Source organism: Diadema antillarum, unplaced genomic scaffold (assembly GCF_040938485.1).
Source record: "Diadema antillarum isolate AM-2024a unplaced genomic scaffold, OU_Dant_1.0 seq00000604_RagTag, whole genome shotgun sequence".
In the NCBI taxonomy this organism is placed as follows: Eukaryota; Metazoa; Echinodermata; class Echinoidea; order Diadematoida; family Diadematidae; genus Diadema; species Diadema antillarum.
The window spans coordinates 1,181,262-1,286,270 of NW_027271532.1; the positions used below are offsets into that span (position 1 = coordinate 1,181,262).

At 37.8% G+C, this 105,009-nt stretch overlaps 1 protein-coding gene across 1 annotated transcript; it reads left to right on the forward strand.

The window, feature by feature from the left end:
• The first annotated feature begins 931 nt into the window (after positions 1–931).
• LOC139735877 (5'-3' exoribonuclease 1-like) lies at positions 932–86,148 on the forward strand. Its single transcript, XM_071646628.1, has 38 exons — positions 932–1,104; positions 2,626–2,757; positions 4,443–4,543; positions 11,681–11,888; positions 13,382–13,492; positions 17,946–18,113; positions 22,131–22,296; positions 24,516–24,583; positions 26,098–26,226; positions 26,659–26,743; positions 27,602–27,680; positions 32,292–32,381; positions 34,608–34,764; positions 35,931–36,050; positions 39,099–39,268; positions 39,956–40,082; positions 40,541–40,633; positions 42,678–42,781; positions 43,063–43,170; positions 44,133–44,207; positions 44,753–44,840; positions 46,764–46,877; positions 47,654–47,740; positions 49,315–49,430; positions 51,697–51,858; positions 55,730–55,937; positions 59,758–59,820; positions 60,249–60,381; positions 64,285–64,475; positions 66,681–66,827; positions 67,770–68,132; positions 68,190–68,603; positions 72,826–72,967; positions 75,208–75,929; positions 79,143–79,256; positions 79,739–79,865; positions 82,169–82,293; positions 83,310–86,148. Exons 1-38 carry the CDS (start codon positions 1,030–1,032, stop codon positions 83,748–83,750), a joined length of 6,123 nt encoding a protein of 2,040 aa, XP_071502729.1. The 5' UTR covers positions 932–1,029; the 3' UTR covers positions 83,751–86,148.
• The last annotated feature ends 18,861 nt before the right edge of the window (positions 86,149–105,009 follow it).

Below are 105,009 nucleotides of genomic sequence, written 5' to 3' on the forward strand. Positions count from 1 at the left end.
TTCTGCATTCCAATCCCCCAAAATCATTCTACCATGAACCAGTTAGATCACCGTTTATTCCTCTATCCTGAATTGTTAAAATCAACACAATTTTGCATTCTGTCATCAGACTACTGTATATTTAATTTTACTTATATGAATGTACTGATTGTGCACCTTATTGTTCTTCAAAAAAAAAGAATAAAAAGAATACTCTTTTTCATTTGAAGTACGTTCAATACAGACAAGAGAATAAAGTCCGAGTCTGAATTGGACTAAACCGAACTGATATGTTAACTTATAATTGCTTTCTCATTGGTTGTGCGAGATCGTAACAGCTACAGAAAAATATATGATGCACCACGTACGCATTGTCGAGTCATTACGTACGCATGGTTCCGTTATTTATGACGTACGCGTGGCTCTGTCATTACGTACGCATCGTTCATGCATTACATACACTTGGTTCTGTCTGAGAGTGTGACATTTTTTCCGAATCCATGCGTATGTAATGGCAAGACCACGCATACGTTATGACAGAAGCATGCGTACGTTAGGAATTTCGTTGAAAAATAATAGCAAATGTCCCATGCGTATGTTATGACAGAACCATGCGTACGTTATGAAATAGGCATGCGTACGTTCTGACATGTATGCGTATGGTTTGGCACACGTTTTGGCGGCGATGGCCTTCCATATGCGTACATTCTGACATGCACGCGCTTGGTGTTGGTACGCGTTTTGGCGGCAATAGCCAACCATAGTGGCAGTGTTGGCGGCAATAGCCAACCATAGTGGCAGTGTTAGCCTGCCATACATTGGTCTGCGTGTACGGATGGCGTACGGATGTACGTTGACATGCCATACTTATGTTCAATGCATTATCGTACACTCGAGATCTACTACACATATACCTACCATCATGCATCAATTAAACCAAACCAGCGGGGACCGAAGGTAGAAGTTTCAGCTGGGTTATGTTCAACACCAGCTAGATGTCTAGTTCTTGAGATTGATTCAGGACCAGTTACAGGAAGCAACGCCACCAAAATGGGGGTTCCCAAATTCTACAGATGGCAGAGTGAGCGATATCCATGCTTGAGTGAAGTTGTTAAAGAAAATCAGGTATGTTTTTCGTTTACAGATGGTATTTGTCCTTGTTACACTTAAGACTAGGTGAAGTTGTGCAGTGGGCGCTGTATCAGTGTGTGTACACATTGTAGTTTGTATGTACTATGGTAAGGTATGCATTAATTGTGGAGAAAGACTGTGTATGTTTTGCTAGTATGCTTTCGACAGAGATGCCAAGTTCTAAACTAGGTCTATGGGAGTGAGTAATTACTAACCTGTTAGAGTAGATTCTACCGCGTACCATCTCATAATATTAACGATCAAGAGAATGAAGCGAGATGGCATTAATTGTGTGTGTGTGTGTGTGGGGGGGGGGGGGTGGTAGGGAGCTTTTTCATACTATGGGGACTAGGTCTAGAAATTTCTATATTAACCACACCACCAGCGACCCCAACACATACTGTTACTAGAGTCTAGCTACAGCACCCCACGCTGATGTGGTTAGGGGACTATAAATTTAAACGTTAGAAGTTGTGCAACTTGCTGCATATGTAGAATGCGTTCTACATCAGGGGCCTGTTTCATGAAATTTGTCATCAGTGACAAGTTGTCATTGATGTGACAAGCTACTGAAATCCTTGCATCTGATTGGCTGAGAACAAATTTGTCATAGAAATGTGACAGTTGTCACTGATAACAAGTTTTATGAAACAGGCCCCTGGAGGAGAGAGAGAGCTAACGTAATACGTGAGTGGATCATATCACTGGACACTTTTTTTTCGTGGCTCTGAATTCCATACTCAAGAGGATAAGATTTCGGCCGAAAATAGCACCAGTTTAATTCACAAAGTCCTGAAAATTATGAATTTAGCAAAATTGTGAAAATTATTTACTCTGATTTTTGGAAAATAGACTTATATAGAGTTCTAAAATGTATCCCTCCAGATCTAGACCACGGTCTACAAAAAGTTGTCTTATTTTTGTGTGGTATAAAATCGAATTATAAGTCTGGACACGATTTTCGTAATGGAATAATTAGCAAGTGTGCACTTGTGCATACGTCATCACATGTATGGTGTTTCCATGTTGTGTGTACAGTGTATGCTACTATTAGTACTATGTACAATGTATGTATCAATACAACTGTCGTCTTTACGAAGCAGACAAGAAAACTTTAATTTGACATTAGTTTCAACTTTGATCATAAATCAAAGCCACCAGAATGCCTTTCTCTGAGGTGAAGATCGAGACCAAGATGAAAGCGACTTTGATTTCACACATAGGCAGAAGACTAAACAAAGACAGCTAGATGAAATTGAGAAGGCTGGATCACTCATACTTTTGTAGCAAAAATTGTGTGTTGCTGAAAGTGAAAAAGAGGCAAGCTCTGGTACCATAATGCTGCACAAGTGCAAATCATATAATTTGCCATCAAGTTCATGGTATGTGTAGTTCATGTTTTTTCTCCATACTTGATAAAGTGATATTAATCAAATGAGTTGTTAATATATTTCATGAATATGACCTGCATGTATATACTTAACCTTCATTTTTCTGTCCTTTTTTCACCTCCAGATTCCAGAATTTGACAATTTGTATCTTGACATGAATGGCATCATTCACACCTGCACTCATCCAAATGATGATGATGTTCACTTTCGAATGACTGAAGAGCAGATGTTCAAAGCCATCTTTCATTACATAGAGGTACCTTGTTTGCACAAATCATGTAACAATTTGGCTTTTGTGTTTTGCATAAAAATTGTACGTGTATATATGATATGTTTATCTAGTTATACGCATTACATCACCTTTTTAAGAAAAAAATCCTTTATTATTTCTGTACAAAATTTAGACATTCCCTCTGAAAGACAATGACTGATCAGCATCAAAATTTTAGTGTTGTTATGTTACGAGAAGATCTAGTTTGTATTTTCAGAGTAATCATCTTGCAGTCACATTGTAGACACGCCTATCAATATCTTCATAAGTCAGCATCTCACATTGATCATCCAAATTACCCAGTATCTGTGCTTCAGGTCATGGATCATCATACTGCTGTATCATTGACTGTGCTTGCATCAAAATGTCTATGTCAATAGAATCACCCTGTTATGAATGGTACATTTCAAGCCATTGCAGCATATAGAAAAACCCTTGCATTATTATATTTTGAGTGTGCAGGGTATGCTACATGTACATCTATTCTATATTTGGGAGGTTTATTTTTGCATGGGTAGGCTTCTTAGGATTGTTTTTAATAGATTCACCAAATTTTAGATTTGACTTCAAAAGACCAGCACATGTGTGCATTGAAAAATAAAATCTGCACATGCGTCAAATAGGGAATATGGCAAAGATGGCCAAAAATTATGTGTCTGCTATTAACATTGTGATATTTAAACTCAACTTAAGTTAGTCTAGCAACCCCCAACTTTGTTGGTATAATGTTTGGTATACATATGTTTTGCATAAAGAGTATAAAATAGATGTGATACCAGTATGTTACTTTTTGTATTGCCATTCTACATGTAAGTACCAGTGTCCTAGGTAATCATCTTCTTATTCATGGTGCCATCAAACTTCTCCAGTAAGACACTACTACATGTACTGTACATGTATGCAGCAAAGCAGCCTTATAAAATGATGCTGCTACCAGAAGTTTACAGAAGTTTAATAGCACTGTGAATGAAAAGATGATTACTTGGAAATGGTACATGATTTACATCACTGGCCTAGGTACAATCTGGTTTTCTGATACAAGTTTAAAGGGAAGGTAAACCCAAAGAGCAATGTGAATTGAGTGAAAGCAGCAACATTAGTAGAACACATCAGTGAAAGTTTGAGGAAAATCGGACAATCGATGCAAAAGTTATGAATTTTTAAAGTTTTGGTGTTGGAACAGCTGGATGAGGAGACTACTAGAGGATATGACGTATGAGTGGACAACACCACAAAGAAAATATAAAGGAAATTCAACAAAAATTCACTTTTCTAGAATTATGAAAGAGCAATGGACCAACCGCTTTCAGAAAGCAGGGGGAATAATTGCTACCCTTAACATATGTCAATATCAAGTTGATGGAATTTGTAATTTTCATGAAAAATGGATTTTTGTAGTATTTTCTCTATATTTTCTTGGTATTGTTGTCCACTCATACGTCATAACCTCTAGTAGTCTCCTCATCCAGCGGTTCCAACACCAAAACTTTAAAAATTCATAACTTTTGCATCGATTGTCCAATTTTCTTCAAATTTTCACTGATGTGTTCTACTAATGTTGCTGCTTTCACTCAATCCACATTGCTCTTGGGGTTTATCTTCCCTTTAATGAGAACTGAGTAACATTCTGCAAATCCTCACACGTTTCTGTATTGATTCTCTCTCTGTAGGTACTGTTCCGCATCATCAAGCCACGCAAAGTTTTTTTCATGGCTGTTGATGGAGTAGCACCTAGAGCCAAGATGAATCAACAACGAGGAAGAAGATTTAGGTATGATGATGTATAAGAATGAGAGCTACTCTTACTGATAGAACTAGAGTGATCCAAGTGCCCTTATTCAAGATTGTAGTTGTGGCCTTCATTCTGTGTATACAGTATATCCATGCAGGGATGCACTCAGTTAACTTAATTTAATAATAATACAACTGTAGGGCAGTGGCGTATCAAGGGGTAAGCGTACCGGGCGCGCGCCCTCTTTATTTTTTGTTAAAACAAAGGAAATATAAAGAAAAAATGGGTCTATAATAAAGCAATTTCATACAGGGAATTTTTAAGTGGCTGCTATAAGCAGGTGGTCGCTATTAGTCCAGCGGATATAGAAAAAATCATGCACTCAATGGTAAAAGCACCATATTTGGTACACATGTACATGATGCCAATACAAGTCATTTCTGATATGGAAGCCACTCTGATTCTCCCTTTGGCGGCCATGGCGGCCATTTTTCAAAATGGCCGCCATGTGATATAGCAATGCTGTGTATTTTGGAAACTTTGAATCCGATTGTCGTGATTCTTGTACCAAAGTATAGGTTTTGAGGGTCAAGGATTCAAATAAAATATTTTTTGAGAGGATAAAACCATGGCAACCTACTTATTAACGGCCATTTTGAAAAAAAAAATATGGCCACCATGCTAGATATAACATATCCTTAAAACGTATGGACAAAGGGTCATGACTCTGGTACCAACTTATATGTTTTTGGGTCAAGGATTCTGATAAATTCAACTGTAAGTGAATATGGATTGTTTCATCCTATGTTTTGGCGGCCATTTTAATAAATATGGCTGCCATACAACAGATGATGAATATTGTATATCTTCGAACTCAAAAGATATAATCACGATTCAAGTGTAAAAGTATAATTTTTGGGTGAAGGTTTTCAATATAATGATGTTTTAGCAAAGTGAATAGGTTCATCACATCCTTTGTTTTGGCGGCCATTTAATAAATAGCATACGAGTGTTATAAAAGCGGGACGCCCATTGTGGATTGATTCTGGTGTAAATGTTTGTTTTAGGGGTCAACAATTACTTGTTCACTCATTTTTGTCCCCGCCGAACGAGTTCGAGCAGGGGACTATGAAACGGGCTCCGTACGTGTGTGTGTCCGTCCGTCCGTCCGTCCGTCCGTCCGTGTGTGCGTCCGTGTGTGATCAAAATGTTCAAAATGCTACTCCTTCGCCATTTCTAACCCGATTTTGATTCTGTTTGCTTTATATGATAGCACTACATGGGAGCTTTGAAACTTGTATACAGAATTTCAATTGTGACCTTTGACCTTGACCTTTGACCTATATTGTACATTTTGCTTCAAAATGCTACTCCTTCGCCATTTCTAACCCGATTTTGATTCCGTTTGCTTTATATGATGGCACTAGGTGAGGGCTTCAAAACTTCTACACAGAATTTGACCTTTGACTTCTTTGACCTTTGACCTTGATTTTTGACCTATATTGTACATTTTGCTACAAAATGCTACTCCTTCGCCATTTGTAACCCGATTTCAATTCCGTTTGCTTTAAGTGATGGCACTAGGTGAGGGCTTCAAAACTTCTACACAGAATTTTGACCTTTGACTTCTTTGACCTTTGACCTTGATTTTTGACCTATATTGTACATTGCCTACAAAATGCTACTCCTTCGCCATTTCTAACCCGATTTTGATTCCGTTTGCTTTATGTGATGGCACTAGGTGAGGGCTTCAAAACTTCTACACAGAATTTTGACCTTTGACTTCTTTGACCTTTGACCTTGATTTTTGACCTATATTGTACATTTTGCTACAAAATGCTACTCCTTTGCCATTTGTAACCCGATTTCAATTCCGTTTGCTTTAAGTGATGGCACTAGGTGAGGGCTTCAAAACTTCTACACAGAATTTTGACCTTTGACTTGTTTGACCTTTGACCTTGATTTTTTTACCTGTATTGTACATTGGCTACAAAATGCTACTCCTTCGCCATTTCTAACCCGATTTCGATTCCGTTTGCTTTATGTGATGGCACTAGGTGAGGGCTTCAAAACTTCTACATAGAATTTTGACCTTTGACTTCTTTGACCTTTGACCTTCATCTTTTTACCTATATTGTACATTTTGCTACTAAATGCTACTTCCGGCGGGGACATATATTACGCGGTGCGTAATTTCTACTTTTCCTTGTTAGTATTCTAATGTGGGACATCTGGCCATAGTTAACTTTGTAAGCATTTTGGAAAGTATGCTCAACTTCCTTTATAGGATTTCTGAGTGTACAGTGTACGTGAAAAACATGATCTTCACAATTTCATGTCTGAAGTACATATTAATCAATATTATATATTTTCTAGAAATATAGACTCTCAATTTCTCTGGTCCCTGGACTATGGAATGAAAATCATAATTTCCAACCGATTAGTACATCTATTTTCTTTGGAAAAATGACACTAAGTGTGAGAAAACTTCTAAAACTTCTTGGGTCACTTACATCAAATATAAACACACTATATGTTTGTCTATAAAATCCATGATTGACCAGGCTGTTCTGATACTTATAACTACACTGAATCTTATACATCAAACAATAAAGTCAATAGTGGCAGTGGGCAGGTCCTTCTGGTCCTGTACGGGTAGAAAGACGTCCCCGCCCTCCACGAGTCTCAGGCTTCCTTGCGGGCAGTTTTTTTGGTTAATCAAAGGCTAGGGAGTAAACCTTATCCAAATCCGGAGCGGAACCCCTAAGGCGGTAAGGTGTTGTAGTTCATCATCTCTCTGGCAGATATAATACATGTAGGTATTATACAATACATCTTTATAGGTTTACATCTAATTGTCATTTGCAGCTCTACATGAGTCTACTCGCAAAATATAAACTACAAGAAAAATTATGCTAATTTATGAATTTAAGGAAAACCTCAAAGAAATACACATTTTTAGGTTCATAATTATTGGAAGATAAAACTGCAGAATAAGATATTCAGTAAATCGATCTTACTTACCGGCACCAGTAGAAATACTGAAGACGTTCTCTAAAGCGCACCTGCATCTATATATCTGCCCCCGTCACCTTCATCACCGCTTAGCAATGGATGATCAGGAACAATAATTGTTTCGGATTGTCAGAGCTAATTCGATTCCTTCATATGATTCCTTATAATTTTGTGTAACAGTTTTGACAAGGTCATACTATGAAATAATGAACAAGAACTGAAAACAAACTTTAGAAATCAGTAGGTCTTATAAGACTGCAATACTAATCATGTCTTTGTGGCTGGAAACTATGACAGTACACTAATTGCACTCTCCTGTCTATGCATCCAAAATTGGGGGGAAAGTCTTCTATTCCATTCTCACCATTTTATTCTACCTTTGATATTCAACACAATTATCTTTAGTGTCAATACCTACTCGAATAGTGAATGTGATAGAGGTATGGTCAATCAACAACAATCAATGAATAGTAAAGAACTAAACGCCGCAACGACAACGATTCTTGTCAATGGGACAATGATGGCAAGTGAGGGTGTATATATAATACATACAGGGTGGCCCCTCAGAAAATGGAAACGAATATATTTCCAAAACCAAAACGAAATTGTCCAATTTGGTTGAGTACTTTTCTTTCTAGACATGTTTTTGTTAATCATTAATTTCTTACTTTATTTTATCAAAGCTCAGCAACGGAGACTACCCAACAATTGAAGGTCAATTTTCGACAATTATCCTATTCAAGCATTTCACATTGTGATGTGCGGCCTCAATTCTTTGTTAGTCTCCCAAGTGGCTTTTGTTCGATGCTGAAATTTGTTGAATTGAGCTAAGAAATTTACGCTCGACCCATCTTTAAAAAAACATCTGTAGAATGAAAACTACTCAACCAAATGGGATGATTTTGGTGTCATTCTTCTTCTAGATAAATTCTCTACAACTCTATGTCATTCATTTTGGCATCAAAGTAATGCAAATGTGCAGATATTTGTGAAAACTCGCGTTTCCGTTAATTCTAGGCCACACTGTATGTAATGTGTGTGTGTGTGTGTGTGTGTGTGTGTGTGCATACTCTATGTAGTGCGGCAGTCATATTTATCAAAATGGACATGAAAACGAAATGTGTTAGTTCTATTCATCAACAAATGCTTGTTTAAAATCATTGACCCCAATTAGTTTCAAAGACGTACAGTATAGTATAGATACTGCTGCGGCCATATTTTAAAATGGCAGCCAAAACATAGGATGTGATGGTTGTATACACGAAAAGATGTATCCATTTAAATAATTGAACCTCAAAAACATATTTTTGTACCAGAATCACGAAGATGCATCCATTGGTTTTAAAGATATATGAATAGAATGCAGAGCGGCAGCCATGTTTAACTGGAGTGAGGCCATATTTATTAAATGGCCGCCAAAACAAAGGGTGTGATGAACCTATTCACTTTGCTAAAACATCATTATATTGAAAACCTTCACCCCAAATCTATACTTTTACACTTGAATCTCGATTATATATTCATTGAGTTCGAAGATATACAATATTCATTATCCATTGTATGGCAGCCATATTTATTAAAATGGCCGCCAAAACGTAGGATGAAACGATTCATATTCACCTGCAGTTGAATTTATCAGAGTCCTTGACGCCAAATACATATAAGTTGGTATCAGAGTCATGACCCTTTGTCCATACGTTTTAAGGATATGTTATATCTAGCATGGTGGCCATATTTTTTTCAAAATGGCCACCAATAAGTAGGGTTGCCATGGTTTTATCCTCTCAAAAATCATTTTATTTGAATCCTTGACCCTCAAAACCTATACTTTGGTACAAGAATCACGACAATCAGACTTATAGTTTCCAAAATACACAGCATTGCTATATCACATGGCGGCCATTTTGAAAAATGGCCGCCATGGCCGCCAAAGGGAGAATCAGAGTGGCTTCCATATCAGAAATGACTTGTATTGGCATCATATACATGTGTACCAAATATGGTGCTTTTACCATTTCATGTGCATGATTCACCCTATATGTGCCCTATATCCGCTAGACTATAGACTGGTGGCTGCTAAGACAGGCGGTATATATACACAGTAATCAGCATGTGGTCGGTTGGGCGGTCCATCCCAAATTTTGCATTGCAAATTAAACTCCTACAATTTTGAAGCAGTTTGCTGTAAAACGAGGAATTTCGTGTGCATTTTAATTTTGTGAATTTCATGAGCGGCAGTATTCGCAAAATTAAAATGCATGCAAAAGTTGTAGCCTACACAATATGCATTGGATGCCAGTGGCGAGTCACAAAAATTTCATACTGCGAGAAAGGCGGTCGGCTCCAATTTGCGAAATTTTTATGCTGCGAATATACAGTATTCATCGCATAATCAGGCATCTGATAATCGGGAACCTCGCTTAAATGACACAATGCATGTTATTTTCATTCTATAATCGGGCGGGGACCCCTGATAAAGGGAAAATTTGTCTTCAAGCGATCTTTGATTTTGTTGGTATTTTACACAAAAAATCTACCAAAATACCGCAACAATACAGTGTATTTCAAAGATTTCCTTTCAGTTGTCGTTTACATCGAACTTTAATACAAAGCAAGCTTCGGACTGACCAGTGTGTTTTGACCTCCGTCCATCCAGTACAGATACATGCATAGCCACGAAAGTGCTGTGTACAGTATAAGTATCCATGCCATTGCGAAACACATGCTTTCGCAAACATTCTTCTCCCCTACATAAGCAAAGCCATGTGCTCGCGTGCAATTCCTACTCACATCCAATAAAAAACATGCCTCGCTCTTACAGCTCAGGCTATGTTTGTTGTTTAATTTCAGTCATACACGTACACTTTGAGGGCAAAGTCCAAATTCCTCGTCACTCTGAGTGTTTCAACTTTCAATACACTGTGATCTGTGTGTACGTCACAATCTTCCTCAGTTGTGAATGAGCTAGAGGGTCGCGCCGAGGGGTAGCGTGGTTGTGTATTCATGTACATGTACAGTACGTCAGTATGCATGTGTGTGTGTGTGTGTGTGTGTGTGTGTGTGTGTGTGCACTACATGTACATGTCGTATGCCGTTAGTGTATGGTGAGTGCTCATCGCGAAATCGGGCACCCGCTTAAAGGGGCCGTGTTTGCTACTCCCAACCTGTCCCGATTATGCGATGAATACTGTATCATGTTTTACAATACTGTAGATGAAAATTTGGATACATGTACATGATGACGTTGAGGTGTAGATGTGCAAGACATGTTTTTTTGTGTGTTTGTTGGAGAAAGTGTTGCCATGGTAACCACAATTTTACCCAAACCTTTTGGAATGAACTACTTCTGCAGTATTTAAGGAATTTATTACAAATTTGGTGTGTATAATGATCCATATGTGTAGTTATGCAAGACATTCTGGTTTGAACCCGACAAGGCATTGCCATGGTAACTGCATATTTTTCTTGAAAATCTCGTGGAGTGAATTCCTTCCACAATTGTAAAGCAATTGAAATCAAATTTGGTGGACATAATGGCATTAATGTATAAATGTGGAGACCTGATTCTTGTATTTGCCAGAGTAAGTGTTGCTGTGGTAACCACAATTTTACCCAAACCTTGTGAATTGTATTAATTCCACAGCATTTTGGCAATTAAGATGAAATTTAGTATGTTTAATGTATACAGTGTAGGTGTAAATATGCAAGACACCAAGTGTAGTATTAGAAAAAAAAGTAATGCCATGGTAACCACACTTTTTTTTTAAAATCAAACTGAAGCATTGTTTAGTCATGACTTAATTCAAGTTCAATGCAGTATTAGAATAACATGTATACAAAAAAAAAAAGTTATTATGAATTTGGTGTGTATGAAGATCTGTAGGTATATTTGTGCACAATGCCCTTTCCTTTGTGTGTTTGTATTCGCCAAACCCTTGGTTCAATTCTTTTTCATAATAGTCTGAGCTGCTGGAGCAGGGGTATTACTAATCACCTTCAGTGATAGTTCTAGTTAATTTGAATTTCACCTTGTAATCACAGGAATACATTACCGTTGGTCAGCATGGTAAGGGAATTTTTTGAGTCAAGGGTGTTCCTTTTGATATTATAAGCTGATTCTCATAATGTGATTCCCCTGTTTTACTTGTCAACATGTTATAGGTCTGCACATGAAGCAGAGCAGAGAGAGAAAGAGGCTCTCAGCAAGGGGGAAACATTACCAGATGAGAAGAGGTTTGACTCAAACTGCATCACACCTGGTACGCATTTCATGGTCAGGTTGCAGGAGCAGCTGAAGTACTTTGTCAACATGAAGATCACACATGACAGCAGGTGGCAAGGAATCAGAGTTTATCTGTCAGGACATGAGGTTTGCAACTGTGTGATACATATTATGTGTATTAATAGTTGTGACCATTGCCTATTGAGATCTTAGAATTTTGTGTACAAATGAAGAGAGTTCATTTGAAAAGGAGAGTGACAAGTTAATTTCTTGATGCAATATTTCTGACATTCATTTGTGCATATCTCAGTCATTTCTGCAAAATATTCTCGCGAAGTCGGAAACATGTATGTTGTACTTGGAACAATTGTCTTTTGAGTCAATGTCATTGTTTTTCAATTTGATGACATCATCTTCTTGAAGATTGTGATGCCATAATGCAAAGTATCACAATGAGTCGAGCTTACGTGTCACGTCTGTTGCAGGTGATTTTTTTGTTCTTTTTTTTTTGAATTATGCATTGACTTGATAATGTTCTGGAAGCTGTATTTCAGTTGATTTTGCTCCATTTCCTCTGAAATTTTAGGATGTTGCAGCAGAGGCAATAAGGTGTAGTAATATTGCGAGTCCCGAGAATATGTGGGCAGGTGTCTATGGGAAATGCGTATTATAGCAAAATCAGTCCATCCTCAATGGTTTAAGGGTGACAATTTGTAGCTTAAAAGGGAAAATGCAAATGGAATCCAGACAAAATGATTCTGGATTAATGTTTCTCATATTAGCTTATGTTCAACAGGGAGACGTATAGGTGCATGGCTAAGAACTTGGTCTGTGGCACCATAGATGTAGGTTTGGACATATGCAGGTTCGAACCCTGACAGGATCCAGGAAATAATCCTTTTTCTTTTACTTTTTTTTTTTTTGCAATTAAGCTAACTCCACTTTCATCCATGTTGAAATCATATTGTCAAGTAAATGCCCCCGCACGCATTTTCCCTTTGTTTTGTTATTGGAGGTTGCATTGCCTTGACCTTTGCAAAATTTTGTAGGCTTGTAGAGCTTGCCCAACTGATCATAATGATAGCAAGATTAGACATAGCCATCATGAATTTGAATAGCCATCATGGTTATGCAAATAAGGGTCAAAATTCATATTTGAAGTGGCCAATGTTAAAGTACAGATGACCCTGAAAACATTTTGTTGTCATGTTTTATTTTGTTCATATTGAAGATCTCTTGGTAAATAAAGCTGGTAAAATTCACTTACGCCACATGCACACACACATACACGATTTCCCTTCGTTTTGCATTACAGAAACAATTTGCTGAAAAGTATCTAAATTTTATAGGTAGAATAGAACTCGACTACATGATCGTATCTCATATAACTTCCAATCCTAGCATCACTTTCTTGTTTGTGGAAATGAGAGTTAAAATTGAGGTTTGCGTATGTAAGGGTGTGATTGCTTTTAAATTAATGACACCATACTAAGTACTGCTTCATTTTCTACCTGTCCCCTTTTACGATGTGTCGATCATGGACAACAGATATCTTATGACCCCAAGCGTAAGTTGTCTTAAAATGATTAGTTTCACGTCTTGTTTCAGTCAAATTTACTGTCGGCTCTTTGTATTTCTAGACACCGGGAGAAGGAGAACACAAGATCATGGACTTCATTCGATCAGAAAAGGCCTCAAAGGGTTATGATCCCAACACGCGACATTGCCTGTATGGCTTGGATGCTGACTTGGTATGAACAGTACATATTCTTTTTGCAAGACATAGGCACCACTTTTCTGTCACTGTTGTTGTTGTCTTCTTGTGGCGGTGGAATCAAGAATTTGGTGTACTCACAATAACTTTTCATAGCTTATGAGCTGTGAGCACCAAACTTATACTGCAGTTACATAACCTAAAAGTGCCAGTCAAGTGTGAATCTGGGTGAAGTCAAAACAGGTCAAAGGTGAAATGATCAATGAACTTTCCTTAATGAGCACTAAACTCACAGTATAGTGGTGTACTCTCAATAATTTTGACAGGTATGAGCTGTGCCCCAAATTCATACCACAGGTACATAAACCTAAAATGATGGTTATGAATATGGGTGAAGTCTGACAAGGTCAATGGTCAATAAACTTTCCCTGATAAGCACTGTAGTCACAGTATTCACAGCTTTGAGCTATGACCACAAAACTCACACCTCAGGTACAATATACATCACCTAAAGATGCTAGTCAAATTTGAATGTTGGTGAAGTCCAACAAGTTCAAAGTTCTAAGGTTAATGAAAATTCTGTGATTAGCACTGTACCTGCAGTATTGTGATGTGCTCTCAATAACTTTCCACAGGTTTGAGCTATGATCACAAAACTCACACCACAGGTACTTCACCAAAAATGTGGTCAAGTTTGAGTATTGGTGAAGTCCAACAAGGTCAAAGGTCAAAAGATCAATGAGCTTTATACATTGTAAAACACTGATCACAACTTGGGATATGCAGGTGAGACATTGCTTGGCACTTGGATTGTATTGATTATATTTCAGCAATGAGCTGACCTCTGGTTATAACCAGTGGCTGTGACATAATGCGCAACTACGGTACTCATTGCTTGAAGTAAAAGGGTTGAGGAGAATCTCAAAGAAGGTATGTTGGTTGGGATCTTAAACTGATTTAATTTCTTGTAAGTGGCTGGAAATTTTTTCCCAAATTAGTATCTTTGTCATGTACACTGTTGTAATGTTATAGTCAGGGCTGCACACTAACCTATTTTTTCCACCGGTCTGACCTGTCTCTGTTGGACCAGTAAATACATAGTTTTACTATTTACTGGTCCAAACAGAAAATTTACTGGTCAACAACAATAAAAATCACTAAAAGACTTGCACATGTATTTTCATGTTTTCTGTTGGCTACTATTAACCAACCCCCCCCCCAAAAAAATGCACATTTTACAGATTACTATTTTGTTAATTTGCATCGTATATTCAACAAGAAAGCCTATATGGATCATTACATGAGAAAGAATAAAAAGGAATTATTTGCAAATTGATACAAAAAGGAAGAAGAAAAAAAGAGGGGTTGAAATGCGGTCTTTAATTTTTTTTTCCGAAAATATCTTCGCATTCGTGTATACGTTCTTGAAAGTACACGGCAGAGTTGAATTGATGATTTTGTGATGCTTTGTACACAGGCTCTATCTCTTCTTCGTGTATAGAACCACTCTAAAAGAATTGAATTTTTGTTTGTAAGTTAAAGCATAAAATTATAATGAACAAAATCAGATTGTATCAAATGAGTTGGTTAGTTTTTTCTAAACATCGTGTATCTCACGCTCTTGGTGCTCAGCTGGATTGCAATGACTTCATAAATTATTTCGGCTGTCATCTTTTATTATGCACGCACCAGAAGAGGTTGAAAATGCGTTCTTTATTTTTCTCCCAATAATCTCTTTGCATTTTGTACATGCGTTCTTGAAGGATGTACGACACGGCCGAATTCATGATCTTCTTTGCGCCTATTTTTTCCTCAAATATCAGCGGGATTGTGATGATGTCACAAAAGATTATACACTAATTCAAAAAATTAGTGCATTTCGGCAGTAATCTTTTGTGATGTATGCACCAGAAGGGGTTGAAAATGCATTCCTTTTTACCTGCAACCATGTTTAGGCCCTGTCACACCTTTCCGGCAAGCTACGCAGGCTTGTTGTGTGTAGGGATTTTCCAGCATACTGGACAATTTCTAAGGGCGGACAAGGATTTGTGCGAGTTTTGCATGTGTCTTACTTGCTGGACGTGTTCTACTTAAGTTCTACTTGCGGATATTCAGTGTGACCTGCGTGCCAGGCCCATGGCAACTACGGGCGAGATACGCGCTAGGTACTGTCAGGTGCAGACCAAGTGCGGAGAGCTCCAGGTAGTAAATTCATTTCCCCACAAGTCAACCCACAAAACTTCCCCTGATACGGTAAGAGAAGGCCTTGAGCATGCTCAAAACTTGTTCCAAGTGAATCGCGGGGGTTTGCCCGCAGAGGTACAAGCAGAACACCAGTAGGAGACCCTTACTGGCAGCACCTCACAGGCAACTCCAACGCAGGTACTTCGCAGTACCCGTAAGTCGCTCGTAACAGATAACGGATTGGTTTCAAAGCTCTCACGCAGGTCACACGGAATACACGCAAGTAGAAGTTAAGTAGCACACGTCTAGCAGGTAAGACACATTGTGCGAAACTTGCTGATTTTTGTCCGCCCGCAGAAAATTCTCTTGCATGCTGGAAAATCCCTACTTGCAACAAGCCCGCGTAGCTTGCTCGGAAAGGTGTTACACGGCCTTATCCCCGGCGTGTATGCCAGAGGATACTTTTGATTCAACAGCGTTACGCCGCCGCCACTGCGTCACATTCTTGTGTGTACTCTAGCAGCCACAAACCTTGACAGAATTCTTTGAAATTTTGTGTGGATGTTCATATTGGTAATATTTCCACACCTGTAACTTTGGGTGATGCTGCCCACAGTGTTCTAGCTATCATAGGGTAAAATGCCATATTTTTGTGCATAGTTTGTGTGCACTCTAGAGGTCACATTTGTAAATAGATTTTGTTTAAATTTGGTATGGAGGTTTATCATGGCATAATCTACAAGCCTATAGATTTTTGATGTGCTGCCCCCAGTGTTCCATCTGTTATAGGGTCAAAGGTCATATTGTTTGATGGTTTGTGTGTGCTCTATAGGCTACATGTACATTTCTTAATAGATTTTGTTCAAATTTGGTATGAAGGTCTACCATGATATTAGCTACATCGTACAAGTGGAAAGATCTTGGATATGTCTATACTTAATGTAATGCTCTTATGGATCCACTTCTTTTTTTTTACAGGGACAAATATCACATTTTGATTTTTGTCTTGCTTCCTCTCTGGCAATCACCTTTTTTTTTCCAGTTGATTCCATTCAGATTTGTAAGGAGTACCATACATGTACTTTACCTAATTTTATTCTGATGCTACCCCAGTGTTCCATCTTTTACGGGTCAAATGTTGCCTATTGGTTGCTGTCTTGCTTGTACTTGACAGTCACATTTTAGGCTGACTTCTTCTAGATTATATATAGTGTACATCATAGTTTACTCTTCCACAGTTTTTGATGCTCCTCCTGATGTTCCTTATACATTGTTCATAGTCAAATTTCACATTTTAAGCTCCAGTCACACAGTCGCTCAAACAATCTTGTACATCCAACGTTGCATCCCAAAGTTCATTTAAAAATTATGCTTTTTATGATGCAACGCCAGACTCAGAGCATTGTTTGAGCAACTGTGTGACTGGGACATTAGCGGCTATCTTGTAGCCACTCTGCATGCAGGTGACATATTTTCAGATAGTACTTTTGAATTTTGTATACAGATGCATTATACTCTAGTCTGTATACATAAATATTGTTTTATGAAGCTGTGCCTAGTCTTCACAATATTCACCTTTATGTTTGAAGAAGGGGAGGGGATCTTTGTCCCTCACTCAAACATGAAGATGAAGCAAAAGCTGCTGCTTGTGCCAGGGGATACAATTGCATTGAGCAACAATGGACATTTCTAGTTTTTACTGGTCATGTCGGACCAGTAACTTTGGCAATTCCTGAAAGGTTACTGGCTGACAGTGACTTTACTTGGTCTGGGACCATCGGACCTGTGCCAGTGTGCAGCGTTGTTATAGTGCTAATTTAAACAATTTTGATATTATAGTATGTTCTCACAGAAAAGGAGCAATGTTACCTGTGCTAAACATTTACACAAATGTAGTTTGTACTTCATCATTTATTTCAGTGGCACCTGAACCAACAGTCCTAATATGTGTTTACATGTATGTGAGTTTCTTCGTTGTGGGATATGTGTAAAAAAGGATATGTTTATCTGATGGTTTATAGCACTCCCCCTGCTTACATCTTTATTTCTTCCTTCATTGAGTATTGAGTATAGGTTGACATTACAAGAAACCTCTTGGTGCTTGTAAGACCGATGCCCAGAGAATGTAATCCTAGTCATTTGACAAGGGAGAATAACTATTGGCCTTCACAATTACTCATATTAGATATAGAGTTCACTTGATGCTTTCCATGCAATACACGCTGGACTATTTTAGCATTTAATTTCTTCTGAATGCAGGTTTCCTTTTCTTGTTCTCACTCTCGCCCATGCTTTTGCATGCAAAGATAATGCTAGGTCTGATTTCCCATGAACCTCACTTCTCATTGCTACGTGAAGAGGTCAAGTTTGGCAAGAACACAAAACGACCAACCACAGTAGAGGAGACCACCTTTCATCTTCTCCATCTCTCCCTGTTCAGGGAATATCTCGGCATTGAGTTTGCCGTGCTCAAAGTGAGTCTGTCAGCAATGTATTCATTTTTATTGTTTTATTATCAATGTTCAAAATTTTGTTAGACATTTGTTACTATTTGTTTACAATTATTTTTTTTAGCAAGTACAGTAGACCTCGCCTAAGTCGACATCGCATAAGTCGACAACTCGCTTAAGTCGACACAATAAAAAAGTCCCGATTTTTGCCTTTGTTATTCCTTGAAAATTTCCTCGTCTTAGTCGACATTTATAAGTCGACAACTCGCGTAAGTCGACCTGATTTTTCAGTGCCAACTGAGCTGAAATACGTGTTAATTCCCTCGTCTAAGTCGACATAATTTTTCGCTCAAAATCTTATCGCCATTCTCTGAAAAAGAATTGTTTTCCCGCTCCGATTCGCTGCGTTTCTACTCGGTAATTCGCTAGTGTACGGCGCGATAGCGTTCGCTCCATGCGTCCATTGTCTTGTATGCCAGAATATAGAAAGGACTGTACACTCATTTACACTGGAGCATTACATGTAGTACCCAAGACAGTTCACTTTACCCCTTTTCTCCCTCTCGTTTTTCTCAAAACGCACAAATTTTGTACACTTATACGTCCCAGTAGGTATTCATTATCCGAACATGAAATAGGTGTTTTTGTAAATTCGAATATTCTATATAACGTTGATTATTCCGAAGCGGTATTAAAACCAGGGCCCTTTCTAAAAAGATTTATTACAATGCAACTAATAATGCAACTCAAAAAATAAAATGCAGGTGTATCAAATCACACGCAACTTTTGCATTTAAACGCAAGTGCGTTGCTGAAACTTAGACTTGCGTTTGTATGAAACTAGAAAATAATTGTTACGAACCTGAAACTCAATTGCGTTTAAACGCAACTCTAAAAATCAAATGCAAGTCCATCAAATCACACGCAACGATGTATTTAAACGCAAGAGTGTTGCAGAGAAGACTTGCGGTTTTTGTACGAAACTAGAAACTGCGTTTAAATAAATCTCTATACATCTACGGAAGTGCGTTATTGTTGAAAAGACTTGCATTACTTTTTTCATTTCGTAAGCAAAATTAGAAATTAAACGCAACTCTGAAAATCAAATGCAAGTCCATCAAATCACATGGCACGCTGAAAAGACTTGCGTTTGATAATCACACAAAACTAGAAAATTGTAGGAAACTTAAACTCAACTGCGTTTAAACGTAACACTAAAAATCAAATGCAAGTCCATCAAATCGAACGGAGCGCTGAAAGACTTGCGTTTGATAATCATACGAAACTAGAATTGTAGGGAACTTTTTTTTAAAACTCAACTGCGTTTAAACGCAACTCTAAAAATCAAATGCAAGTCCATCATATCACACGTAACGCTGTATTTAAACGCAAGTGCGTTGCAGAGAAGACTTGCGGTTTTTGTACGAAACTACTACAGAAACTGTGTTTAAACGCATCTCTAAACATCTACGGAAGTATGTTATTGTTTAAAAGACTTGCATTATTTTTTATTTCGTAAACAAAATTACAAATTAAATGCAACTCTAAAAATCAAATGGAAATCCATCAAATCACACGGAACGCTGAAAGACTTGCGTTTGATAATCACACGATACTAGAAAATTGTAGGGAACTTTTTTTAACTCAATTGCATTTAAACGCAACTCTAAATATCAAATACAAGTCCATCAAATCACACGGAACGCTGAAAAGACTTGCGTTTGATAACACAAAACTAGAAAATTGTATGAAATTTAAACTCAATTGCGTTTAAACGCAACTCTAAAAATCAAATGCAAGTCCGTCAAATCACAAGCAACGCTGTTTCTAAAACGCAAGAGCGTTGTAGAAAAGACTTGCGGTTCTTGTCCGAAACTAGAAACTGCGTTTAAACGCATAAAAATGTACGGAAGTGCGTTATTGTAGAAAAGGCTCGCATTATTTTTTATTTCGTAACGGAACTTTCGCCGTGACCGAACTTAGTCTGCACTTGCAGGTGAAAGACATCGCAACATTGACACGTTTCAAACTACCGAAACGCATGCTGCTTCACAAAATGTCAATGAAAAAAATGATAACGAATTATTGTTAAAGTTCGCTATGCCGAAGTTTTAAATCTCAGTCCAAAGTTAAATTAGTCCGACAATGGTAAGAGGTTTGTTTTTACGAAGGTTATAGTACATGTACTAGTCCGAAAGATGTCGTTTTCGGATGAACAAACTTTTCTTCTTCTTTTTATTTCAGACAGGCCCGTGCCGTACAGAGCGGTAATGTTGTGAATCGGAGCGCCAGAACAATTCATTTTCAGAGTATGGCAATACAAATTTAAGCAGAACAAATATGGCGACTTAGGGAAGGAAAATCACACATATTTCAACTCAGGCGGCACTGAAAAATAATCTCGACAGAATCATGCGAAATCACACACATATCTTCCCAGCAACGCACTTGAATTTAAATCGCAAAGTTTAATGCAATTTTGGGGAATTTGCCTTTGATATTTCAAATCAAGTTTAAAACGTTAAGTGTCTAGAAACGGGCCTAGGTTTCCGATCCCGCTCTCTCAAAATCCCTCTAGAGATTTGGGAATTGTGCGTTGTCGTTACTAACCCGCGCAAGATATATGCATGAACTAAAACATTATTGTTGCTCATGTCAGTAGGCATGTTTTGGCGGCAAAAGGAGTAAGATATGGGTAGCGATCCGCATCGTGATCCAAATCTTACTCTGTACAGGGGAAATTAATTTTCATTTATAAGTCGACAAAATGTCGACTTACGCGTAAGTCGACATTCGCGTAAGTCGACGTGTTTTGCTCAGTCCCGATTATGTCGACTTACGCGAGGTTGACTGTAGGAGGAATTGTCTTGAATGGCGGTACTACATTTTAAGCATCTGATTTGCAGTTAACATGCAAATACTGTGTGTATGTCATGCAAATTCAAAAGCATTTCATGCACAAATAGTAAATTGTACACAAATCATGACAAGTGAAAATGTTTAATTTACACGTGACAGTCTGACCTCTGTTATTCAGCCATACTTTTTTTTTTCAGATCTCTATGTAATCCAGACATTAGCTTCCACTAGATTATCCTTCTTTGCATTTTGCATGTGTTTTCAGATGATAGAAAAAAGTCTTACTACAACCAAACAAAAATCAAGCTGCTGAAAATACCAAATGATTAGATCTATTTGGACATAAATGTTGATGACAATGATACAATGTACATTTATACTGCCCACAATGCTGTCGCAAGGTGGAAAGGTATGCCGCTCATGTAATTGTTTGATTAGGAAGATATGTGAGAGATAAAAGACAGATTTGAAACAGAAGACAGGTGCATTATTCATTTTATGTCCACATCATATGATTTGTGTAAATTGCAGATACCACCAACTGGTCATGGTAATAGTTTATTGATTGTCTCATTTATACATACCCCAACACAACCTGCCAGAAAGATTTGTGATAGAGCATTTCTCGCTTATCCAGCCATATCATATACATGTATCAGAAAGGCTGCTGGTCCCCTCAGGGCTGGATAAATGGGATTAGACTGAAGCGTACATATTCTGTTTGCACGTAGTGTAAGTTGGGGAATTTTCTCCAAACATATGGGATTAAACAAATGGAGTAAACCACTTAGTGACATTTTGAGGAGAATTAGTCCATTCAAAGCTTGTATTCATTTCTACAGTTTTGATTAATCCTCATGCTGCCCTCCCTCTCCAGATGGCAACTCTTCATCAATTTGTGATGTCACAGTAGTAGTACAATATAAAGAAAACACAAATGGAATTTCAAAAATCATGATTTTGTATGAAAAGTGACCAATCCCATGCCCTGTTACTGAAACATGTTAAGGCAGGTATGCCTCTGTTAGGAGCTAGTTCAAGTGCTCTTTGGATATGGTGTATTGTTGAAATGTGAATTTTGTTACAATTTTGAAATGGAGAACATAAGTGGGGAAAATTGTATGTACACATAAACCATTTAGAGCACTGACTGTATTTTTTCCTCTTCTTTTTCTCTCACAGGACAAGATCAAATGGTATGATCTTGAGAACATCATTGATGACTGGATTCTGCTAGGTTTTCTGGTTGGTAATGACTTCGTGCCTCATCTACCAGACATGCATATATCTCACAATGCCTTACCTCTCCTGTACACAACATATGCTGAAGTTTTGCCCACTCTAGATGGTGAGTTGTTTTAGAATAGATGTTTCCTTTATCTTCGTTTTAGTCCACCTGAGCCAAAGGCTGAAGTGAGCTGTCGCGATCATTCATCATCTGCTGTCCGTCATTCATTGTTTGTCGTGCCTGAGCTCAAATTTTCAGGAATCTTTATGAATCTCCTTCTCTAGAACCAGAAGGGACAAGCTGAGTTAGTGCTCTGAATAAGTAGATTTGTAACTGTAGTTTTAGTTTCAAGTTTGCTCATGGCAGATCGGGGGTTAGGGCACAATTTTCACATTTTCATGTTTTTCTTAAAAACTCATGATTTTTGCCAAACTTTGCAGGGATTAATCACAAGGATGATAAAATAAGTATCTGCGCAAATGGGTACCGTTCCCCACTTATGGGCCCCAAGGGACAAAATGGGGGGGGGGGGGGGGGGGGGGCAAAGCCCAAATAAAAAAAAAAACTTTATGAATCTTTTTCGCTATAACAAGAAGAGATAACCCGAGTTAGTGCTATGAGTAAGGAAAATGGTATACTGCAGTTTCAAGTTTGTTCTTTGCAGATGGGGGGAGGGGGAGGGAGGGTTCAATTTGGGGTCCAATTTTCATCTTCTTCAAAACTTATGGTCATATTTTCACCAAATTGACAGGTGTTATGACTAGAGTGTAGAAGATGGGGGGGGGGGGGGGAGGAGAGACAAAGCCCCCAAATTAAGGAATTTTAACAAATCGTCTTCTTTAGAACCAGAAATGATAAGTTACTATTAAAGTAAAGTCAGTGATGTGAGCAGTAAGTAGATTGGTGATTGCAGATTAGTTCATGGCAGTTCCGGGGATGGGCCCTGTGGAGAATTATCGTATTTTCATCTTTTTCTTGAAAACACATGGCTGAAAACTCTTGGCTGTGGAGAGCCCAGTTATCTCAAAATTTTACCGAGGGTAGAGGATGAAATAATATACAAAGCTGTATGGCTCAATTTACAAAAGTTTCTTTCCTTTATTTCACATGAATTTATGCTAATTTAATATGAGAAATTTTAGCTTTGGTTATACCTCATTGAAAAAAACTTTAGGAATAACATTTTTTTTATACAAGTGTCATAACTTTCTTATCAATTCCTCAAAGAAACTAATAGGTTGAGATATTTTATTTCTTATGTATTTTATAGCTTTTGAATTTTCATATTTTCTTTCTTTGAATTTTTCAACCCTTTTTAGTGTATGTGCAAGAGGATGTGTGTGTGGTATTTGTCTTTACTATTTGAGAAATTTATGAAAGTATTTTCATAATTTGGAAAAGTTTCTGACTTTGTCCATAAATGTATACACAGTCATATGTAGAAAAAGCAAAATTTAAATGAAGTGTTCGGTGAACATAATCTGACACCTGTACTTTGGGTCTAATTAGCATAAATTCAGTATCAAAATGTGTAGGAATGATCACAGAAAAAGTTGTGGAATTCCATTTTAAAATATTATCTGAAGGCCTTCGGAAGCACTGACAAATATTTGACGGAGGGCATAATAGCCCTTCCCCCATGCAGCACTTGTGTAAGTGGTGTGATGATTTTTGTGACATTGAAAAAATTAAACAAACAAACGTGTGGTAGGATTCTATTCCAATCAAGGCTTTCATAAGTTCTATGAATAACAAACCTCATTTGTATTTCTTAATGTGTTTGCATGTTAATGTATTTGTGTGTGCTTGTTTTTCTGAAGTTTTACATAAGGTACAAACCCAATGATACAAGCTCTATGTAAGATTTTGGTCCAGAATCAGAGCTCAAAAGCAGAGACTTACTGTAGATCAGGCCATAGCTGTTTTCATCTCTGAAACAACGTTGTGTCTAGATGCAGAAATATTACACCAAGTTATACCATGCAGAGAAACCTATTTATATGAAAACTAAATGTTGTGTGATGTAGTTTTTAAGGGTGACCACATTGGCCCCTGACAGAGACCCAAAGAAAAAAAAAAGAAATCATTTTCATTTTCATTTTCAAATCTAAGTTGGCAGGAATAATCCCCAGAATTGGAGGACTTGAGACTTGTTCAAATGATCCTGAGAGGTAGAAGCATGGAAATCACAAGTAAAACAAGAAAGATTGATATGATTACGTTCACTCTGATACATTTATTTCAAATACTTTATTTGCATTTCCAACCCTTAAAATGTTACACATTTGTTTTGCCCTGTATTTTTATGCTTATGCATGAAATTTATCATACACTTTCAGGCTACATCAATGAGGCTGGATTCCTGAACTTACCAAGATTTGAAAAGTTCATAAGGAAACTTTCGAAGGTAGTACTTCCCCACGTGTGACTACGCATGATTCTTGAGGTGTTCGAGTGTCATCTACATTCTTTGATCTCTATAAAACGTGCTACAACCACATGCATATTCTATAATACTATGTTGTCTGTTTACTTTTTTTTTTGGTAATTAAAACACACAGGAAAAAAAAATAACACAGTGTGTTTGTCATCCTCTGAAATTCATATGTCACATTATCTTCAGGTGTATGAAATAATTTTATCACCTTCTGTTTTTGTTTTTCCTTATGTGGTACAGTGTTATAGGGACTTGGAGATAATTCCCTTATACAAGATTCATCTGAATATATTTAGTCTGTGTACAAATTTTTCCAGATTAATTTCCAGAGCAACTTACCAACAACTCATAGACACAGTAGAATGTAGATTGTTTGTGTGTTGAATGAGGCAGTATTTGCAATGTATTTCAGAAAGTAGTATATTACCATTTATATACATCATTTGATGAATCTTCAGTTCTGATTGGTTGAAATTGCAGGCATAAATTCAACAATTGCCTGCATTGCACACAGTTTAAATAGCATCCAAACTGCCCGTATAACACCCAAACAGACCTTATAGCACCCAAACTGCCCTCTTTTTGTGATGTAGGTGGTATGTATGCAGACATGTGTGTATATGTATGTGTCTACATTAACTGCAAACACTTGGCTTTTTAAGTGTACATTGTGAGTGTACAGCTGTGAACCTTGTGTGTTCAGTGCATGCAATGGTAAATCCAAAATGCAAACAGCCTGACCATTATGCAGACAAGAACTCTCTTCTCAATCTGTAATACAGTGTTCTAGGTTCAAGTTCATAGTGTGTGAATTTTATCGCAGCAGTATGTAACCTGTAGGAACCACTGAAATTGTTGATTTTCAACATAACATATGCAATCAATAAGTACAATTTCATTTAGTTTCATTCAGTGTTTGGAACAGAGACTCTATGCTATGACCCTTAGAGCAAGTTCCTTAGGTCATAGCATGGAGTTGAGATCCCATGGGGCAATAATATCAACAATACCCCAAAAAGCGGTCCTGATCTGTATACTGCTGCTTACCTTAAAGGTAGGCCAACTGTTTACTATTGGGAGCAGTGATTTAAAAAAAATGTTCCAGTTATCACATTTGATGCACATATGTAGGTCAGTTGTATCACAAAACATCCCACCATATAAAAGTTTTACAATAAAGCCTAAAATATATGGGGATCTCACTATTTTTCTCACTAAACCATAACTGCAAACAGTTTATTCTAGGAACAGTTTTATTATAACTATTGTTCACATTTTGTATATTGAACAATATGTAACATTGATTATACTGATTAATATTTTACATTGGGTGTTTCTATCCCTAACTCACATTTTAGATCTATTTAGAAGCACTTAAGCTGGGTTTATGTTTCATCTGAAAATGGTAAATAATGCCTTTAAAGAAATCATATCCAGTTTTTTTGTTCTCTCTCTCTCTATCTCTGTCCCTCTTCATCTTACAGTTTGACTATGATAACTTTGACAGTCAGTCCATTGACCTTAGTTTTTTGGAAGGAAAGCAGAGTGGAGAGGCCTGGAAGAGTAAGAGAGTGGAGATGAAGAAAGCCATCAGGGAAAGTCTGCAAAAAGAAGTAAGAAATATCAGAATTTCTTTACAAATTGCCTTGTATATCCACGGAACAAAATGTTCAACCTTTTTGTTTTCAAAAGTGTTTTGAGTTAAAAAAAAATCAAGAGCTGTGATGTATGTATGGTTTTCATTTATAAATAGATGTTCCATATGGAAATGTTTCTTTTTTGTTGTGCATATTCAACAATCATGTAATGAGATGATGTTTACCAGGTGCTCTTTTCATACACTATAATACAAGAAACAAATGGCTCATGTATTGTGCCTATGGGATACAGATATGAGTTTTAAGAAATTACAGAAGTGGCTATTGATTCAACAACCTCAAACTAATAATTAGACCTTTTGAGAACATGTTGTAGTCATCTCTACCCATAGGGGGAAAAAAAATTATTCAATTTAAAATTGTTCTTTCTCCTTTCCAACAATCAAGACTCCTGGCTTCATGGGCATGGACTGGATAGAGAATGAGAACATAGATGAAAACTCAGAGGAAGATGAAGATGAGGACGAAGAGTGTAAGTGCTTGGAAATTAAGAACTAAATTTTTTCCTTTATCTCCCAATGTTGTGCAAAAGCAGTGCAAACAGTAACATACATAGATTTATATATGTTTGCCTGAATATTATTCCAGCATTCAAGTGGAAAAAGGTTCAGAGTATTGCCAGCTTATTACTAAGATTGATTGTCAGAATAAAATGCTAAATATCAATGTTGAATAAATTATGAGACATGTATATGGAGTGTTTGGCAATTCAGTTGACTTAAACTGAAGTGATAATGAGTAAAGGAGCGTATTCACACTTGATAGTTCTTGTGTGAATGTTAACAGATGAAAAAGTATGTGGCCAGATTATTATGTGAAAACTCATGTTACTAGTAGTTACAATTGAAAAACATCCAAATTTTCTTTTAATCCCCAACACCACAAACCCTTCGTGCTATACTGCACACAAATTTGTAAAACTTCACTTGACATTTGACTTCAGAATGTGGTTTATTTCAACTTCTGTGTAGTATTTTCTAGATTCATTCAAACAACTGCTGTTTTCATGTGAGGAAGAGACAATGTCTAACGTGAGGAAAAGTTTGTGTTTATTTTCTGCATCACTTTTAAGAAGTAATATTTTTTAATTGGTTTTGTGGTGCTACAGTCACCATGTTACAGTGGATATCTTGCTTTGTGTATTCCACAAGTTTTCTCTGCATGTTTGTTTCTCTAAGTTCTTATTCCAAAAAGATTCAGTTGGATGTAAATGATCATTGAAAGAGAAGATAGCTTGATACCTTGAGAGTGACAGTGGACAGTGAAAGGTAATCTTTTGTCACTATGTAAATGCATTAAAACTTGCATGCTTTTCAAATCATTTACACAGTGGATGTTGTGGAACTTGAATTCAGAATGCGGAAGAGGGACTACTATGATACGAAGATGGGCTTCAAAGACATCTCAAAGTAAGCTAATTCTTGAAAATAGTGCTTAAAAAGGGATGTAAGGAAAAAGCATCCTTGGGAACATTCTGCATAAAGTGCCTTAATCCTGTTTGCATAAAAGAAACATTTCCTATTTCATTTTCATCCACTGCTTTGCAAAAAGTCGGGCATACAGGAATGACGCTGCACGCCTTTTATACATGCTTGTCAGACCGAAAATGGCTCAAAAACATGATGCATGTCTATGCAAATGGAGTTTTCTCACCTTATTCAAAAATGGTAATTGGCTGAAATCAATTGATTTAAGCATAATTATGCTTGAAATAGGTTCTATCATAAAGTTTGCAGAAAAAATGACAAAACAAAAGGTTGTAAAACGGGGAATACATAAGAAATTCATAAAACAATGCAATACATGAGAAATTAATTTTGATACCACATTTTTTTTCAAGTACATTGTGAGGAATGCTACAAAGAATGTTATCACCAAAAATTAGGATTCTAGAAGCTCTATTTTCTGATTTAGAGCAAAATGTATGATATTTTGCATATATTAGCATACAGTGTAATTAGTTGATAAAATGAAAATTTCAATTTCTTTTTTTTTATAGTTTGGTAGATAACGCCACAGGTAATGTATGTGCCATTTTCCATGGCGATTGTGCGATCGACGGCCGAGATAACAGGGAGGGGGGGGGGGAATTCAATCCCCCCAGCCACAGAACAGCCAAAAAAAGCCTGGCCTGGTGAATAGGGTTAACCCTAATCAGGCCGGGCTTTTTTGGCTATGCTAAGACCGGCCCATCAGAGATGCAATCGTGACGAAATTTGGCATGTGTGACACCCACGTCATAATCTACAAGATTGTGCTATAATATTTTTTGAAACAATCAATTTTTAATTTTAATTAATTTATTATGCAAATTAAGCTCAAGATCATATTTTAGCCTAATTAAAAGCATTGAGAGCCTACTTTTTGGTCTGTAAATCTGTTTTGGCATATTCAACAATTGTACATCACAAAAACTTCCAAAAGTCATTTCAATTCTTATGTATTTTACTGTTTTCAGAATTTCTTATGTATTTCTTTGTTTTTCAACTTTTGTTTTTCTTTGTCTTTTTATTAGCTCACCTGAGCCGAAGGCTCAAGTGAGCTATTGCGATCGCTCTTCGTCCGGCGTCCGTCGTGCGTCGTCCGTCGTCCGTCGTCCGTCGTGCGTAAACTTTTTACATTTTCATCTTCTTCTTGAGAACCCCATGACCGATTTTCACCAAACTTGGCAGGTAGCATCCCTCGGGGGATAGGATCTCAATTTGTTCAAATGGGCACCATGGCCCACCTGGGGGGCCCCAGGGGGGCCCAAACACACTAAAATTAAGGAATCTTTAAAAATCTTCTTCTCTAGAACCAGAAGTGATAGGGCTTGATTGATACTATGAGTAAGTACATTGATAACTGGAGTTTCAAGTTTGTTCATGGGGGAATCAGGGGTGCCCCCCTTGGGACCCAGTGGAGGGGGGTGGGGAGGGGTCCTAATGGGGCCTAAATTGTACATTTTCATCTTCACTTTGAGATCGCCATGTCTGATTTTCACCAAACTTGGTAGGTAGCATCCCTAGGGGGATAGTATCTCAATTTGTTCAAATGGGCACCATGGCCCATCTGGGGGGTCCCCAGGGGGCCCAAACCCCCTAAAATTAAGGAACCTTTAAAAATCTCTAGAACCAGAAGTGAAAGGGCTTAGATGATACTATGAGTTAGTACATTGATGACTGTAGTTTCAAGTTTGTTCATGGGGTTGGCGGAATCAGGGGTGCCCCCACCCCCACCCCCACCCCCCTTGGGACCCAGGAGAGGGATGGGGAGAAGTCCTACAGTTGTAATGGAGCCTGAATTGTACATGTTTATCTTCTTGAAAACCTCATGATGAATTTTGACCAAACTTAGCAGGTAGCATCCCTATGGGGATAGAATCTCAATTCCTTCAAATGGGCACCATGTCCCTCATGAGGGGCCCCTAGGGGTCCCACCCCCCCTCCCCACATTAAGGAATATTTAAAATCTTCTGCTCTAGAACCAGAAATGATAAAGCAAAGTTAATACCATAAGTTTGTACATTGATGACTTTACTTCCAAGTTTGTTCATTGCAAATCCAGGGCTGCCTGCCTCCCCCCCCGAAGTTGAGGGGGGATCCATATGCAGACCTAAGTTTCCAATGTTCTCAGGTAAGAGTGTGCAAGAATGCATGGAAGGTGAAATTGCGATACTCAGGTGAGCGCGTGACCAGCGGGTCTCTTGTTGGAAATTGTCACTGACCATTTTTCTACCATAATTAGCATAAAATTAATCAATGAAAGTGATGAATTGTAAAAATAATCAGGTTTTTATGACTTTCATGACAGAGCACTGTTTTCCATAGGAAATGTACACTAAATCACAAAATTGTGCCCATTTTGGGGCGACATGCCATTACAAAAATGGGCGTGGCTTCGTAAAAATATGCATGGACGTTGCAAATTTGGTCTCAAAAGTTGCGCGAGACTTGAACAAAGAAAGTCAAGCCTCGCGACGAGGTCTTCTCGCGTTACAGAATTATAGCGCGAAACGTCGAGGGGGGGCGGATTCTGCCCCCCCTTCGGCCCCTTTAGGGTTAAGCTATATATTGACCACTGTATGGCCGAAATCCACAAGGGGCCTCACACACTTATTGAGGTACATGTATTTATAATATGCATAAACCACAGTTGAACTAGTTCAATAGTTGCGTGATGACACCTTTTATCTAAATCATTATGATCCAAAACAGAGACTGTACAATTACAGCACTGTAGGTTTATCAACCACATGGCAGATAGCTATTCTCTTTTTACTGTGTCTGATATTTTCTTGGGCAATCTTCAAATTGTTTGATTGGAAACTTAGATTTTGATTTGAAAGGTTTTCAAAGTAGGAACATTCAGGGGTCATCAAGATCAATTTGTCAAAAGACACCAGCATAACATGTTTCATCAGACATTTTTGCAATATGTTGTTTTTGCGAATCGACACCGAGGCTACTGTAAATGCACTATTACCCTAGCACGTGGCAACATTTTTGCGTGTTGTTAATTTTGCTGTCCAGATCTGTGATTTTGAAATTCATGAAAATTTAACCGAAAAATAACAGCTTATACAGTATCAAGTTTGTTGTGCTGTCAAGGCTATGGCTAATTCAAAGGCTTTGATAGATTCTTCTTTTTAAAAAAAAATAAAGTACAAGTGTACGTTTACACCAATACAATATAGTTCTATTTGGAGGGTCAAGATGCATGAACAGGGCCAAAGGAGCTCACTGCAGACTGAGATGAAAGCCCACTGAGTCTAGGGCTGATCTTAGTATAATTCACATTTGGGACAAACGTGTCAATTCTACCTCAATTTACTGAATGATTAGTGTTTGTCTTTACATTTTTTTTTTTTTTTTGGGGGGGGGGGGCATTTCATACAGTTTATATACCCTGTACTACTTTCTAATCATGCAGAACATATATGTATAGATGTATAGGTCGACATGTTAAAGACACACACTTACAAGACTGATTGCAATATGTACTACTGTCCCCCCATATATTTAGCTGAATAATTCTGCGATTGCCCACTGCCACTAGGACCAAATAGGTCCATATGATTTCCTTGGAATGCTGTAACTCACATCTTCACTTGCCATTGCCGATGCTCTTACAATTACTGTGTACTTTTAAAAGTCAACCACTGGTCAGTGGTTGAGATCAATGAACTTTATCAAAATGGAAATGAGGGGCCATGTTCATGTGGCAGGTAAAGTCAATGATTGCGTGAGAAAGGAAAGATACATGAATACCAGTCTACTGGATGTTGCAGTCTATTAGTATTAAAGAGATGGTGCAGTTTCGGTTGAGATGGGGCTTCAGGTTTCCAACTTTTTTTATGATGATTTTTAGAGATTATGAGAAAACCCTTATGAAGTGTGAAAGAGCATAAAATTCTAATAGAAATTCAAAGTTTATTGGATGAAAATTGGTGCTGAGATATCCAAAACAAAGCGATCCTAATTAAGGTGAGTAGGATCGCTGTGTATGACTTTATTTTGTGCTATCTCAGTCATTTCAAAACTGATTTTCATCTAATAGAATTGAGTTCCTCTTAAAATTATATGCTCTTTAACATTTCATAAAATGATTTCTAATTATCTCACAAAAAGTTAAAAGCTGTATCCTCACCTCAACCAATACTATACCATCCCTTGAATCATGCCAAGACTGAGCAATAGTATTTACAGTGAAAGAAAAAACTATTCTAGTGCATAGTAGTTTACTACAAACTGTATTGACATTAAGTGATTTAAAGATGAAAGTGAAACAGGGGCATAATGTTTAAGATTAATATTTGTGATGTTTTCATTCATGTGAGAAGAAACATGATGTTTGGGAAATATATTATTATTGGTTTAATGACTGCACCTTGAAGTTACCATCTCACACCAGGTAAATGCATGTATTGAAAGCAGCAACATGCATAGGAGCCTTTATATCTTTTTTTAGTTTATAGTGATAAGTTATTTGTAAAATTGCATTGTTAAGTCTACTAAAGTTATTTCTTCTTTTCTTTGCAGAGATCAGCGAGCAAAGATAGTGTGTGACTACATTCATGCAATGCAGTGGATACTACACTACTACTACAATGGAATCCAGTCATGGAGTTGGTAAGCTATGAAGGAATGAGGTGATATGTTTCCTTGGAAAAGGTATGGGGGGGGGGGGGGGGTGGAGAATGCCAGAAGTGGGGGGTATGCTTTACAAACTGAGTACAGCAGGACCCTCACATGTCGTGAGCAGAGTGCTAGCTAGCCTAGTATCAGTGCTGGGCTGTTGTGAATTTGTGACTGCAGAAACTATAGTGAAAGAAGCCTAGCACTGCACTGCATTCTTCCAGTATGACATGATTTGGATGTCGCAGGCTGACCTACTATTATTGCAATTAGAAAATTTGGTGTTACAGTGGGTTATTTAATTTACAATGTAAGTACTAAACGTGTGTCATTCCCCTGATCTGTCATTCCCAGCATCCCTCGTATGACATAGTGAATCTTTGCACTGTGTCTTTTTTCTCTTGTTAGGGTACAAATTTTGCTGAAAAAACTTTACATATCAATGAGTAACTTTGATTTTTTTAAAACTCCAGGTCACAATTCTCTTGTCCGTGGAAACCGTTGAAATATTTTTTTAACACTGTCAATTTCAGTGAGTTTTTTGGAAGTGATTTGACAGTCATGCAGGTCAGGTGTGCTTGTGAGAGGTGTTGCACATTTAAAAAGTATTGGCCAATGGTGGAATCATCATGTTATTGTGGTGTGCTGTGCTTGACTGCCAAATATGGAGAGAACTACCATGTTGAAAAATCTCTTGCTCCAGAGTAGAAGGATTCATATTGCAATCGCAACTGCTTTGTTTTGCAAAATTTTGGAGGCTGTACTGCGAACTGATATGATAATAGCTAATAGGAACCATTATTTATTATCTCTATAGGACATTTTAGTAGCGAATTAAAAACGCATATTCCTGTACTCTTGATTTTCATTGAGCAAAATGAGAGACTATTCAATGAAACGCATAAGCCAATGTATTAATTCCCCGTTGGCTACTGTTGTGAGAAGCTGTGTAATAATACATTGTACTTTGTCAAATCTGTTGCCTGAGCGCTTGCTGAGGGCACAAACACTTTCCACTATACCAAGTGTGTGAACATTTGTTAAATTCTTGTTAAATTCACAAACATGCAAACATCTTGCTAAGTGATGCAAGTGCAAGTCACTCTTTTTTCAGTGCAGAGTACACTTTAAAGTGTAGTGTTAGTATGGTACTTTCTTACAATTTATTCCTTCTCCAGATACTGATTATAGATAATGATGATTACATTGGATGGCTTTATATTGTGGAATACCGGATAATACTGCACTTGTTAGGGCCAATATTCCCTGGTATCCCATTCATTACCATCCAATATAATATAGTTATTGCATGATTTTAGGCAGTGTAGTACCTCCTACTTCAGCCCACTTCCATGAAACAGGCCACAAACAGATTTGAAATGAAGAAGCTACCAGATGCAGGCATGAAATGCAGACTTGAAATCTACAAGCTGCTCTCCATAGTTAGAAAAAGTTTGGTTCACACCGAGTTGTCGTTTTAAGTAGTGGATAGCTATTATTTCTGTAATAGCATTGCCCCAAGGGCCTCTAACTTTAAGTTTGGGGTTAGCTGGTTGAACGTAAAGTAAGTGTGATGCCCTTGCTGCTAGAAATTTCATGGTTAACATGCATGCATATTGATGATAACTGCACCCCCTCCCATGTCATAGTTAGTGAGCCCACATGAGTGCAGGTTTGACCCCTGTGTATGTTGAATAACTTCCATTAAGTAGTGGTCATTCCACAGTGGTGCTGTACTTTGGATTTTCACTAGGAAATCAGTAACATGACATGTAAAAAGCTTCTGACATTGCATGTATCCCATGATGTGATCGTGGTAGGTCACATTTCTCTTATCCAACTATTAATATTATATCCAATACTTCCCGTAAACATCTGCAGTGACCTTTCTTCTGTACTAATATTTCTCTAAGTCTTCAATGTCATCATTCCAACTTCTCATTTGCCTCATCAGTTCTGTGTCCGCTTTATTTGTTCCCTTAGCACCTCTTTGTCTCTCATTGTAGTAGCCTGTGAAAATTATGTTGTGTTTTTTGTTTTTGTTTCATTGATTATGTCAAAACATCTTTTGTGATATATCTTTAATACATCCTTACGACCTTTAATACTGTGCAGATTTCATCTTTAGTGTATCATTATAGTGTCCAACGTCTTAATAAGGGATCATTAGAAATATGACATATCATTTTTTACCATCTCTGTATTTGCATGTTTTGGCAGGTATTACCCCCATCATTATGCACCGTACATGTCAGATCTGAAGGACTTCAGTGACATGGAGTTGGCTTTTGACAGAGGTCAACCATTCCTTCCCTTTCAACAGCTTCTTGCTGTTCTGCCTCCAGCCAGTAAAGACCATCTGCCTGAAGCATACTGGGTAGGCAAAAAGATGTGGAAAGCAACCTTATACAACTGAAATCCAGAGTGAACATACCAAGCATTCAAAGATTAAACCCAATATGGAATAAGTTTTAGCAAAGGCTTGATATTTGATTTAATTACAGATATGCAAATACAAAGATTTTTTGCAGTATTTTTTTTTACTGCAGGTTTTTTGGAAAATACTGTTTTCCCATATTATATTACTACACTTGTCTATTGCAGGAAAGGAAGAAAGGTGAGAAGACTCTATTATCCACTGAAAGTGTGAATTTTCAGCACCCAGAATACTGCAGTGCTTTTTACAATGCTGGCAACAACTGCAAATATCACATGATACTGAATTATTTTATTGTTCTGAAATGTTAAAGATTTTAAGGCTTATTTTTTAGGTTGTGTAACCCATGTTGTGGGTTGGTGTGTTACATTTAATGCGCTTTTTTTTGGGGGGGGGGGGAGGAGGGAGGTAAATTGATGACATAATTGAGAGATACATGCACGATTTCTGATAGTGCCAAATATGATGGTAACAAGACAGATATAAATTATCTTATTAAGGAGTTAGCAAGGAGTCTATGAAGTCATTACGTAATCAAAGCTTTATATGCAAGTACATTAAATAAGTTTCTGAATTGGACTGAGATAGGTATTTGCAGCAAAAGTGAACTTAGCTGTAAGTCTTTTGCATAATTTCCCAGGAGACTTGAAAACAATACTGAGCAAATAAGACGTGATGACACTTGTGTGTTTTAATAACATGCCTGTGATATACAATAGAGGCATGGTAGAGTCAAGGGAAACTTTTTTATTGTTTATTGCTATGGTGCAGACCTGTAAATATTCATCTTTTGAAATTGAAGTGAACATTTCATTCAAATTTAGTTAGAATACCTTTTAATAGGAAAATATCCAAGTTACAGAAAATATGAATAGGGACTGTGGCCCTATGCATAGTGTAAGTACCAAATTGATAACATGCACTGTAACATTTTTGTCTCATTAGATACATACTCTCTTCATAACCAATCAGGGGCTATGGAACAGTTTTAAGGAGGGGGGGCTCTCTGGGGTCAAGGGTTAATGGAGCTGTTGTGTACACTGTAAACCATTGGATAAAACCTCTATGAAAATGATATTTCTTTGTTTATCACCATTATTCCACAGCCATTGATGTTGAGTGACACTTCACCTATCATTGAGTACTACCCACTGAAGTTTGAACAGGATCTCAATGGCAAGTTGATGGCTTGGGAAGCTGTGGTTCTCATCCCCTTCATAGATGAGGTAATGAAATCTTCACCCTATACAAAAGAATCAGTGTGAAATACGAGTGAGTTCTAGATTTACATCAGTCAAAGATAATAATACGAATGACAGCCAGTTTTTATATAGCGCATTTCACACTGGTTAGGTACAGCATCTCAATGCAGAGATGAAGTAGATTGTGCCTTTCCATCTATCATTAAAATACCTTACCTGACAAGTTGTGGAAAATTTCACAGGAAATATGTTACATCAGCTTTTAGGTAGCACAGTCTATTCTATTAGTGTATTGTGAAATTATTATGCTTTTAGGGTTTAATCACCAAGCTTCAATTTCTGATCTGAATGGCCCACAATCCAGACTGGGCTAGTGTAAAACAAAATCTGAAGCAGACTAAAAGGAAGTCAGAGAAGTGTAAGAAACGGTATGAAATCAGGTTTTATGTTTTTTATCATACCTGCACTAGGCTTTTGTGTTTGATCATAGGTACTTACTTAAAATACTCTGATATCAAGCATATTTCTATGTACACTCTTTGTTTCTGTAGCACATGGTCATTAGTCAAACATATGTACATCAAATAGGGGCTGTATTGTATTTTATTGTTCTTTTCTCCCAATTGGGCCCAGGTGAGGACACATGCACCATTACCAGAGTGTGAATAAAGGATCTATTCTGCATGGCACAAAAAGAAAAGATACTAAAATACCTGGTATCTAGCAGAACTTTGGAGTTGATACTTTGGAGTTTGAGTTTCACTCATGTGAGCCTATGGCTCCCTGTCCACTTTTTACCCACTGTTTGCTGTGTGTAAACTTTTTACATTATTGTCTTTTTATTATCTATGGTCCAGTTTTAACCCATACTTTGTTGGGACCTTTTTTTGAGGGATGGAGAAACAAAGTTCAAATGACTCAATGTAGGCCATCGGGGTCCAAGGCGGGGTCCAAAAGTCCTAAAAACTGAACATTTCTGTGGTTTTCTATTCCAGATACATAAATATTACAATCAAGTCATAAGAGGTAGAAAAAAAAAAAATGACAGTTGTGTGGTGACCAAATAGGTCACCTAAAAGGATGAGAAGTTTAGATAGGGTTCTAAGGATTGAAATACACATTTTCATCTTTTCATTTAAACTGCCTGATGAAATGTTGTTTTTATTCGTAGCAGGGAACCTTTGGGATGTGTAAAAAAAAGAATGCTGTTAGGATCTCAGGGAAATTTTCTGCTGTCCTTTTTAGAGAAGGACTAGACAGTACTAGTATTGTTGTTTTTATACCCCCGCCAAACGAAGTTTGAAGGGGGTATATAGGAATCAGCGGGCGGTCGGGCGGTCGGTCGGGCGGTCGGGCGGTCGGGCGGTCGGTCGGGCGGTCGGTCGGGCGGTCGGTCGGGCGGTCGGGCGGTCGGGCGGTCGGGCGGTCGGGCGGGCGGTCGGGCGGTCGGTCCGTTGCAAATCTTGCGTCGCGAACTACTTCCTCAGTTTTCAACCGATTCCCATAAAACTTGGCACAGATGTGTGCCTTGGGTTGGAGATGTGCAAGACGTATTTTTTGACAGTACCCAAAAGTACGTTGCCATGGTAACGGCATATTATGGGCAAAAATGGGTACAAATCTTGCGTCGCGAACTCCTCCCACAGTTTTTGATCAATTTTTATGAAATTAGGTACAGATGTTCATCTGAATATGTTAATGTGCAAGACACATATTTCCGCAGTGGCAAAAAGTGTGTTGCCATGGTAACGGCATGTTATTGGTAAAATATAGGGCAAAATGCTTCATAGCAAAACTGCTTCATCAGTGTTCTTCCAATTCTCATGGAATTCATATTGAATGTTTGTCTTAGGATATAGGTCAGCATGATACATTTCTTGACAGTGACAAAAAGTATGTTGCCATGGTAACAGCTCACATATTATGAGCCAAAATGATGGAAAATTTTGTGTTGCAAACTACTTCCTCAGTTTTTGCCCAATTTCCATGAAACTTGGTACAGATGTGTGCCTTTGGTTGTAGATGTGGAAGACGCATTTTTCGACAGTACCCGAAAGTACGTTGCCATGGTAACGGCATATTAATGGCGGAAGATCAAGGAAAGATCTTGTGGATTGAACTACTTCCTCAGTTTTTGACAAAAGCTTATGAAATGTGGCACACACAATAGTCTTGGTGGGAAGATGTGCAAGACATATTTTTCGGACGTGTCGGAAGCTACGTTGCCATGGTAACGGCATTTAAATGGCAGAAGATCAAGGAAAGATCATTCCTTGGGTAAGACTGTCGTCACGGGGCGGGGGTATTAATCACCTTAAGTGATATTTCTAGTTTAACTAATGCTTTTAGAAGGCTGTACTAAGGATAAAGGCATGATATTAAAAGTAAAATCTTACATTTCTGTAGTGAAATGCAGTGTCTGAAACAGTTTATTTGCCTTCTTATTGCACAGTTTTTGTGTTCAAACAAAAGCGTGTGTACATAAAAGTCTTTCAGAATAGTGATGTCATTGTCAATCTGGGCTTATTGATGTTTTCAAATTCATTACACGTGATGTCACATTGAAACAATCACTACAGAGATACTGTTTGTGCTGGGACAAGGTACCCCCTTGCTGAAGCAGCTACATTGGCTACCAGTCGCACAGCCCATTGCTTTCAAGATCTTCTTAACAATTGTGTACAAGTGTCTTCAAGGGAAAGCTCTTACTTATCTCAGATCTCTAATCATCCAATACTATTCTGCTCGACCTGGACTATGTTCAAGTGCACATAGCACCTTACTCCATGTACCCAAAACCAACAGTAGAGCGGGGAACAATGCTTTTGTGATGGCTGCACTGCGATTGTGGAACGATCTACCTCGGTTTGTCCGCATTTCCACATCCCTGGATGTCTTCAAGAAGAATCTTAAGACTTTTTAAAAATGCTAATCTGTGACTGAATTTTGTTGTGAAGTGCTGTGAAACTAGTCATTGACTGTGTAAGGGCACTATATAAATGATCCAATTGTATTGTATTGTATTGTAAGGTAGTCATGTAATTAAATTTCAGTCTTCTTTGTTGTCCACAGGAGCGATTGCTATCAGCAATGGAGAAACATGAGCACAAGCTGACAAAAGAGGAAAGAGAACGAAACATACATGGACCCCATCATTTGTACACCACAGACAAGAATGACCCCTACAAATACACTTCTCCCCTTCAAGGAAAGTTTCCTGATATCACCAACTGCATTGCCAGGTGTAGTATTGTGACATGATTTCCCAATGTAACACATTTGTTGGGGTATGTCTATCAATTTTCTTACCTAGTTATCATCATCATCACCTTCATTACATTTCTTCATAATTAAACCTCTGGCAAATATCATCTTAGTGCATGAAATTAAACAAAAGTTTGTTCTTCTGCTCCTACTGTTAACCCATTGCGGCTGGTAAGCTTACATTAGCTATACAGAAAGGTTAATCTGTTACTTTATTTTTTTGTTCTAATATTCACCTCTTTGAGACAGGGTGGTAGACATTGTAAATGGGACTGCATCAAATAAGAAATTGCCGTGTACAAATCATTTTCTTCTGTGATTTCTGGCTTTGTGCTGATTAGTACTGTTTTGGTACCTGTAAACAGTAGAGCTGTCAAGATGGTTCAAATAACTCCACTTTTCACCTAAAATTTTAAATATTTTTATGAACCATCATACCAGATATGTTTACCCAGATTCAGTTTAAGCTGTGGGTTTTCCTATGACCGTCATGTCCATGAAATATAACCTAGTACCTGGATTATTGTATGACAGACCAAGTTTTACCTGACTGTGATATTGCTGGGTTACCATACACTGACAATTTACATTATTTACACTGGCAATTTACATTGTTTGTGCTACCTGTATGCACAGTGATTGTTCTTTGTGTTGTCTGATGGTAGATGCGACCTAGTGAGGAAAGATGCTTTCCATCTGGATATTTCTTGTCTAAAGAAAGGACTTCTGTCAGATGTCAGGTTAGGAGTATACTTTCCAGGCTTCCCCACCCTGTACCACCTTAACTTTGAGGTAAGCTGATATTATTTGAAACAGATTGTACTATTGATCTTCACTTCTATTTATTTATCACTTTATTTTTCAACTTTGTGGCTAATTGCCCCTCACATTTCAGACTTTGTAACCCATATATTTTCATAGTTTTGTGACATTTTTTTTTAGGTCTAGTTAAATGTGTCTCAAATGCCTGTTGGCTTCCCTTATGAATCTGACCAATTACTTCAATGTAACATTTTTTTTTTTTTTTTTTTTTTTTTTGGGGGGGGGGGGGGGGGGGGGGGTCTTAACCTGTTGCATTTTTTATGAAGAAATTTCTTCAGCCAGTTATTGAAATTAAAATAATGTATAGAAGTACTGTCTTGTGTATTATTCATGTGGCAGGTATATAACTGAATTATGATTCCTGATAATTTTCATTGAAATTAGCCTTTGATTTATTTATTGATTTTTTTTTTTTCTAAATCTAACAGTCTGAGATTCGGAATGCTGAAGTGAAAGTATTTCAGCAGCTGAGCAGAGGAGACAATGCTATTCTGACCATTGAGGCAGCGGACCCAGCAGCGGTGAGAACTTGAGATACAATGAAAGAGATTCGCAAAGGAGTTTGACAGAGTTTTACCCATTTTGGCACACTGATCATTGATTAATGTGCCACCATTGTGCCACTGAGCAACTGTGGCAGTTCTGATGAACAGACATCAAATACAAAGGATGTTAATAATGAAGTATGTAACAATGGGACTTGATGTTCAATGTCAGAATTCTGAAGTATGGTTGAGATATATATATATTTCTCTAAACTTCTAATTGTGAACTTTTTTGCCTTGATTCCAGGTCATTGAAAATGTAAAAAGTTTTCATAGGAGAGTTAATTGAACAGGTATGATCACTTGTGAGTTGCATACTTTGAGGTACACAGGGAATTTTGAGCTGTGCAATGTTTACAGATAGACTTGTAGGCCCGAATTCACAAAGGTGGTACAATCTTTTTCCATCAAAGATTGTACCACCTTTGTGAATTTGGGCCATAGTATCAGCCGCTACAAAGGCATGTATGTACAGTCAGTATAAACTAACTCTATTTCCAAGCATTTCATGTGCGCTGGTTGTGACTGAGTACATGCAGGGGCGAGCAATATGATGATCTATGTTGTGCATGATTGCATCAAGTGATTTATCACTACTGAAAGTCAACTCAATAAAAGATTAGATAGATGTTGTCCTTGTTTGGAGGTTTGTTTTTTTGTAGGAGTTTTGAGATGAAAAAATATTCTCACATGTTTATGAGTGGTTTATCTGTCATACAGCAAAAACAAAGTCCTTGCTTGGCAGTACCCTTAAAATGCAGAAACTCTGGTTTGATACCGTTCTTATTTGATTAGTAAATCGAAGGGAGTAAGCAACTCTCACCTCTAACTCTTGACTCCCTTGTTTAAGAGAGTAAGCAACTCTCACTTCCAACTCTTGACTCCCATACCTTCCTGGCTGACAAGGCGATGTTACTGTCAAGTCCTGTACTTTGTTCTGCAGTGCATCAGTTTTCCAAGCTGGCATTGCATTGCATTGTTAAACTTTATAAAATGGGTTCAAGAATGTAGCCAATTGGAAGCGCTGAAATGAGTCACGTGTGCGTGCATTAATTTCTTCAGGTATGCACTAAGAAGAGTCTCTCTTCCACCTCCCTGGCCTGACGTACGTCACAATGTTTACACTAGCAGTGCGCACTCAATCAGTTGTTACAAGTGTGTCACGCGCTACTATACGCGCTGTCAATCCTGTAAACAACTTCTAGTTCGGGCCGCGGGCTGCCACAACAGCCGGCGGCCTTTCTTGTGCATAACAGTACGTGGCGTACGTATACTCTTATACGTACGTACAGTACTTATGTGCGGGATTTCCGAGTGCGACATGCGTAAATGTTATGGGACGAACATCTTCGGACATCTTGACTTTTGAGCGAGTGCTACATGTAGCTGACTGGTATTGACCCACAAAGGTACGTGAATAATGCTGTTAGTTTTCGACCCATTTTATAAAACAAATGATGCACAGGATTATTTCGTGGCGTTAGTGAAGGTGCGGCTCACTCTCGAGTATTGACAACGGTTGCAAACATGCACTCGGCTGCGCCTCGTGCATGTCGCACCATTGTCAATACTCTCGAGCGCGCCGCACCTTCACTAACACACTCTATCCTGTGCATCATTTGTATATTATGCAGTCGTAGTTATATACACTGTGAAATGTCTGCTCTCTCCCTTTGACTTGGAAGTAAATGCAAATCAAATTGAAACAAGTGTGCTCTTTTGAAGGATTGACGTTTGGGAGAAAACGACACAGTTCATACCCAAGTGAGATGGTAACTTTTCGTGCTTATTCTTGATATATTAACTGATCCATTTTCAGAGCAAAATCTGATGGTAAATGTCATATATTGATTGAGCAGTGTACATTTGAGAGGTAAGTGGAATAAATGACAAAGTAAGTTTAATGACAAGTATTTGTGAGGTATGAAACTGATGAAGTTCTTACACTTGTAAGTGAAGATATATCAAGCTGCTTTTAACCTAGACATATTTTCTTTTTAAAATTGTTTGTCTTTAACAGGATGTTGAGAGAGTAGCCAAAAAATTGCTGGGCTCAACGGTCTATGCGGAGTGGCCTCATCTCAAGGAGGTGAAAGTCATAGGTGTTGCTGATGGTCAACAAAGGTCTGTTTCTGTATTAATAGCATAGTGAGATTATAGTTTAATCATTACATGGCTTAGTATACTGTAAGCATATTCTATCACATATTTCTTTTTGGTGCCGATCACTAAAATGACATGTGACTGTACATTGATACCATACATTATGTATATGATTAGATTTACGCAAAATCATGATAAAGTCAGGGAATGTTGTCTTATTTTCAGAGTTCTACAGTTTTTCATATTTTTGAGTTTCCCCCATTTTTTAACATTGATTTAAAAACATGCTTCTGTGTATTTAGGTATGAACTGACAGAAGACCCAAGAGGACAAGGCATGATGCATGCCATCAAACTTGAGGGAGCTGAGGCAACAAAGTGGAAGAAAGATGCCCAGACAATTGGAGAAGAGTAAGTGCAGGAGTTCTTTTCTTGCACAGAGCAATACATATCAAATTCAAAGTGATTTAATTTGTGTAATTGATAACTCATTCATTAAAGAATATAAAGAAAATATGTGGCCTTCTTTATTCAAATTTTCACGAGCTAAAAAGGAAATATTACCAAACTCATATTCAGCTATATCCTACCAAACAAAGTTTAAAGGGGTAGATAGGAATTGGCATGTGGTGGCAGGTCTGTTGGAATTATTGTGGATTAAACTAAAATGTACTTCTCCTGTTTATAAGTTTTCAAGTAATACAAAAAGAATTTGGCACACATCTGGAGCTCAATATAAAATTGTGCACAATTTGAGTAGCAGAAAGTACATTGCCACAGTAACAACACATGATTGCCCCTCCCATCAGATGAAAGGCTTTCAGATGAAATACTTCTCAAGAAAATTTGCACATATGAAAAATTCTACATAATGTTATGCAAGACACATATTTCAAAAGTACTGGAGATTGCATTATTATAAGAGAGCATTACCAGTATGACCACAAATCAAGAAAAAGCCTTACAGATTAAAATTAGTGTCACCACTCCAAAGAGATTTAGAAGACATTTGGCAGACATGGTGTGATATAAATTTTTGCAATACAAACTTTTCAAGAGTTGTGGGATGTTGCCATGGTAATGGTACATAATGACCCCCTAAATCAGGAAAAGCAGGTACAAAAATGACCAGTTTTGAAGCAATTGAAGAGAAATTTGGCATGCATGTGACTTGATGCGATGATGTGTAAGATATATTTTCCAAGAGTAGCGGGGAATATGTGGCTGTGGTAACAGTGGATTGTGGCCCTGAAATTAATATAAAGTCTTGCAGCGTGAATTACTTTATGCATGGGTATTAATCACCTTCAGTGATTTTTTTAGTTCATTTTTCTTCTAATATTCCATTACAACTTGTCATGCTCTATTTCCAGATACTTTCGGAGGAAAGGTGTGAACATTGGAGAGACCAAAATCATCTTGTATGCCTGTCCCCTGCTTGGCAGAAGGTATAAAACACTGCATACAAATCTGTGATTTGAAACAAGTATTGAATTCACCAAGTAAGTCAGTGAGTTGAACTGCCCTGCGTTCTTTGCTGGTATTGTGATGATGCCTTATTAACTACCTATGGTAGGTTGCAAGGTGCAAGTAGAAGAACATCTTTTCTTTCTTTTTTAAAATCAGGTCTCTTCTTTTGATGGCATGGATGAAGTATCGTACATTTGTGTGACCATGCCAAACAATCCCATCTTTGAATGTTCAGGAGAAGTACACTTATCTAACTGTAATGCCAGTAAATCGTGTATTGTAATGCCTTCTGAAATGCTGTGTTCAACCCTGGCAGTTGATGTTATGACATTGACACAGCATTTGCTCTTCCATTCATTTCTTATGTTGTTGCTGTTGTGTGTGTGTCTGTGTGTGCTAATAAGAAGGGTGTGTGTGTGTGTGTGTGTGTGTGTATGTATTTGTGTGCAGTAACATCTACTTCATAGTATTTTCTCATTGATTAACAGTATATGGTATGATCATTTTCATCTTAATCTTCCAGATATGCATGCGGATTGAATGGCAGCATCACCATTGAAAAGCAATGGACAACGTCCCCTATTCCCTATGCATACCAAGCCACTGTACAGGTGACACAATTCAGTGAATTTCATCAGGCTGATTTAATCTCCTCATTTAATGACAAATGAATAGTCCATTTGTAATGACAAATGAACAGTATGAAATAAGCTTTTAACCTTATCGCGACCAATGGTGAGTTAACTCACCGGGCTCTGCGCCAGGTTACAGCCCAACGTCAAGTCAACTTAACGAAATACATGCCTGTCTATGATCGTAAATAAAGTGCTTGTATGCTGCCCTCGCACAGTGAAAGTGCACCATTTGCATGTTCGCTGCATCCGCTTCTTGTAGATACCAAATTCGATAGGGGGTACCATTTAAAATTCTTGAGAAAACTTTCTACAAAGATCTCCAAGAGCTCACCATACACTTTGATGCATCGCTGTGCTTCAAGAGTGTAGCATAGTGTAAGTAGCGAGTCTGAGTTCCCAACAATTTTGCAAATGTTTAAATTTGTGATTGTTAGTACAGCACGCGTAGAATGGAGAAATACATGCTTGCATGTCACATTCAAAAATTCAGTTGGGCCAGCACATCCCAAAACTATAGGCTTGTAGATTACATCATAATAAACCTCCATACCAAATTTGAACAAAATCAGTTAACAAATGTAGCCTGTAGAGCACACACAAACTATCCATCAACAATACGAACTTTGACCCTATAAAAGACGGAACACTGGGGGCGGCACATCCAAAATCTTTCGACTTGTAGCTCATATCATGGTAGACCTTCATGCCAAATTTGAACAAAATCCGTTAAGAAATGTAGCCTATAGAGCACACAAACCATCTACCAATAATATGACCTTTGACCCTATAAAAGACGGAACACTGGGGGAGCAGATTCAAAATCTATAGGCTTGTAGATTATATCATAGTAGACCTTCATATCAAATTTGCACAAAATCCGTCAAGAAAGGTGGCCTATAGAGCGCACACAAAGTATCCCAGAACAACATGACCTTTGATCCTGTAAAAGACGGAACACTGGGGGCAGCACATCCAAACTCTATAGGAATTTAGATTACATCATGATAAACCTCCATACCAAATTTGATCAAAATCTTTTAACAAATGTGAACTCTAGAGTGCACACAAACTAAACACAGAAATGTGACATTTTACCCTATAAGAGACGGAACACTGGGGGCAACATCACCCAAAGTTATAGGTGTGGAGAAATTACCAATATGAACCGCCATACAAAATTTCAAAGAAATCTGTCAAGGTTTGTGGCCGCTAGAGTACACACAAGAATGTGACGCGGTGGCGGTGGCGTAACGCTGCTGAATCCAAAGTATCTTCCGGCATACATGCCGGGGGGTACAATAAAGTTGATAGTAGTAGGGTGAAAATATTATTATCAGAGAACATCTTATATACAGGAAGCTTTCTCATTCGGTCAGCAAAGTTCTCCTTCCACTCGATTCATCGCAAGCCATGTCTTGTGCTTGGGGAGTGTAGCATAATTACGTGTGAGTCTATGGGAGCGCTGCAGTATCATAAGTCAAGCTACAAGTTGTAGTATCAATTCTGATGTTTTGGAGCAAATATTTTTATATTGTCTCCAAAGTATAACAAAGCTGATAGTGTGAAAATATGATCAGAGAATATTATGTTATACTGGAAGATTTCCCATTTGTGGCTTCTCCACTTGAAAAGCAGTTTGCATTGAGCATACTGCTGCACAAATTTATAGTGGTTCTGGCGGCCAAGTCTGCATAATAAGTGTTTTTACAGCTGTGAGCCCAATTATGTGCGGAAAACTAATTGTAGGAGATTACTGCAGTAGCATCTCCCTTCATGAGATATGGTGAAACTCTTTCTGTGTCATTCAATGGAAGTGGTATTTCAATGTGTACATATTTTTCAATACTCCAATGAACAAGAACATCAACCTGTTTTTGTCCTTACTGTGATACTTGACAGGACATCACTGTTCATGACCCAAGCTTCAAGCAGTATAAGACACTGGCAGAGGTCTTTCCAGCCAACTCCTCCTGCTTTATGCTGGGCGTGCCTCACTACGGTTGTCAAGGCACAGTGAGTATTAACGTGAAGAAACTTCTGTCTAAAGGTTACTAGATAGCTTGTCTAGAGAGAAAGTTGAAATGGATAAAAAGCATGAACTTAAAAAAACAGTCAGCATATTAAACTGTGAACAAATTATGGATGGAATTGTGATCTGGGGCAAGAAGCATGCTTTGTTGGATTTATAAGGAGCATGATGGTTAGACATATACACAGATGTGGGAACAAGACTATCCACGATTCTGGGAGAAAGAAAGATACTGATACTAAAGATATAGATGAACAGGAAGTAAAGGAAGGGAGTGACATGTGTTAGGCCAGGGATGAGTGTGTTATGAGCTAGGCAAACATTTTCTTGATGCATTCAATTAGTGAAACAAATGGTGTTAGGGAGTATGAAAGAGTCAATTGTACAGTAATGAATGTAACAACAGACAAAGGGATGGATAAGGTTTCCACTTCTCCTACCACCACTCCAATTTTCTCTAGCATCAGTTTTCACAAGTACAAGCCTCCTCTAAAAGGTGTTGTACATAGCACAAGTAGTCTTAGTTTCTTCATATGTATTGTTCATTATTTAAGAGAAACTTGTTTTGTGGGCTACCATATTACAATAACCAGGTGGACACATCAGTCATGTTTTCGCATAGTCGGGATTACGACCTCATGAGGCAGTCATAAGGCCTTCATTGACTTTGATGTTACTCTCAAAGAGCAATGTAGAGACTTTCTTTGTCACTAGTGCCATGACACATGTGTATTGCATGTGACTTGCCTCCTGTCTCCAGGTTGACAAAGTGGAAAATGATCGAGTACAGGTTATTTTCTCCATTCCCAACGAGCCAGACTTGGAAGCGATCAAGACCAGTCAAAGTGTAAGTTTGTATTTGTAGGTTTAGGATAGATTACACAATTTTTTTGACAATATTAATCTATTTATTATCTTCTTTTTCTTTTTTGCAATTCAAGTATGCTATGCATTTAAACCAGGACATGACAGTAATGATGGTCCAGGACCACAAAAATTTGATGTAAGGCCACCAAGCTTTCAAAAAGGGTATCTTTTGGTGGCCTAATGGGCAACTAAGATTCCAGTGAACCAAATCACAAAAGACAATCACTTTGGGGCCCTGTCAACTGCATTTATCTATCAGCAACTTCCCATTCTTCAAGTCTCAATATTGTAGAAAACTTTTGAACTCAGGAGTGCAGTATAGTGCTACTCCATAAATTGTAAAAGGAAATGTAAACTTGCCTCTCATTTCTGCTGAGAAGCTTTAACAGACTTTAACAGTTCAAAAGATTCTATTGCACAAATTTAAATAAAGAGATGTTAGAAATGTTGTATCAAGCACTCTTGTCCCAACATTTCATGGTGGAGTTTGCACTTTGCCAAAAAAAGAAGCAGCTGAAAGCTTGGTTGCAGAGGTCTGTGGAGCACTGAATTGCCCCTGGACTAGTGGTCTGGAATATTGGTGTCATTTTCTAGCTGCTTTACCATCAATTTTGTGATTTCTGAAGAAGTTCAGCCTTTTACCTTGATAGTGTTTAATAGAAATGACCTCAACAGATTTATCAACAAATGATTTGATTATTTTAAACAAATTTAGGGGGGATACAAATCTGAATGTGCACTCTAAATACAGACTTGTTCAACTGCAGGGATTTCCTTCCTCATTAAGAGATTTAGTGTTGCTAATGGATCAAATAAATTGGTCATGACTAGTAACAACAGGAGGGGAAAAAATGACCAGTAATTTGCAGAGTGTACAGGATTGTGATTTTTTGCAAGTCTTTAAAGTGTCTGGAGGCAGTCTCAACTCTAGATTTTTTTTAATGATGAATTAAAGGTAGGTGTTCTTCAAGACTTGAAAAACCCATGTAATACCACAAAGGAAGACTTTTATTGTTGTGAATGTGGAACTAAAGATTTTAACTGCTTTTGGGAGGTGCCTAAAGTTGTAGTCCCTGCACTCTGTGTTGAGATCTACAATTTCCCACAAAGACTTTTCAGTGTCTGCAGAACACGTTCTCTATCTGCATTCTCGAACCAATCATATTTGTGATAGGAACAGATCTATTTGATAAATCAAGCAACTTATTAGGCAACATGTTATGATCAGTTCTGTTCTGTTTGATGTACTATTTGATGTACTGTTTGATGTACTGTTTGATGTACTATTAGGCAACATGTTATGATCAGTTCTGTTCTGTTTGATGTACTATTCGGAGTTATGTAAATGTTATTTGTTGTGATTGTCACCTTGTATGTATGTGTTTACAGGGCCCCCTGGAAAACAGTACTTGATTACTGACGGGGCCACCCTGTATAAATAAAACGAAATAATAATAATAATAATAATAACAGCAATTGAAAATATAGATGTACTGAACAGTTTTAGTATAATGGACCATATTCTCTTTCTCTCTATCAATTTTGCTGTGGCAGACCTGCTCAGAGCAGTATGTTGAAGCTTACATCATGGCACAACATCTCGGCATAGCCTCTCAGCAGGTGTCGCAACTCACAGGATGTGTATATGTCACAAAAGGACCTAGACCATCGTAAGCATAAATGCCAACTTTCATAACCTCTTGCTCTATTGCTTCCTAGCATGTTTACTGTGCATATTACTTTTTTGTCTTTGAACATTCACTTAAGTTATGAGCGGGACTGGGGGATCAAAATTCCACCTGTCTGCTATTCATCACACTTGTCAACAGTTCCTCTGCAAGACTTTCTTATGCTATATTATTTAACACAATCGTTGCTGTAGTAATGACTGAACCGTGGTGACAGATGTTTTGCAGGGATCTTCATGATATAATGCTGTCTGTCACATGCTGCGATCAAAGGTCATTTAATGTCATATGTTATCTGTAAGTAACCTGCTAGATTCTCTGAGATAAGTACTCCAGTTGATTTTTCTTCTATTCATCTATTTCATGTTAAGACGTATATTTTGAATTGTCTCTTATGGCTGACACACAAAAAAATCTAGCAATTGCCCTGTTTTATTGGATTATACATTCAATATCTCCCAAAGTTTGGATGCAATATCAGTGCTGTGTTGGTAATTAACAGAACATATTTTGTACTCCTTGGAGGGCACATCTACCCAGGTTCACAGTCACCACCATAGATACATTTACAAATGATATTTTACATCCTTTCAGGTGTATTCTGGTGTAAATTGTATACTCTGTGATAGAGAAAACTTATGGAGATAAATTTAAATGCTTAAAAGATGAAACAACTAAATGAAAATGAATTCTGATTTACAACCTGAACATTGGGCCGAATGCATAAACGCTAGCAATTGCTTGTGCTAGCCTTTTACTCGAATCCGTATGCATAAAAACAAGCAATTGCTTGCAAGCAGAAGCTTTTACTAGCAAGCACAAGCTATTGCTTGCTGCCCGCAAGCAATTGCTTAGAGACCAAGCATTTGCTTAAAAACGTATGCATAAAACATACCATTTGCTAGTTCTTGCTAGCAATTGCTTACGATTTTCCAAGCTCTGTAAAATGAGCTTCAGCTTTTGCTTGAACCGGAACGTTCCTTTTTAAGTATCATTTTCATATTTATGAAAGAAAGACCACACTTGTGAAGGAGTGGTATAAATCTACAAGAAATTACTCATAAGTAGTGTAAGAAACTTTTTCATTTCAACAACGAGAATGTCCGGTGGTTATCACGCAAAATGTGATGAAAAACAGGTAGGATGTCTGACTTCGGTGGAGAGCGAGGAGACCTCTCTCCACGTGCGATCTGGCAGATCCGGGCTGCTGTAAGCTGCAGTGATGGGAATCAGCCAGTAATACGTGTGTGTGTATAGATGTGTGTGTATGTGTCTGTGTGTGCATTTCATAGCTCTTCTGCTATGTCAGGAAATGTTTCCACACACACATGCCCTTTCAAATACATGCTGCCACACTCGCCTTTGTTCTTGTCTTCGCACAGGCGTGACATCCCTTTTGTTGAAAACGCAAGCAATTGCTTGTGCGGGACAAGCAAAAGGTATTGGCATAAGCAAAAGATTATGCATATGGATTTGAGCAATTGCTTGAGCTAGACCTTTTGCTATACGAGCTTCTGCTTTTGCTTGAAGCAATTGCTTACAAGCAATTGCTTGTTTTATGCATTCGGCCCAATGTTTTTGTTCACTCACTGGATATTGTTCATCAAGAGCAGTGGGTTCTTAGAGGCAAAATATACAATGTTGTGACTCTCTGGTTATCATGAAGTTGAAGCCTTGACTTGTATGTGGCACTGGCCAGGACCAAAGTAAACTTTGCAGTTCGTGCTCGGGAACTGTATGGGTTTGTACATATTGATCTTCGCATAGGAACAAAGTTGACAAGTATTTTGTGAATGCAAGCCTAACTGAAATGTGAACCTGTGGAGGTAAGGACATAAAATTGACTGGTACATTGTACTAAAGCCAGAAATAAATGGTGGCAATAAAGGTGTAAAAATGTCTGAAAGCTTTCAAGAAAGAGCTAGGATAAGAAATGAAGAACAACTAGATTTTCTTTTTACCAGAGCAAGTGGCTACCGAAATTCCTTTCTTCATCGTGAAAATGGCCAGTGATTACAACAAACATGAAAATTCCACAATCAGTGCACCTACTCATGAGAGTTTTATAGGGCACTTAAAACTCACTAGCACATACCAAAGTCATTCAGGTTTTGGGTATACAGTATACTGCCTTGCTGACTTAGCTTTTAAAAGGTTCAGAGGGTAGAAACTCTGGAGAGTTCACGTCTGAGAAAGTCTTTATGACGATCAGTAAGCACTGTATCACTTCCTGTTTCTTTGATATAAGGAGGAGTGATGAAGGCTTTAAAGGAGCAGGGGTCAACATTGGACTCAACCTCAAGTTCAACAAGACAGAGCAAGAAGTACCCGGGTTCACAAGGAGAAATGACAGTGGGAAATGGACATACTCCCGTGAGCTTCTGGACACTCTCAGGGACTACTGTGCAAGGTGAGTTACTTGCAGTATGTTTACGCATTGATCCTTCCAAAACAGATTTTGTGAATTTGTGCTGTGACTGTATGTATGTGCACAGTAATGTGACTTTCACCATTGCATTGTTAAAAAAAGACATAGGGCAATATGAACATACTCCTGACAGATTGACTTCAGAAATACAAAAATGTACAGAGAGTGTAGCAAGTTGTTAAACCATTGCTGTTTAATTTAGTTAAGTATTTCAATAACTACGATAAGAGACGTTTATAGAAAGTTTATGTTAAAGGGATAGTACAGTATTGGTGGAGATGAGAATTGGGCTTTTAACTTTTTGCGAGATACCAAGAAAACACTTATGATATAGTACAGAACATACCATTTTAGGAGGAAATCAAAGTTTATTTGATGAAAATCGGGTTTGAAATGACTGAAACATCCAAAAACAAAGTAAAACAAAGCGATCGTAATAAAGTGTGGGTCCCACACTTTATTAGAATCGCTCTTTTTAGATATCTCAGCCATTTCAAAACCAATTTACATCAAATAAACGTTGAATTCCTCATAGAATTGCATGCTCTTTCATATTTCAAAAGATGTTTCTCATTATCTCACCAAAAAAACCTGAAACCCGAAACCTGAAATCAGGTCTCAACCAAAACTATACGATCCCTTTAACTGTGAAAAGATCCTTGGTTTTGCATGAAATGTTGCAGGTTTGGCATTCTTTGATGACACATTTGCAGCGCTCACTTTGATTTGCAGCCAATAATTCTTGTGTATCTTAAATACAAGATATATATTTCATATAGTAGATATTAAATGAGAGATTCAGACAATTTTCAGCAGTAATTGAAAGTTTCAGTTTTGGGGCCTTATCTCATTAAAAACAAGACCATATGAATCCTTTACTATCATTTTTTATGCCTCCGCCAGGAAGTGGTGCCGGAGGCATTATGTTTTCGGGTTGTCCGTCCGTCCGTACGTCCGTCCGTCCGTCCGTCCGTCCGTACGTCCGTCCGTACATCCGTCCGTACGTCCGTCCGTACGTCCGTCTGCTTTCGTTTACGCGATAACTTGAGTAATGTTTACTGGAATTTAACCAAACTTGGTCCAAGTATGAAGTATGATGGGGCAATGATTTGATTAGATTTTGGGTGAAATTGGCTGAGGTCAAAGGTCAAAGGTCAAGGTCAAATCATGAAATTGTATCCGTTTACGCGATAACTCAAGACTAGATGGAGCAAATTTCACCAAACTTTGTTGGAGGATGATGTATGATAAGACAATTACTTGATTAGTTTTTCAGTGAAATCGGACAGAGGTCAAAGGTCAAAGATCAAGGTCAAATCCTAAAATTTATTTGTTTACGTGATAACTCAAAACTGGATGAAGCAGCTTTCACCAAACTTGGTCCAAGGATGATGTATGATGGGACAATTAGTTGAGTAGATTTTAGTGACATTGGGAAGAGGTCAAAGGTCAAAAGGTCAAGGTCAAATGCTGCAAATGTTGCAATTTCTCCCATATCTATGCAATACCCAAAGGTATTTTCTTGAAACTTGGTGTGGACATGTACTACTGCGTAAAGATTCTCCAGAGAGAGTTTCATGTCATAAGGTCAAAGGTCAAAAGGTCAAAGGTTAGGTGAAAATGTTGCAATATCACTTTTCTCGCAAATGGTTCAATGTATCTTCGTGGAACTTGTACATACGCATGTACTGACTGGCAGGGATTATCTAGGGAATTTACGGGTCATGAGTCAATAGTCAGGGGTCAAAGGTCAGGGTCAACTCCTCAAAATTTTACTATTTCCCTCATATACTAGTATATGCAACGCTTGCATTATTAGTTTCAAAACATAATACATGCATTACCTAATGGAGATTCTCCAGGAAATTTCCAGCCAGAAGGTCAAAGGTCAGAGGTTAAGGGTCAAAGGCCAGGTTTCAATGCCCCCCCCCCAAAAAAAAAAAAAAAAAAAAAAAAAAAAATCTATTTTGTACCGTCATTACACTCTTCATACCTTGGAAATTACTCAATGCATAAACTTATAAAAAGGTCTGTCAGAATTCAAGTAAAAATTCTCAATTCCCCAAATATGTGTACCTGAACTCTTAGAAAATTATAGCAAACCCAGTTCAAGACATTTCTGACAAACCTGTCATTTCAATATTTTGCCAGTTATGTGAAACTGTCATGGATCACACATTGTGAAGACATTGTACTATACGCCTATTGGGAGAATCATGCATTATGGCGGAGGCATCAGTCGCCATAGCGACATTTCTAGTTTAGAATAAAGTAACAGACAGTTTTATTCTATCTCCAACAAACAGGATCCCTTTCAGAATGCACTGCAAGTCAATTTTTGTGATGCAGCAGTGTCACTTTACTGTGATTGCTCATGAATACTAGCATTATGATAATATGCAAGTTTGTAGAAATTTGTGAGTTGGCCAGTTAAGTTGATAACACTTGGCTCTGTAAGTAGAGCTATCTTGATGTTATTTTTTTTTCATAAAGCTGCAATTTTTTATCTTTCTCAGGCAAATGTAAATGAAAAATTGTATCATTATAGTGAGTTTACAATCTTGTCATAATTGCAGCACAGAATCGCTTTGCCTCAATTCTGCACAAGGAATATGTATCAAGCTGTGTGAAGATTTTTATCAGCTTGGCGTGTATTTCACCCTTGAAGGATTGCCCCTCAAAATGGTCTTCACAGACAAGGTTCCCTTGATATTCATACATTTTTATGTCCCAGTGTATGTGACCTGTCTTACAAACCCTTCTCTTTCCCTCTTTGGGTTAGGAGTGGTGATGGGTTTTTTTTCTTACTGACATAGAAACTTGATCACAAATCATTCTCACAGGACTAAGCTCATACCAAAAGCAAATCATTTTAATAATAACTAGAAAAGCACTCTGAGAGCGCAGACCTCCGCCAAGCATGCAGCTCATCTCCACCCATACGTACTTATATAGCATTGTGTGCTGAAAGTCGCCTGATTTCCCAATATACGTAATGTAGAAGCCTTTGTTACGTCATAAACCCTCAGCTGCACGGCGTGCCTCGCCCTAGCAGAAACTAGAGCACGCACTTTAGTGCGCGCATGCACACCTCAAATACGTGCAACCTGAACTCCCAAGTTGATTGACCCTACCTGCCAAAATATCAAAAATCCTTCATAGATTCCCCCAAAATTATCGGATCACTGCCAAAAGTTAATCGTTTGTTACTTGTGTCATTCTCAGCCTTTCCTGCAAGTTTCATCCCAATCCATTTACTACTTTTTGAGTTATTTTGCACACGGACAAACAAACGAACGAACACACAAACCAACGGTACCAAAAACATAACCTCCTCCCTTGGCAGAGGTAACAAATAATAATATGAAATATTCATACAGCGCTTAATACAACATGTTTCAAAGCGCTTTGCAGTTGTCAAAACAAACAAACACACATATAAATCAGCTTCGAATACAAATAATCAAGTCTGAGTCTGGTGTACAAACATGGCACACAAAGAATGAATGAGTTTATGGCGAGTATATTCGGAACAATTTTAGGTTTGAGGACATAGGCTCAGAGCCTTTGAGATTTCCTAAAGTATTTCATGATAGATAGATGAATACTGATATAAACAAACTTACAACTTTATTGGAACTGATTGATTTTGATTTATTTCTGTGAATTTATTCTGTTCACTTCTCTATTTTAGTTGAACAAGGCTCCACTGCATTGGATAATTCTCTCATAACATGATGAAATCTTTCATCTAAGTAATTGTGTTACAAATATAAATGCTGATGATGAACAGCATGCTGTAATATGCTGTAAGTGTGTTCATGATCAAGTCTATCCTATCTGTCTGTTACAGATTTCCAGAGGTTATTATATATCTGAACAGGAAAGGTTTCAATGATACCTTTTATGAGGAGGAGATGTTTGATAACTCTGGTCACACCCTGAAGGATGTGAAAGCATGGATTGATCAACAGCCTTGCTCCAAGGCACCCAAGGCCAAAATTGGAGCCAAGAGTCTGGACTTAAATGTCGTCAAGTCTATTGAGGAGGAACTTGTCAAGGTTTGTGTGCATGTACCCATTGAGGACTACTGACAGATGTATACCAAGTATGTAATGTGCTTAAAGCAAACAATTCATTTGTCCTAAGTGTACTACCCTTCCCTCCCATGGTACTTGTCAAGATTTATGTAACAGCCTATCATCTTATCCCCCTTTGAATTTATATACGCAGTAGTTCAAAGTATGAATTTTTTGCACAGTAAAATTTTTTGCAAACTCCCCTAAGAGTAGCCAGTGCTATCCCAATGTTCATATCACTTGCCTACAGCCATACCACGCTTAATATACCGGTTCTCGTCCAATCACTTGAGCAGCTACTCTCCATGCAATAAAAGCTGACGGTGACACAAAAACCCAAAGGGTTTTGAAAAAAAAAGGGAGATGTCTATCAGTGCAATCCGTGATCAAGCCCAGGCATTCAATAATTCTGTAAACTGCTTCTTAACTAGCATGAAGTACAAAATCTGGTGCATTACCTGAATAATACATATTTGTACCTGTGTTGTCACAATTTTAGAATATATGTGACCCGCTACAACAAAAGGGTCCTAAAGTCGCGCACGGTTGAAGCCGTGAAAATCGAGTTTGAAGTCAGAGCATCAAAATTGGTCAAAACTTACGATTTTCTGATTTTGACATAATATTTTAGTCTGACATATCTTCTATCATCTGTCAAAATTTTGAAGCAAAATGGTGAAAGGAAACACCAAAATATAGCGTTTTTCTGGGCCATGTTTTTGGGCGTTTCAACGAAGCAGAAACGGGTTCCAAAATTTGGATTGAGCGCCACAGATAGGCTCCGCCCCTAACAACGACCAGAGTGATCTCATTGGTCAGTTTGCTGCTTGCCGCTAACCGAAGCGTGAAGCTCACACACTGCCCAGTCGACTGGTGCGTGCAGGCGGGGTGCGCTATGCCCAGCTGCTTCTCCTGGCATCCTGGTCACTGATTGGTCGGTGAGGAGACCGCCGACGCTGTGCTTGAATGAGCATTTCGGGAGTTGCTAGGGCTTGCCTTCTATTGTCCGGAGGTGAAAACTGACTTGCGTGTCCCTTGATCGCGATTGCGTCACAAGGAAAGCTTTTAGGGTGCTTTTCTCGAAACAGTGATTTCCCAGACGTCTCGACATGCTCTCTTTTTAACATCGATATCTCCGCAGCCGATTATTTTTATAAGATGTGTTATATATCAATTTAAAGCAGAAAGATTAGGAAATTATGCCATGCAATTTTCAAATAATTGACCTAATTAATTTAGGATCATTTTGTTGTAGCGGGTCACATATACAGTTGAACCTCTCGTATCCGGACAAGTCGGGACCGGGGCTCATCCGGATAAGGGATTTGGCCTGATACGGGAGACTCAATGCTTTATACATGTACATATACATACACATGTACTGATGTAGCCCATTGTAGTACCACGTGTAGTAATGTGTGTACTGCAACCTTTTCATTGTTACACTCAGTAACAGACCCCAAAATAGAGGTTCATGTTTGCAAGAATGAAATCATTTTCTTTTATAAATTCTTGGGATGATTTACCTAAATAATTATTAAGAAATGTATCAAGTATATGTAATTCATTGTGTTTGTGTAGGAGATCTCAAGGAGTTGGGAATCCCCCTTTCCTCCCGTAATTATTAAAAAAGAAATCACGGCGAGATTGCGTCCGTATAATAGAGAGATCCGGATAAAGGGAGGCCGGATAAGAGAGGTTCAACTGTACATAGTTATAGACAAATTTTTGATGACTTGACTAAACAGAGATTCCACAAAACCTTATTGCCCAGTGATAATTCTAAGTTGTTTCATGTACTAAAATTTGCTACTGAGCCTTTTCTTGACTCAAACAATCATTCCTCTGAAGGGTCATTTTGAAGTTGTTTGCCACCTTTACCTTTGGTTGTCTAATGTGAAACCAATGTTGGACTTTGCCCAAAATATCTTTCTTTGATACACAATAACAAGATTGTCATTGGACATTTGTCTAAGCATTTTTTTTTTAATTATTATTATCGCTGCTGCATCCTGTAAAGTAATAATCTGTTTTATTAAATAGGTCAAGTGTAATATGTGTTGTGATTAGTTAGGTTCCATCACATGATCATGTAAACATTTTGGTATAGTGCATGGCCGTGCCCCATACTGAAACACTCGCTGTGCACCTACGCTTTAGTTATCTCTACAGTGGGGGGGGGGGGGGGGGGGGCCTGGAATGTAGAGCAAGGCCTCCTTTACAATGTAGTTCTTTCAGCTCATGCATAGAGCACAAATAGCAGAAATCATGCAGTTTATACACAAGTCTGCTCAGCACAATATGCGGCTGAACATAAACAAGATTATGGTTATACTCTGCCGGCACAAAATCACTTGTAGATCTAGTGGGACCTAGACCTACAGAAAATGTATGTAGATCAAGGGGTCTATTTACTGTAGCAATAAGTGCATGTTCTATTAATGCACCAGTACTGGACTGTATCTAGAACTCCAAATACAAAATTATCCCTCGTGCAGTTCTATTTCACTCCGGCCTGCAGCCTCGATGAAACAGAATGGCACTCAGGATAATTTAGTATTTGTCACTCTATAATCCAGTATAGTGCATGATAGAACATGCACTAATTGTATAACAGAGTACTGATACAATACAAAGAATAAAAGAATCCTAGTGGAGCCATTGGATAAAAAAAACAAAAAAACAACAGGAAAAGCTTTACAGTTCTGTACATTTTCTTCGTGATTGGTTTTGATATTCTGTTCATGAAAATGTCACAAGTATTATAGTCAGGTACAATAGTTTCAACTTTAGCGGTGAAAAAGAAAATGTACAAACACAATACAACAAACAACCAAGTTCAAACCTTCTCATCAAACTTGATCTTCAGATAACAACTGAGGGAAGAATTTTACTTGCTCCATATTTGCAGAAGCGAACAACTGTTTCTGCTGTGAGAAACTGAAATAAAGATATTCCGTAGATTTCATTTTTTTGTGTGTGTGCTTTCAGTGTTCTTCTTCAAGGTCTCAACTCAAAACAGTAAAGACCATGCGTTTTTGCATTTTGTTAACCAATACAATTTCCCTTACACATTTGATAATCTTCCAATTGACAACTCGGCAATATCAATCACTGCTGACGTAGAAAGAGTAAGAGAAAAAGAAAAGTGTAGGGCAGGCAAATCAATTTTGAAACTTTTACACAGATTTGTTGTGACTGGGGCCCCTGAAAAGACAATCAGAAGATTGATTGAATCGCTTATGGTCATTAGTTGCAATTGACCAGTGTGCCCCCCATCACTTGGCCGTTAGTTCTGAATGGCATCGTTTATGTGTTTTTCAAATGAACACAGCCTCGGTTGTACCCCATGTTATTCTGCTACCCTAAAGCTGGAGTCTCATACTCACCAGCAAACAGAGTATGAAGTCGTGTGATGATGCAGTGTGCAAAGTGACATTAGTAATGGATGAAGGAAATATATTGCTAGTAGTAGTAGGTAGTTTATATGTTACATTTCCATCCCAGAAGATGAGCAATCTCAAAATAAAAAGAGGAACTGAGAGCAAACTTTAGAAGCAATTATCTTTGTATTTTGTTGCCAAGTTTCCAAGTTTGCAACATATTTCTGGATGTACAGTGCTTCTTGTAGTGGAGTACACTTCCAATTCATGCGTATACCATGGACCAAATAAATGTTGTGTTTATAGAAACTTTGAAAATTCTGACTTGTAGCTCCTTTTGATTTGATGTATGGCATATTTGCTTTGCTGTTTGTTAATTCATTCTTTTGTCTAACTTGTATTATTTTTCAATTAAACAGGTGACCCAGTCAACAAGTAAAAGGAAGGTGAACTTTGCAGTACGGCCACATCTTCTTTACAGGGTGAGAAAAAGACTGTATCATAATCCTGTAGAGAACTTTTAATCTAGTCTGTTGCTTACACAACAGAAGAGTTTAATGTTATAATTTGTATTTCAGTGTAGGTATTTATTGTTATGACATTCATTTTTATATGTGAGAAAAATGTTGTACCATTTAAGTTGATAAGAGGTGTAGAGGGAGGACATAGGGTACTAAGACAAAGCAATTGTTCCCCTGTAGTGAATTGCTAATCATCATGTTTTTATATGTAGTTAAATACGTTCTGTATATCAAGCAAAATAAGTCCATGGGCACAGTTACAACTATTGGCTTAAAAAATCAATCTATCAAACAAACAAACATAAAACAGACAAACAAACAAACATATACACTGTATATTTAGGTCATAATACCAGTGAATCACCTGCGTTACTTTAACCTCTTCTCAGCCCCTTGATGGACAAGGAAACCTCATCCCAGATCCAGATGCTACCTATCAGCTGTTTGACAGAGTTGTCAATGCTAGAGAGGGCTTCACTGTTCCACTAGGTCTCAGAGGAGTAGTGACTGGTATCCAAACAGGTCAGTGCTCAACTTTCCTATTCTCTCTTCTGCATTGTGTTTCACATACTTCTGCCATAGAGTGTAAATAAGATTACATAGACATTGTAGGTAAATCTTGACAACTGTGTTACTAGGATAGGATGTGCATTAATATTGTGTATCATGCACTCATGCATCAGTTGCATACTACATTTCTCAATACATTGTCCTTGTCATGTAGACATATGTAATGGTTAAGCTTTGATGTTGTGTTAGCCAGCTGTAAATTCGTCAAATACTGTGCTCACTGCAGTCTGTCAACATTGAGCTCAATCAGTCAGGCATGACTAGAGCATAGTGATCATAATTATCTAATGTTTCTAGCATTACTACTTACATTTCATGCTCCATGTGCAATTGCATGCTAGTATGGTGATTGTAATGATTGTGTAAACTAAAAAGGGACACAAATTGTGCCAGCTATTCTTTAAAAGATACATTGCGTGAAAACATGATGGCTTTATTATAGTTTTCTCTCAAAGTTAGGGATACTGGAGTTATCTCCTTCATTACTCATTGCCTTCATATATGCATGCACTTGTGTGTACACAATTGTATGTGATGCATGCAGGCAATATTATGTTTTGATGATGCCAGTTTCAATGTAATTATATGTCATTTTATGACATGATAAGACATGACTTTCCAGTGAAATTAAGTGTGGATGAAAGTGTCAGTGTGCAGTAAGATAGAACATATTTTGATAAATCTTTTCAGTCTGATGTCATTTTTTAAATATTCTCATCTTGCTGGTTTGCTATGTATATGAAATCCCTGTGTATGCATTTATTGCATAGTTGTTTCTTGCTATATCTTATGATCGAAACATAACAGGCTTTACTGAGAAAGGGAAGAAACAAAAACTGCATTCCTTTCAGTGCAATAATCTGGAATGTGTGCAGGCAAAGTGTCACATTGAGGATTTTCAGCATGCCCATCATCCAAATTTGGTTGTTACAAAGCTAGGAAATGCATTCTGATTTTTTTTTTCCCCTTAAGGGTGATAATGGACACAGAAATCAAGTGGCTCGTGGCTAAGACAAGGAGCTGAAGGCTAAATTATTGGGGGGGGAGGGGGGGGAGCTTAACCCTAACTAGGCCGGGCTTTTTTGGGTGTTCTAGGGCCGGGGAGGGGTTGATTCGGCAATCGATCTCGGCAATCGATCACGCAATCGCCATGAAATTTGGCACGTGCATTACCTGTGGCATATTCTACCAAGCTATACAAAAAGAAATGAGAATTTTTGTCATAATAATTAATTATGCTAATATATGCATAAAATCATACATTTTGCTCTAAATCAGAAATTAAAGCTCCTAGAATCCTAATTTTTGGTGAAAACATTCTTTGTAGCATTTCTGACAATGTACTTGAAAAAAAAATTTGGTATCAAAATAAATTTCTTATGTATTTTATTGTTTTATGTATTTTGTTTTTTCGACCTTTTGTTTTATCATTTTTTTTCCGCAAAATTTATGACAGAACCTATTTCAAGCATAATTATGTTAAAATTAATTAGTTTCAGCCTATGAAAGTGAAAATAATCAAATCTTTATGAATAAGAAGAGAAAACTCCATTTGCCTTGACTTCATACACAAAATCACGTTTTTGAGCCATTTTCGGTCTGACAGGCATGTATAAAACGTCATGCAGCGTCGTAATGGTATGCGCGATTTTCGCGAAAATGGTGTCAAAAGATGCGCGAGACTTGAAAGTAAAAAGTCAGCGAACAGCGCGGTCAAAAAATTTCGCGCGGCAGAGTAGTCATGAATAATGTCGAGGGGGGGTTGATTCACCCCCCCCCCCCCCCCCCCCCCCCGGCCTTCTTTTTAGGGTTAATAGAGTGATTCAAGAAATATTGTGGCACTTTGTCAGATTTTCGGGCAGTGCAATGGTATTGCAGGACAGTGATTAGATTAAAGATGAATCCAGGGAATGTCAAATGTTACAAATTCTGATCACCGACTAAATATTAGAGTGACAGGGCAGTATATCTTGGGTTTCCTTGAAAATAGTCAGCCAGTACTATTGACTAATAAATGAATTATTACTGAAAATCTAGTAATCATTCAATGATGGAAACCTTTACACTGCGAGAGGCAACTATAGTCATGGAAGGATGGGATGTTGAGTGTAATGACCTGTTCTTTTTGCAGATTGTATGACTGAAAAACAAACTGGACTTCAAGTGTTATATGTGACTGGCATCACGAAACAAACAAAAAGTCACGCCCCTTGATTTTACGTGAGGACTCAAAAAAGAGTAGTAGGTCAACCATGTCAATCTTGAGTTTTTCATATTTTCTGAAAGAGCTATCCTTCTTCTACATTATTCTTTAATTTAGGATCATAACATGAATGGGAAGGTGTGTTTTAAATAGTTTTTCTACGACCCCTTTTTGGGGGAGAATAGAATGATCAGGTATGCCATAGAGTCCCCTTTTCATTTCTTGAAATCCTTTACACACTCTTCGCTTTCAAGTCTGATAACTTTTGAAAGGATAACTCTACTGCTTTGAAACTTGGCATTAATCATGGACAAAATATGTTAATAAAGATGCTTAATTTGCAGCATAATCTGATCATTCCTTCATTGTTGTTGCTTCGATGGTTTACATCCTGTGTTTTGTCCCTTTCATTGCACAGCTAGCACGGCTTTGTAAGGATTAAGCGCTTGAATAGACCCTGTACTTCAGAGCCTCTTTTCTCATTTCACACTTGGGGAGTCCATTTGATTTGAACTATACATCACTTTAAAGCTTTTAAGAATCTACCTGTAACTAAAAATCCATGTCTGGCGACTCTTTGTTGGTTTTGTGATGCAGGGTCACATATGATGCTGCAGAGCTGTCACTTTATTTGCCCAAATTGGGCAGTTGTGTTTTATTGTATAATACATTGTAGCTATCAAGAAATAATTATATTGGATGGCAATGAATGAGAAACCAGGGAATATTGCATGAATCGAAGATGAGTGCAGTATTGGTCCAAACAAGTGCATTATTCCCTGGTATTCCATGAAATAAAGCCATCCAATATAAAACGTTATTACCTCTAATTATTATCTAGAAAAAGCATAAACTGTACAAAAGTACAATACTTCAACTAGTCTCTGAAGTTGACTGTGCACTGAAAAAGGATCAACTTGCTAGTTGCTACATCATGCAACTGCATATAAAGCAACTAACAAGTAAACTGTATAAGAGTTCTTACACTTAAATGTAGTACAGTGGCAAGTGTTTGCGCACTCAGCAAGCACTCACGGAACAGATGAGATCAAAGTTCAGTGTATTATTACACAGCCACTAACAACGGCAGCCTATGGGAATCAGTACATTAGCCTATGTGTTTTGTTCAGTATGCTCTTGTATTGCATAGTGAAAATCGAACAGACAAGAATACTTATTACTAATGTGCTGCTAAAACGTCTGATACAGATTATATTTGTTATTCCATTGAATTTGGTTTATTATATAAAATAAAACAAGTTTGACTAGAACTGTGATACAGCAAAATGTGATATGTAAAGTGTGCTGAAACCTGAATCATGAAGATATTGTAGAAGGGTAATAGACTTGTAGATTATCAGTCATATGAGGTTCATGTGTTAAATTCTAATATTAACATTCTTAATTTTGTTGATAAGCTAATAAGCATGTAATCATTTCAAGACTTTTTTTAAATGAAAGCCTTGCTATACATTTAACTGAAAAATGTTTTTTAATTAGTGGAAGAAATGTCTTGAAAGATATTTACAGATGCCAAAGATGTGCCATTTACAGTGCCACATGTACAGTCCCACCAAAGAGAGGGGGGGGAGAAGGAAAGTTTTCAAGCTATGTTTTATCATATTTGTATTGATATTTTTCTTTTGATATAGGAGCCACCGTTTTGGACACCAGCTATGTTGTTGTGTTTGATGAGGAGTTCCAAGGTGGGCTGGTATTGGGATGCACAGGGAAACGAGGATACAGAATGCCTCCAACAGCACTTATCAACATGTCCTTTGGCCTCAGGAAGGTTAAAGGTCAACAGAAGTTTGAGAAGACAATGGCTGTTGTGAAACCACAGGTAAACTGAGCCTATATTTTGCATCAAGAGGCCAAATTTAAACTCTTGCTCATTTTCATTATAAGGCAGAAATCCTTTCATGCCATAGTAAGAAATATTCATGGCAATGTAAGATGTACGTTATATGACTTCCTGATACTTATTACGTATTTCATATCTTTGAAATTCTCAATTGCATCTAGTCCCATCTTTTCTGATATCCGGCATCATATTCTACATGGTAAAGCCATTTTAATTTTGTTGACTCGTATATCTGTGCCCATTTTTTGTTGTTGATATAAAAATGTCAGACAAATACTTTCTGTTATGGAAGTGTGAGATGCAATAATCATAAAGATTGCATACTTTTCCACTGTTTTGTGGCCTTGATAAATTTGTTGGCTATGCATATACAAATTTTGAGTCCAAATGTAGCCCAAGTTTCAAAGCATGCCTCAGTAGCAAACTTATGCACCAATCTCTAGCCAAATGGGTAAATCTCCACCAATGCAAAGCGTTTTCAGGAAGGCAATTAGCCTGGCAGTATTGGCAAATATCTGACAAGACTTTGCAAAGTTGTTCTGTGTTATTTGCAAATGGTAATCAAATACTTGGATGACTAGTCTAGTAGTTGCTGCTACTCTTTCTTTTCAAGTATGAGAAGGGCATGAAATCTTGACTGTGTATGCATAGGCTGTATTGTTGAGTAGATATACCAAATATAGCATCTTTGCATCATCTTCACATTCATGGCTTATTTTTGTCTTCTGATCAAAAGGCTGATGTTCGCTATTTCCTATCTTTGTGCTTTTTGTATTTTGTCTATTCATCTTTCATCTTGCACAGGCTGCTGGTCATCTTTCATAATTACCATATTATCCTATTGCAGTTTCATTATTTTGTAAAAAACCAAGTTGGATTTTGACTGAACTTGCAAGCAATAGTTTTCAGAGACAGGGGATGCAAAATTGGTAAAATTTTAAGTGTGACCCCCTCATTTGGGCCCGTGGGCATAGCTTGGACCTGCCAAAACTATAAAATTCAAACTTTGTTTTCCACATTTGGAAGTAGCATAGTCAAGTTTATCGAGTGTAGTCATTGTTTCTCTCAGTGGCAATGGTGGCCTTACCTTGGTCTCTAAAAGAGAGTACCAATATGGGAAACAATCCATATATTAAATTAAAGGGGAAATAAACCCAAAACATGAATTCTGCTCATTAGATTGGGTGTTGATAACTTCCCACATTTGCCCAAGGCACAATCTTAGAAGATTTTTCCAAAAAGAGAAAAATCAGTGAATTTGAGAGCTCCGAATGGGCATGTTTCTGTCTCTGCACGCAGCCATTGTTTTGAAGGTGTCGCCGCTCGTCGCGGGGGGTGTGACGTTTTTGTGGAGTAGACAGTATCAGTCTCTCATTGGTCAAGCTTCACCGTAAATACAGTTCATATATACTCAATTTGTTGAATTATTTTTGCCGTATATTTGATAATAATTCCAATCAAATATATATATGCTATTAATGTCACTGATTTGTAAATTCAAGATTTGTGAAGAATGAGCGCATCAATTTTTGAGCTTCAAATTGATTACGAACAGTTTCGCACAAGGAGAATTGCACGTAGTCTCGAATTATAAACTCTAGTTCGCTTGGCGTTTATACTTGTATAGTACTGTACACGTACATACGCAGTATAGGTATTGTGTTGTAATACACACAGTACAGTATATTGCATTTTTGGATCGCCGAATGCTTGGCAGTAGACCATCATGTCGGTTGTCTGCTCCCGCTCTCTATTTACTTTACGTGTGTATATTGCATTGCATTCAGTCGCGCACATCTTGGAACTTCGTTTTGCAGTACTCCGCAAAAACGTCACACCTTCGCAGGGGTGCGTGAATTCGGCTGTCAAAATGGCGACCTCCAGTGTGAGTAGTGTGATGCACCAGCAGATGACATGTTACACTTTTGATACTGAATATCGCCACTTCTGAGGGCCTGAAATAACTGGTTTTTGTACTGAAATGCGTTTTACCCCACCCTCAACATAATCAGTGGGCTAAAAGTCTTGATTTTCATTCTTCTTTAAATATCCTATCTTCTCTCTCTCTTTTATGTGAGTAATAAATAGTCTGCACCCCACCTAACTATTTGGAAAGGCAACTGTGTTGCCACTATAACTTAATAGTTGATCTGTTCTGTTTGCTGCATGGGTTATAAATCACAGGTGAAACAGACCTCTGGACACACAAAGTCGCAGGACTACTATCAGACCCGCATGGCACGCCTAGGGTCTCCTGGAGCTGCTGATGGGCGGTCTATGCAGTCCAATGCTTCCATTGGGAAGATCAGGTCAGAGTCAGTCCAGAGCCAGGTATGTTCAGTATATTTTTACGTTTTCAAAAGTGTGTACACTGTATTCAATGTTGTATGATGTTCATGAAGTTGAAAGTCACACTAACATTATGTCTATCACCTAAATGGTAAATGGAGTTGTTGAGTTAGATTTTTAAAGGTTCAGTCATCTTGAAAATAAGGGTGAAATTTCTCCAAAAGGAAAGGTCACTTTTATGAATGATTGATAATATTACCAATGCCAAACCATTGAAAGTGAAAGTAAAATTACACAAATATTACTATTACACATATTATAAGAGACTGCAGTGCTGAGGAAGATGTTTGTATTTTGCTTTAAAAAATGCATGCCAGTAAGATATCTGTAGCATGGCTGAGATGACTGAAGGAAAACCATTTGTAGATTTATCAGAATAGATCAACTCAATGTACAAGTTTTGGCTGTCTTTACGTTTTAATGATATGCTGATTTTCATATGATGTGTAAATAGACTGTCCCAAATATGATGAAGAAATTGATCTGCATGCAGAACTCTTCTGCAGACACATTGTGTCCTCTTTATCTGCAATAGGGTCATAGAGTATTATGCTTTTAAGAAAATTCAAAGCTAGCAATATTATGCAAACACCTACCCAGTCATATGACTAAATTGAGTCTTTCAAACTACCAGTGATATCCTGTGCTATAATTATATGTACATGACCCACAGTATCAAGACAATGTTCTAAAACTCTCTTTTTTTAACTCTGAGCTTGTGCAAGTTTTGACCAGTTTGTTCTGGCTTTGACTGCATACATTCACTTCAAACATTTATTCTATGGTTGCATTGATCCATGATCTACCATTTCATTTTCTTCCAAAGATATCAAATGACACAAGAGAGAAATTATATTGTATACATGTATTTTGTATGGCACTATGTTTGTTGGTAATAATGTGGCATTTTACACGTTTCTAAAGATTGACACCAGAAACAAAGTGCCCGAAGGAGCTGGAGGATCTCCACTCTCCTATGCAGCAGCCACAAATACATCTCGTCACAAGGTACTAGATGCACAGGTGAAACAAGCAGTCACTTCCCAGCCTCCTGTGGTTGGAATGAAGGGTCTTGGGAAGATACCAGGTAGTAAAAAGGAGAAGAAGGGTGAGCAGAACCAACAGCACAGCAGGCAGAAGGACTTTCCTGTCCAAGAGAAAAAGGTCACAATACTGAAACGTAATCAGAGAATTGGTGAAGCTCAGACTAAACACATGTCACAGACCAATGTGCTAGAGCCACAGGGATCTAGAAAAGTAGATGATGCTTCTCCAAACAAACAGACAGTCAGCAGAGATATGGGGAAGAGGAATGATATTGTAGACTTCTCTAATCCTATCCAGGATGAAGAAACTCTTCCATCACAGAAGAAATCAGAGAGAAAGGATGATAGCCAAATAAAACATGTGGATTCTCCTTCAGCGCAATTGCCACGTCTCTCAAAGGAAAGCTGTAGTGAGGCAGATATGCAGAATGATAGAGCTGTTGACAATCTGGATGAGCTCTCTGCTATCTGGAACAAGCTGATGTTGGCACAGGAAATTCCTTCTATGGTTGTTGAACAGGATGACAAAGGGACAACAGTGATGACTATTACGCAAGCCACAACAGAGGCTAAGGAGGAAACAGTCAAGAGAGAGAAGCTTGATGACACAGAAGAGTATGTTACCAGTTGTAGTTCTGGAGATGACCAAGACAGCGCTGATGTTGATGATCATGATGAAATAGAGAGAATGACTCCCAACACCTACAGAAAGGTGAGTCAGCACAGGATGTGGCTATTGCTGTTCGATCATTCAGATCAGTAGGGTGCTAGCAATATATGTAAGTATGTATAATGCATGTAGTCTGTAATGTCACCCATCACCTTGTTTTAAAGTAGAAATTCATAGGAATTTGATAGCAGTAGAACTTGGAATATGGGAATTCCAATGTATGATGAAGGTATCAAGTCATATATTAAGAGAGGAAAATGTATTGCTACTTCACAGTCGCTATTAAAAATTCAGCCCTAGGAGTGTTCGGAAGACCCTGCTGAATCGTCCGCCAGAAGGTTCTTTTCTGATGACGTCATGCACTGGATATGTAGTCTCCGAGTGTCTACGTGTTCCATATAGGTATCATAGGGAGAAGACCGGGAAATTGTTTGAAGTATGTTTTCACAGCCTGATCAATTCAATATTTCAGTCTCTGAGTACATTTCTTCCACATCTACATGTAGATCATAGCATTCGCTTCCAGTCGAACCTCTCAAATCATAACATTTATGACTGCTAATGTTGCATAAAGGGGATTTATTTCACCATTGAGTGTTGCGTTTGGTGCTCATTTCGGCTCCGTTCCTTCAAGAAGTAGGTCCGGCAGTCGCACGCCACCGCTCTCATCCGCTCTCAGCAGCATGCAGTGCGCTTACTGGTGTGTGTGTGTATGCATGTGTGTGTGTGTGTGCATGCGTGTGTAGAGTTGAGAGCGTTTGTTCACTTCGTGTATATCTGCAGGATTTGTGATTGTGTGTGTGTATGTGTGTGTGTGTGTGTGTGTGTGACGATTGCGTAAGCGTGAACTCGCTACATTGATATGCAGCAAATGAATGAAGCTTCCCACCGTACCATCATGCTGGGATTCCAAGTAGTTCTGCTGCTGAACTGTCGATCAGCTCTTATCGCAGCTTATATTTCTTATACTGGACTGATCACTACTGTCGACTCATGCATTTGAAAGTTGAAAATTTCACTTTAGTAGAAAAACGAAGTCACATGTCTTTAAAAAAAATGCGAGAGGTCTTTAATACTCGTACGCCAAGGCAAGTTCATTAAAAAGGAGCTGTCACATTTGCATGCTGTATCAATCCGGTACATTTTGTGGAGCATTTTCCGGTTAGGGGGATTGCGACCCACTCCCAGCTACACAATGTTCCAGCACTATCGTGTGATCAGAACCTCCCTTGTGTGATCTGCACATCAATGCTAAAATATTGAATTCTTTTTTTACTGAAATCAAACCTAATCTGATCAACGAGTCTATCGTGTGTTTTTTTCTTCCTCGTAAAGCATCAAGACAAAGTAACGTAACTGAGGAATGAGACTAACCCACCACACGATTCAGTCAAGTCACCAAGCACATGCCAAACAGAAACACGTGGTGCCTTACGTTTGCCGACTCACACCTCCTTGATACGCCGCAGCATGTGTTATGCACATCATGCTTAGCGAGCGCTGTCAGCTGGTTTTCGCCCGAACAGTGCAGAGCCACATCACCGCGCGGATTAATATTGCCTACATGAGATCGTGAGCTGCCTGATCTGCAGCAAATATCACAGTTGAATATGTCTAAAATCTCCCCTTATTTGACATTTTGTTGCTTTTCGGAAGTCTGCTCATCATTACACACATCATTACATGATCAGTTACCAATCTTTTTCCTTCCATCTCCATGATTTTGCGTTAGAGGGTTTATATGACTCGTATAAACTACGACGTACTAAACATCAAAGACGTAAGAAAATGACTGTGCAGTAGTCATCTAAATCTCTTGATTTTGAGAAATATGAGTAAAAGTAGAATAAAAGGTGGGAAAAGAAAGATTCCTCCATGGTTGCTTATGTTTTACAAGTTAAAATTGACCCCCATTCAAGCTAGCAATAAGAAAACATAAAGCTAGAGAGACATGTAGTACTTCCATTGACATGCACACAAATTCACAGAGCAGAGTTCGCAAATCCAGTGCGTGACGTCAGGCGAAATGTGCGGCTTTCTTGACGAATTGGGGGTTTCAGGTTCTACCAGAACACTGCATTTCTGTGACCATTTTGTATCTTCTAGAATAGCTCAAGTGAGGGAACGTCACCTCATTACATTCTATGACTTCTGAGCTTCCCATTGATGTCTAATTGAAAAAATTGAGCCTTCGCTTTGAATTTCTACTTTAATAGACACCTCACATCAAAGAGAATGTCAAATCGTGTATCCACAATGAAAGTATGAATATTGAGGTTTGTTTAGCGTAACTATAACCATTCCTGTGAAGCACATTGTTATGGTGTGTTGAATTGACGTGTTTTGTTTGAATGCCTGATCTTCCAGTGGCTTGACAGTATCTGAAGATGCAAAGCTGATTTAGTCAGAATTGTGTTTATGTCCTGGCGGACTTTCATGCTGTTCTGTTGTTTGTGTTTGGAAATGAAGTGTAACAAATAACATATTGTAGTAATGCTATAGCTTCTGACCATTCGTGCATTGAGAATTAAAGGACAAAGAACGCGAGATTTAAATTAAGAAAATCATATATAAAAAGGTGTCAAAGCAGAGGAAAATGTCACCTGAAACAGATTTTTAATGTGACTTATTAAAAGATATTCGCACCACTGAGAAATCGTGAGTTAAAACTGATTGAATCACTTCACTGATTTTTGCTCCGGAACAGCTGTCTTTTTTGAGCCCTAAATTATTACATGTACGTCATGCAAGGCTCAAAACCCTTTACGAGTGCAGCGGTACATTGAGGCCGTCATTCATAAAGCACGTATTCCAGGGCAAGCGGATGTGATATCTGGCCTGTCTTTCTTCACATTGGCTTTCTCGACTGAGCTATTAAAACATCCAATTTTTACCTTATATTGTATGATAAGACTTTGAGTTTGATATTGAGAGTGAATTGAATGATGACAGTGACATTGACACTGATAGTGACAACGGCAAAGTCGAGGTGGTAGAAGAAGCGAGGGTGAGGCAATAAAGCCCACTGTCTGTCTGTAGTGTGTCCATGTTAATGTGTTTTGCTATGGTGCCCCAAATGGAACCATGTCTGGTTCTGTTACAATATCACTTCCCCTCTAATAATCCTAGCAAGATTCATTTCATTTCATTTCTGTATTTATCCAAATTATGTATAAAAACATGGCTTGAAAAATTGGTTTTGTCGCACATTCATAAACACATATCATGCATATTGACAGGACTAAAAAATGTGTGACTTGGTCGCCACTGAGCAGCCCCCTCTTGGTGAGGGACTTCACCTCCTGCGCAGATCATGCGGAATTCACGCTTTGAACCACGGCGCTGCGTAGCAACAGCACATTAGTGCAGGACTGATTCGTTCCTTGCGTGACGTCATAATTTTAGTCCCCAAAATTTCGCCGTCAGATCGGGTTCTGGCGGTCAGAAAAGGGTCTCAGAACAACATCCCTCCATCGTTGTAGAGACGTTTTCATGTTCTGAAACTTAATTATTCATATTCCTAGGGACTTAAGCTCTCCAGAAATGTATAATTCACTTTAATTTTGAATATCAAGCTATTTCTCGCGTGATGACTACTTTCTGGGACGAACACTGTACTAGGGCTTTCTATAGCTTAGCTTAGCTGGAAGAGCACTGGGCTAGTGTCCAGAGGTCTCGGGTTCGAATCTCGATGGAATCCCATTTTCTTTGCTCATTTTTCCACTAATAAATAACATACACCTGTATCACTGGAATTGATTATTCTGGTGAATTTGCTAACACCCAAATCAAAACAGTTTATTTTGTTGTCATCACATGTATAGAATCAAGTACATCGTACCTTTTCAGTCCTTTTTGTAAGTATGACAATTTCTGGCCAGTTGAAGTTACAAATTTTTTGTGGGGAGTGTACAATGCTTACACTGCACAATCCCAGAAGGATCCAGAATTTCACAGGCGCCTATAGATAAATCTCTATTCAACATCTGGTATCAAAGATTTAACCCTTATTTTAAAGAAATTTATACAATATATATGGGGAAAAAGAACTCACAGTTTCTGTTTCCTGTTCCTCCTATCATTGATCGTTTCAAAGCATCCAACAATTCAGTATGTTCCAAAGGTGCACCATTACAAGATACTTAAACATGTAACATACGTTATTGATTATTCAATTATGCATATATTTTATTTCACACTCTCTTTTGTGTAAGCAATGCAAAATTTACCTCATAGATCTTTATTGCTTCTTGATTTCTCGCAGACTCAGACAGAGCAGTTGTGTCGTATCCTGAACATCACTAAATCTGACAATGTAAACAGTGTGCCAGAAATAACAGCAGGAGAGAACAATGCTGCTTCCCGTCCTGTGTATACAAAGCAAGTCTCAGTGGCAGAGTTATTTGGTAAGAATTAAGGCTTTATGAAATGCTACCAAGTAGAACTTTTGCTAATGGCAATGACTGATGTTTGCTGCTGTGAGAGTATAGGGAGATATCTGAAAAGCTGTGATCTATGAGTTCATAATGAAATGAAATTTGTCTGCATATTTTAGGGTGAAAGTTGTTGTGAAGCTTTATATCAAGATAAGAAAATAAAATATCACAAGAGAAGTGCTGGACAGAAGTGCTCTCCCGATTCTCCAGTTACCCAGAGCAAGGAGGTTTTATACATGGAGTTCCAACTGGCTGTAATTATTCAAACAGTTGTCAGATTTCTATAGATGGTCAAAAGAATTCCGCAGGTGCACTTGTGCCTTTGATAATCGATGTTCGACGCCGCCGTCTTGCTGAGCAATCTGAAGATTTATTTTGAACGTTATCATAATGTTGGCCATATTTTGCGTATTTAGTCATTGAATTAAATGGAATTTCACTTAATGATAAAGCATATAAAACAAAAGTCAATTCCGTCCCGAAATTTGCACAAAAGTGTAAATCAGAGCTGTTTCATGTGAAAATGTTTAAAACTGTACCATCCTGGAAAGCTGGTTTTATCACTTTTCGGCTTAATTTCCCCAATTAAAAGTAATGTGGAATAATCTTCAAATATAATTCTTCATTGATAGATATATCAGATTAGTGCCCACATATGCCCAGTCGAGTAATTTTCAGCTTTATTTCAGCATTTTTTCCTCAATTTCTGTTCGCGCATCCTCGTGTCTGTACCACCTACCTTTTATTAAGAAGGGGGTAGCGAAAAGTAATTACCATCACAAAGACATATCTTCCTTTGAAAGTAGCTGGTGATTATGCAATGAGACACTAGTCAATTGTCTTCCTATCTGTGAGGCAGCTCCAGTTTAGCACATACTTAAAATATTTCTTAGTGGCGGCATCAAACATGAGATGAAAGGGAATAAAACTGTTGTTACTCCATGTATATAACCTCCTTGCCCAGAGCAAGCAAGATTATGGACAGCAGTTAAAGGGGATGGCTAGTAACTGATCAGTGGGAATCAGTGGGAATGCTGGGGATGATTGTTCCAATCCTTGTGGGATTCATGTAAGAGTACATTATGTATCTATTGTTGCATGAAAATTATTTGCTTGAGAATGGTCTTGTATTCAAGTAATGTGCAGTTTAATGTTTCCAGGTTACCATGCCTGTGCAGTGACGGGACGATTAGACTGCTTGTTACTTGAATATGAGACCGTTCTCAAGCAAGTAATTTTCACACAACAATAGATATATAATGTATTCTTAAATGAATCCCACAAGGATTGGAACAATCATCCCCCAGCATTCCCACTGATCCCCACTGATCAGTTACTAGCCAACAAGACAGTATAACTGCCTTACTGTTGTGTAGTCCTTTTCTGTTAGGGCTGCCCATGTGAGGAAATTATGTATAGCCTGTGTATTGAAAATTATTGTGATTTGGTTTTATGTTTGTGACTTAAAAATATTCATATCTATTCCAAACATCCATAACTGCTCATGATTATATGTAATCAACCCACAAAATATGGACAGGTATAAACCCTTGTCTCTATAGCACAGGCTCCTGGTTCAACATACCAGTTATTGAGACATGTCTGATAGTGAAGATGTTTGATACAAGATTTCATGTGTAGCAAACCACTTCTGCTAATGAATATGCAACAAAATTCTGACCATGTGGAAGCAATAAACATGTTAACTATTGGACATACAGTTAGATGAATTCAAAGTATCCTGATGCAGTACTGAACAGTATCTGTGCAGTTTAATGTTTCCAGGTAAGCGTCCCTGGTCAGTGACGGGGCATTAATCTGCACATTACTTGAATATGAGACCATTCTGAAGCAAATAATTTTCACACAACAGTAGATATACAATGTACTCTTAAATGAATCCCACAAGGATTGGAACAATCATCCCTCAGCATTCCCACTGATTCCCACTGATCGGTTACTAGCCATCCCCTTTAATCTCTTGCAGGAAGCAAAATTTGCATATTCTGTTTCTAACAGAACTTTATAGATTGGGTGGGTAAATGCAGCTCAAATTTGAATATATAAAACAAGAATTACCATACTGCTGAATGAAACACTCAGTGCAAGCTGTTCTTATGAATATTACAATATGAGCCAGCTCTCATCCATAATGCAGTACATGCATAGGTTTGCTTGTAATGAAAGTTTTTTACATTTCAATAATGCAGAATCAGCCAAGGTGTCTGGAGGTGGCCCAAGGAGCCCCATCAACCTTCCACAAGGAGGCCTTGTCATGCACTCCAAGCCCCTTGGTCAAGTTGCTCCAAACCCTCAAACCGGTCCCATGTCTGGAGGGCCGCAAGAGACATCCGATATGTTACCCTTGCAAAAGCACCAGCAGCCGACTTTCCATGCACCAACAGAGCATTCTCATGCCAGGCACCCTTTTCTCATGGACCCATTCCAGAGGCACCAACAAACCAGTCCTCATATGCCTAGTCAACACTCAGGAATGCCCATCAGGGACCCATTACTACCTCCTCCTTCACAGCAACAGATTAAGATGTCACCACAGAAACCATTTCCATCACCTCCGATGAGACAGCCACCATTTAGAGCTGGCTACCCACACCCCCAATTCCCAGGTCCACCAGGGATGTCAGGCCCTTCAGGTATCCCAGGTCCGTCAGGAATGCCAGGTCCGTCAGGAATGCCAGGCCCTCCAGGGATTCTAGGCCCTTCAGGAATGCCAGGTGCTGGTGGTAGTGGTGGAGTAGCAACTCCAATGGTACCCCCAGCACGGCAGTATCCCATGGGACAGGGCTTTATAACTGGGCAGTCTGTGGCACAATCTTCACTGATTGTCCCTTCGGCTGCACAAACTTTGGAGGGATGGTGCAATTTGCAGAAGCTCTCCAGGCCCAAGTATACTTTCAAGCCATGTCCTCAGGTATTAACCACATACTGCAGAAGCGTTTATTACTTCCAGTACAATACATTTTTCTTCCCCCCTAATGAAAATGTCTAGATGTCAAAAACTCTCGTTAACATTTGCTTTGTACTGAGTGTAGTCATTGCACATGTACACATGGTGGCATGGTGTTGATGATATACAAACATTGATTTCTAGAAGTTAACAGTGGTAGTCATTGTATAAGCAAAGTAGCAGAACTCAATTCATCAGTGCTAGGTAGGTTGCATATTACTATTATTATTATTATTGAATTTATTAATTTTTTTTTAAAGAAGACCCTGAAACTTGTTTGCAAATTTGTCACGTCTCTGGTGATCCCACTATTTTTCTCAATTAGGCCTACGGCTAGAGCCAACCATAGATTGTAAAACCATATTGGAAGAAAAAAACAACAACAAATATGTATAATTGCAGAATGAATTTTAGTTTCACAGTGAAACATTCATATAAATTTTGAGGTTTTTTGTACCAGAATGTGTAGCCTAGACAGTTTTTTTTTTCTTTTTTTGAATGCTTGGTTTGTAGGTAATCAATATTGGGCTTGTTCACCTTGTAATAAATTTTAGAGACTTTTATTTGTGTGGATAATTGTGTATTATTCATTCCATATCAATTAGTTCTCTTGAAATTTATGTAATGAAATACTTCCAGAGTGTATAGATTTTGACGTAAAGGTAAGCTCAATACACAAAGTATGCTTTCCTCAATTGTGTTGCAGACACACACATGCAAAGAGTAGACACATGAGTTGGTAGTCCAAGCTTCCTTGTCCATTATAGTTGTGAATGAACTCATCTAAATTTTAAATATTGAAAATAAGAAGTTTGGATGAAAAGATATTTACAAAATGCATATTACTAGAAAGAAACTTTCATTAAAAACAAGGTTATTGCACACTATTTGTGCCTCTGTACATCAGTTGTATTTGGTAGCTACAAAATATATCTATCAACCTTCTGTTTCCTTGCACAGCAAGCATTACATTAGGTGAGGAAATGCAAAGAAATTAAAATATTGTAGGAGTAGCATGTGTAATTCTACTGGAAAGCAAGAAGGCAGGGTGGGCAGAAAGTGTGTGAATTCTGTTGTGATTCAAGTTTCACTGGATACAACTGGCACCTTTCAAAGAGCCAGCAACATGCTGCTCTGAGATCAAAGGAGTGAAAACATGAGTTAACTAGAGAGGGGCCGTCAAAGGCGGCAGACCCACGCCTTGTACAAAGTCGGGGTAAACATAATGTGCATTCGGTCATCTACCAGAATTTGGTCACTTAATTGCCAGTGTGCTTTATCACCAGCCAGTGAGTTCTACCAAAGATCGTACACTGAAGTGTGCGATCTTTGGCTCTACAGTCACATCACACGCAAATCACATCATTTCACATACGGTAGCACTCATTCACAACAGGAAAGTCCTTTAGTCTCCTCCAAAAATCCATCGAAAATCCCAAATACCACCGTCAAAAGTGCAGAATCAGAACTTTTCCAAGCGCGCGCGAATTAAGTCCAGTTTTAAGAGTATTGTCTACGCGACGGGTCGCCGAAAAAGCGCTAAAAATCGAGAAATACGCCGTTTTCTTGCGGGATATTTTGCTCATAGCAAGCCGAGAGTGTGATGATATCAAAGGTCGTATGAGTGTACGATCTTTGATGGTATCCACAAAAGCGCAAAAGAAAAACAAAATTTACGTACTCCCTAGGCAATTACCCCTATGATTAGTGTCTACGGAAATTATTCAATGCAAGGGTTGAATGCAAATGTCTACTGCACCAGTATTCGGTCACCAACGAGCGCCGCAACGTCCCCGATGCAATTTTGCACCAACAGTGTAGAGCGCGATGCATTTTCAGCGGCCTTGCACACGCATTGACATTGAGCGCGCATATCGTGCAGTGTGACTGACTGAGCAAATGCTCCTCCAACGAAAAAAACAATCAATGTTAATTTGAAAAATCATCAAAATACGGGCCAGTTCGTGACGACGGAGAACGAACTTTCATAAATCTAGAAGGACATAGTCCCTCAAATAGGCCTAAACGTAAATTTCGGAATTCTTACGATCATTTCAGCAACGAAGTCGGATCGTTTGGGAGTTTATGTGTTCGTATGGTAGCGGAAAATCGCAAAGTGAGAAACGGGAAATATTCGGAGTGGTCACTATACCATGGGGTCAAAACTTCAAGGTCACACAGAATTTGCAAGGGTCAACCGATTATCACCAAAATCTAATCGATTCTTTCCTGCCATTATCCAAACATCCCCTGAACATTTTGTGCAAATCCGTTTACCCGTTCTCTTGTTATCTTGTACACACACACACAAACAAACAAACAAACAAACAAACAAACAAACAAACAAACAAACATACGGAACCCTTTACATAACCCCCTGGCGATTTTCATCGGCGTGGGTAAAAATCATTACCAATAGTTTGCAACATTTTTAAAACAAAGTGTTTTTTAAAATCTGGAAAAAAAAACTATCGAGTGGATCATATAAGCCTTGTTGCTTTTCTCTAATTGTTTATTCTGCTTGTAAATATTGGAAGTTAAAGCAAATACAGTTGCTGAGAGCTACATGTATGTACAATCTTCGAAACTGTGGTAACGAGATGTGCAGGAAACTTCAAAGTCATGAAATATTGATGCAAAAGCTGTACTTGAAATGATTTTCCAGAAGACATTTTTTTTTTGGGGGGGGGGGGTGAGTTGGGGGAAGGGGGTGGGTTCCTAGCTTTTAAAGAGGAAAATAAATCAAACTGACATTTAACATGAAGGGAAATGTATGGGAATAATAACTATGATAAAAAATTAAATTGTAAGAGTTGGTGAACAATATTGGTTTATCTGTTTTAGGACTACATGGTAAAATCTAGCTTTAAAAGAATGCTGAATAGAAAATGAAAATGACATGCCAATGCAAAACACTAGCTATGCATAATAACATTGTTGATTGTCCCATTAGGCTATCATCTAATCAAGGATTTATGGGAATTTTTTTTTTAATAAAGACAATATGACTAAGAGCCAACAAAACAGCTTGGCATATACACTACGTGATGTGAGATTTGCCAGGAAATAATGCTTGTGAACATAAAGACTTCCTATCACATTGGTTGTCTACATTCCTGTGCTTATGCAGAAAAGAAATGAAGAATTTGTCATTGCTGTAACTTTTCTTTGTTGCAGGGTATGGTGACTGCCATATGCACACTAGGTACTGGTATCAGGTATGAAGGACCACCTTGCCCATCAGAGTCCATTGCCCTTGAGAGAGCAGCTGGAGTAGCTCTCAATAGATTGGTAAGTTTATGTATGACAAGCATTTGTTGACACTTTACTGATTGGTCGATTGCTCATATGTGACATGCAGTTAAAAGTACCATTGAATGCTGACATTGTCAGCTGTGCAATTGTGTTTGAGCAAAAATGGATATCCTGCATCGCTGACATCACCAGTTTTCATTGACTCCTCTTGTTGTAGGGTGTTATATCAAACAAGTACGTGTAGAGTATAGTTTTTACTCATGCGTTGGAATCTTGTACCATTGCACTCGTGACCATTCACTATTTGTGTATTAAACTTTGGCAAATACAATTTTGTAATCAATAAAAATGCTTTGACTGGGTTTGATTTGCAAATGTTTTTATTACCATGTAGGATGACATTACATGAAAAGCTGCAAGAGTAAAAAAAGAGTTAGACCTGCATACAAATCACTGTTTCATGTAAACAAGGCACTTTGCATTTAATGTATATCAACACATTTTCTATCTCTCTCCAGCGCATTGCTCCGATTCATCAGTTTGTGGGCACTCCCATATCAGTTGGACCTGTGTTGCCCCAGGGACCCATGAACTCCAATTTCCATTTACATGGAATGCCACTTTCACAAAGCTGTCAACAAAAAGGTAAAATTCTGTAATATTCCTTTCAGAAGGAGTACTTGGTTTCCATAGAACAAAAGGAGTACTTGGTTTCCATAGAACAGAAGTAGTTTGCTTGGAATATAAAAAGTAAAAGAGTAGCCTTCTGTAGATATATTTTGTTGTGTGTAAGTATTCCGCTCCCTCTAGTGGAGAGACAAAACACTCTGTCCTTCGGATAGGACATTAAATGGGAGGTCCCATATGTGAGTTAGGCACGACGCATGCACGTAAAAGATTCCACTTCATTCATTCATCGCAAAGAGCAGGGTGTGAACCTGGTGAAATGGTCCCCCTACCCTCCCACTAGCAGTAGTCAGCAAACAGTATCAACTAGGCACATTATGCCATACGCTTCAATGAATGAATATATTTTGATAATGATCTTTGTTCTATGGCCAAAACGTTTTTATGCCTCCGCAACGAAGTGGCCGGAGGCATTATGTTTTCGGGTCGTCCGTCCGTCCGTCCGTCTGTCCGTCCGTCCGTCCGTCCGTCCCGTTTTGTTTTTGTCAATATCTCAAGAACCGTGTGGTGGTTTTACATCAAACTTGGTATGAGGGTATATCCTTGGGGGATAATACTTTGTGTGGATTTTAGGGTCACAGGGTCAAAGGTCAAAGGTCACAGGTTATTTTGTGAAAAAAAATTGAAATTTCATGTTTTTCTCCATATCTCGCAAATGGTTCAAGGTATCTTCATGGAACTTAGTATATATGCTTGTACCGATGGGCAGTGATTATCTAGGGAAGTTGGGGGTCATGGGTCAAAGGTCAGGGGGTCAAAGGTCAAGGTCAACTCCTCAAAATATCACTACTTTCCTTAAAATGCAATATGCCTGAAGGTTTTTTTTTTTAAAAACTTGATGTATGGCATGTATTACCCAATGTATATTTTTGGGGAAGTTTCTTGCCAAAAGGTCAAAGGTCAAAAGGTCAAAGGTCAAGTGAAAGTGCTAAATTGCACTTTTTCCTCCATATCTCGAAAGTAACTCGAGGTATCATCATGAAACTTACATATTCATGCATGTTCAACCTAACAGTGATTCTCTTTGGAACTGTGAGGTCAAAGGTGAAAGGCCAGGTTTAGATAATGCTATTTTCCCATTTGATACTGAAATTATACTTTTTCTCAATACCTTGAAAATTACTCAATGCATAAACTTATAAAAGGGTCAAAAGTCAAGTAAAAATCATCAGTTCCCCAAATACCTGCACTCTGACATTTTAATCATTCATCCAATTGAACCTAGTTCTAGGAAAGTGAACATTCAGCACATTTGTGTCAAACCTGTCATTTTAATATTTTGCCAATTGTGTGAAACTGTCATCACACATTGTCAAGACATTGTACTATAGGCCAGAACCATGCATTATGGCGGAGGCATATCAGTAGCCGTAGCGATATATCTAGTTTATATCGAGACTGTGTCAGGTACAATATTCTAATCACACCACTAACACGCACACTGCCTTGTTCTTTTTTTCAAATCCTAATATCCATGGTAACATTTACAGTGCATGTTAGTATTTGCCCCTTATTCATTTCAGAGTTGAATCTTTTACATGCCATTGAGTTGTAAGTTACAGAAGATATAGCTACTTTCACTGTCACACTGATTACAATTGATCCAAATGGCCTCTGTCATCTTTATATCCATAACTCTTTTCTCAAATAGATTTCAAATAATCGCCCCACTTCTGACCAAATCTGGGTCAAAGAAGCACTTAGAAATATTTGTTGTGGTGCTGTCCAAGGTCACATGCTGCAGTCAACTGTCATTATTTGTCACAGTTAACTTACAAGACTGCATTTTGAAAATAACTTTGAGCCAATTATGAATGAACTTAAGGTCAAAGGTCATTTAAGGTCACATGTTAAAGTATGAATGCAAGAAAAAATTTCTTATCAAGAATTCTTCTTTGCAGTGAGGATTCAAAGATAAGGGACACTCAGGCATGCTGTGCAGGAGTAACAATGAAACTGTTTTATTTCACAGTAAAAACAGCATCCATATGAAAACAAAAATACGGTTCCGATAAACTGCTGATATTCATTTCTGGTTTGTTTTAAGCCAATATTGACAGTAGGTAGAGAAAAGATCATTCTCCAAGGTAGGACAACCTTAAAAAATTAGAGGCGGTAGACCCAGATGACATATCATGGTACATTTATACAGGGAATCTTAATCTGCAACTTTTTGTTTGTTTTGAGTTAGGTGGTCACAAACATTATTGAGTTCATGATTACAGCACTTGATTCTTTTTGTTTTCTTTCTTGGTTTGCAGGTTACACACCTCCAATGATGATGTCACCACAGCAACAACCTCTCCATCACCAGCAAAAGATACCACACCTACATCCAGGAGGACTTCATCCACAGCAGAGTGGTAGCATTTTTGTGCCGCTTCAGGTAACAGTCTACACTCTCTGCACAGTGCAAGAATGTTTTAGTTGTCACAGATTTTGTGAGTAAACATGCTTACCCCCCCAAAAAATAAATAAATAAAAAAATTGATTAGCAGCCAAGCCATGTAATCAGTAATGATATGCACTTTGTTTGGTTCTTGTCGGTCAGAGATGTTGTTCAGTTGCTTACTTTACAATTCCTCAGCTCATTGTGCCACTTCTAACAAGCATTTGAGTTGTTAAGCTACCTGTGACTATCTTGTTTTAAATTATGGCAACCACTTCTTGCACAGCAAAATTATACATCATCTGTCATCCTTAGAGACTGAACACAACATATCCTTTGTTATTCAGTATGTATCAAGTGAGCCGCTATTGCTGACACATAGAAATTAGGTGATAGCATATATGATCAATACAACAAGTCAGTGGCTATGAACCATTAACAAGGACATGGATACATGACAGACAACTGGTTACAATTCACCTTTATGCATAAAACTGATCAATTAAAGCAGTTTTCTTGTTGAAACTGTACCTGTGTTCCTCTTTAATGATGCCCTTGTCAAAGTGCAGTAAATGCCATTTACTGGATGCAGGCTTGGATGCAGCAGCAAATCAATGATAACATAACATGGTTACATGGTACCCTCCCTTATATAGTAGAAATCAATGAAACTATTTGATTTTATAATGATAGTATTATGTTTCTGTCAAAACATTAATACCATCTCCAACTACTTGAGTATTCTGAAAACTTTGTAATAATAAATCTTTGGAGTGAAAGTGAATTTAAAAATTTGCTCCTTTAGAAATCCCTCAAATCTTGCAGAGGACTGACATACTGATAGGCAAAAAGACTTGCTTTGTGACTCATCGAATGTACACAAACACCTGAGATTCTATGTTTGGGTAGTATCAATGGTGTTCAAAGTTCCTGTTGTGATATTATGGGAGAATCCAGTTGTCAGATAATAAACCATTTCTCAATTTCTTTTGTACTTTGTATATTATCTACAGGTGACGAAACAGCTTGCTACAGCACCATTCAAGCCAGGAAATGTGAGTGATATTCAGGCAAATTACAGTATGCAGTCTTTACCTGAGAAGCAGCAAGACAAAGAGGCACAACATGAGAGTGTGTCATTTCCCATGTCCTTCACACAATCAAGCAGTTTCACAAGTGACCAACCCGAGATGGAGCCAACCAAGTCTGAAGTGAGCTTGCCTAAAGACATAACTCTGCCTGGTAACATCACTCCAACCAAGATTACAGAACCAAATATTGAGACAAAAGTGACTGCTTCTTCTAGTGTAGTTTGTGACCGTGTTTCTGAAGAAGCTAATCAAACAACTGATCAAGTTGGTCATGAAAACAAACGTTCTGGAAAAATGGCTGTAGCTAAGGCCAACAAGAAAGGAAGTGTCAAATTAGCAATCAGCTTTTCAGGGGCAAAGTGATGTGATGTGTCAGTGAATGAAGATTATTGACATAGATTCTATTTTAAACAATGAAACTGCTTACAAATTTGTACAAATAACAAAGCCTTGCCAGTTTGTTATTTTGCATGTGTCATTTGTTGTTCTGTCTTTATAGTGATATGCTAAAAATGAATGCTGATTTGTGTGTTATTGTATGTGACCCATATCCATGAAGAAAGCCAAAATTTGAAAAAGATTCAGCTGAAAACTGACAGTTTCATTGAAAGATTAACTCCGCTCTGAATTGTTCAGACCAAATTCAAAGTGCGAGGCTACAGTGATGAACAAACTAAGATGGCTAATTGACACAGTAGTCATGTGCTGTCTGCACTAACTTGAAAATGCACTTGAACTATGTTAAAACTAATTGTATCAAGATGGGGTCACTTGGAGATATGTGACATCACATGTGATTTCTGTTTTTCTTTCTGTATCTTTGTATAGTATTACTCTGTGACTATTGGCATGTAAGACAGAAGTGTAGATTATGGGTCTATAAATCACATCTTGCAGGTCAACCTTCACGCTTTCAGTTTCGTTAGTAGTAAAGTAAAAAATGCTTCATCAGATTGGTATCCATCATGAATAGATGAGTAAGACAGAAGCTCCAACACGTTGTTTGGGTAAGAAGTCAAGGCAGCTGGAATAGCTTGTTTGGGTTGATATGTTCTGTAAACAAGGAAAATGATTCCAAGATCAATACCAAATAATGAAACGTCATTAAAGACAAATTGCAACAGAAATGGTTGTCGTATTCATAATCTCTTCTTCTTACTGTATTGCCTTATTCACGATGTCTTTAGTAAAATTTTGTAATACAGAAAAAGAAATTAAAACATTTGACCTTGTGCCTGTCCAATTTTGCATTTTAAAGCATTTCTACATGGAATACCACATTATTCTAGAAGTATATTCTGGCTCTACAATTTTAGCTTGTTAAGGCTGAGGAATATTGCTAGCTTTGTTTGTTTTTATGCCTCCGCCACGAAGTGTCGCCGAAGGCATTATGTTTTCGGGTTGTCCGTCCGTCTGTCCGTAATCAATTTTGTGGACAGCATATTTAAAATACCGCCAGAGGTATCCTAATGAAACTTGGCATGTATGTGTATGAGAGGGCGAAGTTGTGCCTATTAACTTTTGGGCACACATGCTCAAGGTCAAAGGTCAAGGTAAAATGCTCAAAATTTCACTATTTCCCCTGTATCTATGCAATGCCTGGAGGTATTTTTTTGAAACTTGGTGTGTACATGAACTACCAAATTAAGATTCCCCAGAGAAAGTTTTGGGTCATGAGGTCAAAGGTCAAAGGTCAAGTGAATATGTTGAAATTGTACTTTTTTCTCCATATATCACAAATATTTAAAGGGATCTTCATGGAACTTAGTATATATGCATGTACTGACTGGCAGTGATCATGTAGAAAATTTAGGGGTCGTGGGTCAAAGGTCAGGGGTCAAAGGTCAAGGTCAACTCATCAAAATGTCATTATTTCCCTCTTATCTTATGCAATGCCTGCAGGATTTTTTCTTTAAACTTAGTGTATGCATGTATTACTCAACACAGATTCTCTTGGAAGTTTCTTTCCAAAAGGTCAAAGGTCAAGTGAAAGTGCTAAATTTCACTTCTTCTTTAAATTTATAAAACGATCAAAGGTTGAGTTCAAATTCCCAAATATCTACACTCGTAAACAATATAGCCATTCATCCAAATAAACCTAGTTCAAGGAAAATGAACATTCAATGCATTTGTGATAAAGCTGTCATTTTGATATTTTGCCAGTTATGGGAAACTGTCATCACACATTGTCAAGACATTGTGCTATAGACCTGTTCGGAGAGCCATGCGTTATTGCGGAGGCATACCATTCGCCAGAGTGACATTTCTAGTTGTTTTTGCTTTTAAAGAGAGAGGTGGTTGTTATCAGAAAGGATTAATTTCAAATTTTCAGGTAAACACACACTGAATTCTGTTTGAAACATACAGTGTTTACACTCATTATTTGCTACATAATTTGAGAGTGGTTTCTTCTTTACAAGCATACAAAGAAACACAGAGTGAATACTTAGTGATGCAGACAACTTGTGTACTGAATTGGCACCAGTTGAGGTTCAAGAGAGAATCACGAGAAAATCCAAAACAACTTTCTGAAACTGGTAGGGATCCCATGGACTTGGATGACTTCATCAGAATGATAACATAATCATAGACACTCACCCCAATCTATACATATAGTTTGGTTGAACAGCTGTGTCCACTGTTGTAATTTGATTAAAACATCAATAGGAGCTGTGAATGAAATTATCAACAGTGCTTCAAGCATATTGAGTGATATCCATATATAGTGTTTATCTCAGTGTAATTCTGTGTCAGTGAGAGAACCAGAGACAGGCTGTTGTAGTTAGTTGAATTAAATGAAAAAGAACAGTACAGTTAGCGCTGCTCCTTGAGGTTTCTATGGAGACATTGCTTTTTTTTTAATTTGTTTGTTTGGTTGGTCTTTTTTGCACATGTGCTGTGGTCATATGAAGACTTTATTTTCTTACAAGAGTTACACTGCATGTGCTCCCAGTCTCTCATGAAATCTTGACATCTTTGAAATCACTTTTATCATAATCACTTTTATCTTGTATCAAAGAATGTAAAAAGAATCATACCCCCTCAATATTGACCGCTAGATTGCCTGCTTTTGAGTGCAGTGGGTCACTTGTGATTTATGGTTACATGTGAGCTGTAACAAATTGATAAGAATGCTTGGTAATTTTTCTTACATATATTGTACAAAATATTCCAATAATGGAGAGGGGAAACCATAAGCATTTAAGCCTGTTTGGTTCATGATGGATGTTACTCATATCACGAGATGATATGTAGCAAAGAGTTAGCATGACTGAGTGCATTCAGTAATTCTTTTCTCAAAGAATGTATTTATTTAAATTGTACTACTTTTTCAGTTTGCCTTGTCATATGTCATACAGCACTTTTTTCCATGTGCCAGTCATTCTGATGCAATTAATACTGTAGAAGCACATGCCTTTATGAGTAAATGCTACCTCCAGTGGACATGAGAATGACAATTTTTTGCTTTTCCACAACAATGATATGCGGTAGTGTTGTGGGAAAATGAAAAGTTTTTAAATGTTTTCTATTTGTAGACTTTGCAAATTTGAGACATGGATGTGGAGTGATGAATGGCAATGGATTAACATAACTGTTGACCACATAAATAGCTTCAGGTCCTGCAAACTATTTACACTGAATGCAGTATTAGTGATATTATATTGTGTCAAAAGTCCAGGAAATGCCTTCCCTTCAAGTGAACTGTTACTTATCATTTTTGTATAAATATCTAGTTTGATAGTGACTTAAATGCAGATGTAAGTGTTTGTATATGAATGTACGCTAATCTGGTGCATCATAGAATGTGGCGCTTCCAGTTTTATTTTGCTTGATACTTTGCTTGCTACAGTAGTAGTGATGTGTGTAGTTTGTAATGAAATATTTCCAAAATACAGTACATTGTGGAAGTGTCCCTGGTACACTTCATGGAAATATGTAATAATGTACAATTGGAAATTATTGAGTAGATTCACCGAGGATACTCTTCCAAAAATCAATTTACAGGATGATGATGAATATGCAAATTAACACTATTTTTATTGTGTGTTTTCATTGTGTTTTCAAAGTAAGATCATCAATGATACTATTTTTCCTGAAATCTTTTCACAGTCGCAAAAATGGCAATGATTGCATTGATATGGTACATGTTTTGTTTTTTGTTATTTTAATTGTCAAGCTATGCTGAATTATTTGTCATTATCATGTACATATATGCATTACATTGTATGTAGTATGGACTGAAGTGGAACATCTGTATCTATCAATCAATATATGGCTGTGTCAGAAGTGACAGTGTAGAAGTTAATTTTCACAAAAATGACTAATGACATATACAGTATTCAGATCTGAGAACTTTCAGCTCTCAGGATCTGATGGATAATCCCCATGTGGATATTCACATAAGATTTACTGACCTACTTCAAACAGTTATATTGGATGAATTTACCCTGCATTTACTAGCCACTGATGTGTGGGTTAGAGGTGATATTTGAAAGGCATGTTTCTTATCATTGTATAACCTATCTAGCAAATCTTTTTAGAAGTATTTTTCATAGGTGTAAAAGCTTACTTATTGTCATAACTCATTTGTATACTGGTGATCTGTTCATGTAAGGTGTTTTTGAAGAATGCTGACTTCTGTTGTGCTCCTATCATACTGATTGTAATGTTACAGCAGTGCATCTGATTAAATCTTAAGCTTGTGCAGGTGCTGTTAATGATACATCTAAACTGTGCAATGTCTTCTCATTGTGTATTTACACAGGAATTTAAAGAAAATATCCTCATGTCACACTAAGACCCTTGGCCTTGAAGCTTTTAGTCTTGTAGAAAAAAAAAGCTATTGAATTATTGACAGATACTGACCATGTTAGTTGTAAACATGAGATAGGTATGTGCATGTTTGCAATTTCTGTTGATACTCTTTAGACTTACCTGAAAATGAATATTGAAACTAATAACAATGACAGATTCAATCCATTAGGATTGGATATTTTATGATGTTTCCCATGTTTGCATAAAAAAGTAGGACAGTTATAACCAGGAATACAAATCAGATGAACCAGTGATTCAGTTCCTAGCAGCTTGATCATTGGTTGTAAAAAGAAAAAAAGAATACCAACTTTTTTGATAGTCTAATCACAACCCTCAAAAATCAGCATTGCCTAGCAATTAACCATCTTTTATTTCAGACATATGTGTGCAGGTCAATGTAAAAATTTGTGAGGTGATATCACTGTATTCAATATGCCTATTATGTGGTTGTGACCTATATTGCGAAGAACATGTGAACTTTCTATGTTTGGATCATATTTTTTTGTACATCATATTATACTGAAATGCACATGGTCTGCATGACTTCACTCTATTTGTTACAATCAATATGAGTTGAGAGTGGAAACTCACACAAGACATTCGATAACCATAATAAGATAGCTGTTAGTTTGTAGCTCACTACTGTCCAAATAACTGTCTACTTTATTGCCACCAAAGGCATAGGACAGTTGGATAAAAACCAGTTGCTCATTTTATTGTGTTGATTTTATTTTTGTTAACTGTAGTAGCAAAAAAAAAAAAGTAAAAAAATAATAATTCAAAATTGCTTCAAAGACAAATAAGAATAGAATGTTACATCTTGTTAAAAAGAGGAAAGCTGCATGAAACATTGCATCTGAGTGTTGAAAACCAATGAAAATGGTATTCACAGTATGAATGAGACACTTAGATTCCAGCTTTTTGAAGAGGTTCTATCCTATTTACTTTTTGTAGGAGACACACATGTACTCACATTAAGATTTTGGTATTATGGTCATGAAAGATTACTTACATGATAAGACATAAATCAAATCTATAGCCCCCAACAAAACTGAATTTGCATGGGGTTTGCTGGTGATAGTTTAACTTTTCTAACATATCACAAAATATAACCAATTGGATATGTGTTTGCTGTGAATGTTGAATGTATAAAAACTATTAGAGTAAGATGCATTGTTGTAATATATGTGACAAACACAACTAACAAATAAATCACATTGTTACTAAAGCAAAATTTTGCATCAGATTGTATTTTATGATGTGGCTTTGTCTGTGTATCAATTTACACCAAGCCATTGGTAAATGATATGTAAGTATATAAATACAGAGGAATATGCAGTGTCCATATATGTATATATACACACATTCATATATATATATAAATATATTTGTATATTTTGAAAATATCAAATAAAAAGAAATAATGTGGAGGAAGAATTATTATCAGTATTGATACTATAAGGTAGGCGATGCCACATTCACCTGAACACTAAATCTCTGCTGTTCTGCTTGTAAGTTCTCAGGCCACTGTTAATTCCTAGTGCCCAAAACTAGATCATACACCTGTTCTGGCTGGTTAAGACACTTGTTTCAGCTAGCCGAAAATGGGCTTAATTTGAATAGTTTTATACATGTATCTGATTATTGCACACAAAGTTCCCTTTATTTTTGTGCCGTCCCATGGTGGTCAGCATGATCAGCGTGATATATACAGCTAGGTATAGGCCTACATACTTAGCAAGATTACTGTAAAAGTGGATATTTTCGCGTGACTAATTTTTCGCGCTCGGCGGGGTAAGAGTTTCGCATGTTTTTAATTCCGCGGAATCAAGTCATTACCTGCTGGAACATATGGCAAACAAAAATTTTCGCGTGCTTTTATTTTCGCGCTAGTTTCGGGTTGCGCGACATGCGCGCGCGAAAATTTCCACTTTTACAGTAGCGGTTTATTGTGTTGACTGGTTTGGAGAAGTTATATAGGGGATGTAAGCGTACACACTGGTTATTGTGAAATATTCATAGTGTAGAGAGAGAAGGTGATATCCTTTCATAAACAGGGACTTTCTGCATGCAAACTTGCTTCCAGGCTGGACCTGGTACTCACAACTGTCAAGTACATAGTCCAGGGCACCATTTCGTAAAAGATGTTAGGGGAGCAACTCTTGCTGGAATTGCAATTTCCCATAGCAACAGCCAATCAGGAAGCTGGATTCTTGTCATTACCATGACAATTGCCATTCCAGCAAGAGTTGCTATCATATCAACTTTTTATGAAATGGGGCCCAGAAGTACCAACATACTGGCACTATACCATCATCCCGGACTGGAAGGAATAGGAAGACATCAGTTAGGACAGACAGATGCATCAAACAGTAAAGATGAGAGATCGCAAATTTCCAGCCAAGAAGCATGCATCCAAGTTCCATACAAGGTGACAAGAACAAACCTGTGCCCTCATAAGTTTGTGTCCATAACATCTGTAATGCTACTAGACTGAGTGGAAGAATCACAGGAAGAAGCCATTATTATACAGGGATCACAAGAGTATCCCCCTCCCCCTGGTTCTGCAGCCTTGATATAAAAAGAAAAACAACAAGAATCATACCATATGTCGATCCCCCCCCCCAAAAAAAAAAAAAAAAATACAACGGGAACCTTTGCAATGGTAACTTTAAAGATAGTGAATCAATCCAAGTACAATTTCAGGGTATGAAACTATAACTTACTACCCACATCTTGTAGAAAACCCCATCCAATTTGCTTCAGTGGTTGAAGAGAAATGAGGTATTTTGTAGAGTATGTCAGGAATCCCTTCCCTCCAAGTTCTGTCCATTGTGTTCACACATAACACGTAATGCAGTTCCAAGAGCATCCAAGCGCTAAACTTGGAAGAATCAGACTCATGACATGCTTTACAACAATCCTCATTTCTCTGTAATGGGGTTTTCTGCAAAATATAGCTAAGATGTTGCATTTAGACAGTTTAATCATATTGATAGTTATCAATGCAAAAATCCGATTGTAATTATGCCTCCGCCACGAAGTGGTGCCGGAGGCATTATGTTTTCGGGTTGTCGTCCGTCCGTCCGTCCGTCCGTCCGTCCGTCCGCTTTCGTTTACGCGATAACTTGAGTAATATTGACTGGAATTTTACCAAACTAGGTCCAAGTATGAAGTATGATGGGGCAATTATTTGATTAGATTTTGGGTGAAATCGGCTAAAGGTCAAAGGTCAAGGTCAAATCATGAAATTGTATCCGTTTACGCGATAACCCAAGACTGGATGGAGCAAATTTCACCAAACTTTGTTGGAGGATGATGTATGATGGGACAATTACTTAATTAGTTTTTCAGTGAAATCGGACTGATGTCAAAGGTCAAAGATCAAGGTCAAATCCTAAAATGTATCTGTTTACGTGATAACTCAAAACTGGATGAAGCAGCTTTCACCAAACTTGGTCCAAGGATGATGTATGATGGGACAATTAGTTGAGTAGATTTTAGTGACATTGGCCAGAGGTCAAAGGTCAAAAGGTCAAGGTAAAATGCTACAAATTTTGCAATTTCCCCCATATTCAATTCAATTCAATGTTTTATTTCATTTTTCGACAAAAAAAGATATGAACATCACTTTTTAATAACAGAAATTAAGGTGCGTAAAGTATAGCATGAAAGAATGTATATACAATGATTGTACCACCTTATAATAATTATACACTATCATATAACTCAAGTGATTAGAAGTAATTATACAATATGCAAAATTCGAAAAATGGAGGGACCCACTAAGAAGACAAAGCTTGTAGATTGTGGGCCCCTCAGAGGAAAAACATCAGTTGAGAAAAAAAGTAATAGTCTGGAAGCCCACTAGAAAGATAGATCAACAAAAGCAGACAGATATACAAACAAATAAACATGAAATGAGACTGGAGTAGGAGTAACAATACAATGGAGAGTTGACTATGAGACGAGACAAAATGAGGCAAAGCTAACATAATAGAAAAGAACAGAACAGACAAAAACGTTCTACAGAGACAGCGATCTCGTAAGAAGTATGTCGAGAAAGTGAGAAAAAGTGACGCGAGAAAGAACAGGGCAATAGACATATAATATGATCGGAGAAACATCGTAGCATTATATGAATATAGTATACAAGAGCTAAAGTATACTTGGCAATCAATATGTGAAAACGTCAGTTCTTAGAAAAGAAGTTATAACAGCTGGTTGATTCTATTCAGTAGAATAAGGTTGCAATAAAGAAACTTTCAATTTCCTCTTAAATGAGTATATTGAGGGGGCATTTTTGATATCAGGATGCATGGAATTCCAATAGCTCGGGCCAGTATAAACAAATGTGTTCTTTGCTAAAATCGTACGGAAAAGAGGTAAATGATATTCGTTAGAGCGTGGTATGGTATGGTAATTTATTTCCGTAAATATAAAAATCAACATTACAAATCATGTGATACAAAAACTCATAAATAATACGGCTGGATAGCCTCGCTCAGCGAAGAGGACCATTATGGTCCGCTGTTTTACAGGAGGGTCCAGAATAGATTAAAGTAATACAGTTTCTTCAATTAAACAGCAAATCAAATTATATGCATCGAGTTGGATATTCATGAAATGACTGATTTTTTAGGAACATGGAATGGAAAACATCAGGAAGAAGGTTATTGTTGTACATATACATAAATTGACCTAAATTGAATAAAAACAAATCTCTAAATTTTAACAACTTATTAGAGGCAAACAGTGCATCTGTATGAGAACGTGTGGGAGAATAACAAATAACACGAAGAGCTTTCTTTTGCAAAAGGAACACTCTATCCAAAAGATTTTGGTGCGTGTTGCCCCAGACTAAAAGTCCATAATTAAGGTAAGGCAATATCAATGAGGAGTATAACATAAGTAATGATTTTTTAGGTAAACACAATTTTAGTCTATTAATAACGCCTATATTACGTGAAATTATATTACAAATATAATCGATATGCAATTTCCAATAAAGTTTCTCATCTAAAATAACCCCAAGGAATTTAAAATGAGAAATTCTTTCCAAAGGAGTGTCATCCAAAACTATGTCAGTATCATCTATGCAATGCCCGAAGGTATTTTCTTGAAACTTGGTGTGGACATGTACTACTGCGTAAAGATTCTCCAGAGAGAGTTTCATGTCATAAGGTCAAAGGTCAAAAGGTCAAAGGTTAGGTGAAAATGTTGCAATATCACTTTTCTCGCAAATGGTTCAATGTATTTTCATGGAACTTGGTACATACGCACGTACTGTCTGGCAGGGATTCTCTAGGGAATTTAGGGGTCATGAGTCAATAGTCAGGGGTCAAAGGTCAAGGTCAACTCCTCAAAATTTTACTATTTCCCTCATATACTAGTATATGCAATGCTTGCATTAGTTTCAAAACTATGTACATGCATTACCTGATGGAGATTCTCCAGGAAATTTCCAGCCAGAAGGTCAAAGGTCAAAGGTTAAGAGTCAAAGGCCAGGTTTCAATGTCCCCCCCCCCAAAAAAAAAAAAAAATATATATATATATTGTACCGTTATCACACTCTTTTTTCATACCTTTGAAATTACTCAATGCATAAACTTCCCCAAATATGTATACCTGCACTCTTAGAAAATTATAGCAAACCCAGTTCAAGACATTTCTGACAAACCTGTCATTTCAATATTTTGCCAGTTATGTGAAAATGTCATGGAGCACACATTGTAAAGACATTGTACTATACGCCTATTGGGAGAATCATGCATTATGGCGGAGGCATCAGTCGCCATAGCGACATTTCTAGTTTTTTGTTTGTTTGTTTGTTTGTTTTTGTTTGTTTTTTTTTTTTTTGGGGGGGGGGGGGGGGCATAATGTATAGCCAATTGAGCACATGTGGGATGACAGCGCCCTCAGGAACCGGCCTCGATCCAATCGGCAGCACTTCAACGATAGGCTTCAGCTCACTTGGAATTAATGCTATCGGGCAGGAACATGGAGATCTATAGTATAGTATCTATCTCTAAAGACAGGAAGTTTGTGGTAGATTAGACGACTGTATGCCCAGGGAGTTATAGGCGGTCATCAACGGACAAATATGGTCCATCAAAATACCAGCCTCTCCTAAGACTCCACTTTCTGGTGTGTACAAATATGTGTTTATAAAATATAACAGTTAAAAGTGGTATAGAGGCCCCCGGACGTAAAGACTAACAAAACTGCAGAGGTTTGGTATTCAGATGACAGCAACATCACCTACTATATTATATAAACGATAATTCATATTCTATTCCCATATCATTTTGTTTTATTTCATTTTTATGCGTCCGCCACAAAGTGTCGCAGGAGGCATTATGTCTTCGGGTTGTCCGTCCGTCCGTCCGTCCGTCCTTCTGTCCGTCCTTTCGTCCGTAATCAATTTTGTGGGCAGCATAACTAAAAAACCGTTTGAGGTATCCTAATGAAACTTGGCATGTATCAATGTATGATTGGGCGAAGTTGTGCCTATCACCTTTTGGGTGCACATGTTCCAGGGATGCCAAGTTAAAAAAAAAAATTATGAGTGAGATTTTCATGACTCGGCACCTCGGCATGCTAATGTGCGCGCGAGCGAGGGTGTGGGAGGGTTTTTTTTTTCCCCTGTGGCCTCCCACGGTAGGGAGCTTTTTCAATTTTTAGCTCTTTGGTGCGATCAGGTGCATACTTCAGTGACTATTTTTTACTTATTTTGAAAGACAAAAGGGAAATATACCTTCATTTGTAACTATCACTTTGATCTTTTGAGCTCTATGCTCATTATTATAGGCCCAAGTTGCAGACTTCGCCCGATGCGTGAGAAAAATGGGTGCCATGCGTGAGATCGTGAGATGGCCCCTAAATGCTTGAGTCTCACGCAGAATGCGTGAGACTTGGTAGCTCTGCATGTTCAAGGTCAAAGGTCAAGGTCAAATGCTCGAAATTTCATTATTTCCCCCATATATATTTGTATGCAATGCCTGAAGGTATTTTCTTAAAACTTAGTGTATACATGTACTACCAAATAAAGATTCCCCAGAGAGAGTTTCGGGTCACGAAGTGAAAAGTCAAAGGTCAAGTGAAGATGTTAAAATTTTATTTTTTCCTCCATATCTCGCTAATGGTTCAATGTATCTTCATGGAACTTGGTACATATGCATGTAATAACTGGCAGTAATTATGTAGGGAATTTGGGGGTCATGGGTCAAAGGTCAGGGTCAAAGGTCAAGGTCAACTCCTCACAATTTCACTATTTTCCTATTTATGCAATGCCTGCAGGATTTTTCTTGAAACTCAATATATACATGTATTACCCAATAGAGATTCTTATGGAAGTTTCTTGCCAAAATAAGGTCAAAGGTCAAAAGGTCAAAGCTCTAGTGGAAGAGCTAAATTTCACTTTTCCTCCATATCTCGAAAGTGACTCAAGGTATCATCATGAAACCAGAGCTACCAAGTCTCACGCATTGTGAGTGAGACTCAAGCATTTAGGGTCTGTCTCACGATCTCACGCATGACACCCATTTTTCTCACGCATTGGGAGCATAGCTTAAAGGATTAAAGTGAGAGTTGCAATTGAAGGCATATTTCCCTTTTGTCTTTCAAAATAAGTAAAAATAGTCGCTTAAGTATGCACCAGCTTGCACCATTAAGAGCTAAAAATTGAGAAAGCTCCCTACCGTGGCAGGGCGGACCTTCTCCGGGTAGCTATTTCTTTTCCTGACCAAACGAGAGACTAACTCGTGAATATTCATTCGGCTATAGGCAGCAAAAGCCTAGATTTTTTTGAAGTACGCATATATAGTTCTTCGCCGCATTGTATTGTTTGTGTGTGTGTGTTTGTGTGTGTGTGTGTGTGGGCGTACGGGTGTACAAATCGTCTGTGTACTGTATAGCTGTCTGCACGCAGGTGGTTGCGTGCACCAACCACGATCTGAACTTGAAGAAATAGAAAGTTGTGTAAGTCCCAGGCAACTGTTATTCAAATAAATTATGTGACCCAAGACCCAAGACCCAAGACCCAACCCCCAACCAATTACTCAACACTTACTCGTGTGTGCACCTTTGCTCATTTCGGGACATTTTGACTCTTGCATTAGGTTTTGGAGATTTGTCAGATACTGTACAAGGTCGGCACATGCAGCCTGAAGAGCAAAGGTTGAGGTCTCCTTAGAGGCCTTAAAAGTAATTACAATGTATAAATTGTTATTGTTCACTTATCGAGTGTCAACACAAAATGCAATATACAGCTGTACCTGTTATGCTGGCTAGAGATGTATTGAGCACTCTGGCTCTTAGTAGCCCCCCCCCCCCCCCCCCCCCCACCCCGACCTTGACAAATATAATCTTTTGGTCAACTATCTGTATTCCCCAGAGATGATTCCCGCCAAATCTGCTGAAACTGTTTCTGAAAGAAAATGATAACTGTTACTTTCATCAATATTGGCCCACACTTGTATGAAAACAAGATGAATTATATAATTATATGAAGAGTTGGTCGCAAAAACAGATCAGTTCATTTTTCATGAAAATTAATCGATATAATCCTTATAGGGACTACTGTGATCTACGGAATTGTGGGACCAATCTGAGGATAAAATCGATCAATTTGTAACGAAAAGCTTTTTAACTCGGATCATTTCAGTATAAAATCTATTCCAGTTTTTTGTTGCAAAAACTGATATACGTCATCCTCCTTTGTTTGCAAAAGCAGTTAAGTCCACATTAACTAATCAGCACGTCGTATGTGTGAGGTGATCACATGCGATTTCAAGATGTCTGCCTCCATGTTACGGTGTGTTATGTATGCTGTACAGTATGTACATGTACACATGATACAGACTTCGCGACAAGCATGGCTGCAGCGCCTACGTCTCGGCTACTGCATGCTGATCTAAATATAAATCGTATGGAGGAATATGACAGAAGCTTCTAGAGGCTGCCCAGCTTTCGTCCAACCTGTGACTAAAACGGGAGCGCAAGAAAAAGAAAATGTCGTTACTGTAGCAACGCATCTTCCCACATATTCGAAACGTCTCCTGCTCCCCTTGTTCCAAAGAGCGGTATATGTGCCGAATAGCATGAGCATTGCTCTGAAAATGAAGGTACAGTCAACCTCGCCTAAGAGCGTGTTTCTACTGAGCGATGAAAATTCGAGGTGATGCCAGACGATGCGAGGTGATTCGTGGTGATACGTGGTGATGCGAGGTGATTCGTGGTGATACGTGGTGATGCGCGGTGATGCGTGGTGACACCTCGAATTTTTCCTCAGTAGAAACAGATCGGGTAGTGGCCGATGCACGGTGATGCGAGGTGCTCCGTCGTCCACCTTTTGAGGTGGTCGATGCGCGGTGATGTGAGGGACAATTCTCAGTAGAAACACACCGGGTAGCAAAATTTGTGGTGTACCGGAAGTCTCGAATTATTGGGAGCTTTCGCCCGCGCTTTTCAAATCGGTTCATCGCACACTCCGACACTTGTGTACATGCACAGCGACCGTAGTTTCGCACACATCATGCCTTGTACGAACTCCTACTAAATACTTGTACATGAGGTGGTGGTACATGTGAATTGCGTGCATTCATCATTTATTGTTTGCCTCATGCCCAGCAGCCTACTTATTATTACTCTGATTTTTACACTACACGGTACGTTCATTTTCCCAAAATATCGTATCGTCTCGAAGTTGTAGATTCCCTAATTCGTTTTCGCTGGAATACTAACCGTTAGTATGCCGGAGCCTCTAGACAGCATTAACTGGACCCTAGGACCTGCGACGATTCCTAATAACCAAGTGGCAGGAAATGTTGGTGAGAGGCATTTTGAATGGAAAAACTAAACGAAATTTAGTGGTCTACCACAAAATGGCAGTCGAGGCAGCGTGACCCGATCTGTGACCTGAAAATACGTGACTTCCGGATTCACCGCATTTTGCACATCACCTTCCGTCACCGCGTATTTTACCGCTCAGTAGAAACAGCTCGAGTGGTCGTAAAATACGACGTGATGCGGGAGACAAAATTCGCGGTGATGCGAGGTGCTCTCAGTAGAAACACGCTCTAAGTCGAATCTATTAGGACCGGCGAAAACACTTCGACTTACGCGAAATTCGACTTCCGCGGAAGTCAAATTTTTCTTCGACATGTACTTCCAGACGAATTTTCATAATGCAGTGTCTTATTATGTTTTTAGTGGCCGTGAAATTACAGTAGACGGTAGTATTATGTTGTAATTAGTATTTTTGTTTTGTTTACGTTTTAAAAAAGAATCCTGGAGCTCAGTTATTGGACTGTGATAATCGAAATGCGTTGCACGTAATTTCTGCAAAAGATCGCGAAACGAACGCGGGAGTTCGTGGCGCCGTTATTTGTTTGGGGATGTTTTTACTTCGGTAAGAATTTGAATTAGATATATATATATTTTTTTTCAATGAACTTTTCCGCACAATGCGTCATGATCTGGTCGTGATTTGTTTTTGAAAATGTCTTTACTAGCTGTCTCGACATAGCGCTTGACCTTCGCCAGACGTGCGCGATGTTCGCAAAATCTTCGTGAAACCTCGAACAGACTCCGAAGCTTCTTCGGAGAATGTCTCGCGCATGTTTCGCAATATTCTCCGATAAATTTTTAAAATGCAGTGTCCTTTTATGTCTTTATTGGCAGTTGAAATACAATAGACGGTAGCAATACGTATAGTACTTAGTGGTTTTTTTTTTTTTTGGTGTTTTTTTTTTTTATTTTAAAAAATCGAGAAACTTAGTTATTGGACTGTAATAATCGAAATGCGTTTCATGTACGTCAAAGGGATCATTCGACATTTATTTTAGCATCTTCCGGAGCTGAATGTTATTGCTATTTATTTTCGAACGTATAAAAGCAAACATCCGGCATTTGTTTTATCATCGTACAGAGTTGAATACTATTGTTATTCATTTCCGAACGTCAAAGCAAAAATCAAACGTTAATTTCCGCTGCACCATCGAACGCATCATTTCGAAATTTAAAAGCAAACTTCCGAAAGTTATTTTAGCATCGTATGGAGCAGAATGTAATTGCTATTTACTTTCGAAAGTAAAAACAAGCATCCGACATCTATTCTATTTAATCATGGTACAAATACGGTGTTGAATATTAGTGTTATTCATCTCCGGACGTGTAAATGACCATTCGACATTTACTTTAGCATCTTCCGGAGCTGAATGTTATTGCCATTTATTTTCGAACGTAAAAGCAAACATCCGGCATTTATTTTATCATCGTACGGAGTTGAATACTATTGTTATTCATTTCTGAACGTCAAAGCAAACATCAAACGTTAATTTTACCATCGAACGCATCTAAATGTTATTGTTATTCATATCAAAATTTGAAAGCGAACATCCTAAGTTATTTTAGCATCGTATGGAGCAGAATATTACTGCTATTCATTTCCGAACGTAAAAGCAATCATCTGACATTATTCAGCGTCTTTCGGAGCCGAATGTTATTGCTATATTTACTTTCGAAATTAAAAACAAGCATCCGACATTTACTAAATCATGGTACAAATACGGAGTTGAATATTATTATTATTCATCTCCGAACGTCAAAGTGACCATTCGACATTTACTTTAGCATCTTCTTGAGCTGAATGTTATTGTTATTTACTTTCGAACGTAAAAGCAAACAACCGGCATTAATTTTATCATCGTACGGACTTGAACATTATTATTATTCATTTCCGAACGTCAAAGCAAACATTCGATATTCATTTCAGCATCATCCGGAGCCGAATGTTATCCTTATTCATTTCCAAACGCAAAAATCAAATATCTGACATTAATTTCAGCACCGTACGGAGCTTAATCTTACCGTTATTCATTTCCAAAAGTATGAGCAAAGATCCGACATTCATTTTAGTATCACATGGAGTCGAATATTACCGTTAATCATTTCCAAAATTAAAAGCAAACATCTGACATTTATTTCAGCATCTTACGGAGCCGATTGTTACCGCTGTTCATTTAAAAAAGTAATGGCAAACATCCAACTTTTTTCGCAGGCCACCAAAATCTTCATTTCTGAAATTTTGGTAGTCCCGGGCCACCGTTAGTGTCGAGCCCGGTATATACACTGTAGGCCTGTTTGAAAATGCATTATTCTTTTAATAAAAAAAGTCCCAAAATACACTTTAGATATCTCCCAATGCACGCGGAAATTATGTTTGAAACTTAAGATAATGTGTGGGGGAACCTAGGAAAAAAAAAAAGATGCTTGTGAATTGTGGGGTAGCACTCATGGTCTGCACACACATACGCAACGGAGAAATGAAAGGGAAAGAAAGGTAAAATACAGGAAAGAGAAAATCCTAAACTCAAGACAGTTATCAATCTCCTTGAAAATTTTTTTTCCATGATTAATCAAAAATTTGCGTGGTTGCATTTCCGTTGCGTGTTTTTCGTTTACGTAACTGGCTGTATTTTAGCAAAAGTATACACGCGACATTTACACATAGGCCTACATCATGGGAACTTGGCATAAACTGCGCAAGAATGCGTGTTTTTGTTTTGTATTGTTTTTTGCTTCTTGCTTCATTTTCGGAACACATTCGGATGAAAACTTCCGAATGTTTGATTTTGCCATTCACGTCCTTCGCAAATCGTTCGCATGCTCCGCAAAGTCTCACTGAGTTGCAGATGTTTGCGAGCGTGGCGAATAGGCACCTACTAGGGAATTTCAAAATTCTTCAACAGTTGCAATCAAATTCGTAAACATTATTGCAGTCAAACTCGCACACTGTTTTTATTGTCGCGGAAGCGGTTTTTGTTGTCCCAAAGACGCTCGCAAACAGAGATTGGTGGCTTGTACCGGATTGTGAGGACCTTTTCTTCTTCCTTTTTCTCACCATGGACCTAGGTCCATGTTCTCCCCAAACCCTGCTGCGCAGCCCGCACATGGCTCGCCTCTACCCTGGTACATGTGATTTATGTTCTAAGCTGGACATCAAGGATACAAGGGATATTAGGGTTAACTTGTATTCGACCCGTGGGAGTATTTCATTACAAAAGTAGTGTTTTTTTCCTTCGTTTATTCATCGAAGAATGAAAGAATGCTTCACTTCCATGTTTGAATGACGTACTGGGAAAAAAAAAAAACTTCGACTTGTGCGATGAAAATTACATGTATTTACATAAAATCTGGACTCGAAATTATCTTCGACATAGGCGAAATTCGACTTGTAAAACTTCGACTTGTGCAAGATTATTTTAAAGAAATAAGTAAAGAGAAAATCGGGACTTTTCTGGAGCTTCGACTTGGCCGAGTTTTCGACTTATGCGAGGTCGACTAAGGCGAGGTTGACTGTAGTTGATCCAAATATTTTGTACCGATATATTTTCATGACATGTGATTACCATAGCAATGCAGTTTCCAATACATTCAAAGATTTCCTCACCCAGACACGAATATGTGTGTACATGTACCACGGTTCGTGAGCATTTTGCTTGAAAAAATGAGAGGAAATTCTATGATCGGCATTATTTTCCCCAATTTACAGCCGTGATATGCCATTTACGTAATTATCATAATGTGTTGCTAACATGGAAATGCAGTTTCCAACACATTCAAAAATATTCTTGCACATCTTCATCCCGACACTAATGTGTGTGCCACGCTTCGTGAACATTTTGCTTGAAAATGAGAAACTTTTTCGATCCCTAACGTTTCCTGATCAATCGCCGTAATATGTTGTTACCATGGCTATGCAATTTTTTAGTCATTACTGAGTAATGAATGTGACATGCACATCTTCATCCAAGGCCAATGTGTGCGCCAGATTTCATGATCATTACTCGAAAAATGCGAAAGTACCTCGATCACGAAAAAATGTATGCCCTGATATATGGCCATAATATGCCATCACCATGGCAACGCAGTTTCCAATACATTCGAAAAAAAAATGTCTTGAACATCTTCATCCCAAAGCCAATGTGTGTGTGCTAAATTTCATGAGCATTGCTAAAACCTGGAGTAATAATTCGATTCGCAAGATTTGCAATGCACCGATTTTATATCACACGCGGTGGACTTATCAGCTTTTGCAACAAAACGAGACGTGGACTCTTCGATTTTTGCTGCAAAACACATTGAAAAGTTCAAAATTCCACATTTTTTCCTCTTTGTGTAGATTTTTGAAAATTAAACCTTCTATATGTTGCAATCTATAATGTTCGGAACAATTTGTTTTATATCTGGTATGTGTTTGTTTGTTGTTTGCCATTTTCTTATCTGTTGTCATATTTGAAAATATCCATCTTTTCATTTCTTTTTTGAAGCACGGTGAGTACCGAAAGGTGGACATGTGCGCTATACAAGTAGCCACTATTATCATTACTGTTATTACATAGGTAAAGGACATTCATATAATGATCTCTACATCATTCGCATTCCATGCCAACAGAGTACATGTATAAAAAAAACAAACAAACAGTAATTAAAAAATAAACAAAATGGACTTATCGGTTTTTGAAAAACTCTTCATAAATATCATCAATACTACTGATATCATTAGACCAACATGTGAACTACGAATTAGTTTATAATAATGTGTGTGTGTAAAATATATATATATATACATATATATATATATATATATATATATATATATATATATATATTATACATACATATATGTCTTATCATATACAGAGTATATGTACATATTTGCAGAAGAGTTCAAGAAAATTGTATATGCCTTGAGGAGATATGAAACCAGTTACGCCATAGATTCTAGTGTATGTGTGTGTGTCTTCATGACGGATGTTCACATACTATTGTATGATTTATATAATACATGATTATACTCAGAAAAAAAGTAAACACTTTATAGTTTGTATTTTTCATTGAATATTTGGCTAAAAGTTAACGTATTATATACCATATGAAAAATTATTTAATTAGCTATCAACCTGTTAAGTCAATAAAAAAAGGACACTTTACGCATGAGTGAACACCTTCATTTTTGTCTTCGAAGGCACAATAGTAAAAATTGCAAAAATGAACAAGTTGTTATTCATGCGTGCCCTTCATTATTGCTTTTCCATGCAACAATAAGAACAAGACAAATTTAGCTCAATAAAAACATGAACAAAGTTGCAAAAATAAACCAATGATCTATCTTTTAAGCCCAAAAGATCAATAAAGACTAAAAAGTTGGAGGAAAATGAAGAATCTGTCAAATCCAAATTCGAATGAAATGAGAGAAGCAGCAATATAAACAAAAATGGTAGGAATTTGAATTGATTTCTCCAATAAGGAAAATTGTAAATGATATTTGGTTCTTGAATTTGTCTCATGAATTCTTAAATTACTAAATCAAAAGAATGAAATAAAACATTATGTTCATTCAATAATCTTTTTGCCCTTACTCCCTATATCAGTTGACGTTTGAGTTAACAGAAAATTTATATTTCCCCCCTTTAGTTTACCGCTTTGATTTTGTTTGAGGTTATAAAGAGATTAAGAGAACGAAAACTTATTTTTGCTATTTAATTCATGTCTCTCATTATCTTAAACTGGTTTTATGTTATCGTTATCTTGAAGGACAACTTTGCAATTTTTGTAATTTTTACTTTTGTACCTTGGAGGACAAAAAACGAATGTTTTCACTCATGCGCAAAGCTTCCCTTTATACTGGCCTACTAATTTGATAGCCAATTAAACTACCTTTAATATGGTATATGATACAATGATTTTCATCAAAATCTACAAAAAAATATTAACTCAAAAAAGTGTTTACTTTCTTTTTTTATTGCTGTATATATATATATATATATATACATGTATATATAATCTTATATATATGTGTGTATATATATATATATATATGTATACATGTATATATATATGTATATATATATACATATGTACATATGCCGCGGAGTTTATGAAGACTGTAGGTGCCTTGATAAAACATTAAATAAGTGACGTAGCACACATGAATAAAATTTTTATTTTGAAGATGCCTTACATTTCAGTTATGGTGTCTTATTACATTATGGTCTGATTGCTGAAATCATCAAAGCTCTTTTGTATCTGCTTTGCAATGTTCATGGAAATTCCATTGTCTCACTAGGTGCATTCCCTTAACATTCAATTCAATTATACTTTTGTTTTGATGATTTTGATTACTGTAAAACGAGGAATGTTCGCATGCATTTTATTTTCGCAAATTTCGCGAGCACCAAGATTCGCGAAACTAAAATGCACGTGAAAGTTCTTGTCTACACTGTATGCACTGCACGCCAGTGGCAATTCACGAAAATTTCATGCCACAAAAGAGGCCGTCGGCTCTAATTCGCAAGAATTTCATGCCGCGAATATCATGTTTTACAGTATTCATGCCCAATCATATCCAAATAACTGGAAAATCATGCACTTATGTAACTGAAGATCTGAAAAATCAAATTCCATTTGATGCAAGACACCCATAATACACACATCATCCTGAGACCTTTTTTCCATGTTATCTTAATAAGGACGCACAGTAGCTTATAATAGTCAAAATGAGGCCTATAAACATGTTACCCTGCATCACAAAACCAACAAAAAGTCGGCAGTCATGGATTTTTAGTTCAGGGCAGATTCTAAAAGAGCAGACTCTAAGCTTTAAAATGATGTAAAACTCGGCTCAAATGGACACTCCCAACCTATCTAAATATTAGAAAGAAAGCAAACACTCTGGAAAAGTCTGAACTGAGAAAAGAGGCTCTGAATTACAGTGTCTATTCAAGCGCTTAATCTTTACCAA

What these genes read in the sequence shown, in the direction of transcription:
- LOC139735877 (XM_071646628.1), top strand. Translation starts at nt 1,030, where the DNA reads ATGGGGGTTCCCAAATTCTACAGATGGCAGAGTGAGCGATATCCATGC. An exon ending in CCATCTTTCATTACATAGAG is followed by an intron (nt 2,758 to 4,442) that starts GTACCTTGTTTG and finishes CTCTCTCTGTAG; the next exon opens with GTACTGTTCCGCATCATCAA. An exon ending in ATCACCAACTGCATTGCCAG is followed by an intron (nt 39,269 to 39,955) that starts GTGTAGTATTGT and finishes GTCTGATGGTAG; the next exon opens with ATGCGACCTAGTGAGGAAAG.